General features: G+C 35.7%; 1 protein-coding gene across 8 annotated transcripts; it reads right to left on the reverse strand.

Annotated features, from left to right (window-relative positions):
* Positions 1-18,952: 18,952 nt before the first annotated feature.
* LOC131050096 (uncharacterized) lies at positions 18,953-75,611 on the reverse strand. 8 transcript variants are annotated; one of them, XM_057984246.2, is made up of 12 exons: positions 75,323-75,590; positions 75,077-75,205; positions 65,364-65,441; positions 54,761-56,608; positions 53,944-54,029; positions 47,558-48,744; positions 46,154-47,366; positions 45,778-46,008; positions 45,358-45,482; positions 44,621-45,114; positions 20,228-21,076; positions 18,953-19,162 (listed from the first exon to the last, which is right to left on the reverse strand). In XM_057984246.2, exons 2-12 carry the CDS (start codon positions 75,143-75,145, stop codon positions 19,154-19,156), a joined length of 6,189 nt encoding a protein of 2,062 aa, XP_057840229.2. In that variant the 5' UTR covers positions 75,146-75,205; positions 75,323-75,590; the 3' UTR covers positions 18,953-19,153. The 8 variants fall into 8 exon arrangements, 7 of the variants coding, with proteins under 7 accessions (XP_057840229.2, XP_057840228.2, XP_057840226.2 ...); XM_057984245.2 differs by having other exon boundaries at positions 19,840-21,076; positions 75,323-75,583; XR_009106850.2 differs by lacking the exon at positions 18,953-19,162 and adding an exon at positions 21,302-21,399 and having other exon boundaries at positions 20,944-21,076; positions 75,323-75,611.
* Between the last annotated feature and the right edge of the window lie 68,568 nt (positions 75,612-144,179).

Genomic DNA, 144,179 nt, shown 5'->3' on the forward strand with positions numbered 1-144,179 from the left:
CATCATTCTTTGTTTGCACCAATTCAAGCTTCAACTCATCATTCTCATATGTCAATCTGCAACATTCATTAGATTTGTCCTTCAATGACTGAGCTAGGGTTTCTTCATTCTTCTTTTGGTCTTCTATTTCCTTTGTTAAATTCATTACAATAGATTGCATCTCATTCTTCAAGACTGCATTCTCTCAAGCCAACTTTTTACATTCATTTGTCTTATCTTGCAAGGCTTGATTGCCAATGCTTTGTTCTTCTTTCTCCTTCAATTTATCCATCAGCTCCTTTCTCTTTTTTCTAGAAGTGTTCAATTGATCTTTTAATGTCTCAATGAAGTCTTCAGCTGCTTTCAGATTTCTTTTTAGGCTACCCTTTTCCTTATTCACTGCATCAAGATCTTCAAGTGCCATAGTAAGTTGTTTCTGCAAACCAGAGTCCATTGATTCAATCTTCTGTATCTTCCTCAAGTTGTTAGGCTTCCTCAAAGGAACTAGGCTCAGATACCAATTATTGGAGTCAATGAACACTGAGAGGGGGTTGAATCAATGTTCTGCAATTTACTAATTTAAACTGATTCTTTAACCACCAGATGCAAAAGATAGAAACTATAATGAAAAAACACAAAGCAAATAACCACAACCATAACAACAAAAATTTTACTTGGAAACCCGAAAAGGGAAAAAACATGGTGGGATTGAGTACCCACAATATTATTATACTATGGCCAGTAGTAGAACAATATTACAAAAGTGAAATGCAGTTGCATTCAAGCTCACTACCTAGATCTCACTGCTCAATTACAAAACAGGGTTGCAACCCTAGAGGACTCAATGTCTTACAAATGAGTTATAGAAGCAAATACAATGTATGAACTAAAATACAACATCTACAAATGTTAGCAATCAGTTCTGATTAAGCTCAAAATGATTTGTTGCCTCAAATCTGTAAAACTACTATGTTCTGCTTTGCTGCCAAATATCGGATCACCAAACCTCATTATGTGCATGTGAAACTGCACTCAATTGCTCCCAAAAACAATTTTGCATTCATCCTTTCATATTAAATGATCATCCAAGATGATCTTATGTATCCGCACCACCAAAATAGATCTCCATCAAGTCGGCTTCTCAAGGTTGCAAAATATGAAACGTGTAGTCTCATGTCGGCTCAATCCAACACAAATCCATATACCGGATTTAAAGAATCTTCACACGCAACGGGAAAAACTCCTCGAACACAATACCGATCACCAAAATCATCCTTACAACTCTGGGACAAACATTAACCAACTTGTCTTCTCAATAACTCTTCTCTTATGGAATTGTCGGATTCTAAATCAAGAATCATGCACTAGAATCGACATCAGAGGCTATAATTACAAGATGATCTTCCTTGAACAACCAATCGACTATCCCAATCACCACAACCAAAACTGCATCACCAAAAATGAGTTGCTCACTGAATCTATACATTGTGGTTTTACTCTGCCAGACTTATGCCTAAAGTCAATATGTCTTCCAGTAGATCAAATCTACAAGTACCGGATAAGATTTCTAGGCTAAGTTGCTATCAATGACAACCCCTAAGCAATATCCATGCATCTAACATACCGGAACAATGTCTCTTGCCAACAAAACCACATGGGAAAAATGCATTCCCAAAAGAGAGAAAATGAAGTAAATACACTAGTGAAAGAAGGATAGGAGGAGTCTATATGACCCCTCAAGAACTTATTTTATCACACAAGTATAATATATGTCCCCCCATAGGAAAGATAAAATGTGGATGTGAATCATTTCATAAAGAAGGAGCTCTTGTGACAATGATGGAATCATGAATACAAAACACAATCCATTAATGACCAACAAATTTTTTACCCTTATTGGCGATTGAGGAATCCATTCCCAAAAACTATATGAATCAAGAATACAAATCCAAATGATGTGTGCCTCTAAATATTTCTCAAATGTCAATCCTAAAACCTATGAAGAAAAAATTATAACAAGCTCCAAAGATGATGATTATGGCTGGAAAATAGTGAGGATTTGTCTATCAATGAAGAGGATATGGATGTCCTCAATTTGTTCCTTTAAATATACGATTTGAGATTCCACAAACAAGGATGATATGTATACAAGATATGAATCCCAAGTGGCTATTAATTGAATGAGATGGGTGTCCTATTGCATTAAACCAATAAGGTCCAAGGATGTGATGATACCAAGATGTTCATAAACAACAAAAGATGGAGATTGGGTCTCAAAATGAGGAGTAGGAATTGGGCAAAAAATATTTGAACCATCAAAACATGAAAGACTTGTGATAAACTCAAGCTCCTCTAAAGTGTCATCATTTAAGATTATGCAATCTACATTTGCAAGTGGAATGAGACAATTGTATCAAGATCCTTGTGGAATGGAAATATCTAAGGGTCTCCATGGATCGCCTTAAGTTTAGTTCAAAGTGTGTACAGATAATTAGTATTTTATACAACACACATAGTGTGAGGAATCAACACTCAAAAATTCAACCCTACAACATGATCACTTATAATACCCCAAGATAATCCTCCCCTTGGATTGGCTAGTGTATCTATGAGTCCATACCAATTAGGCAAAAGATCAAGCCATATGAGATGTGTTAGGATGTCATTCCACTAAGACTCATAATTAGAAAATAAAATGAATTCCTCTCATGCAAACATATCTATGCCACATGAAAAAATGTCTAACTAATTGACCATAATGTGTAAATTGTGAAAAACTAAATAAAATATACCTAGAGTAGAATCTAGAAAAAGTGCATGGATGAAACTAAAGAACTTTGATATATTATTTTTTTATTTTGGTGAATTGATGGGTGTTCCATATGTTTTTTTTCATTCTAGATTCAATGATGATGCTCATTTTTCTCCAAAACAGATTAATTTTTCTCTCAAGGTCGAGATCTCTCAAAATTTGGAGAGGAATTCATAGATCTAGTTTTCCAATACCATGTTGGACTTGATATTGAACCCCGTATCTCTCAAAAATTACCTACAATGGAAACACCTATCACATTTGAAGAGAAAAATCCATGATTGAGTGTTATCCAACCTTGAGAGAGATTACTCTAGAAAATAATAATGGTATTCATGTATTGATTGATCAAATAAATTTATATAGATTACAATGAATACAACAAATGCTTATAAAAAGTATAAAGATGAAACCCTAGGTGAGGATTAATTTAGATCATGGCAGGAGTTGATAATGCAATACTATCCCTCTCAAACCACACACATGTAAATCAGAAAATACTTTTACTTAAGTATAATGTAGGGTACTCCCCTATCACAAATCAACTCTTGAACAACATATAATTTAAATGGGATACAAGACAAGATTCTTTTCTTCTATTGATTATCCTAAATGAATTTACAATGTTTTTTCTAGAAAAATACATAAGATTTAGCCTCATGGGGTTCATAAAAACTCAACAAATTTGATATAAAATCAGAAACACATATAAGAGAGAACTACAAGGAAATATTCAAACTTAAAATCTGATTTCTCTCTTCATATTAGGTCCTCAAACTTCAAAATGCAAAAATATTCAATTGCTAACTCCAACTCCCCATTTATAGAGAAGTAATGGAGGAAAAACAACTAGTGTTTCCCAAAATCATGAGTTGGAAACCACTCCCAAAAATCCACACCAAGATAGGAGGTTGCCCATAAACTTAAAAAATTGCATTAATTTCTCTATTTGAACTACACATGGCCACATCCACCTCAACCAATCAAAATTGAATTTTCCATAACTTTCCCAAGATCCAAAAGAGGCATGCTTTACCAAATGTAATTGGGTGCCCAAATTTTAAATACATGAAATAGAAAGTTTCAACGTGAAGGATTAGGGAAAAAAAATAATTTTCACTCCCATATTAGACACCAACATAGAATATTTTGAGCATATGCCTTGTATATGCCACAACATGTGTACAACTCCCAAGAAAGATGATACATTAGGACTCGGCTAAATATTTAGACCTTATTACATCATTTATTCACCTAAAAATATTTGAAACTAAACTATAGAAAAAATAAATTAAATATTTTTTGTTGATGCAAGGTTTCCATTAGACCTCCAAATGATCTTGCATCAGACACCCAAAGTAGGAAAATTTTGTGAGTATGGTCACACCAAAATGGAGATGAATGGTAGAGTCATACTTTAAAGTTGTAAACAACCTTTAGTAAACTCCATCACTATAATAGGTACCTAAAATTGGTTCTTCTTTCTCCTCTTCCAATACCTAGTTGAAACAAGAATCCTCCTCTGATAGCTCTGCTCTTTAATCCTCTTCCTCAATGTGGAAATTTCTTCATCATAACTTGACCTCCTCTAAATGTTTTTCCACTCAACATTCCTTCTCATGTCACCACTCAACATTTCAATTCTCTTCTTTATGGGTTTCAACTTGCCTAAGTTTGATCACCACCTCAACATAAACCTCTCCAATATCCTTAGTTGCAAAATGTACAATATTTTCCTCCTTTACTACCTCTAGCCTCTCTATAATATTCTCAATCTCGCTCTCCATTTTTTTCATGCTTTCCAAAAGACATCTCACATCTTCATATTTCTCTATTTTTTTCGCAACACCATTCACAGCTACAACCTCTTCCTTTTCTTATTTCATACCTTCCCAAAGATATGTCTTCATTGCAACCTCACTCAACACGCTCTTAGTGTCTTCATATATACATTTTATTGCAAATTCATCTTTTTCTACAACCTCCTTGATCTTGTTCTTTGTGCCTTCCAACAAACATGTCTCTATCACAAACTCTTCTTCATCTCCATCAAATATTGGACCTTCCAAGTCTTCTATTGTAGCCTCTTCTTTTGTGCCACATGCAAGGCACTTTTTTGTATCTTCCTTCTTTCCTACAATCAAAACATCATTAGAAAAAAATAACCCACACCTTTTTTCTTCTCTACTTTTATCTTTTGTGGTATCTATTCAATCTCTACTCTTATATCATTCATTTGTTGTTGCATCTCTATCATATCATCTCTTAGTCTTCTATCTCTTTTCATAAGTATAGGAATCCTCATGATTCATAGAATGACAAATGGAATTTTCTTATTCTTGTTTTCCATATTCAACTTCTCAAAATCCAACACCTCAAGTCCTAGTGTAGACTACCTCACATTTGATGCTTTGTTTACATAATTAGGAACTCTTGCTCCATTGATCCTCTATTTAGCTTCTCTAGAAAGTTACACATACGTATGCAACAAAAATCACACATACTCCACCCTCGGGTCTTGGTGCAAACTACCTCACATTTGGTGCTCTGCCTACACGCTCAAAGCACTAGCTCTAATACCACTGATGATGGGATACTCTCCCTCTCAAATCACACACATTCAAATAAAAAAAATATCTGGGTTAAATTTGACGTAAGGTACTCCCTTATCACAACTCAATTTTTGAACAATAAATAATTTAAATAGAAAACTTACGAGGCTAAAATCTTACCTTTTATTGATTATCCTGAAACGAAATTACAATGTTGTTATCAAAACTGTATAAGATTTAGCCCCATGGGATTCATATAAAAATTAGTAAATGTGATATAAAATCAGCAACACCTACAAGAGATAACTACAAGGAAGTAGTTCAAACTTTGAATCTAATTTTTCTCTTCAAATCGGCTCCTCAAACTTCAACTTACAAACATCTTTAATTACTAATTTTGGCTCCCTATTTATAGAGAAGTAATTGAGAGAAAATAACTATTGTTCCCAAATCCATGAGTTGAAAACTAGTCCCAAAATCCCATATCAAGATAAGGAGGTTGCCCATAAACTTAATAAATTTCACCGATTGCTCCACTTAAATTGCACATGACCACCTCCCCCTCAACTAGTCAAATTTAAAAAAATCATAACTTTCTCAGGACTTGAGATAGGCATGCTTTTCCACATGTACTTGGATGCCCAAATTTGAAATACATGAAATGGCTAGTTTGAACATGAAGTATCATAGAAGGAAAACTCCCATATTGGACACCAAAATGGAATATTCTGAGCATGTACCTTGTAGATGCCATGGACAGGTATCCAACTCCCAAGAAACTAATACATTAGGACTGCGCCAAATATTTATTAATTATTTAGGCCTTTTGACATCACTTGTTCACCTAAAAATATTTAAGACATACTATAACAAAAAATTAAATAAAATATTTTTAGTTGATGCAAGATTGTCATTGGACATCTAGATGCTCATGCATCAAGTGTCCTCATCCTATTCTATGATACAACATGATCTATAATTACCTCAGTCTATATATAGAAAATCACTCCCAAGTTTAGATTAATTGGATAAATTAGTGAAGGGCCTAAGTAAATAATGATTGATTAATTAATTACTAAGTTAATTACCTAATTACTCCAATAACACCAATATCTAGAATATAGATATTATTTTATATTTTTTTGTTGCGTGATTTTTTAATAACTTTTTGAAGCGAGATTAACTATAGTTTAGACATAGGTTTCTTCTATAATAATTTTTGTATGCATCTGAATTAACTTCTTTCTTTTTTAATAATAAAATCAATACCTAGGACACATATTTTTAGAGAAAAATATCCATTTTTCTATTTTTTGCATGTGTGAAACAATGTCATTGAGGTTTGGTGAAAAGCCTACATTCACAAGAAATAAAAAATAAATACAATAATCAAACTAATAATATTCAAAATTATACCTTTTGGAAAGCTTATAATAAGGGCTACATACAAAATATAATTTCTAAATGACCTCAATTGATCACCCAAAAGGTGAAGTAAAAGTGATTTTTAATTTAAGCTATCAATATTACATATCATCTTGGATCTAACAAACAAACTAAATGAATTAATGGAATCTTAGAAGATATGTTACAAATGTATACCATGGATAAACTTGAATCATGGGTAGACTACTTACATTTAGTTGAATTTGCATACAAATGAAGAATATTATTCAACCATCAAGATGTCACCCTTTGAAACCGTGTATGGTCAAAATTATAATACACCTATGTCTTGGTCTAACATTGTCCATAAGGTTTGGTATGAAAAGGAAAACCTATTAGAAATGGATGTCATTATTAACAAAGCTAAACAAAACATGAAGGATGCCCACAATAGATGAAAAAAAGTTGGGTTGATTTTGAAAGATGCATCTGACATTTTGATGTTGATAATTAAGTCTTTCTTAGAGTCAAACCCAAAAGATGTTCATTAAAATACCTCCTAACTTTTATGGACTTTTTAAAATTTTAGAAAAGATAGTTGATGTTACCTGTAGACTTGCGTTACCACCTGAACTACAAATTCATGATGTGTTTCATGTAAGTTTACTTAAGAAATATGTGTATAGTGTAGATCATGTTTGTTTGGAAAAGTATCTCTATTGAGTCTATTTGTGAATTTAAAATTTAACTTGAGTTAATAATTGAAAAAAGATATAGAACTTTGGGAAATAGAAATATATATATGAAGTTAAGATCAAATTAAATCATTCTAGTGTTGATAGTGCTACTTGGGAAATTTTGATTTTATTATAACAAAATATCCACATTTTATTTAATTAAATTGTTTCGTGTGGTTTGGACGTAGAAACTCCTCGTGCTCCTCGAGACAACAATTAAATTGCAAGGGGGAAATGTTATGGTATTTTTTCTATGAAATAAACATGTAATTAAAATGTAAAATATAATTAATTAAAATTAAAATGGTTATGAAAGGGTGTGACTCTTCAAATTACCCTTGGGGTTTTATTAAAACCCATAAATTAAAATTGAGAAACATGCAGAGAAAGAAAAAGATGTAGGAGAATTGAAAAGGCATAAAAGAGGGAAGATTAGGTCATTAGATGGGTAATGAGCATTGGAGAAGGGGTACACAATGTGTGTCCAACTCGAGGTACAGGGTACACTCGGATTGTCTTGGCTAGAGTTGTGTATTTATGCCATGAAACATATGTCGCAAGGCTTGTTTGGTTATGCGTAAGAACAAGTCCTCTTGGAGTTCTTCCTTGTCGTGGAGAGCTTAGACTTGTGATTATTCCTCTAAATGTGGTATAACAAAACGTATGTGGTTTCAAAGATATGTGTTAATATTTATTTGTATAGTTAATGCTATAAATGTTCTTGTTTGTACTAAATAATTCATCCTTAAGTGTATTAAATATTACATAAAGAAATTATATCAAATTAATAAATTAATTATCTTTCATTTAAATAAATTTACTTGGGAGTGAAAAATATATTACATACTAGAGTAGCATTTATATATATTTAATAATATATATAATACGTTGAGAGATATTCTTCTCAAGGGGCCTATTGCACTTTAATGTGAGAAATTTATTAAAAAATAGGCACCTTGAGAAGGATATCTTGACACATTTTATATATATTATTGAAAATATATATGCTAGTAGCAGTAGCAATGGAACATGGAAGATATTAAACAAATACATACTTAATGCAATTATATAGTATTATATTATTAAATATAGTAACATAATAATGAATTATAATATTATATTAATTTAATATTATTATATATTATAATTATTAAATATAATATTTTGAGGCAACTACACATTCCCAATTTGCAGGTGATACCATCATATTTGGTGAAGCTTCTACCCGGGAAGCTTTAGGCATTAAGGGCACACTTGAGGAGTACACAAGGGCTTCGGGTCAAGTTATGAATAAAGAAAAATCTCAGATGTTCTTCTTTAACACCAATAGGAAGGCCCAGAGCAGAATTGCACAACACATGGATATAAAAGTTGTAGAGCTTCCGATCAAATACTTAAGGGTTTGTATTAACAAAGGATGCAGACAATCTCAAATTTGGGAAGATGTTATTAAATCATGCCAATCTAAATCTGAAAATTGGAAAAACATATGGCTGACCCAAGTAGGTAGACTTACCATGATCAAATCAGTTTTATTGGCCATCCCCATATGCAACATGTCCTGTTTCAAAATGTAGTTCGCTGCTAGAAAAATACTCAAGAAATTTGTGTGGGATGGAGCTAAAGATAACAAGAAAATTTCGCTTATCAATTGGCGCACATTATGCCTAATCAAGGAAGATGGGGGAGCTGGCTTAAAGAAAATGGAGCTACAAAACTCTGCCCTTGGTGCTAAGCTCTCATGGAAGATGTGCAAAGAGCCTCAAAAATTGTGGTGCAAGTTGTTCCAAAAGAAATATCTAGACTCGGAGGACCCTAATCGAATTCTCACAGTGGCCAATACTGAAAGGGGTTCGGCTACGTGGAATTTCTTATGTGATTGCAGACACATTATCACAGAGCACATTTCATGGCAGATTGGTAATGGTAGATCAACCTTGTTTTGGAGAGACTCATGGGACGGGTTTTCATCTCTCTCAGAATCTTTTGAAGGTAAGGGGTGGGTAGATATGGTTGAAAACTGCATAGGACAACATGTATGCAATTATATGGAAAACCACGTGGACACAAATGGTTTGAGAATATGGAAGAAAATCAATATTGGCAATCCTTCATTATGTGAAAAACTTTGGAAGGCAATAAAAGACAGAAAAATTTCGGCCTCTTGTGAAAGGGGCAACATCTTTTGGTGTGCATCGAAATCTGGGATGTACAGTTCCAAACTTGGGTATGAATTTCAAAGACAAAGGGGCTCCTATAATACCTAGCCGCACAAATTATGTTGGAATCATAAAATACTTACAAAAGCAGGGGCTTTTTTGTGGATTTCTTTACATAATAGAATCCTCACTGGTGATAGACTTAAAATTATTGGCATCTTGGGTCCCAATCGCTGTGTTATGTGTTGCGCAGATGAAGAAACTGCCAACCACCTACTATTCAGTTGTCCCGTGGTAGAATTTTGTTGGAACTAGTTCCTTGATCAGGTCAATTGGGCTATGGTTAAAAATGAAAGACTTTTTGACTTCCTTCTTTCCTGGCCAATTAGACAGAAGTCAAAATGGAGTGATCTATGGATGATTGGTCCATCCAAAATTGTATGGCACATCTGGAAGGAAAGGAACAGAAGAATTTTCAAAGAAACAACACTGTCAAACATAATGTTGGTGGATAAAATAAAAGTTTCAATCGAGGAAGTGATAAACGGGAAGATATTGAAAGGTGGTCCCAAAATATACAATAACTAGGATGCCTTAATGGAAAAACGGTGGGCTCTTAAAGATCCAGGTTTTTATGCCCGCCCTTTGAAGAATGTTGATACAAACTTAGTCAGATGGAAGGTCCCTCCAAAGGACTGGACAAAGCTCAATTTCGACGGTGCCAGTAAGGGGAACCTTGGAGAAGCCGGTATTGGAGCCATAATCCGAGACAAGCAGGGCAATATCTTATATGGTATGTTTGGTGGCATTGGAGTTGCCACAAAAAATGAAGCTGAGATCCGTGCACTTGAGGCAGGATTACGCCTTTGTGTTTTGCAGGGAATATCTCGAATCATAATAGAAGGTGATTCGCAAATAATTATAAATGGGATTACTAAATCAACTTTGCATAACTAGAAACTTAGTAAATGGTTACCACTGATATGCGACCACCTTAAATCAATTGAGTGCTACGAGGTTGTGCATGTCTATAGAGAAGGCAATCAAGTGGTCGATTACCTTGCGAATCTTGGGGTTGGACGGAATGATGATTATGTATCTTTCAATCGAGCTTTGGCTATGAAGGATATTACAAGACAATGCCTGAAGGACTACCACAGATCTTCACGACAAGATATTGGGTAGTATGCCTTCTTTTTCTGGATTTGCATGCCTGCTTGGGCTGATTAGTGGCACCGATATATGCCTCGGTTGATTAAAGACTTGTACGACTCTGATCATTGGGATGGATGGAGCATCTACGTGAGTACTGATATCCAATTTGGTAGTGGAAAGATTCATCACATGGAAATATCGTGGTTTGACCATGGACAAGTTAGTCTGTAGATTGGGACATACCATCACCTCAGATGTGCTTCAGTTCAGAGTTAGATTCTAATAGATATGGGCGAAGCAGGAATGATTATGATCTGTGAAGTGTGTCTTCTTATAAAGATTGTCTAGAAGATGTATTACCCAGCGGTCGAATGTGCTATTGTTGGGAGGTATATAGAGATAAGGTTGGAGCGAAGGGCTTATTTTGGTATAGTTGGTTGTGTCAACTGTGAACAAGCATTGGGAACACAATTAAGGAGCTTGTTCATCACCGAAGATCATGTGTATGATGCTATCTGTGGACTTATGGGCATCGCTCTCAATTTTGAGAGACACTGGTGTGATGCAGTCGTGCTGGAGGCAATCCTGTTGCCTCTGGTCGGTGTTATTGATTCTGGGGAATGCGCGATCAAACTCTTTGATGGTTTTGTGAAGCCACTCATTGTGGACAGTGTTGCTAATGTCATACTAAGTTTGGATGAGGGTGTCAAAGTGAGAAAATTGAAGGTGTACTTCTAGTTTGAAAATTACTTACCCTCAGAGCCAGAGGAGGAATTTGTGGATACAGAAGATGAGGGGAAGTGGTGGCTCTGTTGACAGTGACGCCATACGTGAGATGGCTCAAAGGGAGGTATGGAATGAGGAACGAGAGCACATAAAGGCATTTGGAGAGAACGCATGGGAAGTGTTCAGATGTGCAGTGTTTAATGGGAACATGGCGCCTTTCCGTAGACAGACTGAATCAGATGACTGGTGGCTCCCTGAGAACTCCACCCGCAACGCTATCAATATAGGTGAATTTGCAGTTGTGATATATCAATCTATTAGTGAACAAATGTAACAGGACTATGGGTTATGGGGTTGTTTTTGGTAATGTTACTAGCTATTTGGTGACCAGGGATGGGTGTCTATTGATGCGTCTATGGTAGTGTATGGCAGGAAAGGCTAGTCTTGTCTAATGTATGAAACAATATGTATTTTTTCTTAATTTTGCAATATAGGGAGCTATCCCCATTAAAGATAGCACTTACCTTAAAAAAAATATTAAATATAATATTATTATATAAATATATTTAATATTAAAAATATTATGAAAATTTTCTAATGTTTTCTAATAAATGAACCCTAATTGACTCCAAACCCTAACCCTAGCCATATTTGAAACAACCCTAATTTAATTGTAATCCTAACACTATATCTAACATTAATGCTAACCCTAATTAAATCCTAGCGCTAACCCGATAGATATATCTTACCCTAATCTAATATTATGATATTTAAACCATAATCATAACTTAACACTAACACTAGTCTTCGGACATGTAGTGTCGCGGTTTAAACACTTTGTTGGTGAAGCGGCCACCAAGGTTCAAATCCCTATTGGGTCATTGTGCTCGCAAGGCCTTGTGCCTTCGCTGGGTCATTGTGCTCGCAGATTTGAACAAGTGAAGTGTGGGGATGAGGTCTCCTGTTTGTGGCCTCACCGGTTCATAGCTACAGGTCAAAAGCATTCACGTGGAGCCGAAGGGTGTGTCGTGCCAGCATCACCGGTCACATTAAAAAGTTTACTAGGCATTTTTTTTTTGTTTTTTTAATTAAAAAATTAACACTAACACTAATCCTAACTCCAAGATTTCTCCTTTAACCATAATTTAACCCTAATCAAAACTATATTTCTAATTATAATTATAATCTAACATTAAATCTAAAATTGATTGAACCCCAGTACTAACCCTGTTTGAACCCTAATCTAACATTAATCCTAACCTTAATACTACTCCAATTTTAACCTTCATGATATTCAAACCATAATCATAATTTAACCCTAACCCTAACTCCAAGATTTCTCCTATAACTCCCTAATTGAGCCTTAGCAAAAATTTAGCCCTGATTGAAATCACTCTAATTCTAATTCTAATTTAACATTACATCTAGCTCTAATTGAATCCTAATGCTAACCTTGTTTAACCCTAACACTAATCCTATCTTTAATTCTGATTCAAACCCTAATATTCACACTAATCTAATATTAAATTTAATCCTAATTGAGCCCTAATGCTAACCATATTTAAACCTTATTCTAACATTAACACTAATCATAGTTAATCCTTAACCTTAGTGATATTTGAACCCTAACCATAATTTTTTATCCCTGATGCTTGCAGAACCCAAACCCTAGTGAAACCTTAACACAAATTGTAACCTTGACCCCAAGCTTTATTATATGAATTTAACCCTAACCTTAACCCTAATTTAAGCCTAACTAAACCCTAACCTAACAATGTAAGGCATTAAATAAATTTCATGGGTAATAATTAACAAATGTAATATTAACCCTAACTCTACTTGAATGTTAAATTTAACCCTATCCCTAAATGGACCCTCACATTAACCCCAACCCTAACCTAGACCCTAACCCAAGTTTTATCCTTGAATCCTAAACCTAACCCTAATTGAAATGTAACCCTAAACCTAATCCTACCCTTCACCTTGACCTCAATATTTATCCTAGAATCCTAACCCTAACCCTAACCTTAACCTTAATTAAAACCTAACCTTGATATTAACCCTAACCTTAATTAAACTATAATCCTAATCATAACCTAATTGAAACCTAACTATAATCATAATTAAACCCTTTAAAAAATTGAATACTAATTACACCATGTCTTGTTGAACTATAGTGTTTGCCCTAATTAAATCTTTACCTTAATTACACTATAACCCTAATTTGACACTAACACCAACTCTAACCCTAATACTAACCCTAACCTTAATCTTAACCCTAAAGCCAACTTTGATTCCAATCATAATTTGAATCCTAATATTGACCCTAACCCCAATTGAACCCTTGCTTTATTTTAATGGTAACCCTAAGTCTAACCCTAATTGAACCAAACTCTAATCCCATGCTTTATCATAATCTTAATATTGTCTAACCCTAACCCAAGCTTTATCCTAGAATTGTAACCTTAATCTTAACCTACCCTTAACACTAACCCTAACTTAATTGAACCCTTATTCCAATTGAAGCCCTAATTTTAACTATAACTCTAATTGAACCCTAACCCTAACCATAATTCAACCTTAACTCGAAGATTTTTCCTTAAACTATAAACTTAACTAAAGCCTGGCCATAATCCAAACCCTAATTGAACCCTAATTCTAGTTACTCTAGCCCTAATCTAATTAAAATGTAACCTTGACTCTTACCCTAATTAAACCTTTACGCTAACCCTAACCCTAACCCTATATGAATCCTTACACTAACTTTAACCCTAATAAAATCCTAATAGTAACCATAACTATCTGTAACCCAAGCTTTATCATAGAATGACAACCCTAATCTTAACCTACCCTTAACCCTAACCCTATCCTAATTGAACCCAACATCAATTAGTTAATAAACTACAATATTCGTGGCTTATGCTTTATAAAAACATTTTCTTATAATATCAAAATAAATTATTAAAATTAAAAAATTTGTGCTTAAAAAAGATTTGTATAAATGTTGTGAAGTATAACCTCATATTTCATTAATAAACGTTACTATAAATGTTTTTAATATTAACTTGAATATTCAATATTATTGTTATTTGCCCGCATCTTAGTTGATATTGACATCTCTTTGCCTCTCTCAGGGGATGTGGTTCTTATGGTTGGGGATTGGCCTTGGACTCAACTGTTGAATTTTGAGGGCCTCCCCTTCTGTTGTCGGAAGTGCTTCTCTATGAGTCATTTGGCTTTGGATTTCACTATTCTGCATCACAAGGGTGCTACTACTTGGTGGAAGGATGCTACAGCTAATCACTTGACTATATTTTTTTCTGATTTTGATTCGGTTGGCTCCTCTCAGGAGGATGAGATCTCCACCTGGGATGAAGTGTCTCTTCTTATTGTTGATGTTGTTGTTGATGTCACTATTGTGGCCTCTTACGTCCCTATGGATTCAATGCAAGTTGCTCGTGTTTTGTTGCCTCGCTCTTCTCCTACTTATGTTGTTGTTGTTGTTTATGCTCTTGATGTTGTTGTTGTTTCTGCTCCTGATGTTGTCCCTCTGCAGCAACTTGTTGTGGTTCTGCAACAGCCTGTTGCACTTTGTTGGCACTACTGATTGTAACCCTACAGGGTCCTCCCCGCTAGACCTCTCTCTTGATAGTCCTAATGGTAGTATCACTTGGATCATGGTTTGCCGCAGGCGGAAGGGGAGGTCCTCCCTCCTCCCCCAAACCCCTCCTTGTCAAGGCTCGGGTGTCTCCCCCCTTCCTTGAGGTGGGTCTGGGTAGTTGTCAGTTTGACAGGTTTTTTTCCTTTTCACCTCTCTGACCTCATGTTTTTGGGGCTTGCTCCTTGGTTTTGTTGTATTAAGGGCCAACACCCTTGTTCTTGTTGCTTTATTAATAAAAAACATATATAGTTCTAAGCATCGTGACTTGGGATCTGAGGATCGTTGAGGATTGTAACTAATTATTACCTATTTAATATTACTATTATTAGGTAGCATATATAGTTCTGAGCATTGTGAATGTTCAATAATATTGTTATTAGCGATGTGAGTTGGGATCTTGAGTTGGGATATGAGCTTGTAAAGGGCCAGCACCCTTGATTTGTTGCCTTTGTCTTATGTTCCCTACGAGCTGTTTGTATAAAGATCGATACACTTATTTTGCTGCATTTCAATATCAAAAACATGTATAATTTTATTTTAAAAACATTTAATAAGCATTCATTTTTCATTCAATCACAATCGAATTTAATTTATTGAGATTTAATATGCATTCATTTTTCATTCAATCATAGTCAAATTTTATTGATTATCAATGACATATTAATCTAATAATCTTTCAAATCGAAACACAAACAAAATTAAGCTTCCATCATCTCAAAAGAGAGAACTTAACTCTAATAGTCCAATTACATCCTCATTTCCCACCCACGCGGCTGGAATTGATAGAGGGACAAGGTTGGAATGGAGCAAATTGGAAGATTGGCTAACAAAATTGTGCATATATGAAACAAAAAAAGTCACACTGGGACTGAATTTTGCTTAGTGATTTTCATTGGTGCCATACAAAGCTGTGATAGGAGTTATACACCTTCACTCCACGAAAATACTTCTTCAACAACATTGTCTTGTCTCTCACCCACTATCACACTTTCAATGCTTTTGAGAGTTCCCTAAAGTGAAATATCTCATCTTTAATAGAGAATCACATCTAATATATTGCAGATACATAAAGGATAAGAGATTTAACATAGGAACTAAACACCAATACTGTTATAGCAGCTATTCTTTTCATTAACCATTGAATTTCATGCATACATGATAGATATACAGGCTGTCCAAAAACAATAATGTTACAGTTCAGAGGCATGTCCAACAAAGAAGTTTTGCAACTCCATAAAGTAATAGTTGTAGCTGGAAGAAAATATATATAATAACCAACATAATGTTTTGCATCTTCAAAATGAAACTGCAGTCCTACAAATAAGAAACTAATTTCCAGTGCTCATAATTAATACTTTCTGTTCCCAGCGGAACAGAGAACATCTTCAAACCTTCACTATTGCAAGTGCAGTGAAGGCTGGAATGACGTGCAGATGCTATTTTTATTTGTTATTTCTTACATCACACTTATAATGGTTACAAGGGCAATTATTACAAAAAATTACCATTTACAGTCAGGGAAAAGTTTGATAACATTCCACTCGTTATTATATTTTATATAAAATTGTGAGCAATCACCCACCACCCATTGCATTTTTACACAATTTAGACTTGACTTGTCAATCAGCGTTCATGTCGCAGTTTATTCTTAGCAGCCAAATCAAATTAAAATATCTGTCGAAATTTTAATAACTTTTTCATTTTCACTATGAACGCTCACATTTCACTGTAGAAACTTCCTCACATGATACTGAGCGAAATTTATTGTAAAATCACAGGCAATGGATACGTTCATATACCACCATTTTCATATGACTACATATTCAAGAGTATGAATATGAATAGCCAGCTTGATTTTTCTTAGAAAATGTATGAAGACTCTAAGCGATTAGTTGCATGGTGTTGATTAAGCCATTTTGGAAAAATGTTTGAAATCCTTCAACGATTACAAGCGAAGGCAAAAGGCCAAAAAGAAAATACCAAGCCAAACTTTCTATTTCTTTTTATTTCTTTTTAGCACGTTGAAACACTTAATCATTTTGATTTATATATTATTTGTAGTTCAATACAGGCCTGATGTAAAATGGGTCCCACTCGCCTTTAAAGTGGTTCCCATATTTCAAATGTGGCCAAATGATAGTCGAAATTTTGATCATCACATTATTATCTGTTGTAGATTGAAATTGAAGAATAACTTTTAAAAGTAATAAAAATAGAAACATATACTACAAATTGTGCATGAACACTCGATATTTTTAGCTCCCTTTTTTTCTCTATAAAAGGAAGTATCATATATTGTAAAAAGGGTTGGCCCTTCACATAGTTGTTTTGTAAGATACAGCATTAATTAAATCATTTTTCTAACATTGGGGAAGAAAGTTCAATTTTGGTGTAATCAATCTTACTGAAATTAATAAAGATAATATCTTATTTAAGTGTAGTTTTTCTTTAAAATGGCAAAACACTTATTTATTATTATGCCTTGGAATTTATGAAATTTGAAAACATTAAATTGAAAAGGTATAATTATGTTGTTGAAATTTACATTATTTTTTATGAAATACAATAATAAACTGACTGCACTTGCTTTATTGCTGGTTGAACGAATGGTGATCATAATATTGTAGTTTTAAAATCAATTTTTCAAATTTTTTGGCATAAAGACTGAAATTTTAAGATCGAGTCATTCATTAGTTTATCTCTTATTAACATCATAATATTGTAGATTACAAAATTAATTATTCAATTTTTTTTAGACACAAAGATTAAAACTTTAAAATTAATATCATTCATTAGTTTAGATCTTATTAATCTAATAATATCTTTTGTTTTGTTTTTTTACCATCTTTTAGATTTGAATAGAATATAACTTTTAAAAAAGAAAAAGAAAAATCACAAAGAAAAACATTATTTAAAAGAGAAACTTGTTCAAACCATAAACAAGCCCCTTAAACAGACAAACCAAAATTGGACACTAAGTTACAACACCATTGTGACCCAAACGAAAATTGCACCCTAAATTGTCCAATACCAACCTAACTACAAAGACCTTGGAACTCAAATCTATTATCTTTTCAAAAGAGGTGGAATAAAATTTATTCTGCTTCACATGTCAATTTGGCCATCAACATAACTATTTTTAGATCTATATTATTCTCCAGGTGTGTTTATTCTCTTCAATTAGTATATAATTTATAATTTACTATTTATGTTGAGGAAATATGTGACTTCCCTTTGAGGTGCCAATGCCCATACATTTGTATCATCTTTTATGTCATTGAAAATTTAACCATGACAAAATTCTCTTCAAAAAAAAAATTATTATAATCACAAACTAAGACATGTCCATTGTACCTATAGGTCCAATTGCCAGTTTTAACATGTATTGGAGGTGCCCTTTTGTATGTTAAAGAATAGCCATACCATCAAAAATTGGAAGAATTTCTTGTTACTATAGACTCATCAGAAGATATTTGCAGAAATTTTAGCAGTGTATTCATGATACGAAACATGACAACATGTATTACAGCAAATAATGACTTCATGTTTGACTTTGACTTGTGAAACAAGGCATCTATCTATTTGAAAGATGAATTATTGCTACTTCAATCTGTAATGATCTTTAACATGTGTTGCACATAAAATTGCTTGTAAAATTTCAAGGGAATTTTTTTGAATATATCTTTAACTCATAAAACAGCCTTTACAATTTTAATGGCTAAGAATGAAAGACAAGATTCCCACTAAACTCCTCTGGAATTGAAATCTAAAGAGCCATACAAACATATCACAAATTTAATTCACATTTTTTTCAACACCAATGTTTTAGTACACTTCATAAATCACTGTAGTAAGTTCAGATTATTTACAGAGGGCATCTTCCGTCTGGAGATCTCAGATACAATGCTAAAACAGCAATATAAATGTGTACTTATACTTTTCCTCTGCCCATTCCAGATATATGTTGGAATTGAAGTTAGATCAGTTTAGCTTTCCTGATACCTCGACATATACGATAAGTCAGAGACTCAGAAGTATACAGTGCGTATGGAGTAAAGAAAATATTTAAAAATGTTATCTTCAATCAGTATCATATAAAAATTTCTCAAGAACAAGTATATACAAGATAAACATGAAGATGCTAATATTTATGTACAAAATTACTCCTCAACCTTGTCTCTATGCCTGGAATTCTTGAACCTGCTCTTTTATATATACAAAATGATTTGGACCAATATATCTAGTCGTATAAGGATAAACAATAAATTTTAAAGAATGGATGCTTTGATTTGTGTGTGACAGGATGTGTGAAAGGGACAGAAGAGGGAATGGGAGAGAGAGAGAGAGATGTAATGTTTCATGCAACCCATGCAGTATCACTACCAGCAAATGGAGTTATGAGTTGACAAGAACGAAAGATTGTCTTAGATATATTGCCATATGCTACCTAAATACAGAGAGTCTCTAGAATACATGTGGTGTGTATAACTAATTTACAGGGTCATTAAACTGAACCACTACTTTCTATTAGAATCTACACTGCTGCCAAAGAGCAACAAGGAAGTATATGCCGTACCATTATCACACAATGATTCACTCTCTTTCAGTGCAGATTTGACAGCTTGTTCTTTTGAGGGCAAAGGAAATGTAAGTGAAAGAGAGAGAGACGAACCATCTTCACTCGTTGTCGGACTAGGAGACTGTTGTTGAGTATAACTTTTATCATGCAACTGAACAAACAAAGGCCTGACAGCTGGCTTTGGAGATGACAGTTTTGCTCCTAAAGCAAGTTCCAGATCAGGTACATCGAGGTCTGGTGGTTCCTGAAGATCCTCTACTGAGGGGATACATTGGTCATCAGAAGTCAGCTCGGGAGACTTTGGTTTGGTGATTTGCTTGATATGTGACTGCTCAGAAGATTTTGTTGTCTTATCATTTCGTTCAGCAACTGTTGGTTCTGGAAAAAAGAACCTTTCAGTTACCTGGGACTCCTTGGGAGACAATGGATTGTACTCTTTGGAGTCTTGATCAAACTGAACTGAAGCAGACAAATCACTAACCTGCTGAGTTTGAATGCAAATATTTAATTCTGCTGAGCTCCTGCCTCCAGAACTCCTGCAACTGGATTCTTCGTCTTTGCATATGTCTCTAACATATATTTCACTGTAACTTTTCTTCAGTTTTCTGTGTCCTTTGTCATCTATTAAACAGTCGCTGGATCTCCCCCTGGGAGAGACTGTATCCCTGCGACGACTACCCCCAGATGCTTCTACTCCTGACATCATTTGTACATGTCGGTTTTGATCAAAATCAGGGGAACGCATCCGATAATGATGATGATCATAGTTACTTATCCGCATCGAAGAGAAATTCGATCGGCTTGCATGTTGTGTTGGTGAATGAGAGAAATGATGCCTCCTGTCTTCTCTGCTGTCTCTACGTGGTCTTTGTTCATGGCTGTTGTGTTCTTCATGTCTCCTTGATGAAATTCTCCTATCCCTATCTCTTTCGGTTGCCATTTCTCCATTTCTTTCTCTCTCTCTTTCATTTTCTCTTTCTCGCGGCTTCCATTCCTTGTGCCCTAAATCTTTGCTCCTGAAACTTGCATATTCCAAGTCCTTTGCTCTCTCTCTTCCTCTATCATTTTCATCATCTTTTGATTTGATTTTTTCCTTTTCAGTGTTCATTTGTGAATGTGAACTAACTTGAGCAATCCTTGAAGAATCTGATGAATTATCTTGTCTTTCCATGGAACTTGAAGAAACAGCAGAATGACCAGAAGGAATACGCCCAAGACAAGCAGAGTTAGCTCTCTCTCTCCAAGAAGAAATCTGTGACATGACAGATTGTCCAAATGGCTGAGGCACAACAGCCCTTCCATCATCTGTGCGTAAAGATTTTTGTTTCTCCTGCAATATTTGATGACTTGGAAGTCAAGTTACATCTCAAAGCTGGACAAAAGATTTATAAAATTACATTTAAAGACAAAATAAGTAGAAATAAAATTAAAAAAATCACCCATCTTCCCAGTGTTCAGCAAAAGTATATACAATATAATGCAAACAATTCAGTAATTGTTGTTCTTAACAAAACAGAAAAAATGTAACTAGAAAGAAGATAAAACTTTTTGCAACCTTTGTAAGCATGAACTGGTAAAAGAAAAGTTGTCGGTAAATGGCAAATTTACGCAGAAATTAAAATTATTGATGTTCCATCGACATTAAACCTGGACCTACAATTGAAAATTAGAATATTTAGCTTGTTTTACATTCCAAAAAAGTTGCAAACTGGAATCATTCAATGATTAAGATTCATTAAAACTTGAATAATAAATTGGCTTGGATGTCAAGTTACATTTCAAAGCTGGATAACAGATATTTTAAATCACATTTGAAGACAAAATAAGCAAAACTTAAAAATAAAATTTAAAAAATTGCCCTTCTTACCAGTGTTTAGCAAAAGTAAATGCAAAACAATACAAACAATTCAGTAATTGTTGTTCTTGACAAAACAGAAAAAATGTCAATAGAAATAAGATAAAACTTTTTGCAACTTTTGTAAGAATGCACTGCTAGACGAAAAGTTATCAGCAAAAGGCCAATTTACACAGATATTAACATTATTGATGTTCTATGAACATTAAATCAGGACCTAAAATTGAAAATTAGTATATTTAGCTTGTTTTACATTCCAAAAAAGTTACGATCTGGAACCATTCAATGATTAAGATTCATTAAAATTTAAATTATTAATCAATGCATATAACAACGTATTTTCAAATATTCAATTTTAAAATTTATTATGATTTGTAAAACTGGGGACACAAAAAGCAATTTATTGATAATACTAAACAGACAACAAAGAACCATCAATTTCCTGTGTTTCAATAAAAAATGCTATTACCCGCTATAGTCAATCCTCACTGTCAATCTGCAACCACTACACTGTTTTGCCAGGGTGTGGGAAGAGAGGAAAGAACAATATGAAAAACTAAGTTGCAAAGGAGCTTGAAGACTACAATGAAAACAATTTTTTATTAGCTCTTGAATGATTTTGGATATTACAATGTTAGTTATAAAGTGAGATTCTAACCCCTAAGAATTTCTTGAATAAGGCTATTCAAACTCAAGAACAAAAGTTGTGAAGAAAAGCTGCTCAATGCTGTAATGTAAAAGAAGAAAATTCAGAATAAAAAGCACTTTTCAAACATTTAGAATCCATGACATAAAAATGAGTAAAGTCAAAGGAAGAAGTGTATTTTGAAAATCTAGAGGTGACTCTGAAAGACAAAAGATTAGATTAAAAAAAAAGGGAAGGATATTAAAAGACTATGACTATGACTATGACAAGAGTATTAATAATTAAACTGTTAAAATTCAAATTACAGCTTGCAAGTTCAAATGTAATATGTATTATAAACATTATTAGAAAATTCAACACTTTCAGGCTTCAGCATAGAAAGGAAGCAAAGGATATTAAACTGTGAAAATTAAAATTACCACTTGCAAGTTGTTTGAACTTGCAATAAGTTCTTCCCACCCTCCCTACCTATAGTGGCAAATTTCTGTAACATCTATTATGAACAAAATTACAAAAAATCATAAAATTTCCTCTAACTTACAAGTCATTTAAGCTTGCAAACTGTAATTTTATTACGAACAACTTTACAGAAATTCATATAAACTTGCAGTTAGTTTTAAATTTCTAATTTCAAGCAAGAAAATTATAGCATCACCAAACATGTGCCATAAATTCAACGGTTTGCATCCCAAATTATGTGCCTTAAATCACCAATCATGTTCCCTAAATCGCCAATCGCATGCTACCTAAAATGCTAAAACCATAAAAAAAATAACAACTAAAATATCAAATTTTTAATTGATTTGGGCAACTGTTTCCCTAAAAAAACCCCGAACTTTTCATAGAAAACAATCATGAGTTATTAAAACAATCGCCAACAAGTTTTATGGCAAGTACTTGGTGAGTTTTAAAACTATACCCACAAGTACATTTTTGTTATTAGAGCTCTCCACCACACCAAATCCAATCGAAAGTTCAAATTCTGACATTATACCAAGTAGTGTCTAGATAAAAAGAAGTCTCTTGTAATTTCCAACTATTACTCTGAAGCAATTTTCTCAGCAAAAGCAACCATTAATCAAACTGCTGGGAACTACATTTGGTAATATTCTAACTAGATGTTTGGGATATTCATTAGTATCAAACCTCACAATTCATAGCATAGAACATTTATTAGTTATTACAGAAAAAATGCAAGAGAAATTGACACATGGACAAGAAGATAGCCCACTTTGGCTTGAAGAATTGAACTAATATATAGCTAATCTTACAAGGAATATTAATGTGCACATTACTGCTCCTAATTATCTGCATGCCCATTCACATTAATCTCGAGCATGTAACCAAATCTTCTACGGAGAGATTTATAAGAAAAGTTTAGATTTCTTTTAATTTCATGATCAAAAGTAACAAGATCAATGTCAGCAGGTGGCATTTAAATTTATAAAAATTCTGATGATCCTTAAACATTTCATGGTGATGCAAGATTACAATCTACTTTCAATTTGCCTCTGTTTTTAACACCCTGAGAAACAAGTAACTAAGATGAACTTAGTGTAACTCCAAAATGATTATCAAAGATGAACTTCAAGAACTAAAGCATCTACATTGCATTATGTCAATGTGATAGTAATAATTCAATTAGTGATAGATAGAACTGATTTAAATCAACTAACGACATGGATATTCAATGAATTATCCACATTACAATTAATTACTTGCATAATATCAAATTATCTAGCTTAGGGTATTAAATAAAGCTCAACTAGGTAAACATAATATATAAATGTTGTATATATGTTATACACCAACATCCCCCCTTAAGTTTAGTTTATGGTAGCAAGGTAAGCAAGGTGAAATTAGAAGTCTATCCCCTCTTTTAGAATTGTCTCCCTCAACTCGAATAGAGATCCTAGATGTAGAAAACCAACCTTAGTAAAAGCTAGTAAAACGGTATCAAATTTTCATGCTACAAGAAATTTGGGCTTGTGAACCCATTTGTAATATGTATGGATCATCTTTATTTTTTGTGAAGATTAGCAAATCAAGGAGCACTCTTCATTATAAGCTATAGCAAATCCCTAACCACCTTGGAAGATGAAGTTTGAGTGACTCAAGCAATAAATGCAACATGAGCTCCATGAAATTGTGTCTTCCAACTAGCTAGAGGTACTAGAGCTTATGACTCAACTAGTAGAGGAAGATCAAGGTAACCCCTCAAACTCATCATCAAATTTGTCATCATCTTCAAAAGAAGACAAGGACTAATTTAGTCTAGTCAAGAAAACAAAACTGGTGGGCATGCAAGCCTACAAAAGTTTTAATAAAAGATGGTGGTGTAGGCTTAAAGCTTTCAAAATTTTACAATTGAGACAAACCACTAAGCTGGAAATAACCAAATGGTCTTTCAAACCTCAACAGTTTGTGATCTCATATTTGAACAAAAGGTTTTGTGGATGTGTTGATGAATAGGAAACCTTTGAAACTTTCCATTATTTACCTCAACACATCTCAAGAAGAATAACTAACAACAATGTTTTGTTAGTGTTACAGTGTCAATATTACAATGATTGAATGACAAAAGTGGGATTTTGACTTGGCCATATGGTGAGTAGCCCCTAAGTCAATAATCAAATCTCATGTAGGAAAAATTTGAGTTGTATCAAATGTGCAAATACAAAACTCGAAGTTGATGTAGCAAAGGCAACTAATTTCTTGCCACTTGAAGAAGATTGTGAGTATCAAGTTCTTTGTCCTACTTGAAGTTCTGCTTCTCTAGTGCAACTACTAGTTTTTTCGGCTTGTAGAATGTCAACTCAAAGCCACATTGGCACTTGCACATTGCGCATGTCTTTGGCTCCAGTTTTCTCTATCGAGGAAAGAGGAATCTAAAACATCTCCTTTGGCTTGACTATCCATTAGCCTTCCGAATATGGATGGTAGCTTAGTCTACTTAAACTCTTCTAATAATGTGCTACATATGCTCAATTTTTATTATACAAAGGAAGTGTGCCCATCTGTAATAGCTTTTTGAGTTTTTCTTGCTCTCGTGTCAATTGCTCATGGAAAGTATCAAACAAGGGCATCGTAAACTTGGCATCCAAACAATCCATGTAGGCATAAACAAAATACGGGTCTCTCAACTTACAAGGAACCACCATGATTAGTTGGCCATTTTTCTTCTCAATCTAACAATCCTTTAGTAGAACCCTAATTAGCTTGAATTGATAGATGAAATTCTCAATGGTGTTTAAGTTCTAAGCCATAGTTGAAAAACTCGGACTCGCCACAAACTCGGCAAACCAAAAATTTGGACTCGGACTCGGACTCGTGAAAGACTCGGCAAGGACTCGGCAAAAAAAAAAACCGTAGTTTTACAAAAAAACATAAAGAAATTAATGCATTTAGAGAACATAAGAGCCATAATTGAAACATTACACATGTCACATACTCATAGTTTCAAACTTTCAACTCTAAAATGTATAATACCAAGATTTCTTCAATGCTAATTATGCTTTTATATGGAGCCTAATCAGACTCGGAGGTTAAATTTTCCCTACTTCCATCGGCGCAATTTCCCCCCATATTTTTCGACGGGGGTTTTGGGGCAACGCCCCCAAGTTGGGGTCAAGGGGCATCGCCGAAAGATCCTAAAATTTGACTAAGTCTGGAAAATTGAAGAATCCTCCAAAAACTAGATTTTGCATTATAACTCCTGGAGGTTCGAAACCACTCTCAAACATCCTGACAGTATATATGGAATATAACTTAAAGTCTGGAATGTCATCTTGATCTTCAAATGCCCTGAAATTTGGCTAAGTCTGGAATGTCTTCCTGATCCTGAAATCTAACTAAGTCTGGAAAATTGAAGAATCCTCCAAAAACTAGATTTTGCATTATAACTCCTGGAGGTCCGAAACCACTCTCAAACATCCTGACAGTATATATGGAATATAACTTAAAGTATAAGTGACATTTCCTTCTCTTATACTTAAATGTTATATTCCATATATGAATCCTGACGGAGAGACCTAATTTTTTCACATGTTAAACTCAATTTTAAAGCTTGCATGACATTTTCTCTGGGTCGCACGAGTCCATCTGAAAGACTCGCGAGTCCATGCAAAAGACTCGCGAGTCTTTCAGATGGACTCGCCAGGACTCGCCTCGCGAGTCCTTGGCGAGTCGACTCGTGGCTCCCATGGACTCGCGAGTCCGTGGCGAGTCCACGAGTTTTAAAACTATGTTCTAAGCATCCAAACTGATAAGGACATTCTCCAAATTGTGTACTCAACAAGAATCTATCTTCTTCAACTATTTTGTAAGCTTCCACAAGATTCTCTAAGTCACAAATGTAACCTTGCAATTCAAAGAAATTGGGATGCTAATCAGCCCAAGGGCTTTGTCACAACAATTCAAAATTTCATCTTTTCAATTTAATTGGTTGGCCTTGTCTATTTTATTGAACTAAGAGATGAAATCCTCAATGGTGTTTAGGTCCTAACCATCCAAAGTGATAGGAGCATTTTATGCAATAAACCGCCCTACTTTTTTTTTGGAACTTTAGGATATAAAATGCATATGCAATGCCTTTACACTTTTTGATCACTCTGATTTAGGAGGGGGCAAGATGAGAGCATAGGGTGCTTCGACCACACTACTAACTAAAATGTATGCAAACAAAATGAAATGACAGCGAGCTAATCAAAGCACACAAGCAGCACAGACACCCTCAATCAACACTTCTTCAGCAGACAATGTGTGTTGATGCAAGAAACTAGCAGAATGTCTAAGCTGGTTCGAACCAAAATGATTGATTAAACCAACTTGTTCAATGTCAAAATGGGCTGATAAAATACATTGGGTCTAACGATGAACCAATCAATGCCTATCAAAATGATATGCATATCAACTGACAATAACCATCCAATTTTACAAGATAGAATGCAAACAAATATATACCCCTGATGGTACTACCATCTGGGGTTTACAAGACAAGCATGGATGCACTACAGAATAGCATAAATGATTGTTATACTGCTGGAACAGGTCTGATATAATATTCTGATTACAAAATCAGAATGCTACAATAACATAAATTAGTCTAAAAGACTCAAAATGAGCATGAAATATCATATCCAAAATGTGTGTTCATCAACCCAGCTAAAGTATACATTGCAAGCTGAAGCAAGAGGTTGATATGGTGTTGATACAAATCTGTACTGCTGTCACACTGTCAAAAATCAGAACTGATGCATACTGAAAATACTATGTAATCACCTTTAGATGCTTAAACTGATTGATATCAGACTGACATAGAAATCAGACTAATTGCAGGTCTTAAATAGGGATTAATGTTGTTGGTACAGCAAGTACAAATCTTATAAAAACCCACCGAAATCACCAATGTTCACCCTTTTTATGGATTGGCATCATAAAATCTTCAACAAATTCCATCAGTAACATTTAGCAATCAAAACTCCTCAAAATACATCAAATATTTCCATTTTACCAAACATTCAGAAAGAACTCAACTTGCAGCACAAATGTGATCTTAGGGTGAAATCACCTTTTACAGCTAGGGCAGTTTTCATCCCTAAAACTGGTATTCCAAGAGGATTTTCGTCTAAAAGAGATATGAATTGCTCATGTTCTAAATTAGAGCAAAAGAAAATAATAAATAACTAGTAAGCCTTCTTCTCAAGACCCAACCTCGTTTTATAACATTTTCAGAGCTATTTTAGGATTAAGCTATTTTTGCTTTTTCAATTTGGCTTTTTCAAAAAAAACCATTGTACTTTTTCTGTTGCCTTTTCCAAAAAAATCTTTTTTGTTTTTTGGTTGCTCTTTTCTTTTTTATTGTTTTTTTTTCAAATATTTTTCCTTGTGACCACTTTTCATCACCTTGAGCCTAGCAACGCTTTATCTAGACACTTAAAAAGCCTTTGTATAAATAATTAAATCTAAGCTATCAATTAAAATGTTAAAAGTAACTTTCTGACAACTTAATTATTTTCCCCTTTCCAATGCCAATTAGCTTACATGAGAACTTTGAAAAATACGCTAATAACTAAACAATCACTCACGTGCAAGAAGGGGACATTATAGTCGCCTCTCCCCAAAATTGCTTGTCCCCATGCAATTGCAAATCAAGATGCTCCAAAATCTACTCTCCTTCCCGTGTAGCATCCTCGAGTGAAAGATCTCTCCATTTCACCAAATACTCTTTGACACTTCTATTCCTCAATTTACATTTTCTAAATTCAATCACTGACCTCAGGATTCAAGATAAGTTTCCCTTCTTGATTGGAGGAAGGCAACTTAATAGAAGCAACCACGTTGTGACCAAATGCCTTCTTAAGATAAGAAACATGAAATACATCATGCACCTCGCTTCCCTTTGGTAGCTCCAACTTATAAGCCACTTTTCCAACTCTCCTTGTGATCTCGAACGGACCATAAAATCGTGGCTTAAGTTTCTTAACTCGATTCTTTTTAAGAGTAGACTATCTATAGGGCTGAAATCTCAAATAAACCACATATCATTTACCTCAAAAGTACACTCAACTCTATTCTGCTTAGCATGCAACTTATATTGATTATGTGCATCTTGGAGGCCATCTTGCAGATTTTTCAACACGTCTTAGCTCTGCTACAATAAATCTTGATCCCTTGCATTATGCATAGTTTGAATTTGAACTTTAAAACTATGAACTTTTAAATTTTAAATCGTTTATTGCAGTATCACTATAAGTTCTCATGGCATGAGTGAGGATGAGGTTGAGCCTCGACAAGAAGTTGAAACTAAAATTGAAAAAGAATCCAATTGTGCACCTAATCTTGATGAAAGTGCAGAAGCAATGAGGGGTGACTGAAACCCAAACCACTAGTTGCATTGCCAGTGCAAACATTAATTGCCATTCCACAGTAACATCAAAACATGCTAGGGGGTCATTTTAATCCTAAGCCTTCTCTAAGACAATTTGTAACAAAATTACAAGTGAAACCTGGGGCATCTGAGGGCACTAGGTTGCATAAGTACCACTTTTGCAACTTTGAAATTTAGGGCAGTATTACTAGAGTTAATGCCCACCAACCTGCTACATATCCGAAATAAAGGTGTAGAAATATGTGAGAAGTTGACCAGAAGACTGAACTATAGAGCTGAGATAAGTAGGTTACAAGATGGTCTAAGTAGTGAAGACATTACACCTACATTTGCTTCTTTGTCTCTATGGTCGAGGAGTCTTCAGGGAACAAGTTCTATTTCTACTACTTTATAGAGGCTAGTTGCTCATATGCCAATTTCTTCTACTTCCGGGGCAACAAACATTGGGGGGTATACAAGATGACAAATGATGTTCCAAACCCACGAGCAGAATTATTCCATGTGTAATTAAAGGATGAACCACATGGTGCCCTTGGCAAATTCTTCTTTGCCAACGGCATTTCATTCCATGTGGCCCACTCTCCTTATTATAAAGACATGGTGGCAAAGATACAAGGGCATGACCATCATATGTGCCACTATGGGAGACAAAATTGAGGACCAAAACCTTGGATAAGAACTATTCCAAGATAAATATTTTGATGGAGGAAATGAAGGAATATTAACTTACAAGAGGAAGTAGCATAGTCATGGATGGGTGGATGGGCATTGGGCATCATCCACTAATCAATATCATGGTTACATGTACAAAGTGCCTTTATTTTCTTAAGACTGTCAATTGTTCAAGGCATCGCAAGGACGCCAATTTTCAGTTTCAAATCCTCAAGGATCCTACTGAGGAGGTTGGACCGCATAATGTATTCCATAGTGACAGATGCGGCCCATGTGTGCAAAGTTGTGGGGAAATTAATTGAAACGACATATAGACAAATTTGGCAGACTCCTTGTTGTGTGCATGCCATGAATAATGCACTCAAGGGCATGGAAAAGATTGATTGGATCAAACCAGCTGTCAATGATGCTAGAGATGTGCAGATGTTCATTTGCAACTACATACAATGAAATTGAAAAATAAGAAAATACAAAGATTGAAAAACATAAAAAAGAAATCAAACCAAATTTCTAATTTAACACCTCATTGCAAACCACAAAAAAGTGTTCATTGATCTGCCTATTGGAATGTAGCAAAACATTGGTTTGATTGATGATAATTGAATTTGACTCATTGAAGATTTTGGCAAATAGACTTGTATAAAGAGTGAGACTATATAAAAATGATGAAATAATCCTATCTATGGACTTGTTGTGGAAAAATCAACTAGGGGATGAGGATGACAATGATGAGCTCAAGGTTGTGCAGTCAACTTAATCGTTAAATGGAAAATTGCCATTTCAAATCCATGAGAGGATAATAACAAATTATTTGATTTAAAAAATGGATAAATGAGAAGAATAAAATACCATTCAAAGATGAAGTTAACTTGTGAGAAAAGGAGTTTCTAAATTGAAGGAGTTAACTAGTGAGAAGATTATTATGAATTATTTAATTTATTTAATAAAAAAATTCGATGAGGACATTGCTAATTTGAATGATGAGTTCATTGATGAGATGAAAAAGGAAATTTTAATTAGAGATTATAATCTCTCATTTAATTGAATAATAAAATATTATGTAATTAAATTAATAAATGCAAAATAGTAGTAATGATAAAATAAATGATAAATAGTATTTAATGTGGATAATAAATGATAATGAATTAATGTCAATGTTAATAGAAATAATTTTAGTGCCTACAACAACCACGACACTTCACATGCACTCTTTGGGAACTTCTCTAAAAGAATTCTTGAAACTTGTAGGGACTAGTTGCAAGAGGCATTGCAAATAATGGTTATGACAGCAATGAAATTGGTGGCCCAAGTCCAAGACAAAGCAAGGGAAGAGGGTGAAGGATGTAGTGAAGAGTGATGTTTTTGGGGGTGATGCAAAATATGGTCTCCACCATTACTCCAATCTTCCAGATGATTAGATATGGGTATGTCAATGCACCCAGCCTTAGAGAGGTGTATTGAGTGCATTGATTCTATGTTGGACCAAATGAAGCCTGTTTTGCAAGCGAAAGACCCCACATTAGCATTCTACAATGAGCACATTCAACCAATCATTCATCAAAGATGGTAGAAGCTCAACACTCTCGTGCACATGGATGTCTATGGGTTGAACCACAAGTGGTACATGTAAAGGCCTAGTAGAGTTACACCCATACCCATACATGATGTTGAGGTTTAGATAAAGTTCTTGAAGGGCATCCAAAAGATGTATGATCCTATAAAGGCCAACCTCATTGTACTTAGTGGCTAAGTCACAAGGTTCAAATTCGAATTCGACAGCCATGATATTCGGATGAAATTCGACAAGGGAAAAATTCAAAAAAAAAATCGAATAAAATTCGCCTCATATAATTTTGTTTATTTTTAAATATATGTATACTTCTAATAAATTATAAGTATGCAGACACCCGCGAAAATCTGACGGCGACCCTTGTTGCCAACACCCGCAAAAATCCAATGGCGACCCTTGTTGCAGACACCTGCAAAAATCCGACGGCGACCCAGTAGATACCCACGACACCAGTGAAAATCCAACGGCAACCCAGTTGTAGTTGCAAACACCCGCGAGCCAGTAGATACCCGTGAATCGACCAACTGAGTTGTGTGTTTCGAGGCAGATAGCAACGCTTTATAGAAAAAATCTGCCAAAAGTTTTCAAATAAACCCTAAACGCATTTCAGAAACCCTAGAAAAATGCCTTTTAAATTTTAACTAAAAAACGACGCCCTGGCCGTACAAATTTATGGCTGAATTTGAACGATTTTTTAATGAAAGTTTGAAATTCGATTAAATTCGAACCTCATCCATGAAAATCGCTGTATTTTGTGACTTAGCTTAGTGGACAAAGTTTGCCACTCTAAGGGGATATTCAATGGTGGCCAAGACAGATAGAGAAACTATAGCACAGGAGAAGCCAATTTTGTGGACTATGCATGGGCCGACTTCTTTGACTACCTTCTAGCCATTCATTTGCTATCTCAAGTTCCTAGTTCTTATGTTGCTGAAAGTAACTAGTCTACTTATACCTTCACCCTCTCCCTTAAGAGGAACAAGCTTACCTCTAGGAGACCAAAGAAGCTTGTGGTTGTACATAGTGCCTTGTGTCTCATTGACCACAAGAGCCTTACGTAAAAAGAAAGTCCAACATCTCGGTTGATCAAAATGCTACACAAGCAAGGCTGGTTGGTAATAATTTGGAGGAGCTTGAGCATATGGAGTACAAAGGTTCTAATGATAAGAAGTTTGAGGATAGAGGCCTCACTTACTCCATTTTGTTATTTTGAACATTTGTCATTGTAATCATCATTACGAATTTTTGAATTCAACATTTCCATTGTTAAATTGTTAATGTTAGTTTCAAAATTCAAATGTTCAATGCTATCATTGCAATGTGTTTATGACTTTAGTTAAACTTCAATGCTTAAAATTTACTGTTTAGTAGTTTTACTGGTTTGTCAAGGTTTCATTTATAATTCTTATACATCTTTTCATAACTATTTTTCAAGTACTGTATGTATTTCAGCATCGTCCCCCTACCTCCACCCCATTGTCATCCCCCAATTGTCCCCAAACTTAGGCCCTCGGTCCCCTGTATGCCCTAAACCCTAGCCTAAAAGCTGGGCCCAGCAACAGCCCTGCCCTAAAAAATTTATAACTTGGTTTATTTTCTAATGTAATAATAAAAAAGCGGAAGAGGAAGTTCCTTGCTGACTATAAAATAAATTTATTCAATAAAAAGCTATATAACCCCGAGTTTTCGGGCTAATGATGGCAGGGGACTAGAGGATGAGGTTCCGGGACGGCGATGTTTTTGGCCAATTTTGGTGACGGCAAAGGGGGTTGCTATATAAAATATAGGGAAATTTTTAATGTTCATATGAAAACATGGATAAAGCATGCATATATACATTACATTCGTCTGAAAACATGGATATAGGCTAAGTCACCGCATTTGGCGAATTTCAAAACATTAAGAAAAATTTGTTGAAATTCGTCATATATTCGGTACGGCAAAAAGGACGATTTGTTCTACTAAAAAAAAAATTTTAAATGTCTAGACGATGGGGGAAGAAAGCTTTGTCGAAGGAAGAAAATCTCCGCAGTCGTCGTCGCCTTGTGCTACCCAGGAGAAAGCTCTGTCGAAGGAAGAAAAGCTCCACAATCGTCGTCGCCTTGCGCTACCCAAGAGATTCGCAGTAAAATAATTCCGAATGGTTAAAACTTCATTGTGAGCATAGATTACCGATAAATAATTCTGCATTAAATTCGCTTTCGGGAGATTAGCGGTATGCATCCATTTTTCCACCATATCAATTTGTAAAGCCTTTTCACGAGAGGGTTATTAAGTTTTTAAGTTTTGTTCTTATTTTAATTTTTTGCTTTTTTCAAATTAAATTAAAATTATTTATACTTTGGTTTATATTGGTTATTTAATTTTGTTTATTATTCGATATGTTAAAACTTAATATTTTAAAATATTTAAACTAAAATTATTATTACTATAATATATTTATTCTTTAATATATTTTTATATATTAATAATATTTTAAATTAAATTTTTAAACATTAATTATTAATTTTTCTTTTATGTTTAATTTTTTTAGTATATTTAAATATATTAGTATACTAATATTATTTTATTACTCATTTTTCTATTTATTTTATTTTTTTGCTAGGTAAAAGGCCATAGCCAAAGCATTTTATTAATATAAAAATAAATACAACTTCGTTCAATGCGGGCACCGGTAGGAAGGAACGGAGTCAAGAAAACCTCCAGTCTAGCCCGGGATCATAAGATCCAGAAATAAGGAGTAATTTTATTTTTTTTATTTTTAATTTTATTTTACAATGTTTTTTTTTTATTGGTAATGGGCCGAAGCCGATAACATTAATCATTTTCTATTTATTGCTTATATTTATAAAAAAAATTATATAAGGTGAATTTAATGCCGAATTTTTTTTCGATTTTTTTGCCCTTACCGAACTTCATTCGAATTTTATGATTGTTGAACTCGAATTCAAATTCGAACGTGGTGACTTGGGATATAGCATGCATATGAAAACATTATAGAACCTTTAGTTTTAACATACAACATTTGTGTTCAAGATTCATTGTCAATACTCAATAGTACAATATGCAGCCATTCATAATTCAAAAATTAGAATTTATTGTCAATATGCATGTGATATTAAAAGATAACATACTGTAGTGTCGTAAATTGTACACCCTTGCTAGGGTGGTATAATTCCACACTTAGCTTAGCATCCGACTTAGTGTGTTTGCATCTTGCATTGTAATTTCCTACGTTACCCCAAGTTTCCGGGACGGGGGGACGAGTTTCCGGGACGGCAAATTTTTTTGCCAAATTTGGGGATGGGGGGGGGATGGCAAAGGGGACGGCTATATAAAATATAGGGAAAATTTAAAATATATAGGAAAATTCTAAATGTTCATATGAAAACATGGATAAAGCATGCATCTATACATTATATTCATATGAAAACATGGATATAGCATGTGTATGATACTATGAAAACATTTTAAAATGCAAACATCAAACATACAACATTATCAATAGACTCAATACTCAATATGCACTCATAATTCAGAATTTCAATTCATTCACATTGTCAATATGCATATCATAATAGATATTAAAGAAATAACATACATAATGGAGCCTAATCAGACTCGGAGGTTAAATTTTCACTACTTCCATCAGCGCAGTTTCCCCCAATATTTTTCGACGGGGTTTGGGGGCAGCGCCCCCAAGTTGGGGTCAAGGGGCAGCGCCCCTTGCGCGCTCCATGTCGCGATACAGGGCGGGGTCGAGGGGCAGCGCCCCGCGAGGCCAAAAATACTTTTATTATTTTATTTAGGCGTCGGGTGTTATTTTTCTGTTGGCAAAAAACCCTTCATGAGATATTTCACTCCCTCAATTACGCAAAAAACATCATTAAAAAAAATGAAAATACGACTTTTTTTATTTTAATATTTTTTCCTAGCCCTAGATGTGGGGGACATCTAGCCGTCCCCGGGATGGCTGGGACGTCCTCAATCCGTCCCCAGCCGTCCCCGGGACGTACGGACGTCCCCCACAGCTAGGGAAGCTGTCCCCCTATTTCGGGGACATCCCCTCAAAATTCTGGCAATTTGGGGACGGGGGGGGGGACGTCCCCTAGCAGTCCCCAAGTCCCCGAAACGTCCCCGGGACTAGGACGAGGGTTTTCAAGTAGGGGACGTGTCCCCGGGTTTTGTAGGTAATTTCCCTTTAATCATTTAATTAATTAATTTAATTAAATCTAAAGTCCTATTTCATCACTTCATACATCATAAAATTGGGCCCTTTACCCTAAGTGTGCCCCTTTTATTTTATTCCTCCAATAAATCATTTAATCATAAACCCTAATTATGTCTTATTTCGACCTTTAAGGCCCAATTTCGCATATCAAAACATCTCGAAATCATCTGTAACTTTGGGATTCACTCTAATATCATCATATCTAACGACCCTGAAAATTTGGTGAAAAGTTGGTCGGACCATGTGCAAAGTGCACATGGTCCCCGGCTTTTTCCCTGAAATTTCGAGAGCATAATCCTATGATATTATAATGCTTAACCCCAAGAAATTGGCGGGAAATTCAATCTCTAAGTCGACCTAAAGATGAAATTAAGATCTAGGGTTTAATACATAAGATCTAGGGTTTAATACATAAGAGTCAACCTCAATTCCAAGTAATGCCACTAAACATACAGTTCAACAATATAGAAAAAAAATATAATGAACTTAATAAAGATGCTTGGTTTTCACACATGTACATTAATACTGCAACTGTTGTGGACCTCTCTTTCAAGTTCTATTCTATAATGAATCCTTTGGGAACATGTTGAAGCTCATGACTGATACTATAAAATTACCCATCGAAATTTGATCACCATTGATGTATCTACTTTTATTTCATTAATGAATAATGCTGGATCAATTTTTGGCACCCAAAAAGCACATTTTTACAGTGTGTTTTGTATGTTTACAGAATTTTTGGCACCCAAGGAAGCATAGCTACAGCTTGGCTTTTGTCCATAGCAAGGTCTCACAACAAGTGCTCACACCAAGCTGCAGGCAACTATATTCAAGATTTGCTCAGTTTCAGGAATAACTTATGAGCTAGTACTTTCGAGTTTTTGATATATGCTCTGTGGCATACTAGTTATGGTTCTCTTAAGTTTCGGAAACAAGGATGATTCAGATCTTATCTGAGAACCTGCAAAAATATCTGTTCTACTAGAAGAATTTTCAGAAATTAATACCACCACTATTAAGCTCCCAAAAATGGACAAATCTCCAAAAAATCTGTGCAATGTGGAAGGCTTGTAAAATCACTACCAATGGAGCTGACATAGCACAAAATATTCTTCAGCATCTTGGAAACTCCGAAGCATATTTATAAAAATTACAACATTCTCCTGAAAAATGTTCTTTGAGGCAAATAACTCCAAGTGATTTCAAAGAGCATCAAGCAGCACAGAATATATTCCTTCCAATAGTAATTGGACATTGGGAAAAGATTTTAAAATGTCCAGTCAAATTCCATTAATTGAATAGTAACTGAAAAGATTAAAAAGTATAAAGATAAACAAAGGTAGGAACATGGAGATATCTATCGGTAGCCAACAAAGCGGCAAAAGGGCATGAATTGAACAGTGTGATGGTGCTACATTTAAAGAGTATTCAGGAGGAAGGAAAGGAAATCTAATGAGACGAACCTTGAGGATAACAGTACAACACATGGCTCTAATACCATGACAAGTGCACATTTGAATTCAACCAAGCATCTCATGAACACAAAAACCTCACTAAAAAGAACTTTGACAATTCAACAGTATTGCACTGAAACGATTTCAAAGTATATGAAAAGCATCAATCTAATCTAATTCACTCTAACGAAAATAATTGCATGTGTCCTCTTTAGGCCAAAGATGGATAAAACTCTAACTAAAAGTGATTGAGAGTTAACTTTCCTAACCAAAGGTAGTTGAGAGTTAACTCTCCCAACTGAAGGCAAGTGAGAGTCTATTCCTAAGATACAAGTGACTCACTAAACTGAGTGTAACTCTTAAGAGATGCCTAAGATAATTCCAGTGAACTAATGCACTGAGACTGACATATCGATATGAAAGAGATCAATCCGAAAGTAAACTAGGACTGACTTTAGTTCAACTAAAGAGTTGCATATTCAGGGAATTATTCAAATTACATTTTATTATTTATATAAAAGAAATAATCTACACTAAAAAAAATGCTTCACTAATTAAACTTTACATAAAAGAGGTGCATCCATGTTATACACCAACATAAATTATTTAAAAAGAAAAAATAAGTCAAAACCTAGCCTATAATTAAAGCTTTTATCCATCTTATGTTACAAAAATGATATGGTGCAAGTGTCAGAACAAAAGGGCACCATAAGGACCCACTTCGTGTGTCCTCTGCTATGCAAACGGAAAGGCAACAAAAGATCTTATTAATGCATTCTCACTAGCCAAACTTGGGAGAAAGACAACTGAAATAATTTCCATTTTGATCCCCCCAGCTTCAAACTTATTCTACATATTATTCTTTAAAAGCAACAAATTCAATAGTAATCCTTCATCCTTGTTAGTCAATAATATCAAGAATAGCATGATGCATAAATATACAGAATACTAGTGTACCCAAATATTCAATAATCTCAAAGAATAACATTAAGGTAGGGTTACATCTTACAATAAACCTAATGAATGTGCTCCAAAATATCTACTAACCTCAAAGTCAAAGCAATTCCATACCTTGCATTATAGTAGCATTCCAGATATGTAGCAAACCGAAAGTGTAAATGGAATTCAAGTACTCAGATTTAAAATCAGAAAAACACAAGAAAAACCAGCAGATTAAAAAATGCTAAAATATTCATGAAATACATAAACCAAAAACTGATATTCTTATTTCATGCCAAATATAGTGGGTAGAAAGAGAAACAAAGATAAGACATTAATAGAGAATTTGATAAATATTGCCAATTACCCTCAAAGACTGAAACTTTGATTATGCGAAGCAAATTTGAAAAACCAAAATATAAAAGTAAAACTCTGGTTTTATAAGCAAATAGGACAGGATTTTTGAACAGTTGAAAATCTGAACTATAAATATAAATCCCAGCTTTCATAAGCAAAGAGGACAGGCTTTTCTCAAAAAAGCCTGCCCTCTTTCCTTATGAAACTTGGGATTTACATTTACAGATCATTTTAGTGAGTGAGTTTTTCCCTCAAATAACCAGTTTGTACAAAAAAACCAGCCTGCCACTTTAAACCAGCTAGGCCGTGAGTTATTCCTGGTTTTTGCTACTATGTCTTGCATAATGATATGAATCGAAATGATTTTAATCTCCTGAGTATTATCTCTAACCTAATAACAATAGGGTATGGTAAACCATTAACCTAATATAAATTAATTAAAAAATGTTACCCATTTGATCAAATATAACTAATCTCTAACAACTATTAATCCCCTAAGCAAAATCTCTAACCTAATAACATAAGAGTAAGGAAATTTATTAACCCAACATAGCTTAATTAAAATGTTGCCCATGGAATTTATTAATCCCCTAAGCTTAATCTCTAACCCAATCACATTAAGGTAAGGTAAACCTTTAACCCAATCACATTAAGAATTCCTTTAGAAAGATTCAGAATGATAAGATACAAAGGGCTAAGACTAGAGCCCGTTTTCAGTGGATGGAGCATGGGGACAAAGGCTCCATTTTTTTTTTCAGATATTGAAAGCAAAAGATGCTAGGATTAATAATTTAATATCAATGCTATCTGTGATGAAGGTAAGGTTATATCTGATCAGACAGATATTTTGGAGTCTTTTGCTAGATTTTATCAAAAACTATTCACTAGTGCAGACTGTGGACTGCAGAAAGACAATGCTAGGAGACAACTTAAATCCATTATCCCAAGAAAGATATCTGAAGAAGATGCTACCATGTTAAATCGGAGAATCACTTTAAATGAGATCAAAGAGGCAATATCATCTCTTAATAATGGCAAGGCCCCAGGAAATGATGGTCTTCCAGTTGAGTTTTACAAAAGTTGTCAGCATTGCTTACTGCAAGTCTATAAAGAAGCTGAAATTAATGGCTCATTGGGGGAGGATATAAATACAGGGGTCATAAAACTTATTCCTAAAGAAGGGGACAAGACATTGATCAAAAATTGGAGACCTATCACCTTGTTAAATGTCTCTTATAAAATACTTGCCAAGGTTCTTGCACAAAGGGTAGAGAGCTTCTGCCTAAGGTTATATCTCCTACTCAGACAGGATTTGTAAAGGGATGATACATTTTGGAGAACCTCCTCACATGTTGGGAGGCTATGAGATGGGCTAAAGACTCAGGACAAGATGCAGCCATGCTACTACTGGACTTTGAAAAAGCATATGATAGAATAGAATGGGGTTTTATCAATATGATGATGGAATGCCTTGGGTTTCCAGAGCACTACTGTAGGCAGGTCAACGTACTAATGACAAATGCTAAGGCCTGTGTAGAAATCAATGGTGTGAAATCTGATAGGTTTTGCCTTTCAAGATCAATAAGGCAAGGATGTCCCCTTGCCCCTGCACTTTATATCATTGTTATTGATGCTCTCTATTATCTCCTAAGAGATTACTCCACCTCCCTGGGTGTGGATGGAATTAAGTTACCCAATGGAAGCACTCTCTCTAACATCCAGTTTGCAGATGATACTGCAATTTTAACTAAATTGAAAGAAGAAAATCTAAATGCACTTTTGTACAAACTGGAGTTGTTCTGTGAAGCATCTGGTAGCACGATCTCAATGGCTAAATCTAGTCTCCTAGGATGGGATGAGCAACCCCCAATTTGGTTCAATAAATACTCCTTTGGCTGGGGAGGACCTAACCAATTGATTAGATACCTTGGTATACCTTTTGCAGTAGAGCCCAATCTGAAAGCTATGTGGGAGTGGGTTAGAAGTAAAATTGATAAAAAGTCAAGGAAATGGAATAAGCACTACCTCACCATTGCAGGGAGGGTTCAAGTTTGTCAAAAGATACTATCTTCCTACAACATTTATTATACATCTTCATGGCTATTCAGCAATTATCAGTTTAATTATATCCAATAGATCATTAGAGAATTTCTCTAGTCTGATGGAAAAGGAGGGAGAAAGAAACATGTTGTTAAATGGAGTTGGTGCACTATGAGCAAGAACAGGGGAGGAATTGGCTTAAAGGATTTAAGATGGCAAGGGATTGCACTAGCTTCTAAATGGATAGTCAAAGCTCTTAGGGGGGAAGAACCATAGAAGGCTTTGATAAGACATAACATTAGTAGGGTTGTCCCCAAGCAGAGCTCCAAAGGGAAAGAACTTAGCATAAATGATATTATTTCTGGTGAATTTCAAGTTAAACCTATTGGGTCTCCTGTTTTCTAATCAATTTGGAGGGCATGGGAAGTGGTCAGAGGACTCATCTTGTGCAAAGGTCTGGTCTAGGATGATGGAACTATTTGTGGAGAGCGTTCTATTTGGTGGAGTCTCAAGTACAATGGAAGGCCATTGGCCCTGGTCCAAGGCTGTTCGGCCAAATCTTGGGCTAATAAAGGGGTTCTTTGGATTTCTGATATTCTGGATGATGGACATCTACTAGGCTGGGATGATCTTGTCTCCAAGTATGCTATCCCCCCCACTCACAAGAAAACCTATACAACGCTCAGATCAGCCTCTGCCCCTCTTTGCCTTCCCAGGCCCTGCTCTGTTGTGCCCAATAGATGTTGCTCCCTTAAATGGCCAGATGGATCCCTACTTGTTGATTCCAAAGCTAAATTAATAAATGCTTTTCTTGTTGACAACATGGATATCTCCTCTCATGTTAACTCTTGCTGGAATGTTAATTTATCTGATGCACAGTGGCAGAAACTTTTTGACTCTATATGGGTCAGACCAGTAGCTCCTATGAAAAGATATTTTGGCTGGCTTCTTCTCCTACATAGGCTTCCCATCCTTACCTCTGATGGTGATCTCAATATCTGTTCTTGTTGCAGAATTCCGGAATCTGTCTTTCACATCTTCTTTGACTGTTTATTTGCAAAAGAGATTTGGAATATTGTTGGAATTGGTATTGGACAAAATGTCAGCATTTTTGAGATTGCGACTGCTCATATCCAGGGTCTCAAGAAAGAGGCTAACCTCTTCTGGTCTATTTTGTCTGTTGAATTACTTTGGCTTATTTGGAAATATAGGAATGATGACATGTTTAATGGCAGTGGCAGGAATCTTACTGAGTCTATCAGGAGACTCATCCTTCATGATTTGAATGTGCAGGTAACAGTGATGATCAGAATCAAGAAGAAGAAGTTTGAAAGATGGCTTCGGGATGGAGCAGCTATGATGTTCACATCGGAAATCTCGCATGGATTCACTTGGTCCAGGTTCTCACCAGAGAAGACTCCCTTTGAGATCGGCTTGGAGGAATTCATGAGAGAGCTAAATATGAACAGAGGTCAGCCAGTGCAGACCCAAGGCATCCCTGTGGCAGAGGCAGTCACTCATCCTTATGCAGACCCAATGATGTGGGGCAAGATACTGATATGGTGTGAAGGGAACCTAGGATGGACAGCCTGGATAGCTAGAATTGAGATACCAGCCAACCTGAGAGAGACATTATTTACAGCTGATGGTCTCATATGATTTAAACTTGATGTAATGAACATGTTAGATATTCTGTAGTTTGCTTGATCATTTTGCTGGCTGTTTTAAGAACAAGAAGATCAATTTTGTAAGCAATGTATATTTTGTTGAATACTTCTCCTTGACTGGACGATTCGATATTATGTAAGATTGCTTGATACTTAATAGAAAAAAAAAATGTTGCCAATGGAATTTATTAATCCCCTAAGCTTAATCTCTAACCCAATCACATTAAGGTAAGGTAAACCATTAACCCAATACAACTTAATTAAAATGTCTCCATGAGCCCGATACACATGATGATTATGTCCATAAAACATGGTTAAATCCAAGGCATGTTTTATAATTTTTCTTGTACGCTAAATTTGAGGAATGGCCCAAGGAAAGTAACATAGGTCAAGGTTCACAAGTAACAGGACTATTAAGATAGTCACAACCAAAGTAAAGGCTTATTCCTCGACTAACAAATGAAGATATTTGGAAAAGCTCTTACAAGAAATAAGGGGTGGCAAGTTGTCATTATATGATGAGATGCTCAAAGGAGTAACCAAAACCAAAACTTTTCAGCCAGCAGTAGAAATCACAAAGCCCTTGTTTGAATCACCTTACAACAAGCCCTAAACAAAAACCTTCAAAATCATAACCCAATTGTTTGGCAAAAGGTTCATTAGGTTATGGATACAAATCCATCATCCTCCTAGCCCACCTCTCAACCCTACAAAAGTAATAAACAGTCGTACAACCACATCCACATGGAACAGCATTACAACAGAGCTAAAAAAGGTACAATTTAATATTAAAGCCTACTTGCAGATCCTGCATCAAAATGCTCAATTTTCTGCTTTACATCTCTGAATCTCATGCCAAGGTTGAGAAGACAGCAGTGGGAAAAAATGGTCAAATTTACATGTTTTCAATAAGTTTCACAAGCTCTTGTTATCTAAAACATGAAATCCAAATTGAAATATAAAGAAGAAATCGGAATCCCAATTGTTTTTCTAACTTTCTCCATTGCAATCAATTTGTGTGTATGTGTCACAAAACCCAAACCAATTTTGATTATAGCCATGAGAGAGTAGTCAAATTTCTCTAGATTTAGTGCAATGGCTTATATTTTAGCATGCAACTTCTAATAGCCATAGGCTTTGGCAGAAAACCTCAATATTTACAATTTTGCAATACTAACCTACATTTAATATAAATTTTCATTAGCTATATATCAAAAAAAACTGTGTTCCCTCACCAATTGTTCATATGATAACCTCGATACCAAGGAAGAAAGCCTATGAAATTGATTTATATTTCTATGATTTCCAAAAATTAATAATCAGATGCAATACTTGGGGCATCCTGCAAAGTTCAAGCATTAGCAGCATTGTAGCCATGTAATGGAAATGGAAATGGAACAACTTTGCATGCAACAGAAGACTATTTAAAAAAATGATATCCATTGCATCATCACATTACATATGAGCTTAGAAAAATAAGAATGGAATGTGTACATTGATATTTATGAACACGATGTAAATATTCTTAAACTGCAGAGCTGACCCAAATATTATCCAAAAGAACACATATTTTGTACCCTTGAACAACACTGAGCAACTCTAATGAATAGAAAAAGTACTCTTGAGAATAGAAAAGAGGCGTCGTTGCAGTAGTGGGTGTCAATGATCATGGCGCAAACCTTGCAGTACATCACAGCATACGCATATAATGCAGTTTCCTAGAGACTTAAAGTTATAAGCAAAGAGATGGGAGCACCATTTTTAATCAGTGTACATGTCTATATGAATAGGGATATGGCTCCAAAAAATGTGGGAATAGAGAAGGGTAGGCCCGTGGGCCTCATTCGTATGCTAGAGCTTCCTGATGCCATAATATAATGGCATTTCTCTAATCACTCTCCTCTTCTAGTGATAATTAAAAGAATGACCAAATTATGCCCTACAAACTCCCACCAAATTTTCTTTGATAGCATGGTTGAAGGTTAAATGAACAACCATCAACCACTCAACTAAGTCCAAATGTGCAGTTGGATTACGGAAGCAAACTCATTCTTCTTTATTGACTTTCCAGAAACGTAAACATAAATAACTACCTAGGTGAAAACACGTTTTTGAATTTAAATAACAAAGGATAGCAATTAGACACTTGACTGCAAAACTAAGCTTCCAAATTGATTCACTTCATTAGTCATCAACATGCATGAGTTTCTACTAAAAGAGTGCAAGCTCGTCTGATTATGAAAAAAAAGCAAAGGCAGTAAAACCGAAACCCTTAAAATGCATTCACGCCGAAAATGATACAGCCAATATATTGGGATGATCTGAGGATACTCCATACATTATAGCTTCTGGGTCTCATAGGTTGTGACAAGACAAATAAACAGGCATTTGTTTACTCTACCCTATGGGACTCCCTATTCATGGGTATAGGTGGATAAATGGTGTCCATACATATGATATATCCAAAAAACTAATAACTGGTATTCTATATTGGGCTATAATGTTTCTGTACCAAGTTAGTCACACATATAACTGAAATATTAGGTCAATTTACCTTATTCGTGTATGAAGCTTTTGAATGTTGTCCAAATTCAGAAGATAATTTTGGAGAATGCTTCTTGAATGACAGTTTATCTTCTCCAGTCAACTCGGCATTCTTCTGCAAGTTAGTTAGTTTCTGCTCAACAAAATCTGAAGCATTTTGGACATCAGAACCCTTCGTTTTTCCTTTGTCTGAAGATGAAGAAGTTGGTGAGAAAGAAGAGATCTGAGACTTTGGCCCTCCAAGTCCACTGGTATCCCTCTCCGTTAAAGGACCTTCTTGACCCCCTTCCATATCAATATCCATGTCCTCTCTCTCTGAGAACCCAGCTACTGACATTGAAGGTAAAACTCGTGCTGCTGCAATCTTGGAACTTAAATTACCTGCAGTTATAACATTTGTTGATAGCTGCCCATGGATTCTCTCATGAGGATAAGCTGAGGAATCAATGCAATTTGCCTTCCTCTCCCTAAAAACACCCCATAGATAGAGAAGCCTATTCCAACCTGCATGAAAGAAGAAAATTGAGTCTCAAAAGGATGCATCTTTATTGAATTCACTTATTCAAAAAACTTGTTTCTAGCTTTTCCTTCTTTCTGTATCACCTCTGATTTCCTTCAAGAAGCAGAGAGTTTTTGCAAAGTACATTATAAACAAGTAAGAATCCTTGCCTATAGATTATGTGTAGCATTTATGACATAAATACATTTTGATTTATCATGTTGGATTAAGCAAGAACCACAACTTACGTTGAGACTTTTCAGGTAATTGATTGGATGGAAAAATCAAAAGCTCAACACCATCAGAATTTGTCCTAAGTGCGAAGTCATTCTTAAGCATATGCTCCAGCAACTTTTTGTAGGATCTCTCATAGCTGAAGTAACAGATAATTTTAATCAAACAATCCAATTAGTCTATAATATAAGTGAAAACTGTAGCAAAAATAATTTCAAGAAGTAAAACAAAGGCAATTTAACTCAAATAATCTAATCAGTAGCAAAAACATGTTCAAAAAGAGAGACAATATTATGTGAATATATTTCTTCATTTTTATTACAACCTATAAAAATAAAAATGGGATACAATGTTTCAAAAATTTAAATAACTAATGCGAAGGCTTAAGATAATAACATTCCATTTTAAATTTTAAAGGATGCACATGGTCAAACCTTTCAAGATCTTTTGCGAAAAAGTAAAGTGCAACATTTTCATCACTTGGACAACTATACTGAAACTGCATTGGCCATGAGCTCAAGCGAGGTACTTCTTCCAATAGGATACTAGAAGAAAACTTCTTAGTGGCATCCAGGGCCTTCCTTGCAGCACATGTCGACGCATGTGCTTGTAATCCATCATAATGGTTGGTAGGGTTTCCCTTGCTTCGTACCTCAAAGCCACCCCTGCACAATTAACAATCTTGTGTATAATTATCCCAAAGTTATATAAGAATTAACTAAACTATTGCACAGACATACAGATAGAAATATGTGGCAAGAGATAGAACTTAATAAAGAAACACTTTAGAGATTACAGATGATATCATACTGCCATAAAAAGTTATGCTCTGGAAGGGCTGCCATCTTTCCACTTTCACTCTGAGTGGACTGCTGATAAATAGGTACTCTCATGCTTTTACCAGGATAGTTTCCATTTGAATAAACAGAAAGGTCACAGGGAATGTTCCTTCTAACAGCTGTAACTGTGCTTTCTGTTGGACGCACGGTATTAGTCATTGTAACTGCCAGCTTGCAGTAGTCTCCAGGGGAAATTAAGGGTCCATCACCATCAAAATATAATTTCTGAGACAAATATACTTGTGCATCATTGCTCCCTTTTGTTCTCTTCTTTCCACACGTGGGAGAAGAAGGAACCTCACCACTGAGACTGGCAGTTGTACTAGATTGATTAATTACATAATCTTTGCAGCGATCAGATGCCCAATCTAGTGTTCCACTAGACAAATCCTTTACAAAATCAGAGTTTAACAACGAAAGTTCTTGGCTCATATAGTTCTCGCCATCAGGCTTTCCAGAAACCCCTGCAGATTCTTTTGGAAACAGAGCAGCATCGTTGGCAAACAGCTGCCCAGGAAAATTACTCTCTGCACGTCCCTCCAATTCTTGTCCATCTGAGGGCAAGAATCTTTGCTCAGAAGTTTCATCATTCTCACAGACAGCTGTGTAATTTGGTACAATAGTTTCTGAAGAATTGTTCCACTTTCCACTACTTGACCGTGACATCTCTCTTGAATTTTTTGCAGCAGAAAGTTTTAGGGTTGATACACGGAGACTATTATTACACGTATTTACAGAACTTCGGTTGGAGCAAAACTGAGCCGTGTGGCCCAATTCTTTACACTTATAGCATCTTGTACTTGTGGCATCTGGCAACAAAGTCCGTGTCCATGAAGACACAAAACTCTTGGGTTTGTCATCATTTACAATGTTCCGGGGAGATTGAAGATCAATATTGACTAATTTTTCATTAGGGCTGCTACAGCCTTTTTTATCTATCGGAACACCAAATGAACCTGACACTTGCATCAATTTGAACCCAGATGTTGATTCAATATTGCACTGTTCAGACGAAGGATGAGAACCAAATGAACCTGACACTTGCATCAATTTGAATCCAGATGTTGATTCAATATTGCACTGTTCAGATGAAGGGTGAGAATCAGTGGCTAGTGACTCTGATTTTATGTCCACAAAACCTGTTTTAGACACGATAGGTGTAGTCAAAGTTGGCAGTGAGATACCTGAGCCACCCAACTCATCACATTAAATTGGTGATAATCAACTAACCAGCAAGTATGAATTTATTAAATCAAATGGATCATGTTTAAAAACTAGGAAATATACAAATTCTTAGCTATCAGAACAAATACAATTAAAGTTAAAGGAAGGAACAGTGCTCTAAGAGAGACTTGATTGACATTAGACAGATTACCTGAACATACTGTAGAGTCACATTCTTCTTTCATGATGTTTGTGACCACAGGACTTGGGACAACAATTGACTTTTCTTCAGCAACTGCTGTTGCTGGTGTCGATTTACATGTATCTTTCTTTGGCAACCCAAGTGTTATGGTTGCCTGACTGACAGTTGTCCCATTGAGAGCAGGCTTTAAATCATCAACCATATTTCCAGATTTCAGCACAGGTTTCCTTGTCACTGAATCTGTTCCATCCTTTTTTGGCTTTCCAACCCTTGCTTCTTTCGTTTGATTGCAATTGCCATTTTGCACATTAGGCAACATTCTTGGTTCTACAATTGTAGAAACATTGATGCTTGCCTTTGATTTAAATGATGGAGAATCATTAATAACTTTGCTAAATTGCCCACTATTGCTTCTTTCTCTAATTATGGAAGCTTGTCTACAAACATCACCAAAGTCTTTTTTAGTCTTTGGGATTGTAACTGGCTTTGTAGTGTTGCTTAATCTTGAAGCCAAGCTAGATGATGGTCTAACATCAGCCAACTTTGATGATAATGTAGCCTTATCTGACAAAGTGGATGACACATATGAGGCTGCATTGCTGTTTGCAGAAGTACATGGTGAAGAATCAGAGGTTAAACTGTTGACAGAAGTGAATCTGCTCTTTGATGATTGCATCCCTGCATGCAACCTTGGTGACTGGGCCCCTGTAGCAGCTGAAGATTTCCCACCATTATGATGGCCACTGCTCACATGATTTCCAGACAAGGTTCCTGAAACAGATACCTTTGTTCTAAAACCATCTGTTGATTTGAATGACTTCTCCCGAGAAAGTACCTGCTTTGCATTTGAGCTTGAAATACCCTGTTGTACACTTCTAGCTTCAATAACCTGTTTTTTGGTGGCAGGTCCAATGTCTAAATTCTCTGGTCGTCTTTTTGTAGAAGAATGGGAGCTAGAAGTATCTAAAATTCTCTTTCTTTCAGGATCAGATTTATTTTTATCCGTTTTAAACGAAGATCTAGAATGTGAACTTTCATTAGAACTCTGCTTTTTGCTACTCAAAGAAGCTGTCTTAGACATAAAACTTTGAGTCCTCTCTGCTTTTCTCATAGTAGCAATCTGAGCTGCTGTCTTGCAGCCTTCGCATAGCCAATTATCTTTAGGGACTTCTTCCAGCATAATTTGCATACAGTAACTAAAGGCAAATACAAAAATCAAAAGATTTAAATCAGTTACTCAGATACATACACTCATGAATTCATTTCCCTCTAGTAGCCAAAGTAAGCAACTATTTGAAAATCACATTATATTTATATTAAAAGATCCAATCAATTATGACTCAGATACTCATAAGTCCTACATGGTCTAAAATCAGCTTCTACAACTTGTCCAGCATAATTTGCATACAATAACCATGTGAAAATGTAAAAGGAGAATCAGGAACAGATGTCTTTAATGGCCAAACCAGGTTACTGATAGATAAATAAAAATTAATATATGCATTTTCTTAGTAAGGGGTCTCAAGGTCACCAGTTGTTATAACATCCTCTTATTTACAACCTGAGTTAGCCTAATGGTAAAGGCATGTGTACTCTGTAGTGAAGATATGTATCCCAAATCCAGATGGGTGTAAGAATGTACACTCAAACGAATATAAGGTAAATCCAAAAAAACAATTCCCTTGTGGAAAGCTTGCACAAGGGGAGCTCTTATACACCAAATTGGTATTGACCTAAAAAATGATCTTGACATTTAAAAAGTCATTAAGAAGTGTGTATTAGCACATGTTATGCTCAAGACATAGGCTACTGTCACAAGGTTAAATAGAACTGCTCCTCATGGGAATACTAGAACAGAAATTCCATTTTTATGATGTACTAAAAACCAAAGTATGATTAAACAAATACTCATTATTCCATCATTCTCATCCTAGTTCATCTTCTAACATCAGTATCAGAGCAATGTCAACAGACCTAATAATCTGAGAAAGATAAAAACAAAGTTTACGAGTCAGCACAAAGGAAGAATACCAAGTACGATATGAACCTGAAATTCAAAGTAAAAAGACATGGTTGTAATTAACCTGAAATTGAAGGTGAATTGACAAGGCTCTCAAGACAAAGACAGAATGCTTAAATAGAAGTGATATTTTAAACCATACACAGTTTAAACCAGAAACTTGCACATCTATCTAATGGACTGTGGAAAACTCATACCAAGTAGTGATAGTTTAGTTAGAGGGAAAGTTACATTAACTCATAATTGGGTAATTTAATATTTGAAAGACAGACTGTAAACAGCAACCTGAATAAGACCTGATGTGAGGATGCAAATTTCTTCAAAAATGTCTCCAAAGGATGAGGACACCATTGAACTGAGGATTCCTTCCAAAGCACAATAAAAGAATGAATTTGAAAGATAGTAAGTACACACACAACACAAAAAAGAATTTCAAAGATTAGGGATTTGCATATTCACTGAGGTTTTGAACAATGCTGTCAAGTTTTTGATTCTTGTACTATGTCTGTAGTCCAAATCAGAGAAAGCAAAAATCTCCAAAAAAATCCCGATTATACCCGATTTTTTGTGGATCTACCGTAAAGATAATATTTTCCCCTGAAAAATCCCCTTTTTAAAAAATTGTTGACTACAATTTTCGACAATTTTTTGCATTTAAATCACATAAAAATCACATTTAAATTCCATCTAAAAGACCAAAACCTTATCCTGCCAACTTGTGAAACCCTCGAAACTTGTGCATTTGAGTCAAAGAGAGACAATTTTTTGCTATAATAATATTGCAAATAATACATTTTATAACTTCACGTCATATAAATAGTATTTACACAAAATTCAACCAGCGCATACAAATAGATGACTAAATTGTTGAATAAAATTATAAATGCTCAATTTAGAATCTAGATTAACAAAATTAAAAACATTAAAAGTATCTTATTTTGGTTGGGCTTCCATCCAAAGACATAGTATTTAAATGTTATGACAAGTGAATGGTCCATATTCTGAGGTTATATCTTTGCTCGCCGTTCATACATCATATTTTGTGTCCACTTTATCATGGTTTAATTTTATCTATATTCAGAAGCTAGGATTTCTGTCAATACCATCAATATGCTATCACACATGGTTTAATTTTGTGTCTACTTCTTATCTACATCGAATGTTAAATAAACTTTTCAATGTGTACATCACAAGGAGCTTTCAATTTAAATTAACAAGATAAAAAGAGTTAAATCTATTTTATTTTAGTGAGGCTTCCATCCAAAGAGTATTTTACTATTATGACAGCTGAATGGCTTATATTCTGAGGTTATATTTTAGCTCACTGTGTCTACTTCATATTATATGTCTACTTTATCATGGTTGAATTTTGTGTGTTCTTATCTTGATTTTCTGCACAACTAGATTGTTACTGTGAAGATTGGTTGGTTATTTGGTCGAAATAATATTTGATGGTTTATTTTTTCCTACAAAGATAGCCTTGTAAATAAGTTCTCTAGAGAGAAATAATCCATATTCTTGGCTAAATGGCGTGAATTTAATGCTAATTTAGGCTCTCTATCATATCATCGTTTTACTTAATGAATATGACAATGCTATAGTTTAATTTTTTTACATAGTCTCATCACTAGAAGTGAAGAGGTAATGTTATGTGTAGATCATCTTTTGTCTTCATAAAATTTTAGCATTCTCTCATGTTGTAGTACAAAAACCCTTGCCTGCCTAAAAACATAAGACTGATGTTTATATGTAACCCAGTATTGCACCAAGATGTCCAATCTTTGTGACATCAAAATTTTGGTCATTGTGATTTTTTATGCTTATTTTGATATATGCATATATCTATCCTAAAATGTGTTTTGTGTCTATCTTCGACTTCTACTCTATATGAGTCAGTACTTTGACTTAATTTGAAGGTTTTGTTTAATAGCAAAGCTTTTGAATGTAACTTGGTTTCGTACTTAGTTATGAGAAATAGTTTCTCTTTTATTGATTGATTAGATTTCTATTTGGATGACATATTCTTCAAAGTTTCCTACTTGAAAATTTCGCAATGATTAAAAAAAAAAAAATTTTAAATTATTGTATTGGAATGCAAACATGTTTATTTTATTTGTTTTGAGGCCTTACTAAGTTTTCAACGTTTTCAGAGTTTATTATGATAGTGCAGTCTCTATGACTAACACCAATCTTTTGATATTATTAATAATTTGGAATGTAGTGTTGTAACATTTTTTATTTTACCATCCACTCACATCATACAACAAGACTAGAGGTCTATTTTCATATCATAGCAATAACTTTATCAGCTTCATATAGAACTTACCATAGAGTTATTTAGTAGCAAAACTTACATGCTACACTACATTTTGCTATTTGAGACAAATTTTTCATTTGGACAATTCATGAGCTAAACTCTCCATTTTATTTGCTCACTATATCTCTATGCTATGGAAATGCCGTTAAATTTTAAAAACAATTAGTTTTTTCATTTTTTTTAAATCCAATTTTTTTCCTGATTGTTTCCATTTAATTCCCGATTATTTCAAAAAATCTTATACTCTTAGTTTGCCAATTTTTTCCCCAAAAGCTTTTTGCTGCTATGGTTCAAATCATAGATGAAAAAATCGGCTAAAAATCGCCAAAATCATGATTTCTCCTGAGTAAGAACCCTAGCCGATGTAATCGCCATTTAAATTGGGAGCGGTTTTTTTTTTAAATCGGGAGATTTTTGCCGATAAAATTGCACGAAAAAATATAAAAATCGCGGTATTGAAAAGTGCAGAAATGTTTATAATATCTGGCAAACCTAAAAGCGGCTTTATTTTTTACGGTCGAGGGCAAAGTTAATTTTTTTAAGTGTGCGACTGGAGGGAGACGAGACGACCGATGGGCTCAACGGAAGTTCTTGACGCGACAGAGGTAAGGGTAGATTTATTGCAGAACAAGGTTTAAATAATTGAAGTTAAGCTATTACGGATACTATTATTAAGTCAGAGTCCATATTGGGAGCAATAAACATGCGATAGACATTTTATAAATTACAGATAGACATAAGTTAAGTTATTACGGATACTGGATAGACATTTTATAAATAGTTCTGCAATAAACAGTTGGAAACATGCGACATAGCGTATACTGGATACCAACAGACATATAAAAGATAGGATATCATTAATTCACAATGTTTAACTAATTGCCATTATTTTCCTAAATAGCGTATAGATGTAAGAAAATTAAACCAAAACAAGTTACTGAATAATATTATGCTCTGCGAATTCTCGGTGATTAGCGAAAGTTAATGTTTTTTGAACAATTTCTATCATGCGACTCACGGTTTTCTCCCCCTCCAAGTGTAAGGTTTTCTCCCCCTCCAAGTGTAAGCCAACCAAGAGCGAAGAGGAAGGGGTTTGGCAGGTGGTGGAAAGGAGAAAGACCAGCCGCCAGAGGAATGCCCATCAAACCCTTACAGGCCCTAATTTGATTCCCCTCTCAGCTAGTCTCACAAAAAATGTGTCAGACACAAATGTTGTTATCAAGGTTTCAGAATAACCCAAAGACATGTGCAGAAAAAAGAGTATTGAGGTATATCACTGGAACTTTAAAGTTTTACCAAATTGAGATATGTAACTATCGGTGCAACTTGAGAGCTTAACTCTCTTGAGATTTTAAATGACTTGATAGTTAGGCAAAAAACATCCAATATTTTTGTAATCTCATAATTTATGGATAATCAAGATAATTAAGAGAACTGAAATTTCAGTTTTCTATTCTCAAGAAAGACATTGAAATTTGAAGTACATTGCCCCTACATCATTGATTAATTAGATGACAAATAAATTGAATTGGTTTGTGAAAGCCAACACGAAGATGCTTTCAATAAGGCACTCAACAAAGAAATATTTGCGAAATCTAGAAATCATTTGGGGGTTACATCCATCTACATGAACATTAACAAGGTGTATTAGATGAAAATATGTTATGACATTTATTTTGTAAGATTCTAGAGATTAATGACAAAACTGTTAATAAGTCTTAGCTGCTCATAAATTCATTAAGTGTTTCTGTATCATGCTATGAAGAAATTCATTAGGACACTTTAATAATAACATCATTATGCTCTTTTACGAAAAGATTATTAAGACAAGATTAGGTAGGATCATTCAACCAAGGAGTACAAGAAGGATAACGTTGTAATCAAAATTGAAATGCAATGAATGAAATTTACATTTTTCTCTTAACTAATTTCATTTTCTAATAAATACAATGTTCAACTTATTAACAAATAATATCATAGATCAGTACCCACAACAAATTAGTAATCTAAAAACAATAAATAAGTCGCAGTGCTTAGGAGAGAGAAAGGAAAACTAACATATGCTCTGCACCATCATTACACTTGCTGCAGATAGCAAGCTTGTCCTCATGGCCTGCATCGCCGCAGATATCACAGACTTTTACCTATTATTTCACACATAGGTAATAATAAATTAGTAGCTGTGCTCTCTATCCACAAAAGGAAACATCTCTCAATATCAACATTAAATGGTTGAATAATCTTAAACTCTTGTATGATCTTCTTTGCCCATCCTATATAGACTTCTTATTCAGAAGAAATCATAAAACATAAACAACAGTTGGATGAGAAATGCAGTCACTAGATTTTTTACAGTTCACAATTGGGAATGGTATGATCCTCAAAATGCTTAACATATTTCATCTGTGTATATAATTTATACATGTATTTCTTAGAAGAGATTGTCTTTCACAATCATGAGTGATGTAGCTTCTTGTCATATAGGGTGAAAGAAAGCTTGGTTTTGTGCAAACATAGATATGTTTATTTCTGAACCATAATTTTCGCACAATATTTTGTGCATGTTGGCCACACTTCCACCAAGAAGACCATAAAACTATAATTGTATCCAAGTGATGTATAATTAAATATTTCAGTCTAGTGAGCAATTGTGATTGTAAGTAGGTTGTAGCAGAACAGAGGGAAGTATTGAGTTAGCAATGATCTTAGGGGCGGAAAACTGTATGTTCTTGCATGTATAAAATTATAATTGGATTGGAGATAGAATGGACTCTCCATCTTTACAAATCAAAAAGTATGCTTAGGTTCAAACAGGACATTATAACAAACCTTAAAATTATATTCAGTAAATGAAATTAAAAAGATTAAACCTTACGTCATCTTCTACCAAGTCAGGTTCATGCAATGGATCTTCAAATACTGAACCAGATACAACTGTTGAATCAGCTTCATGCAAAGGATCTTCAAATACTAGAGCAGATGCAACTGTTGCCCTTTTAATTTCAGAGGGCTCAACATCCATTTTATCTATTTTTTGACGTTCATCCAGGTCCATTTGATTTCCTACATCTATTTTATCTGGAGTCGCTTCAACTGTAAGCAAATTAACTGCCTCACTAGGCTTTGATGGCTGCAAATTCTCTATTACTAGTACTCCAGGCACCAAATTATTTCCAACATGTCCATTCATAGAATATTTCACACCTTGAGCATCACTAAAAGGTTTAGTCACAGAAACCATATTTTCCTGCATCATGCTGCCTACTGGCTGCTTAGACACAGGGAATGTTATATGATCGGTACAGTATAGAGGAACCAAACTGTTGCCTTGCTTACAGCCTGTTTGTGGTTCAATGTCCTTTGTTGGCATAATATCATTTACATTACAGAGGTCTGACGACCCCAAGATGGAAGAAATAACCATTTCCTGTGATGTATTTTCTTTAATAGCATATCTCTTCTGAGTTTCTTTTTGCAAAGGTGACCTGATGGCATAAATTTCAGATGGACTGGACATGTCTAACAGCTTTGTACATTCTGTGATGCTCCTCAATTCTATGACATTAGTATTTGCACAGGCATCTGCAGAAGTGACATTAGAGTTTGAAAATGTTTGAATGGGCATATTGTGATCATGTGGATCCAAGCTTTCCTGATTAGAGAGAGTTTTCAAATCATCACTTACATCTGAAAGATGTTCAATTCCACTTAAGTCCACTTTCTGTCTAACTGTGCTAGTTATTTCTTCCACACATGCATGACTTTGGTCTACTACATTCTCAGCAAATTTTGTAAGTCTATCTGTTGCATTGTACTCTTTTTCCACTTCATTATCTTCAGGCAATGCCATGATCCTTTTATCACACTCAGTATTGGGCAACTCGCTTTTAGTAGAAAATTTTAATATCGTTTCTTTGTGCTTGTTGGAAGCCAAATTTGTACCCAAATCAGAACCTGGTGGCAAATCAGGTGACATATAAAAGGTTTCTCTTGAACTTTCCATCAATTTATTCACAGGTTGATCTCTCTGATCAGTTCTACTTTCCACTTCACTTAAAAGCATGTTTGGATTTTTTTTATTGTGTGTGTTAGTAGTACTGGTATCTCTCAAGCTCTCTCTCTCATTTCCATCAATATTTTTTCTAGAAGGAACTTCTAGATTCAGGTCAACTCGTATTACAGATTCAAGATTATCACAACATTCCTGAGCATCCAAGTCTGCAAGCTGGGGTGCACCCTTTGATCTCAAATTAAAATATTGAACTGATTCACAACCAAGTGATAATCTTTGTAGTTCCTCTGGAGAGCACTTTGCATGGTTCTCATCTGTCTTCTCTCCACATAAAATGAGTGAGCCCTCGCAATATGATTGTGGAGAATATACATCCTTGACAACCTTTCCACTTTCCTCAATGCAATTAACACACTGTCCTTTTTCCATATTATGGTGACATTGTAAACTGGTAGCAGCAAGATCACCCATTTTGGCTCTAACTGACCTTGTTTTGAGTATGTTATCAGGTTCTCTTTCCTTTAATCTTACCAGAATTTCTTTCCTTTCAATCGCATCTATTGTACTCAGCTTTGCTATATTGCTTTCAGCATGTTCAACAATAGAATTTTTAACATGAGTTTCACATTCTGACCCAAAATTTGTGTCCATACAGGTGTCCATTTTGTCAGATGAACTACCTGTCAAGAGTTTAGCACCTCTGTTATTCTCCTGTCAAGAAAAAAAGAAATAAATTAGTGGAAGACATCAAAGAATCATCAACAAATTCAACCCAAACCTCCCAAAAACGTAATACAAAGTAATTGTCCTATCAAGCTACCACTGTTGCATAAAGCCGGATTTCCAATCATACCACTAAAATTAAGAACACAAAAAAATCAAATGTAAAACACAGAAGGCTTTATAATTCTCCTCTATTTCAACCACAATGACCCAAGGCTAAATAAAACAGTGACTATCACTTTAGGGAAACAAACTTTTCAAATGAGTTTAGGGAAACTACTAAAGCTTATCATATTTAGCACAGATTGCTGATTCAATGAGAGATCTTCGCATCTTAAAAAAGTCGAGGATTTTTTAATGATACTTAATAAATCCTTACAACAAAAAAGCAATAACAATGAAAAAACTTCTCAAAAGAATCTACTTTCTGGTACTGTGCAAAATCATTTTAGCAATGCTGTTCACTGCAGGAAAAGAAAAACTAGACAGTTCTTCACATCGTATAGGACTTCCTAAAAGGTGAAATATTTTCATCACTTTCAAGTACATATTTTACCTCCGTCTTGCTGATCAATACATTCCAGAAAGAATCGCATAATTAAATGATATTGTAAGGCTTGGATATGTTTTCAGCCTCAAATCAATGTTTTAGATGCTTCCTATTTGTGATAAGCATCAAAATACAAACAAATGTACCTAACAGAGCATACAACATTCACTATTAAAACTTAGTAAAGTGGTGTTTAAGAGTAGTTACCAGTAATAAGACGGTATTCAACTTTCAAGTATTTACAACTTGCGAATGATGAGATCACAATTAATAGCAGAAAAAAGAATGAAATAAAGTTGACAAACAATCAAAATTAGGTTAAAGTGGCCCAAGACACTGAAAATGAGTGCATTCAACTTTAACAAATAAGCTTTATGTTAAAGAAACCCAAGACTGAAAAAGTAACTAACTGCCATAGCCTGAAGAAACATAAACAAAAGAAGTTCATAAACCTAATACAACTAAACCCCTAAGCATAAGAGCTACATGCAAATGATCCTAGGGTGGTACAACCCCACAAGGAACCATGGAGCTGGTCAAGATGAATGCAGGAAATCACAATAGCAGACTAGTGATGTTACATGTGTGTAGCAAGGCTTGGGCCGCCCAAAGAACCAAGAGCATTATATCTATCACTGCTAAAGAGCTAATGCATGATATGCCAATACTTGTACAGAAAATTCCAAGGCTGATAGACAAGCTAGACAAAATCCCAGGAGGAATTTGGTTCACCCACTATGATCAATGATATTTTATTATTTCCATTGGCTCCTCTGACACGTCTCAAAAGCATGGATACTTTAGGATTTTGGTTACTCCCTTAGATGATCTTCTGTTTATTATCTTTCAAGGTCTTCCCCCTCCTCTTTTAATACTGTACTTGCTTGAGGATTTGCCCCTTCTATGGCTTTCATTTTTGTTTTCCTTTTTCGTCAAGGGCCTCCTTTCTTGCCCTAGTCCTTTACTAGTACCTACTGTATGTTCCAATCCCTTTGATCTATTTTTGGTCGTTTGTGGAAATCAATATATTTTCTCTCTTTCTTTTTGCAAATTTACACTCCTAGTATATACATAGTTCCACTGGGGTGAATTCCCCCTAAAAAAGCAAAGTTTCAATAACAGGGATGTTTAAGGATGAGGATAAAATATCCCCCTACCTAACCCCAACAACATACTTGGGATGTTCTCAAGACACCATACAAAAGAAAAGGGTGTCTCCAAAATGTCCCTAGCAGACAGACATCCCAACATCACCAGGACAACCTAGGGACTTCCGGAAGTCTTTTGACCATGTCAAAGATGTCAGGAATCCCCAATGGCATGGGCAGTAATAAAATCCTTTTTTGTAAAACAAGGTTTCTATATATCATGATAACAAATTTGATTTGTGACAATGCTTTGAATTGACAGACAAAGTAATGGCAGTACAAATGGTTGACTTTAGAAGAAATGAGGAATATTTATATAGCATTGAAAGCAAAATGGACTATTAAATTTAGCACAACTGTTACTATTTTTTTTTTACTAATAGTCAGATGCACACTCTCTTAGCTATTATTGTTTTTGTTTTACTGACTAGTGTAGAGTGTTTCTAAAACAATAGAAGAAAGTAATTAATTTATGAAATCATTCAAGAATGATGATTTTCCTATGAACAACTACACAACCTTCACCATTTAGACAAACCAAAGTCCCCAAACTCACTGTTAGTTCTCTAAAGAAAGAAGATTTGGTTAGATAATGAGTATCTGGTGTCAAAGAAAACATAGTGATAAAGTTATAAAAAATGGCATATGCCATAAAGGCAAAAGTCTCAATTTGGAAGGGAGGTGATGCCCCTTCCCTACCCCCACTCTGGTTTTAAAAAGAAAAAAAAAATTATGTGTATATATACTATATAGTTATATTATATAAGCACAGCTAGCCGCCGTACCCAAAATTTGGGTTAATGGCCCATCCTCGAAACCCATCTTTGAAATCCTCTCATTTGAAAACTCCATGGAACAATGGGTATATACAAATCTTCAATAACACAAATAGAATCATGTGCAATAACACCTCCATGGGGGAATCATCAACATATGTTGAGCTTCTCCCTCACCTAAATGCAAAATCAAACATTTAGAAGCAATTCTAGAATACCTGTGGATGGCATAAGACTGACTGCTTTTGTGGGTGACAATACATAACAAAATTTTGAATAGGATGATCCATAAGCAGGGTAATGATGGCACACACTACTCATCAACAACAAATTGTACACAGAAAACCTGCAAGCACTTTCTAACAATATTTTCCTCTACTCCAAATTGGTTATTCAACAACATCACATATCCATAAAACTTGCAACATCATATGGAGAGCATAACAAAACAATATAGTGCAATAACGCACGCACGCACACAAAAATTAGAAACACATAGAATTAGACTTACAAAATACTCTAAACAAAGTGATAACTCCTAAACAAAGGGGCAACCTCCACCAACCTTTAAAAGAGATATATGCTTCCTCTAACCTTCCACACACAAAAAGTCAAAGATCAAATGTCAAAAAGCTCATTTGACACTTCAAAATTCATCAAAATTAAAGTTATATTTATTCACAGGCAAAATAGATGCTTCTACCAAGCAGCATTTTCGTATTTACTCAAGCAATTGTGAGATTACCGACTACACAAAACAATAATTTTGCTAAACTAAGTTTTTTGCTTCATTTGGACACCTACGCTTCAGTTTCAAGGGGAGATTGTTGGATTAATTGTCATTGATGGCAAAGGTACTCGCAATTCAAGAATGTCATTGATGTCAAGATGGAAAATGCTGGCCCAAGAAGGAAATTGCATGAGGTTGTAATGGCCAAAGGCCACTAATTAAATCATTGTTACTTTAATTATGGTAGACTCCCTTGGCATAGTTGCCACCTTTGAGGAAATTAGGTCGACCTCTTTGGAAGAAGGGCCTCCTTTGGGACAAGTCGTCCCTTTTGAAGAGATCACCTCCCTTCATGAAGAGGCATTTGATGTGGCATTAAAAGAGATAAGGTGGGAGTTGAAAAAGCAAGCAACGCAAATGGTAATTATTTTGATTTTAAGCAGATCTGGAGCAGAAATATTTGAAGGAAAATTGTGTAGAAATTGTGCATCATCTAAATGCAGATTTGTGAAAGAAATATATGCAGATTCATTAAGGAAATATATGCAGAATCATGAAGGTAATATATGCAGATTTGAGATGGAATATAAATGTTAAAAAATGTTGGATCAGATTTGAAAATATATATTGTTGAAACAGATATGTGAAGGAGAGTGTAAGTATTATGAAGGTGATTTAAATGATCATTATCCATTGAAGAAGGCAGAAACTTTGCTCATTTAGAGGTTGGTGCCTCCTAAAAGAAGAGATTGGTTTCTCTAGCTGAGCTGGTGCTCAGTTGTGGGGATTGGTGCCTATAAAGATAAGCGGGGATTGGTGTCCCCAATAGATTGGTGCCTACAAAGTTTGTAAGAGAATTTTATATAAGCAATCTTTTTTGTGGTTTTTCCCAAAAGTGTTTCCACCTAAATATTGTGTTCTTAATTGTTGATGTTGTGTGATTGATATTATAGTGACTATTAATTTGAAAAAGTAAAAGATTGCCTTATACTAGTCCCCTCCCCCTCCTCAGTATAAGCATGCGCTCATCACCTCAAGTGATGACTCATCCCTACTAGCATCAAGGGCAAAATGCTAAAGTTAATTCTATTGAAGATGATCCTCCTTACCTTGCTTGCTCTTCATTGTGGCTTGACCCTTAGAATGTAGCTCATGGTATTTGTCATGTTGCTTATCTGTCATCCCATTAATGTCACCCTTTGACATATTCTCCTTGGAAAGGTCCAATCATTATTTCCCTAATAAGGATAGGAAAATATTTCAATAATGGGGCCTTTAGACATTAGAATTCGTAGTAGAAATAAATAATAGTAAAATAATAGCTGAGTGGGGCGTGTGATTCTAGAAGTGGGTTTTCGTAGCACCCAAGACAATCAATAGCTTCCTCATGATAGATTTCTATGACAGCTTATTAATTTAGAGTTACAAGTTGGTATCCATGACAAAGTGAGGACTACCTTAGGGAAACAATTTCATTAATATTTTAATCGCTAGATTTAAGAGGGAAAGTGAGGAGTTGCAATTTGTGCCCAACTAGTGCTAAATATTGAGGTGCTTGGTTGCCTATGAGACATCTACTGTTTTATTCAATTTTCCTATAATATTTTGAGCTTGATGATCATTTAAAAGATTTGAGGATGAAAACCCTTGGATTCTGGAGATGAGAAGACAAAACCCCTTTGGTTTCCTAGAGATTAGAGGACAAAACCCTTTGATTTTTTGAGGGTAATCTCACAATAAGGTTGTATTTGTATCCAAAGCTTTGTTTGGAATTCAACTTATATATTGTATTTGCAACAAGTTTTGTATTTTTTAAGATTTAGCATATTGTGAGAGCATATATTTTGTTCACTGTAGCAACAATATATTGTGGAGGAAGCTTTACTCATATTTGTGTAACATATTCATATTATTTGTGCAATTGTAATGTCCCCACTTTGAAATACAATTTAATGGTAAATGATGATAATAAAATTAAAATTAAAATTAAAATATAAAAGAATATAATTAAATTTTTATTAAGATAATGAATGGTCAAAGACATGAAATGAAGAGTTGTGACTCCCTCAGACATGAGATATAAAAGGGAGAAGAGAACCTCATTTGAGGGGGATAATTGGGGAATCAGAGGTGCAGATCTAATTTAAATAAAAGTGCAGATCTGATTGTGAAAGGTCGTGTCCCTTTCAAAGGGGCAGAAATAGTTGAGAGTTGCACTATTTCAAAGGGTGCTAATGGTGAAAGGGTGTGCCTCTTGCCAAAGGGCATACAAGATAAAGAGGTGTGACCCCTCCCTCACATTGAGAGATATAAAGGAAAGGAATCTAAGCATCCAGTGAGATCACGATCGATCAGATCAGATCAGATCTGTTATTAAGTTACAGGAAGTAACATCTTTGTTCTTGGTTGGAGATGTGCTTAATATGTATGCTTAATATATGAATCCTGATAATGTTCTTATGCAGAATTCAGTAGTAATATTAATATAGACTGCAATATGTATGATAGTCATACTTAATTTCATATATATCCATAACACATGAATAAGTTGGAGAGAAATAGACTGCACTCAGAATTGCATCAATGTCACAGGCGGATCAGACTTAAAGACACAGACCTTCAGAAAGCCACACCGAAACTGACTGATTGCTTATAACAGCATCTGGGTATGATTACCAGTGAATTCCTTATGCAGATTGAAAACACATACAAATAGATTAATATGCAGATATATACAGAAGTTCGATCTACACTCTGATCTGAATGAAAAAAGAATTAAAAGGGAGAATACTTTAGCAGAACAGAAAACAATAAAGGGACCAACAAATTGTTTTCCCTTAAGAAGATAAAAGGTACCCTCTCTCTAACCCTCCCTTATCAATTGAGAATAGTAATCTAGGGCAGGATTTAGGGCAATCCCAAAATGGTACATTACAGCAATCCATTGTTATATCTTTCTAGGCATCATTGTCATTGGCAATAATATATATAAATAACTATTCATCTATCCTATGCTCTCACCTCACCCTCATGGGATCAAGGTGATCAAAAAGTGGTGAATAATAATATTTACTCATCATATGCTCTCACCTTGTCCTCACAAGATCTTGCTGATTAAACAGTGGTAAATATTTTATATTAAAATTGATGAGGATACTACAACCCCCAAATACGAGACCCATTTATAGTGTCATGCATCTTGCACCCTTGAGACTCTACCACCCCACTAAACTCCTTCGGTGTCAAAGCCCTCATTGTTGCAATGATGTGAGGTGTGTTGCCCTTGGGAGGCCACCACCCCACTCTACTCCTTGGGTAGGCACATTTCTTTTACAATGCCACCAACCTACTTCATTTTGTGTGTTAAAACCTTCATAATTTTGTGTTGCAAGGTGTGTTGTTCTCAAGCTGACACCACCCATTTTTCCTTGCCTTCAATAGATTAACAAGGCCCTTGCACTCGTGATGGTGCAAGAAATCTTGAACCCAAGCTGTTGCCATTCAATTCTTCTTTTATCTTGATTATTGTAGGCTTGGCACAAAGTCCTCCCCATGGTAGGGAGCACTTGCCTAGCATGTACTAGTCTCCAAACTTCCTTATCCTTTCTTCCTTGATTCTCTTGTGTTCACAACCTTTAACTCCTAATAATACATCTATATTAGTAAGAATACCATTTTGATTTTACCAATGTCAACAACAATGGCATCATTAGTTTGTCGGTACAAGTAGAAGTAAATACGATCTCTACCCCTTAGTGTAGATGCATGAAAGCCTCTCTCGAGCACTTTGCATCCTTCTTCCTTGTAGATTTATTGCTCATGCCTTACATGTAATATGTAAAGTTGCATTTCAATTGGTGCACATGCATTTAAGTTTCTGCACACACTCTAATAATTCCTCTTAATAGCAACCTTGTTGCAAGCACCACTTTTGTCCTAAAGTCATCATTATTGTCATAGCACTAGCATCCTTCCCACTTCTTACAAATCATGTCCAAGTCTTTCAACCTATTTTATCCCAACAGTTGTCAAGACTTCAAATTTCCACAAGCATTACTACTTTCTCTCGCATTCTAACAAATGCTTAGAGGTGTTTGTGTGGTTTTGTTGGGCCCCTTGCATTGTGATTATTGATTGCCACACTATATGTGGGAAAATCATCAAATTAATTACTACTCATGGAATTTAATCATTGTAGAGATGATCTAAATATACGCTGGTAAAAATCCTACAAAGATCAAAAATTTATTTGAAAATGACCTTGGACGCCCAAGTCGCTAACAAAGTAAAGCTTATTTTAATAATACAAAAACACTATAACCGAAAGATAGTATAAAGTATCAAAACACCACTCTCAGCCACAAACACTATATATTTCCTACAACCTCCAATGCCCAATGTTGTATGCATTGTCCAGTAAAAACATCAAATTTTCAGCCATAAAACATCACATCATCTGTCATGAAATGAACTTGTCAGTAAAACATTGATTTGCAAATTCCTTGTACATCAAGCTCAGAGGAAATATATCTGCTAGAAACCATTTCTCTTCAGTTGCTTGAAAATTCTGTCATCCTTAAACAATAAAAATTACTACTGGTGCAAAAATAAGCAGCACCATGTATCAAATTGTTTAGCATTCCTGAGTTTAAAACCAATCCAAATAAAAGAGACGAGAATTCACGGCTTTGGCAGTATGAAAGAAAATATCATACAGCAGCAACATAATACACAGGACAATTCTTCAAAAAATGGAATTGCATTCAAAAAGGCAGCATAAGAAGCCATTTTTTTTCCTATCAGACCCAAATCATGTACTTCACTTATTTTTCTACAAATATAAATGACCTTTGGACTCCTTTAAAGACCTATTGTTTCTCATTCTACATTTAACTCTTCGTATTCTTCCTTACATATGCAAAAAATACAATTCATAATAATATGATACATACTTAACAAAGCATCTATAACATTTGATGTAACCTAACAATTTATTGTAACCTTAATAGCCATGTTCCTAAGAAAATGATATATAAGAGGGTTCAAAAAAAACTCTGGGAAAAATAAATAAATAAATAACATCTAAAATTATTTGCAAGCAAATATCTAAAAACACATAGATCTTCATTTAGAATTTTCAAATTTGGGTCAACTAATGTTAGGGAGAGTTGATCACTACTGAACCAATACAAAAAAATAGTTTTAGCACCTACAGCCAAAAAAGTAACAAGAAAACATAGGTCTTTTACCTCAATTTGGAGGTATTTTGCTACCCTGATCCCTAAAATGAACTTTTATGCCCATGCATTAGCCCAAAAGATCATTAAGTATATGCCATAAATACCAGCTTCTATGTATAACAACCACAATGTAACTAGCTGGACATGGTGACAAAAGGTGAAGACAATAACCATGCAGCTCCCTGTATCCGTTTGCAGCACACGGTATTGTCTATCTAATGTTCAAACACATTTGTTTCTAAAAATTAATGCTGTGAAGCAAAAAGCAATTACATTAGTTGTTAGTGGTATTGTCTTACCAGATCTGTTTCAGTCTCTGAATCAAATTCATCAGCAGGTCCTTGCATATGACAATTTCCCTCCAGAACTGCCGTCAACTGCATGAAATAAAAATATTATTTATAGGAAGACAAATACAAGATGAAAGCACCAGACAAACAAAAGAACAGATAATAATGCTATTTAAATTTATTCATGTCTAGCTATTTGAACTAGAAAATCTGTATTATTTAGTTAAGTGTGTGATTACACATTTGTCTTTATGCTGAACAGTTTTCCAAATTATTCTAAGAGCTTGGCAATTCAATCATGCTAAATTAGTGAGGGAAACTGTTCTTGTATCATGAATAACTTTTCAAGTTATCCAATCATTTATACTCCACGCAACAAAGAAAGGCAAACTCTCTTATTATAATCTAGAACGACAACACCATACACATATGCATGGAAGCACAAATTTTCTAATGCAAACTTAAACATGTTTTTTTAAACAAAGAACAACCAAGCTTTTGAAAAAGCTATCTCATTCATGATCCTGATGAATTAGTGAACGGCACTCTCAACATGCAACTCCCAGTTTCTTTGACAAAAATAATGATTGCAATATTGATTTTTATCGGGAACCCTTAGTGCCTCAATATGACAAGAGTTTAAAACTTAATTTGTTGTCATGGTGGATGACATCCACCAAAAAAATCATCATTATAGGACATGTGTGCTCATTCTCATTCACAAACCTCTTCCAAAAGCTTCAGAGCACGAAATTCGTTGACAAACTCAGTCAGTGACCCTTAAAAGTTTTGATCTCTCACCATGAGCCATCAATCAAATCACTTTTGGGAGAAAATATACCATTAGGGTTGACTAGTGTGGTTAATCAAATGCACAATTTTTTTGGAGGGTAATATACAGAGATATGGGTATGTTCTATCATGGTTTAGAGATATGCTGACAAGTTCTACAAGTTTTCAGAAATGGGAGATGTTGACCAGAACATTTTTTAAGGGATGATAGCAGAATACAGTATTCAAGTGGATACAACGAAAAAGACTGCAACAATGTATAATTTCATCATGGGCTTTCAGCAGATGAATTGTTTTGCACTTGGTGATTCCAAATAAGAAGAAGATTTTGGTTCACTTCATCTCATGGGCACACTTAAAAACCTATTGGATCAAGGAGGCAGCACCCATAACAACATTTTTTAAAACACGAGAAAGATTCATAAAAAAATTGAAAAAGCTGAGCTCAAAATCTAATCATAGACACTGATCTGAAATCAATTTAGTGGCTACTGCTTTCTCACACCTAAGGAACTCAGCTTCAAACTATATTTACCTAGGGACTTGTACCCTAACCCCTAGAACTCATCCACCATGTTGAAAGCACATCCCCACTTTGAATACAGATATGGTGACATCTCCAATTGTTAGCAGACTTGCAATGTAGGTTTTTTGCATCTCTATACACCTTCTCAAAGCATCCCTTGGTAATTGGAAAACTTCCTACATAAATTTCTTAGACGTAACAAATAAAATTACACCACACTTTAATCTGATTTAGATGTGGTTGACAAGAGCTAAATTAATTAAAGAAATATACTAATAGACTTGTAATTTTCTATTTCTTGCATAGAAATTTCTAAGTTTTTTTTGTATCAGATACTTACCTTAACTAATCCCAGAGATAATAGTATGAAGAGATACAATAATAAGGCTTACGATGTATAGATGCACTTAACTTTTATAAATTGATAGAAAAATATAGTCATCTCTAGGTAACTGATACCATGTTTTTAAAATAATCACATTCTCCTCCCAGTCTCCATCTGCCATCTCTAGGTATTTATGATTTAATATTTAATTGTTTATGTCAACATGGTAATTATCACATATCAATATAATCAATCTTTGCTTTCATTGACATCTATTTCAATACTCTAAAATGTTGAAGTTTTTAATGTTTACACATTTTGTACTTTTCAATCTTTCAAATTGTAAATTCATTGCATAATATTTTTATGCTTTGAATATTGAAAGCTTTGTCAACCAGTGATCCTCTTATAATCTAATAGGCAACACTACATGAGTATCCAAAGATGTAAGAAATGAGTAGCAATGATCTCTAAAAAATATTTATTTTGATATATTTGCAGGATTATTATTTTTTAAATCTTCAGATTTAAAATAAAATCAACTACAAGTAAGACACCAACACCATGCAACTGCCAAAGTTACCCACAAAGTTTGTAAAAGGAGCAAAAGAGAAACAAAATGATACACACGATTCTCTGAGGCCATTGAGTTTGAGAGCTTCTAAATTTTACTGTGTGTTATGTTTTTTCCATCAACGTTTCAAATCATACTCTATGATTCATCATCAGGACGCAGAGCTGGAGAAGAGAAGATAAATGAATTTGCAGACCAAAACCCATTAAATAGTGTAAGGGGTGGTTGAGGGAAAGACACAGGAACCAAGCCCAAAAAAGAGTAATAAAAATGGACAAGAGGAAATTAGAGATCAATAGTAAAACAAATTGAAAAAAGAAGGCAAAGAAGGGATATATAATTGTAATATTCAAAAAATTTAAAAGAATAAAATGAGAAAAGACATATGAACCCATTGTCAAAAGTAAAAATAATTTCCTCAATGCAAATCGAAGTCCAAGGACTGTGGATTTCCTCTCTTCAAGCTTGTAATTCTTAAATAGTTTCTGACTAGAACTACGCAAATTGTGAAACTTGGTTCCTTTCAAAGGCTTTAGGTGTACTCTGAATTCTCTTTTCTCAGGGCTTTGATATTAATATAGTCTTTATCGTTCAAATTTTACAAAAGCTTTTCGCATTTGGTTTTTTATCCTTATTACAAATTTTATTGTGTGAACTTGTTTATCACAGCACTCGTACAAGTCCAGTTAGAGTCTACCATGACTTTAGAATTATATCCTCTTTGCAGATTATTTTACTCTTTTGTTTCCCACTTATTTAAAATCTTTTTCTGAAAACAATCCAATGAGATGACATTGCCCAGCTGATAAAACTACCAGGTCTAAGTTCCAATTTTTTTCAATGCTCTTTCAAAAAAATCTGTTCAGCCTTTAAAAAAACTGAAAATAAAAATCTACAGATTAAAAACCAAAAGAATTTCAGAGAAAAGATGTGTTACTGCCTCAAGTGAAAACAATTTAACTAAAGTGGGGGAGATTAATATCTGATTTCCTGAGATATAACTTGATATCTGATGCCCTGAGATATATACTGTCTCATTTGTTATCTTGACAAACCATGATTTTTCAACATATGACTCCCAATTTCTATGAAAGATGAATTGATTGCGTGATTTCTTTTTATGATGGGGCACAATTTGAGTTGTCTTACTGTGAAAACAGTACACATCTCACATGTACTATATGTTATCACATATAATTAATGAAATGATATTTCATTTTCTTTTTGTAATCAAATAAAATGCTGAAACAAAATAAAAGCAATTTAAACTTAATGTTTCTCTAAACAAATATTGCTATTTCTTCCTTATAGAATGTTAACTTCCATTCTGAAAAAATGACTGGATCTGAGCATGCTTCATAACCCTTCCATAAAAACGTATCTCAGATCCAATCTAAATATTATGCATTTTACCAAACCCAACTGATATGGTCTCAGATTTTCTCAACTCACAATTTTGTTATTCTGCAAAAGCTCATGAAGATCAACATGATCAAAACAAAGAATACTGTGAAAAAATAATTATTAAAAATTGCATATGACAAGGCTTAATCATTAAAACATATGTATTGCTGTAAATGAAAGAGCCAAATGGAAAGATAAGACGATTAAAGTTATGAACAACAAAAATCTCAAAAGCTATGTACCACAGTATTTCAGGAACGGTAGCCAGGATGTTAAGGATCATGTTTCAAGGACAACAGTCCAGGGGCCATTTTTGAGCACAGATGGGGGGGCAGAAGTATACAGTGACTGCAGTATAACAGCAGTATAAGATCAGTGTAACAGCGATAAAATTAATCGCAACAGCAGTGTCAGTGGCAATGGTAGGATAACAGCAATGAATATTAAATCTGTGAACACAAGGTGGGCAATGTGGTGCTAAATTCACCTCCAAAGTTCAGAGTCCCAATGGTTGAGAACTTGACCAGGGTTCTTAGTGGCTCCTCAACACCCTACTTTAAAACAATAAGGACTTTGCTTTGAATGTTTCTGCCATATTTGATACAGTTCACTTGGGTGCATTATTAATTTATTATCTTACAATAAAAGGTGCCACAGATCTGCAGAATGCCACAATAGGGTTTAATGGCCTCCATACTTAATTGCAGGAGTATAATTTGAAACCCATTATTGATTGACCTATAGATAAAATCAAAGTTTTAATCAGCCCCAGTTGACACTATTTTTGGTAGCTGATTTATCAAACCTGAATTATATGCTGTCCAATAATTATGAAACTTTGTTTCAAATGAAGATACACATTTGCACATCGAAAATTTGATATATTTGGATTGAAAATTGTGTAAGTACCTGTTACTTTTTAATGTAATATTGTTCAGCGTCAATATATAATTATGGAAAATGTATGCCACTGTCATATTGGCAGGGTGATTTATATGACTTACTATATGGAAGAAGTATACATATCTTATGGTCTTTGGCAGGTAGAAAGATGAGAAATGTAATAGATTAATTTGTTTGCTCAACATATTCAAGGTGTATGGCTGTATTCTAAATAATTCCCAGAAGTGTAACATAACTTTGAGTACTCTTATAAGTGCTTTGTAATTTGTTAATCTTGACATCATGCACTTTTACATTTCATTTTCTCTAGTGTCAAGTCTAATTACAGATATCTGGGACATCATGCACTGCAACAGATGGTAATTCTGCATAGCAAGATTTCATGATCTGACTATAATACACACAGAGAGATCTTCTAGAGTTTAATATTGAAAAGGATGGCAAGCTCATATAAGAAAACCATTTTTATATCTTGCCTATATTCACTGTGGTGAATATCATGGTGGATTTATATTTTTTAAACATTATAAAAAGTATGACTGCCATCAGAGATGTCTGACCCCCTTAGGGACAGCCAAATATTCCCACAGCATTTTCTATCCATATACTGTATTTCCAAAACATTTCACCATTGTCAAAAAAATTTGGGACAGCCTGAGAACAGGGATGGGGGTTTGAGGACCAGGGACACATCTTTGTGGAGCACAGATCAGAAGGCATCAATTACTTAGGTCCATCATGTCATAATTTAGCAAGATAAAATATATTAAATAAAAAAATATGGAAATTTGATGAAAACATATGAAGATTCAAGAACCATCGACATCAAATTGGATAAACAAATGAAAAGCGATACATCAATGTGCAACTAACAGCATCTCACTGTAAACATAAAAAATAAAGAATAAATGTTTCCTACAGGCAATATTGTTAACAGCACAACTTGGCAAATGCCTAAGAATGCATGAAGGGAGAAGACCAAAAGTGTAGGCCAAATGCTTCATTGAAAGACCCTCCTCTCATAAATCTCTTTGTAATTGAACTTAAGTCTTAAATCTTATGGTTGAGTACTACCACTTTTGATTATTTTCATGTCTTAAATGCTTAGTGTTTATTTACTTTTCATAACCTAGGATCTTAATCAACAGGAGTTTTTCTTAGTCCATGAAAATGAGAGAGGTTCCAGGTAAAACTATGTGGATTAATTTTTGTTACATTTTGGATCACAATCCATGATCCCTCATTACAATAAACAAATTATGCAAAGATTGCATAATGAGACCAATATAATATCAAAGTGTTATAAAATAAATTCATACAGTTTTTTCTACAAACTATCTTGCTCAACCTAGGGTCTTGTTTACCCTGGCATTTTACCATTGTGGTTGAATGTACTCTTTGAATCCCATTTACCTATTTTTGGTCAGTTGTGAACATTGATATAATTTTTGTTTTTTTCTTTCTTCCTTCCTTCTCTCTATCATTTACATCAATGAATGGGGGCTAACCTGTTCGAATTTACCCAACGTACCAACCAATTATGATGCAGGGGCATCATGCTCTTGCAATGTTGTGAAATTTTGGTTTTTGATTGATTTTTATTTTCTTGTTTGGAGTGGAATGTTGTGAAATTTTGGTTTTTGATTGATTTTTATTTTCTTGTTTGGAGTGGGTGTTCTTTATGTTATGTTGACGCATATCTCAAGTCTTCAGTTACTTCTGTCACCTTGTAGAACAGAAAGTAAGGGAATTTCCTGTCTCTGTGACAGAACTTGTTTTGAAAGGGGGCTTTATCTGTGTTTAGTCGTTATTCTCTCTGAACCCAACAGTGTTACTTTTCAGTTTGGTTGGCATCGACAGTTAGGCAGTTGTTTGGGGTTGGAAGTCGAACGTTTCCAGGAGGAACCGACAGGACGACAAACAGTTGACAGTTGGAAACCCCCAGGCGACCAGTAAACTGTATGAAGGCGGCCGATAGTTGGAGGAAGGGTTGGACAGGGAATGTGAATCGCAAAAGTTATGCGCAAAGGAGACATTGGTCGAAGGAACGTTTGTCTCAAAGTCCTAGTTGTCTGTGGAAGACGATTGTTGTATGTTGCCAATGTATTGATTATGAAACCTCTGTAATTGATAATTCATAACTGTGAACAACTGTTCGATTTCCTGCCACAAATTTGTAGTGGAGTTTGGGATTTTGTAATTCTTCCCGTCTCCCTCTGGATGTGATTGAAGATGCAGAGCATTTGATTGCTCTTAATTTTGGTTAAAATAAATCTATTCTGAGTTTCTTGTTCAAATAATTTGTCTGCAATAAGAAATTTTGATCAAATTGTGTTTGAAGGGTGAATTTGGTTAAGTGACCAGTGAGGCTTGCCATCAAATTATTACTATTATTCCTAGATCGAGGCAGTAAAGACCACAAATGATACAAGGGCACCACCTGGAGATAAATATGGCATAGGAAATTCAAATTGTATTTTTCAATTGCATACACCCAACAGTAAGACATACTGAATAGATTTTTTATTCTTTTTAAGTCTAGGGCCTAAGATCATATTTTTATATCATATGCCTTGCTGAAATAGTTTTACAAATCTAAATCTCCGTTGACTGCAAATGAAAAGTCTGCCATTGGGCAGCAGTCTTTACACCCTTTGTCATCATTGCAGTGATAAAATTGGATCCATTTCCACAATCTTTAAAAATACCTTCGCTTAGAATATCTTTCAACATATGCCTGAACAAAATTTACCTTATTCTATAAGCTTCAAGGCTGAGACAACTCCATCCACCAGAAGTATACAAAATGACACCCGCCACGGCAACATCATGAATTCAAATCTTGCACTAGTGCATTCTAACTCAAAGGCACAGATATTGTAATTGATCAACCATCCTATTTGATCTTGAAGCATTTTACACAACAGCATATTTAACTCAAATCAAATCCTTTTCTTAAGTAATATTATATAAGCTAAGGCTGAGACAACTCCACCCACCAGAATTATACAAAGTGAATCCCGCTGCTGCAATATAATGACTTCAAATCTCCAATACTGCCTTCTTCTACCTCGAAGGCCCGGACATTGTGATTGATCACCCACCCTTTTTATCTTGAAGCATTTATAAACAAAAACATATTTAAGTCAACGTCAACTCCTTTTTTTAGTAAAGAATGTAATTGGAGAATTCTACTTTTTCTGTTGAGTTTGAATGATGATTCACATAAACAGTAAACTAATTTTCGCAAGTTGTGAGTATTAAAAAATTGTAATGTTTCTTTAATGGTCATCTTAGTCGTCTTTAGTTTATTTAGTTAGTTTCTATTTTCAGCTTCAGTTTACAATTGTTTCTTTTAGAAACATCGTCTCTTGTAAATTCTTTATATAGAGCTCTCGCTCTATTGTTTAATAATATCGAATATTTTAACATGGTATCAGAGCGGGCCAATGGGATTTCATAAAATTTGGAGAAATTCGTAACCGCTTCTTATCTAAAAAAATTTCCAGAAATTTGTTTTTTCGATTTTTCATAAATTGTTGGAGGTTTTGATGAAATCTTTGCATAATTTCGTGAGCTCTTTTGGAGCTATAATTTGAAATTTTTGCGGGCTAGTGGACCTGTGTTCGTGAGCAGTTTGGGTGCTGCGTTTGAAGATAGTGAATCAATGACCACAGCATTAAACTCCTAATTCCTAAAGATAATCTCTTGTCCTCTTTACACAGTTCTAAAAAACATATTGCTGTTTTATTGGCACAAAAATTGGTGACTCGTGTCAAGAGAATAGCGGCTATGTATCCAATTATGTTGCGGTATCCAATTAGCTATGCACTACTTTTACAAGGTAAATTCACTTTTGACTGTGCATTTCCAGTTACTCCAAAAGAAATAGCACCCACAAAGGAATGAGTATCAGCCTCTGTTTTTCCCATAGTTGTGTGACTCTCCAAGTCAATCTTAGAACTCTCAAGTCTGAATGGCAATGACTCAAGACAAGACAAAATGAATAGACTCAACAAGACTCTCCAAGCTTCAGCAAGGTTCTTCAATATCGAGGATAACACTTGGCAACCTAAAAACAGAAGGGAAGAGCCGTAATTTACATGTTGAAACCCTGTTTTGAATAATCAAATTATTTTCTTCAGATCAAGATGGCTTGAAAAATTGGCCTTGCTGGATCTGATTCTGTCTACCATAGTTTTCCTGAAGTAGTGGCTCCTATCTGCAACTTACTTTCAAACAAAGTAAAGTTGTGGTCAACAATTGCCTCATTTTACCAGTGAATAACAAGAACACAACATCTCATTTTAATTTCAAAATTGTTAGCCTCTTTTGCATTGCTACACCAAGAACACCTTCAAAAGAATGATATTTATACTAAGGATATTGTGTACATGTATATTTATAATAAGGATATTGTCTACATGTGCGTGCCATTCTTTACTTCAGTAAGTCTATGGATACTAGCAAATAAAACATCAAAACAATTATGACCTTAAGTGAAAAATATAAGGACAATATCTTAAGTTTTGGTTTGCCCGGCATTTTGATTCGTTCAACAAGCCATACGCCATGCTCTAGTTGTAAGGCAGCGTAATAGCCATTTGGATTTTTTCTTTGGGTAGTGAATGTCTGGGGCTCAAACCCTACCCCAAGCTTATTAAAATGATAATAAAATGTTCAAGCACCGTTAGACATGCTCCTCATGCTGTTTCCTGTGTGTGCATGTCACAGGCAAAGTTTAACAGACTAAAAGGTTATGGTTTGAAAGTGGAACAGTGTTCTAATCTTGATAGCAGATTCCCCTGTTTAGTGGCTTATAAAACAGGCGATGTTCTAATCCTCACGGTGCATTCCACCACATCTAATTGACTTCAGGGTGAGTGTCACGATTCACTGATCAAAAACAACCTTTTTCAAAATTTGCATTCAACCACAACCCAGAGTATGCAATAAGAAAATAATTCAGCCCGTGCAAGAAATTGCAGTATGCATGGCAATTATCCCTCTAAATAACTACGATACTCAGTCGATTGAACTCGTACAAACACAGAGGCCCACAGATTTTAAGGAAAAAAGTAATCAATAAGGAAGGAAAACCAGCTTTATGTTTAATTACAAATGAATACAGCACGCAAAAACGAAATGCATTTAATAAATGATAAATCGGAGCTCAAAACATCCATACTTTGACTCACCCGAGGCTTTGTCAGCTTGGCGTGTAGCTTATAAAGCTGTTCCAAACTGCGCTCCTTCCTTTTTAACATTGCAACGGATTGCGATAAATGTCAGAGGTTTTCCTAGATCCTGTTGCTCCGCATTGTGACCTTAGGGTTTCAAAACACAAGGGTTTTTTAAAATTTGATCAAAAACTTTTCCAAAACGCAGAATTTAAATGGGATTCTGAATCCTTAACAGATTGCCGAGGGTTTTAAGCCAATTACTCCAAAATTTGACGCCGATCCATCGATAGAAGATTTTGAATCTCTGTAGGAGTTAAATTTCCGTTCTTTCTTCCATTCCAATTTGACTAACAAAAATGAAAAATAATGATAATAGTAATCATAGCACGGCATTGCCTGCCTGCCTTGCCTTACCGCGGCTCCTTACTTTCACTCGCATGCTTATTATTTTTATTCCCTTGTTTTATGGACTCTGAAAAATATTATTATAGTATATTTGTTTGTGTATTAACTTGTATTAAAAAATTGTTTTAGTTTTCAGGGGGTTTTCAATTTTTAGACAAGAATCGGTTCCCTTTCATCACCTTTTTCACGCCCACGCCATTGCTAAACTCATGCTTTGTGGAGAGAAAGGTCACGTCATGCGTTGTTGCGCGGAATTTAAGGCGATAGAGAAAATTATTCAACCTCTTTTATTGCAGTATGCCTCTCCGTTTAAATAGAGCAAGTTGAGGTTAGATTATGATAATGAGGTTTTCCATCCTTCAAAATTTTTGGGATTATTGTGAACTTAATTAGGTGTGGATAGTAAAGGTGAAATTTATATATTTGTGCTGTTTTGTTTTTATTTAGTGTGTATTTAATTTAAGAAAAAGTTTTGATATGTGTATACAAAAAGAAAAAAGAAAGAAAAATTTAACATCTATGAGGCTAGAGATAGTTTATGAGACTCTTTGATCAAATTGACTTTTACTTTTCAATCTTTTACCTATACAAAGTGATGATGAGTGTCCCCAACTTCTCAACAATCTTCTCACTAGATAAATTTTTGTCTAATTCCACTGCCCTAAAAGTGCAAAAAATATACACTCGTTTTTCCCAAGCTTCTTTTGGCCTTTTTCAATGTCTAGTTTCACAACAGAGTTTTTGAGAGTTAGTTATTAAGTGAGCAATAAGAAGTTTAGCTCTCCACGAAATATTAGCTCCTATGTACACTTTTTTATGGTGATCACAAGTGGGATTAAACTCTTCGATATAATAACTTATCTCTCCCTATCACTTTACCTAATGTACACTTGTGGAGTTTATCCTAACAAAAGCCTTTGTCTCTTTACTATTTGTGGGGCACGCATTCAAGTAGATATTCTACTTACTCGTCCATTTGTTGTTTTTTTGCATCCAAGTCTATTTACTCGTCTATTTGTTGGGTTTTTTACATCCAAGTCTTCTTTCTTTTGTACAATATGTCATTGAAAACAACCTTAGGCCATCTGATGACCTTTTTTCCATTTTGTCAATTCTTTTTAAATATCTCATGAGACGCGCCATAGTAATTGCTTCAATAGGATCAATTCTTGTTTTATTTAACATGATATCATAAGGAGTCAAACTTTTGATTTTGAACTTGCTTGTGATCAAGCGTTTTTTTTTATTTTCTCAGTTTGCTTCCACTTTGAATCTAAGGTAGTGTTGGCCCATAATTCACACCTATAAAGTACAACTAGAAGCACTAAAAGTCCAAAAAAAGTTTGGATAGTTTTTCAATCCCATAATTATGCATCTCTTCATCTATTTTGAAGAGCATAAAATGTTTTCCAACCTCCTAAATTTTCCTTCTTTCTGCAACCTTCACAACTTATATCGTTGTCAAAATTAATCCCAATATATTTATAATTTGTAACTTCTTCAACAATATTGCCTTCAAAGTAGAACTTATGTTGGTTTTGTTTTCTTCTATTAGAGAAAACCATGGCTTTCATCTTGTTGATATTGACTTACATCCTCACCATTCTAAAAAAATGCTCAAGGAAATATAAGTGTTCTTGCAATCCAAGAATCAATTTAGCAATTAGAATGAGGTCATCTGTATAAAGAAGTGTTGGGATTAAGGTGCCATCTACCTTGTAAATCCTATGTCATGGTTCCAACATCCTTAGAAAGTGTCCTAGGGCACTTAGGATGTATTGGGGAAATAATTTATAATATTTAATTCTCACCATTATTTGTAATATATTCATAAGGGGCAATGGGTTTCACTAGTAGTGGTAAAAGTGGGTTGTAAAAATAATTATTTAATATAGTATTCCCCACTTATGGATGTCTAGAATAAGATATTTAATGGTTTAAGGAAGTGGAAAAAGAGTGACCAATGGGCTTCTCCTAGTGGGAGCACGGAAGAGGCAATAAGTGTCACTTGGTATCTAGTCATTTATAATATTTAATGTAATATTTATCTTGCAAGTATGGGAGCCTAAGTTGGAGGGAAAGTATTGGAAGCTAATTAGGTGTATGTTTTAGTTTCTTAGAGGCATTCCAAGGGTTGTGGTCATGAGAAATGAAGAGGATCCATAGGGAACCTATATTGGTGGTTTAGAAGCTCTTGTCATTCTATAAATTCAACCTTTGGGTGTGGATTTTATATGTAGCAGTTGAATGTAGATTTTTTCTGCAAGAACAAAGGACAAATGGGAGGCATAAGGAGGTTGTTGACATGTACATAGGTGTTGTTATGGTGGAGGCAAAGAGGAGAATGGAAATGATTGTAAATTGTAAGCACTTTTATTATTGATAATGCAAGCTTGTCCTATCTTCTTGGTGGAGTTTTTTCCTGCAAGGGTTTCACCACGTAAATCCTATGTTATGTGTTGATCTTATGTTACTGATTTATGCCTTATTATTGCTATCTTATGCTAATGTTAATTATTATTATTTATTTTTTATAAGATCACATAATATAGGTTGATTAAGCACGATTAACAAGTTGTTTATTACATCATAAAGAAGAAGGATCTAATCTTGGTTTTCCACAATTAAGGCAACTTAATTTTTAGATTTGCATATGAGTTTCAAATTTTTATGTTGCAGCTATCCAAGTCTTGAATCTCATCCTTTGATTAGTTTGTTGGATATAGATTGTTTTTCACAATCTTTGGTATGGAACCTATTTATTTCCCAACAAGAAGAAGCCCTATCAAAAACTCGCCCAAGTGGACACCATCACTACCTTGCAAAATTAACCACTCTTCAAGTTTGTTAATATATAAGCTAAAAAGAGTAGGGGTATGGGGTACCCTTGTTTGACCCCAATATTACTTCTAATTTTTTTTGAAATGCTAGTCCAAGTTCTAATTTTGACTTTAACCTTTTCATAAAGCTTATGGATGGCCGCTCTAAGATGAATAGAAATTCTACGTTCTTCCATTTTGTCCCAAAGCTTATCCCTAAAGATTGTGTTGAAAACCTTTTTGAAATCAACAAAGAAGCGAAAAGCTTCTTCCTTTTTCTCATAAAATCATTCAATGATGTGCCTCCAAGTAATACCATGATCAATCGTGGAATGCTTAGGCATGAAATCAACTCGCACTTTTGCACGTTTATATTTTTCTTTTGTTCACTTGCTAATAATATTTTATATTATACTACCAGATAATTATACAATAGAGGATTTATCATTATGGTCTTGTAATTGGAAGGATTGTTGACACCATCACTCTTGAAAGATGTATCACTAGGCTAGTTGTCTAATATATAGTTAACCCTATTGAATCACGTTGAATATTTTCATAACATGTGGTTCAAGAATTTTCATACTCTATTTTAGATACTTTTCTTGAAGCTCAACCAAGTCATTTTCTTTTCCAACACCCAATTTCTTAATACCCATATCGATCTCTTGCGCAATGAAAATTTTTGTTGTAGTGTTGACCAAGGAGGTCTACCTCAAAATCCTACTTAGAAAGTTGTCTTTCATAATCAAACCATTGAGTATTTGTAATATTATTTTCAATTTTTTTTTCTCAATTGAAGCTCCTTCCAAAATAACTTGGGGTTATTTTTTCCAAGGAAGGTTAGCTCTTCCTACCTTGTGATCATGAAATCATCTTTTTTCTTTCTTAAAACCTACTTGTACAATTTGTTTTTTCTTGGTTGGCTATTTGAAATTTCTTGCAATTTTATATTCCTCATCAAAAAAAGCATTAACCGGAAAGCAATTTGTTTTTTATTTCTTATTCTTTTCTCTTTTGCACTTTGTAAGTGTGCCTTGAATTAATTTGTTAGCTCATGACTATGAAGGTCATGGAACAATTTTTCATTCTTTTTAAAAAGACTCTCTAGCATTGCCTTGAAGGTACTACAATTTTTAGTCAAAAAAATTTTACCCTTTGAAGGTGATTGTTGAAGACACGGTGTTTTCACCCCATGTTGCTTCTTTTTTAACCAAGAAAAACTTAAGTAAATTGGTCTATGATTTGATTTTAAATCCTAAAGCTGCTCACCAATCAAAACTTCCTCCATTTTCTCACTCAAACTTTGTGAGAAAAATGCATAATCCATGACACTTTCTCCATTATAGTTATTGCAAGTGAAATTAGCAGACTTCACCCATCTAACCAAAACATTGCAAATAATTAAGTCAAATGTACCATATTAAGTAAGAAATTCCTACCCAAAATTATTGCAACCTTTGTTGTATTTTCAAACTCTTGTTCACTAATGATTTATTTCTTTTGTAAGCCAAATAGTATTGTAATCTTCTTTACAACATAAAATGCTAGCTTGTTCACTTGCAGACCTAGAATTGAAATCGCCCACTAAGAGAACCTCACTTTGTTAAGAATACACTACAATATCTTTTTTAAATGTTGCAATGGGATCTTTTTGGTCTAGCCCATTATTTTTGTAAGTTTTTGAGACTTGTGAAGCAAACTAACACGTTACTATTAAAATGAGACTTCTGATAGTTGAGCCAAATATATTGCTTATTTGAGTCTTGTCTTTCTAGTTGAATGAAATGACATTTTTTTCTCTCACTAATATCATTATATCCTCATTCCCTTTTTCCATTCCTCTTTGCCTTATTCCACACCACAAGCTTCAAGTACAATTTAACAAAGGAGTCTTGAACCCTTCATGCTCATGCATCTCTATGAGAGAAATTATGTATCTACCGTCTACAGTAGGTCATAGCCCAGGTCCTCACCTCCAAGGGTAACCTCTACAATTCCAACAAACTAAACTTAGAGAAGCATATGTTGGACTCAATTACTATTATATCTTTCAATGCCACAATCTCCTATAAAGTTAGGCTTATTCCTCTGGCCTTAGCTTATTCTTGTACATACTCATTCTTGCATATTTAGCATCTCTATTATCCTTGTATGCACATATATCTATGCATTCGCCCTACCCTCACATTTATCACATTTACTTATGCATCTACCATCACACAATTATTAGTCCCTAAGTTTGACCATCTATCCACCTTAGGACATTTCCATAGTTAGTGGAGCAACCTTGTAGTCATGGACTTGTCCCCTTTCTTTCCAAAATTCAAAACTCAAATTTGGTTGACTATCCCCCTTTATTTCCTTGTCTTGAGATGATTAAACATATTTTATGAAAATTGATTAAACGAGCTTGTATTTAAAGGCATTTAATGACATTCATTTACAATCTTCAAGTGTCATTCAAAATCCTTTCATTTTAGAGAATTAAACAAGTAATCAATAGCAATACACTTAGATTTAATGCACTTAAACAAACAAGGAATATATATATATATATATATATATATATATATATATATATATATATATATATATATATATATATATATATATATATATATATATATATATATATATATATATATATATATAGATATATATATATATATATATATATGTCCTCTTATGGGGGTTGCTTGTTGTTTTCTGATCTTGTGCACATTTCTAAGGTTTGACCTAAGAAAAATTGTCTCCTTGCAATAAAATAGCATCCCTATCAAGATATTCTTAAATATTGTCATCCCTACAAATATTAAAAAAGGTAGAGAACACATATATGCATCAAGCAAGTAAAAGAGCAAAATTTTATTGTGCATAAAGACAAATTTGGCCCTAGAGGACTATTTCCCAACTATAAAATTCTCTTAGACTTATGAATTTGTCCTCTAATAAAACATAAGACACTTATTTTTCAAAATGATAACTTTTTTTTAAAGCATACTTCTATCTAATATGAGAATATTAATCATTATTTGATCAACAAGAAAAGTACACATGTTTTCCTCATTGCTTTCTTGAGATAAAAGTATACTTCATCCATAACCACTAGGTTGATAACCCTAGCAATACACCAACAATAGGCATCTACTATATTTGCTCCTCCTATTCTCTTTAATATTGTTCTATCAATAATTAACTTAACAACAATAATTTATATTTAAAATTTAATATAAGGAATATATAGAAATAAAAAAAGTATAATTCGCACAACACAAAGATTTTGATGGAGTAAATCTAATTGGGTAAAAAACTCTAGGAATGGTATGTGATTAGCATCTTGTGGTATTAGTATTCTTACAAGAGATAAAATTTTGAAGAATGACTTACAATGAGTTACACTAGCTATATAGGGTCTCCTTTATCTCTACTATTTTATTTTATAGTTGTTGTTTATGTCTCTCTCTTTCTTTATTCACATTGTATCTATGAGAGAATGTCTCCTTGACTAACTAATAGTCTAACAAACTAATTGGCCCTATCATTGTCTCTTGCTTGGTCAAAAACTCTTCCCTATCATCCATTGAAAGAATTCATCATTTGGTATTCCTCTTGTTATCTATTCAACTTCCCATCAAATGTGGGTGGTTGGAATGGGTGGTAACCACCATGAATGTAAGTGTCAAGGCACTTAAGATACCTATAAAACACACACAAAGAAGAGGATAATAACTTACCAACATAGATAAATAGATATAATCGATACAAAGAATGATTAACAAACCATTATGTCCTTTAAATCAGTCACCAATTTAACAAAATTACCTAGCATTGTAGAAAAATTGGGCACTTCCCAATCCAACACCACTCTAAATAGACATAATGGTGTTCAACAAGGTCAAATAATACTCCAATCTACTTAAATAAAGGGAACTACCCCCGTAAAGGTAGTACTTATCAAAAAAAAAAAAACAACCTCAAATCTACTTAATAAGTTCCAATTGTTGCTATAGATGTCCTTAACTAACTTGTAATAAGCATGGACAAGGATAGTCAATTCTACATGTATCATAGTGAGGCTCTTGACTACCACAAAAAACACCTTGAATTGTTCTTCACTCATACACATTGTTCACCATTTTCCAACACTTATAACGCTTAACTAGTTACGTGTAGTAAATTGTTGAATGCATATAACAATTGTAGTCGACCTACAATAACTTGTTGCATTCTTGTAGCAACCTCTAAAATGCACGTAGCATGCATCTAAAAGCCTTTTATATACCTACAGTAGTCTTCTAGACACTTATAAAAACACCTATAAAAACCTTTCATGTGCTTATAGTAACTTTCTAGACACCTATAAAAACTCACCATATTCATGCCTACTAATTGCACTTCCATCTCCAAACAACTGGGGAATTTTTTTATATCAACACTTATCTAAATTATTAATTATCATTTATCATTTATTAATCTAGGTAGATTAATGGTTACTTGTATGCATTAAAATAGGCCGGCCTCGATTAATCACAAGGAAGTATTATTTTCCTTTTCATTTTGTTAAACTTGTCCAATATTATATGACCTTATCCTCTTCTAAGGTTTCTTATCCACATTCGAGTTTTTCTTAGCTACATTTTTCTAATATATGTATATTATTGTCAAACCTAAGCTCTATCATCCCTTCATCCCATTATTTAACATAGTTACATTTTTTTTTTACTACTATTTTGAGTTTTTTTGTGTTTTCTTTTTCACAACCCCACCAACCCCTTAAAGGAAAGCAAGATATGTGGAAACAATTATAATTCACTTGTAAAACAAGCCCTCACAAGAGTGTCATTGACCAAATATCTAGAGGAATTGTAGTAGTTTAATAATATCTACAAAACTCACCCTCAACCTCCATCTCAAGAACCTAATATATAGGATATAAAACACATGAAGACATCAAATGATAATTAGAAAACCATGAGCTAAAACTACATAGAACAACACCCAATACTTAGCTTACAAATCTAATACCCAAATCTCAAGATGTAGCTAGAGGCTAAAAATAACACATTCCTTCCACCATCACAACATTATTATAATCCACTCACCAAATTAGGATTCCATTTTGGTTTCATTATCTTCAACCAAATATGTATAATAATGTGTCATAACATGCATCTAAGGTGTTTAACAAGTGTAACTTCTGTGTATGCTAAAAATCATCATCAATTCAATTAGAAACAAAGGGAAATCATGAATCCCTATCTAATCAAAGAACTCTAAACAAACTCAATGAAATGATGCAAACAAGCAATAGGAATGTAAAATAAATCAATTCAAACTCCTTATTCCATGATTGCATATTGCTTCCATTGGTCTACTCTTCTTTGTGGTATGGTGGCTCTCAGATATTGCGCTGGCAACTTGCAATTGACACAAAGATTCAAAGTTCGTGATTGTTGAAAATGGAGATTGAATGTTCAATTTATAGATTATTGGAGAGGATTGAATGAAAGGTGGAACATATTGATTAAGAGGTGGAACTCAGGTGAGCTCACATGCTGATTGATAGTTGAATTGTTGATTTCGAGGTTGAACTAAATTGATTGAATAGATAAATTGAGTTAATTGATTGAGATAAAAGTTGATTGAAAGATGAAAAAGAATGATTGGAGGATAATTGATTGATGACAAAGAAAGCTTTATTTAGAAAAAACTAACTAGAAGATAGACAAAGAATGATTTGAGAGAATTAAAGAAATTATGCAATTAATCAATTAATTGGAAAGATCAATTAAATTAGATGGAATAGTTAACTGATTGAAAACTTACTGGAAAAAAACAAAGTGGAAGATAGAAATAGGAATTGAAAAGATAATGATTTAATTTAAGTAATTTAGCATGTGCTTGTACTTTGACTTTGATTTTCAATTTAATCTTTGCATGATATTTAATTCAAATATTGAATTTATTTTAAATTCAATTTGTTATTTGAATACATTTAGAACTTGACTTTGATTTTCAATTTGATTTTTGAAATCATGCACATGTATTTGTAATTAGAAGAAATTGGAAGAATATGAATTTGAATTTGAATTTGAAGAATTAATGAAATTAGAAGAAATGTGAAATTAGAATTTAGGGATTTGGAATTAGAATTTGAAGAATAAATTAGTTAATTAAATAATTTAAAGAAACTATTTAATTATTTAGAAACTGAATTTAATTAAATAATTTAAAGAAACTAAATTTATTTAATAATAAAGATTATTTAAATTAAAGAATTAAAATCACAATTAATTAAATAATAAATATTTAATTAATACTTAGAAAAGGGTTAATGATTAGATGATTAGAGATAGAAATTGAGAATTAATTTATTTAAATAATAAAGATTATTTCAATTGAAGGATTAAAATCACAATTAATTAAATAATAAATATTTAATTAATACTTAGAAAAGGGTTAATGATTAGATGATTAGAGATAGAAATTGAGAATAGAATAATTAGTAAGATGATGAGGAAATATGAATTAGAAGAATAAGATTAATTAACTTAATTAAATAATTAAATAATTATTTAACTAGTTTAGATGAATAATTAGTACATGATCAATGAGACATTTTTAGGTGTCTACAACTTCTATTACAACTATTTTTATGTTCAAAATATTTTTACATTTTCTATGCAAACTTTTAAAAAGTATAACTTTTGATTTGAGAGGCCAATTAGGCCCCCTTTTTTTAAAAAATCAAAATTCAAAGAGACTTATGCAACAAGTACCCTTTGATGGCGTAGCATGACATATTTATTTTGGCCAAAAACCAACTTTATGGCCCAAAAATTGAGTTATATTTTATAACTCAAAAATTAAACTTTTTAGAATTTTAGCATTATGAGTGCAAGATGAGAAACCATTTCTAACATTCTCCCACTTGTTGAACACATTACAAGTGTAAGGGGAGTATGAACACTATGATCCAATTGGTAGGGGTTGAGAGGCCCATATACTCATAGCACCACCTATATTTTTCTATAGTTGTTGACTTTGCTAGTGCATCTGTATTATTCTATAAAGTATCAACTTTTTCTAGCATCACTCTCCTATCCTCTACCATATCTCAAATTAAATAGTACTAGACATCAATGTGCTTGATTGAATTATTATGGTCTCAAGACCAAAGAAATCACATAAGTGCATTTTTACGTGTTTGGTAGTTTATGTTTTATTATGAATGATTTATCATCAAATATCCTTGTCTCCCAAATTACCTATGTACTCTAGAAAAGAGGGAAGTTGTTAATTTTGAAAAGAGTCATGTTTTTTATGAAGTATGAGTTAGAATCGTTCAGTGTTTTAGTCTTAGGTCATTGATCTTGTTGATAGGTTGCAAAACATATTAAAGGAATGGAAACACCTATTGCCACTATACAAGGCACATAGCAGAGTAAACATAGAGATTGCACTGGCTCCTACAAATCATTTCCATGCATTCAGATGTCTCTTGAATGAATGATCTGTGTGATACTTTCTGCATCTCAACAATTGTGAAACACTTACTTCAAAGGTCTTTCATGTGTTAAATCGAGAATTTGGCAAATGGAGAACAATAAAGATGAAGCTCTCATATTTGTAAGTCATAATATTCTTATTAGGAAGAATATAGAACATAGTCTCAAATATATCTTTGCTAAGCTAAGAGATTGTATCCTAACCTCGAGGTTCATAATTCATTATTCATTTTAATTCAAGAAGCACGAAAGAGAAGACAACAATTTATCAAGAGCTTATTAGAAATGAATAAATGCCTTCAAAATGAAGTAGGTTTTCATGACAATTCTTAACGATGCGAAGTTTAATAAAGGTGAGAAAAGTTAGTTACATTAGTTTCATCTAGATGAAAAAGATATATTTAATGTGACTTATGTGGAAAATCAATGATCCAAGCTAATTACTCGAGTCTTAGATTTAGCTACATAATGAATCATAATTGGACACTAAAAATATGACTTTCATAGTTATATGATTCATTATATAAAAAACAAATTCAAAGAAATAGTTGGTATCAATGTACCACTCTGGGATTTTGTTATTGCCTTTTATGCTATGCAATGTGAATGGGTCCCATCTATACTTCAAAATACCCATATCACTATTACACTTGTCCTTCCCGTGGGAGAAAAGTCATAACATGTAATTGCAACACTTACCTTAGAGGATGTAGAAATAAGTGAATATTTAATGAGTACAAAATTGAAACCTCTCAATGAATTCTTTTGGTTCAACAAGATGGACTTGCTTTTGTCATTAATTCATTTCATTCTATTTCATAATGCATTTGAATTGGTTTCCTTTTTTGGTTTGTGTGGCAATTCCATTATGATTCTTATTTTCCCCATTATCACTTGCTTGTATATATACATCTAGTATTGGGATTTGCTATATATTTCCTATGTAGCTATAACACCTTAGCACTTTATGCACTAATCACTCACATGGGAACAAATTACAAGGCAACAATAATACCACCTAGGATTAGAGAAACTTTTAATGGGTTGGGGAAAGAAACAAAAAATAAAAGAAGGTTGAGTGTTCTAATGGATGATTAAACTATAAAAGAAGTGGGACCACAATTGTTCCCAAGTGCTTTTGGGATTTACAAAAAAATGTGGAAGAGGATTCAAGTCCAAGATCACTAGACATATTGTCAATTACCTCAAAAAAAAATTGGTTGGTGAATACCGTCTTGTGATGGTATATGTCTTGGAAATGGAAAGAATGGAAAACCATAAAATGAAGCTTTCTTAGATGGTAGAGGATGTTTTTAATGCTTTGGAAAGTATCTTGGAAGGGAGATAAAAAGGGTATATTGAACCAACACTTGCCCATATATTTTTTATGTTTAGTTACTAGTATATATCGAAGAGGGTTAGGAACATTGAGCAAGCATTTTTGGGAGAGGTGTGGCTCAAGGATAAAAAATGATAGATTAATCAACATATTTTTGGTTACGATAAATAGGAATAGGAACTTATTTTTGTGCATATGAATAGGGAAGGATTAGTTGCATCCACTAATAGCAAAGGATCAACCAAAGAGCTATTTTAGCAAAAACTTATTGCATTCAGTGCGACACTTGATTATATTCATGAAACATGTTGACATTGGGTGATATGTGATGATGATTTCAAAGAGAGAACTCTTGTTAAAATTACACAAGTTCTTGCTCCTGTTTATAGAAGCTTCATTGAAACTATGACCTTTTATTGTAGGAGTTGATTGTCAACTCTACATACCCCAGGATCACCTACAAAAAATAACCTTCCCCTGGAGAGAATGGCAAGAATAGCTTGCTTTATTGTGGATGCAATATTGAATTATTTAATATGAATTTTACATGTGAGGTCTTGCTTATAAAGGTAAGGTTGAGGGATAGGATTAGACAATATTGTGACAAAAATTTCTTAATACTATGTTATGAGACAAGTAACTTAACAAGTATTAAATGTACTAGGACTCAAGAATTAAATGCCAAAAGATAAGATAATATCTAATTGACAACTAATAATTATAGAAATATTTCCTAGGGCCTAAGTTAACTTAAGCATGTGAATATGATGTACTAATAAACTGGTTAGGTAAATACCTTATTCACACCAACATTTATTAGAAAATGATGTCAATAGAAACATCTTTTTTTTTATCTTATAATTATTGATGTTACAACCTAGGAAGAGATTTATTTACTATTGAACCAAGAAATGCAAAGTATGATAGTAAGAAGGGCTGAAATGAATGAGCAATCCTCCTATTCTTTACTCTTGAAACTATTAGTCTTGATGAGAAGAATGCCATTATTTAATGCTTGCTTAAGTAGGTTTGGTTTCTTTGTCATCAACCTTTTGGATATTCAAATTTTGGATAGCCAAAAGTATTGAGATCCAATTTTTCCACAAACATATTTCTTAAGGGGAAAACAAAATCTTATAGGAAATGTTCAATATGATAGTATCAATACACACCTTGGAATAGAGAAATGCATGAGAGATGATCTTGGATATTTTACCTATATGCTAATGTAATCCCTAAGAGGAAGCCTTCCATAGTAGGGTCTAAGAGAAAATACTAAAAACAATTATGATCAAATAAGTGAAGAGAAAGTCAACACTTCAATTGGGGTCTTGTGTTGTTCATACCTGCTAGAGTTTGTATTTTTATTTTTTTATCGATGTTGTTCATTTCCTTCTAAAGATAAGCTCGATTATGGATTTCATAATTGTGCATATTTGAAGAGGAATTTTTGAGACTAGTCGGTGTTATAAAGTTATAAGTTTGACTTTGTTTCTTACATTCTCACTTTCCCAAAAGCTACTCCAACTTATGGTGGTTACAGTGCATGGATTTGGTCTATTTTGGTGTCATGATGGAGTAATTTCTTTTTGAAGCAATATATGCTTTTATTGTCATAATTTATGCTTAATGACATATGTTTATCATGTTCTCTAAGGTTCCTGGAAGAAAGATGATCATATATTTATGTTATAATCCCAAAATAAGATTGGGGGGGGGGGGGGGGAGATTTTCTATCAAGAAGTAGACTTTGAGAGGTTTCTAAATTAGAGTCAAATGTAAAGACTATTAGAATCAAATAAAAGAATGAAAGGGAACAAATGACTAAAATTCACAAGAGAATGAGGTTACAAATGCACTATGTTGGAATTGAAATTTTATATTTCAAACATGTGCTACTCTCCAATAGAAAATGCATAAGAAGATGAAAATGTGGAAATGAATGATAATATCCAAAATTAAAGTGAAAAGTGGCTACATTGCAGACAACAAAGAATCTAGATTTTTCTAAAAGCTTTTTCTTCTATGAAGGGAAGCTATAAGTATAAGTAGAAAAAATATTTTATTCATACAAGAAGTGAGTAACAATTGTGAACCTTCTAAGGAGTGTTTTCAGGGGTCATACTTGAGGGATTCAATCAAATTTTCTATTTTCAAAGCCATGATAGATATTTTCAAGGAAATTATTTAGAATAAAGTTCCCTAATGCTAAAAGAGTTTGTCTCAACAACTGAAGTCAGATAAAATCATTTAATTCCACTAGCCCATGCCTCCTAAATTCTTATTATAGTTACACATGGTATACATTATAAAGAGGATGCTCTCTATGATATTATTATCCCTAGTTTTTTTAGAGAATTATTTTAATGCAATAACTTATAACTTTTTGAACCTAGACTTGCAATAAATTGAGTTGTGATATTTTTTATTTTTGTATATTATGTATTATTTTGGTTGTTTACCTTTGTTTGTGGACACTACTTTTGTCTCTCGTATTGTTGCCCAACCCTATTACCTTTATGTAAAAGAAAAATCATCCATTTGCAAGTTGTATGTTGTACTTCAATAGTTGATCCATGAATGGTTGTTGTCCTAATAACCCTACTAATACCATGGTTTAACTTTTGCCTTCATACAAAATATTTATGTGAAAGCTAGTGAAACTAGAGATCATGTACAAGGAATTATCAGCCTTTTGTAACAACCTTATGTTCTTCTAGAGCATGTTATCTATCATTAGTGCAACATCATATTTTTAGTTTTAAGTTAGCTTCTCTCTCTTTTTTCTTAGTCAATATTAGAGTAGAAATAGGATTAGTTTTAGTTCTCAAATCTTACATCTAACATAGAAGTAGCTCTATAACTAGAGGCTCGGCCTCTGTTGATGTAATTATTTATTCTTATAGGATATAATTACACTTTGCTTGAGTTGACTTAGGATAATGCATCTTGTCGTAGTTTGGATATGAGACACTTGGGGAAGTGTGCACACAGGGATGATGCTTGTAGGAGAAATTCCACCTTTTGTGGTCTCATCTTGTTGTTACATTCCACCTTCAGTGGGTGATCCACCTCTTATGGAATATTTTACTATTTCTCCTACCTACCCCTACCTACCCTTGTTTCTCATTGAGCCACATGTCATGATTATGTGCTCACATATCCATTTGGCCTTGACTTTATAAGCAGGTGATGCAGGAGCATCCCCGGTTCTTGGAAATCTTGCATCAACCAAAAACATTTATTTTCATTTTGTTTTTCTGTTTTGCAGTTTCAGCATTCCAATCTGCATTTTCTTGCATTTGCTCACTAGATCTTGTAGAGCTGGATTTTGCTTGTGAACATGATCATCTTCCTTATTCCTAAACTGCAGAGCATTTGGATCATTTTCCAACAAGTTATCGATTCCAAATTCCGAGACAGTTTTCTAGCATCGGAACCACTTGGACCTATTTTCTATTGATGAATCTTGCATACCCTTTTCGTAGCTTGCGAAGCTTCAATTTGTTGGTTCCAATGTTCCTTGGCATGTGGCCGAACTTCCCTTTGATCCACACTTCTTCCTTTGGATTTTTCGAAGGAATCTCTTTGGTGGAGGTCGACCTGGTGTTTTACACGTTTGATCTTGTTCTTCGGCATTTGATCCCTCTTGGGCCAACCGGATCTCGCTAGACCAAATAAATCAATGTAATCTAGCATCATAAATCAATCAGATAGAACATAGAAGACATACCTTAAAAATTAGAGGTCCGAAGTTGATCGATATTGTAATTGAGCATGTATGTAGCAGGCTAGTGAGCAGAATCTTGTAACCCGCATGTTACCGATTATCTGTAATCAGTTTTCATGATCTAATTCATTCAATTCTGCATTGCTTCCATCATATCCTCTTGTTTCTGTTGTGTTTACTCTTGTTTCCTGGTCCTGATTAATCTATTTGAGGTCCCTCCTAACCAATGACTGCACTAAGTGGTATTAGAGCGGGATTTCATTCTGGAGATTGCATTGTCCTAAAACTTTTGTTGTGGGGTGGCGGATTGTGGATCTAACCTGCAGCTGCAGAGGACTGATGTGAAGGTGGCATGAAGAGGAAATAAGAATGGCGGAGAACATGGGAATGTAGACCCTGCTGTGATGGAAATGTTGAGAGGAATTGCAACCCGATTGGAAGCTGTTGAGACAACCCAGAGAAGAGGTAGACCTATTGAAGATGTGAGCGAAGATGATGAAGAAGAAGCACCGACAAAACAAATAGCAAAGCCACCAATGATCGATCCAGACGAAGAAAGGTTATTGAGCTTTTGAGTAGGCCGAATACGAACCCACATTTTACCCCACTAGAGTACGATGGAAAGTTGGATTCAAATGAATTGATGGATTGGATCTCGGAGATGGAGGAAGTATTTTGATTTTGAGAACACTGCAGAGGAAAGAAAGGTAATATATGTCTGTACCCGGTTGAAAGGTCATGCATCTCTTTGGTGGGTGCATTTGCAGGTTGATAGACAAAGAAGGGGCAAAGAGAAAATCAAATCATGGGAGTGGATGGTTGCCAAGTTAAAATTGAAGTTTATGCTAACTAATTATCAAGTAAATATGTTTCGGAAGTTGCAAAACTTGAAGTAGAAGAGGAATCTAGTGTGAAGGAGTATACTAAAGAATTCTACAAGTTGAATATCAGATCCGAACATGTCAATGATGAGGTTGAACAAGTTGCGAGATATTTGAATGGATTGCGGATATCTATACAAGATGAACTCAGTCTGATCAAGTTGCAGAGTGTTGAAGAAGCTTACCAATATGCCTTGAAAGCAGAAGAGAAGTTGAACAAAAGACATGAGCAGAGACATCGAGGTAGGGATGAAAGGTTTTTCAGAGGAAGATTTCAAGGAGGCAGAGGATATTCCAGAGGAAGAGGAACTTGTATAGATCAAAACAAGGACAAGGAAGTAAGCAAAGATGGTAATTCACACTGGAAGGATGACATAAATTTCTACTAGAGGAGAGAACCTGATGGATATTGGAATGAAAATTTTTAGAAAAGATGGCAGGTAACAAGATAAGAGAGTGTTTAGAGGTACTTGCTTTAAATGCAGAGGAGAAGGACATCGTTCTTTCGAATGTAAGAAGACATAGAACACTAGGAGAACAACATTGGTAGAATAAAGCCCCACAAGATCAGCTAACAAACCAGAAGATGGAGAACTATTGATGATGAGGAGAGCTTTGTGTCATACTAGAGAGGATGAAGAGCCCTTGCAGAGGGAAAATTTGTTCAAGACCAGATGTAAGGTATCTGGTAAGTGTTGTAAAGTAGTTATTGATAGTGGTAGTTCAAATAATCTTGTTTCAAAAGAAATGGTGAATAAATTGAAGTTGGAAAGATTGAAACACCCTAAGCCTTATCAGATAGCATGGATTCGTGATGATCACAAGTTGTTAGTAAGTGAGCAATGCTTGGTGAAATTGAAAATTGGGAATTATCATGATGAAGTTTTGTGTGATATTATGCCTATGGATATTTCTCACCTTTTGTTGGGCAGACCTTGGCAATTTGATAGACATGTAGTACATGATGGAAGAAAGAACATATACACTATTGTGGCGAATGGGATGAAACAAACCTTGTTACCCTTGAGGAGCCTTTGAAGAGTGAAGTTTGTACGAATGCTAGAATCTATTTGGTGGATGGAAGGAAATTCTTGGATGGAATGAGACATGAAAATGTGTGTTTTACCTTAGTTCCTAAGAAGACTGAGAACCTAGAGCATGAAGAAGAACAATTAGAGGAGATAAAAGAATTGCTAACAGAATATGAAGGCATCATTTCAAATAATGTGCCTGATGGATTACCACCTATGAGGAGTATCAACCATTACATGGACCTGATTCCCGGAGCTAGTTTGCCTAACAAAGCTGTACACTGGATGACATCTACAGAGAATGAAGAGTTGAATAGACAAGTGCATGAATTATTAAGGAAAGGTTTGATCAAAGAAAATTTGAGTCCTTGTGCAGTACCAACAGTGTTAGCACCTAATAAGAATGGAGAATGGAGGATGTGTACCGATTCCAGAGCAATAAACAAGATCATAGTGAAGTATTAGTTTCCTTTACTTAGGATGGATGACATAATGGATTGTTTGAGTGGAGCCAAATACTACACAAAGATAGACCTGAAGAGTGGATACCATCAGATCAGAATCAAAGAAGGAGATGGGTGGAAGACATCATTCAAGACATATGAGGGATTGTATGAATGGTTGGTGGTGCCTTTTGAGTTGACTAATGCACCAAGTACTTTCATGAGGTTGATGAATGAGGTATTGAAGAAATTCTTGGGTAAGTTTGTTATTGTATATTTGGATGATATTCTGATTTTAATTAAAACAAAAGAGGAGCATTTGTTGCATTTAAAACAAGTTTTGTAGAGGTTGAGAGAAGAGAAGTTGTTGATAAATCTAAAGAAGTGTACTTTCATGAAAGAAGAATTAGTCTATTTGGGATTTGTGATATTTGCGGATGGATTGAAGATAGACCCTGAGAAGGTAAGAGCAATTGTTGAATGGCCCACACTGGAAAGTATTGGAGAGGTAAGATCATTTCATGGATTGGCTAGTTTCTATTGGAAGTTTATCAGAAATTTCAGTTCAGTTTGTAGTCCTATGACTAAGACAATGAGAGGAGATAAGAAATAATTCAAGTGGACAACCAAAGCAAATAAGTTTTTTGAATTATTGAAGCAGAAGGTCACTGAGAAGCCTGTGTTAGGTTTACCAAATTTCAACAAAGTATTTCAAGTGGATTGTGATGCAAGTGTGAACGCAATTGGAGCAGTATTTGTGTGTGTGAAAAGTGGACCTGTATTTGTATCTGGGATACACAACACTTCAATTAAGTCATTAGATGCATGGTTAGTAAATCAATAATCAATGAATAATAAACCATTACAAACCGACCCATTGCCTTCTAGTAGATGTGAGTCTAGATTGCTCTCAGATTGCTAAGCTATCTAGTGACTAGACAACACCTAAATGGAGGATTTTTAAATCTATATGAGCATGAATATGAGCTAAATGGATGCAAGAATTAAGCTAGATATGGAAGATTAATCTAACATGATTTAAGCAATATATGATTTTTTAAGCTAAATGATTTAAGCAATATGAAATAACTAATATGCAATATCTCAATGCAAATTCTCAATGAACCTAGAGCAAAAAAACAACATAATAACAATATATTCCCCAGGATCTTTGATTAGGAGATGAGAGCCTATATTTATAGAAAATTCAGAAAGAAACCAACGGCTAAGATCAAACAATGATGAGCGGTCAAGATTTTCCAAGAGGAAGCACAATCCAGGTGAATTGATGTGATTGGATGCTTTTCTCAGTTTTAAAGGAAATTGAACTAAAATAAAGATAAAAAATCAGGAAAAAACTGATTTATTCTCTATTTCATTCAATTTTACTATTTAATTGTTTTATTTGCTTTCTTTGAGATTATTTATCAATTTTTAATTTGTTTTTCAAGATTATCTCCAATTGATTTCTTTTCTCAATTTTTAATTTTTTTTTTGTCAATTAATTCCTTTTTTGATTTGTTTCCTTTTTTGAAGATTTGTGCTCATAATTTCCAATTCCTTTTTCTTGATTTGTTTCCTTTTTTGAAGATTTAAGGCAATTTTTATTTATTTTTCAATTTAATTCCTCTTTTTGATGATTTAATGGCAAATTGATTTATTTAATTAAATATGCAAAAGATATTTAATTAAAATAAATAAGATAATTGTTTAAAATGATTTACTTGGAATGTTTTAATTAATTAAATAAATACTTAATTAATATTGAGTGATTAATTTTGCCATGTGACATTGATGATTTAAAAAAATAATTTTGTGCTCAAGATTTATTTAATTTCCTTTGGTTAGGATCTTGGTGACGTTGTCGAGATTAGGGGCTCATGGTTTAGTTGACCATTTTTAGGGTATTACATTTGCCCCTCTTTGAATTAATGTGCAAGCAAAGTGTTGGTTCAAAGAAAATTTGATGTCTAGGAGATACCAGTTCTGAACTTGATTGATCACGAACCAGATGAAGAGCGAGGTATTCAGTTTGTTTTGAAGCGATGAAACTAAACAGAGTTGATTAAAGAGAAACTGATCCCGAACTTGATTGAACTAGGACCGATGAAGAGCAAAGATACCGAACTTGAACTTGATTGATCAAGAAGCAGATCTTACTGATTTAAAACTTGATTGAACTAGACACAGTGAGCGAAGAGAAAACCGATCTTGAACTTGATTGATCAAGACACAATGAGTGAAGATAAACTGTCCATCTTGATTCAATGCAATGAAACTGAACACCTGCTTAGATTGAGTGTGTGATCAAAGATACTCTTTAAACCCTTGATTGAGTTTAAACAAATAATCAGCTTGATGAAAATCGATGAACCTGATTAACGTTAAGAGACTGATTTAGACAAAGATAATATCAGCTTGACTTGAAGTGATGAAACTGATATGCCCCTAGAGATTGATATGATGAAGCTTAGCTTCTTGACTTGTAACAAAGGTCTTTGAAATAAATTCTTGACTTTGAGGTCACGAGTATGCCCCCTCAGGAGCGAAATCGAAAGATAGCGAGGGTTGCGCAGTGATTGTAGGCAATTTTTGGCGATGATAATGATTTGAGCACAAAAAATGATTCAGATGAATTTTTGAAATTTTGGCGTTGATTGATGAGAAATTGAGCGTGAAATTGATTTGTAGAATAAATTGAGATTCAACATTGATTCATTAGAAAATGAGCGCGAATTGAAGAAAGAATGAGCTTTTGATGAAAAGTGCTAAGTTGTCCAAATTGTATTGAAATTGACTAGGAAAATGATCTCGGATTTCGATTTCGATCTCAAAAATGGAATCAGAATGAGCAAATTAGCTAAGAGTACAATTTTCATGTCCATCGGAGCAAGTTGAAAAATTAGGGTTTTGTCTATATATGGGGTAAAAGTGTCATTTTCAATTCATTTTAATCCTCCAAGTTTGAAAATTCAAAAAACCTTCTGTGAAGAAAAATGGTGATTCCCACACATGAGCATCGATTCGAGTGCCAAAGATGACATAATCGACCGCAGAACTATGAGCCAGCGGTAAGTGATCGATCTTATACCTTTTAATCATTTCAAAATTAAATTTTTTTGTTGAATTTTTTATTTTTTTGGCATGTTGAAGTCAAGCATTATCATTTTGTCGTGCGAGGTAGGATCCTGTCTCGTACGACAAACTGATGAAGTTTGTTTTATTGTTTAAAGTCACTAGTTTTGTCATCTTGCATACACCCTTCTGTTGTACGAGTACCTTCAAAATTGCCCATGTTGTCGTTCTAATGCTAGTCCTGTGTCATATCAGACTGTTTTGTCATACTAGACCAATTCCTGACTCATACGAGTTGCTGCCTTTGTGATGTTTTGTTGTATGAAAATCAGCGAGTCTTTTTGAAGGTGCAAACTTTTAATTTTGATTTTGCAGTTGATGTAGTTGGATTTGCATGATGTTTTGCTTCTCTTAAAGGCTAATTTGAAATATTTCCTGATGATCTTTTGTTTGATTTTTGCAGGTTCGATTGCCCCATGTGTTGTTCAGATGTGTATATCCACCTACGATGACATTAGTTTGTCATTTATCTGATGTTGACCGGGCACATATAGATTTGTGCGGATTGACTCATCTTCTCGAGTTGCCTGATATCCGTGTGAATCACAGTATGCTCCCTGCATTAGTTGAGAGGCTCCATTCAGAGCATAACACGTTTCATTTACCAGTTGGGGAGATAACGATCACTCTCGAGGATGTATACAAGATTCTTCATATCCCTTTTGCTTGGGGTAAGGGAGATTATGATGCAGCACAACGTCCTGGGCTACTAGCTGTGAGACAGGTATTTAGGGATGCAGACATTCTGACACGTTCTATCAGTTGGGACATGATGATGACCAGGTACAGTGAGGACTTTCCACTGGCTTGCGTCTTGGTAGGTTTCATCAGCTGCTTTCTTATGCCGGACAGGGGACAACAAGGGTTTTTATGTGAATGGGGTAGGATGTTGGAGAGACTTGTGGAGAAACCCCAGAGGTTAGGATGGGGTTCATGTATATTGGCACACATGTATTGCGAGATGCATGAGATTGTATATAGGGATGGGAAGAGTATGGCTGCAGGAGTTTTGATTTTACAGATATGGGCTTGGGAGCACCTCCCAGTATGTAGATCGATTGTGGATGATGCCAGAGATCCACAACAGCCTATTGTTTACCGATATTCTGGATATATTACGCAGCCCCATCTGGGCAAGACAAATTATTGAAGGTGATAGCTAGACGACTTGATAGTCATGATATGGAGACCGTATAGGGTTTTGGAGCCTTGGGATGATTGGAGAGTTGTGCATAAGGACCTATTCATGACGCGACCTCTCATAGGTAGATCACATACAGTGGTCGAGCGATTTGTTGTTACTCAAGTGATGAGGCAGTATGGTAGACCTCAGAGAATCTCGCAAGAGTTTACTACATACGCGCGTTATGCAGATGAGGAGAGGCGGGGATGGGCGCCGAGGCTATCATACGCCATAGGCATGTAGGAGATGACTGGGTTACCATGGCTGAGATGGGATTACATGGATGATATTGTAGATGTGGGGGTATTGCCCCAGTACAGGGATTGATTCCAGTAGCAGTCGTTCCCTAGGTTTACGGATCCAGTAGAGAAGGCACCTCTGATAGAAGAGGTTGAGGATGATGCCCCCGCGTAGGCACAGGGATAGGGACAGAGGCATGGACTGAGAGCTGAGGCTCTAAGGCGAACAGGTGGTGATCCTGGCACTAGCAACAGTAGGGTGCCAGTTGGTGGTAGGCAGCACCAGAGAAGAGAGGGTGGATCCCTAGGGAATGTTGGCATGAGGTTGAGTGGAGCTAGGGTGACAGAGGGTGGAGGAGAGGAGGAGAGAGTAGCTTCCAGACAGGTGAGACAGAGGAGAGATGATCAGGGTAGAGTTGGAGGTGGAGATGGAGGCGGAGAGCCTGCGAGGGAGCAGGGAGCAGGGAGCAAGGAGCAGTTGATGCAGCGCGGTCGATGAGAGCACGCTTGGCGAGTCTGTAGTCATAGTTGACAGTGGCACAGACTTAGCTGGCGGAGCAAGACCGACAACTAGCAGAGATGAGGGCAGATCGAGACACTTTGCGGCAGGAGGTACTCCATCAGACAAGTCGGGCAACCTACTATGTTGCAGCGTATAGCGTAGCAGTTCCAGTAGCATAGCAGGTTGTACCCTATTCTCAGTATATGGCTCGATCTGAGGGAGCTTAGGCACCTAGGCAGGATTCGAGTCAGCAGGCTCCACCACCTGGCGATGAGGGAGAGGCAGAGAGCTAGATCTTTTTATGTAGCTCTTAGATTTTTTGTGTAGACACACCCATTTTTTATAGCCCTTACGATTCTTGCTCCGATGGGAGTTTGTATATGTCAATTGACATTATTTTGTATGCTGAGACTTTATCATTATATATACGAGATCTTGATTTGATTTAATTGTACTTGTGTTGATTGATTATGAGATGTTGTTCTATATGCTTTATTATATATGTATGCATATCTTTTCAGTATGGATGTATGTAATGCAAATGAATATGGATGTTTGTTTTTGTTTCCTTTGATATGCAAATAAATGATGAAAATGAGTATCTAGGAATGCAAATTTTTCATTTTCTTATGTAGTAAGATGAATGCAAATTAATGATAATGAAATGCATGAATCTATATAAAATGTGTATGTATGCAGCTAAAAATGAGGAACACGGGAGAGGAGAGGCAAGGGGAGCGGCAAGCGGGAAATTCAAATTTCAAATCTGGGAATGGCGGATTTCTTGGGGATGGCAATCTTTCTGCGGGTGGAATTGGTAATCAAGTTGGTTTCCAGGCATCTCAAGGTACTGAAGGGGACAAGGCGATAGTCAAATTAGTGGAAGACAAAGATTCCAAAAATGGGGACCCACATGATAGAGGTAAGGAAAAAAAATGGTCTTCACTTTTTGGAGTGAGGCCGTTGGTGAAATTTGGGCTTACGGAAGTTAAAAATATATTTGATCCTGCGACAAGGGTTGTTGCTATTTATGTTCCGGATAAACTGGTGGATCTCACTATGTCTGGATTAGCTATGACCTTAGTTGGAAGGGTTGTTGGTTTTAGGCCTAACATTGATGTTGTTAGGAATTTTATAAGGAGGAAATGGGTTCTCAAAGGTCAAGTAGATGTGGCGGCTTTGCCTAGGGGTTTTTTTACCTTTGCTTTTAATTCTGAAGAAGACATGAATAAAGCTCTATGTGAAGGACCATGGATGTTCGACAAGTCAATCTTGGCTTTATAGAAATGGGCTCCAAACCTCTCTCTTGACGAGTCCTTTTTTGTGTTGATGCCTGTGTGGACGCGTCTCCCTGGCCTCCCGCTGGAGTTCTGGAATGAGGAAGTCTTCAAGGGGATAGCGAGTTCATTTGGAGAACTTCTCTCGATCGATTCGATGACTGCAACAAAATCAAGGTTGGTTTTTGTCCGTATCTATGTTAATGTTAATCAAATGACGGATATGCCTCAATCTATTGAGATTATATCTAAATTGGGGAAATAGACCCAAGTGATTGAATATGAATCTCTCCCGTTTGCTTGTTTTAATTGAAAAAAGTCAGGTCATTGGGCAAAATCTTGCCCACTCAAGAAGAGTAAGAGTGGTAAGAGAGACAATAGTTTGAAGTAGAAATGGCAAACGAAAGGTAAGAGAGAAGACCCACCAGCAGAGTGTGTTCCTGATAAGGAAGTGATTGAGTTGAAAAATGAGGATAAGAAGGATATGAATAGTAATAATGAAAAATTTGTTTATGCCTGCTCTAATAATCAAATAGAAAGTATCAAAGAGGAAGAGCAAAGGATAGAGGCAAATGCTCAAAAATCTGATTCAGAGGACGAGAAGCGAGGGTTTGTCAGTTAGGATAAAGTTGAGGAAAGTTCCAATGATGATGCATCTGCCTCATCTAATACAAAAGCAAACAGGGGAGACTTCAATGAAGTGCAGGACTATAACATTTCAGATTTTGAGCCTCTTTTGTTATTAACCAATGGAAGCCCTAAGCCATCTCAATGCAAAACCCCATCTAATAGTTTGGAAACGGTGGCTCTGGAGGGACATCTTAGGAATCTCAGTACTAAAGAAGGGAAATTGAATAATGGAGGACCCAATGGAGGTATCTCAACTAGAAGCAAGAATAAGAAAATGCCAGATGTTGGAAGCCACAGCAAAAAGCAGGGGAGACCTTCTCTAAAAAATCAAAGGGAATAGGAAAGTTGGAAGAACCGTGTTGATGGAACACATAGCTCCATCAAGTCAGCCTTATCCCCAGTTAAAGTATGAAGATAATTTCTTGGAATATAAGAGGGCTAAATGCCCCCCATAAGCAAGATGTGTTACGTAATATTATAAGAGATCATAAACCGGATGTTGTCCTTGTTCAGGAAACTAAGATGTGTAAGGATAAAGTGGAAAGGATTAGAATATTAAAAAATAATGGAGTTATAGGAACCAGTTCGGAGGGTGCCTCTGGAGGAACAATGATTTTTTGGAACCAAAATACTATTTTAGATAAGGAAATCATTTTAGAAGTCAATATGACCTCAGTTCTGCTCGAGCATATTAAGGATAACTTATTTTGGGTTATCACTAATGTCCATGCACCTAACACTAAAGCTGGGAGATCTAAATATTGGAGAAGCCTTGCTGAAGACAGATTAAATTTTGTTGATAAAAGCTGGATAATAATGGGAGATTTCAATACACCGCTTAAAGAGGATGAGAAGATGGGAGGCCTTCCCTTGCAGCTAGAAGGAAAACAAGATCTCATGGACTTTATTAATGATCAAGCTCTTATGGATGTGGATCTCCAAGGGATTAATTATACCTGGACCAATCGTAGAGCTAGAGCTGATCTTATTCAAGTAAGGTTAGATAGATCCTTGATCTCTTCTGAGTGGTTATCTAAGTATAGTTGTTCTTTGGCGTCTATTATTAAGATTGGATTTGATCATTTCTCTATTTCTTTTACCGCTAATTCTTTTTCTGGTAAGAGAAATTTCCCTTTTAGATTTGAAAAAGCGTGGTTATCCCATCTGTCTCTGGAAGTTTATGTTGTTGATTGGTGGAGCTCTTAGGTTGAGGAAACAACTTTATTTAGAATAGCCAAAAAGCTCAACATTATAAAGGCCAAAATCAAAAGTTGGAACAAAGAGATATTTGGTGATATCTTCAAAAGTAAAGCCCAAATTAAGACTGAAATTAAGGAAGTCCAAGATAAAATCCAAGAGGAAGGGCTTTCAGAGGATTTGAGATCTGTTGAAAATGGTTTGTTGTCTAAATACCACACAATTATCTCTAATGAAGAGACGTTTTGGAGACAAAGATCAAGAGCCTTGTATTTGAAGGAAGGTGATAAAAACACCCAGTTATTTCACTTAACTGCTCTAAAGCACAGGGCGGTTAACAGGATTTCCAGGTTATCTTGTAATAGGGGGATTTTATCGGATAAAATGACATAAGAAAGGAAGCTCTGGATTTTTTTAGCAATCTCTTGGGAGAAGTGGATGATCTAGATTTCAGTAATCAAGACCTTCTTTTGCAGGCTATCCCTCCCATCTTGAATGAGGATGACAACAAAAATCTCTCTCGGATACCTTCTTTTCAGGAAATCAAAAAGGCGGTGTTTTCTTTTCAGGGAGATAAGTCTCCTGGTCCAGATGGTTTTCCAATGTTCTTCTTCCAATCCTTTTGGCACATTGTGGAGATTGATATCTGTAATGGAGTTAAATAATTCTTTGGTTCTAGAAGGCATTTAAAAGAATTGAATGTGACCTTCATTGTTCTAATTCCGAAGATTTCAGGAGCTGACTCTCTTAATAAGTTCAGACCAATTAGCCTTTGTAATTATGTTTACAAGATTTTGTCTAAGGTTCTTACTTCTAAAATGCTGGATATTCTTCCCAAAATTATTTCATCTCAGCAAAATGGTTTCATCCCTGATAGACAGATTTTGGATTCCATTATTTCAGTTCATGAAAATATTCACTCTCTAACGGCTGCTAAAAATCAAGTTTTTTTTCTTAAGCTAGATATGTCTAAAGCCTATGATAGAGTAAATTGGCAATTTCTTTTCAGAGTTATGAAAGCTTTTGGGTTTGGGGAAAAAGTTATTCAGTTCGGCTCTCAGTTGATGGAAACTTCCTCCTCTATTGTTATTGTTAATGGATCCCCTTCCAGTTTCTTCAAAAGCACTAGAGGTCTAAGACAGGGGGATCCCATTTCCCCTATCTTGTTTACTATTTTAGCTGAAAGTTTGAGTAGATTTATAATTAAAAATGTGGAAGAAGGTAATCTCAAAGGCCTGAAACCTTCATCTTCCAATGTAACTTGTACTCATGAACAATTTGTTGATGATTCAATTACTATGGGGGAAGATATTATTAGGGAAGCAAGAAATATGAAGAATGTTATGTATACTTATGAATCTGCTTCTGGCCAAAAAATTAATTGGGATAAGAGCTCGTTGTTCTTCATCAATACCCCTGTTGAAAGACAAATAAGGATTGAAAGAATTCTTGGATGTAAAATTGCTGAGTTTCCCTCTACTTACTTGGGGCTTCCCCTTTGTATTAAGCCTTCAGAGAATTTCTAGATGAAGCTGGTTGACAGATTCAACTCTAAGTTGGCTGGTTGGAAAGGGGCTATCCTTAGTCAAGCGGGCAAGGTTACGCTGCTTAAAGCCACTCTCCAAAACTTTCCTATTTATGCCCTTAGTCTGTTTAAAATCCCTAGAAAGTTTGTGGAGGCAATTGAAATAATCCAAAAAAAAATTCTTTGGTCGGGAGTGGAAGACAAGAATAGGATTCCCCTTATTGCTTGGAACAAAATTTGTTCTCCTAAGGCTTCTGGGGGGTTGGGTTTAAGGAATATTAGTTCTATGAATAATGCCTTGTTAGCAAAATAAATTTGGAGAATGAAAGGGGAGGAAAGAGAATGGAATTTAATCTCGAAAAAGAAATATCTTTATATGCAACCTTCTGAGGAAGAATTTATGGATAACCCTTTTACTATTGAAGGTTCTGCAATTTGGAATGCAGTTCAAACGGCTAAAAGTTGGGTTGCTGCTGGAAGAATGTGGAAATTAAGGAATGGAAGAATTATCAGATTTGGGGAAGACAGATGGCTTCTGGATAAACCTTTGGAGGATATTCCAATCCTTAAAGATTGGAAAGATTGGTTCAAAAATAGGTGTGTTGGCTTGGTTAGAGACTATTGGACAAATGGGAAATGGACTGAGTTCAGCCAGCAATGTCCGGGATTAAAGTTTCTTGAGATTCTGCTTTCTTCTAAAATTCTGAGCGACAATAAAGAGGATAGTTTGATTTGGAGGGAGACCTCGGATGGGAATTACTCTGTGTCTTCGGCTGTGGCTATCCACAACAAAGTTTTGGAAGAGATTCCTATTTGGGCTAAAGTGTGGAATAAGAAGTTAATTCCTAAAGTTAATATCTTTTTTTGGATTTTTATCCAAAATAAGGTGTTGACTCTTGATAACCTCCAAAAGCGTGGATTTGTTTATCCTAACATGTGTTCTCTTTGTTGTAAGGAAGAGGAGTCTTCTTGTCACATTCTCTACCAGTGTACTTTCAGCCAGGAAATTTGGAAAATTATTTTTAGTAGGTGGAAGTTGAGCTAGGTTTTCCCGAACTCTCTGGGGGAGTCCTGATAGCAATGGTACTGTCCTAATTCCAACCCTAAGAATGTTGAGCTATGAAAACTTACTCTCCCTAATGTTATCTGGAACATCTAGAAGGAGCGCAACAATAGGATTTTTAGGGATAAAAGTGTTAACCCTGAAGTTGTGGTGGATAAAATCTATAGAGGTATATTTGAATGTTTAAATGGAACTGATCATGGTTTAGCGGCTAAAGAAGACTTTAATGATAGATGGAACCTCTCTATTATCAAATCAAGTAAGGATAAGGGTAGGCATGGTCTGGTGTGGTGCTTTCCATCTCAGGGATGGATAAAGGCCAAATTTGATGGGGTGTCGAAGGGGAATCCAGGTAAAGCTGTTTATGGGGGCATTGTCAGGAATTTTGATGGAAGTTGCCTTGTGGCAATCGATGGCCCCCTGGGTAGTCAAACTAGTCATTATGCATAAGCATCTGCAACTTTGAATACTTTGATTATTGCTAAGAATCTAAATCATGATAACTTATGGCTGGAGGGAGACTCACTAAATATTATCAAGTCCCTGAAGGGGGAAACTGAGCCATCGTGGTCTGTAGAAAACATAATTTTTAAAGCTAGAGAAATTATTGCTAGCTTTAAAGTTATTATAATTGAACATGCCTTTAGAGAAAAAAAATTGGTTGCGGATGGCCTAACGAACCTAGCCGTTAATTTTGAAGCTCAAAGCATTTGGTACGGGGAAGGTAATATTAATTTTAATATTACAGATCTTCTAAGAAAGGATAGATTCATGGGGAAAGAGGGACCGCACAATCAATTATGATAGTTGTAATGAGTAATCTACACATTTATAGAAAGGTTATGATTACTTGGCAAAGTGGCAGAATCCTAAACAAAGATATTAATCCTCTGCACACTTTGTGGGTTAACATTTTCAAAATTTCGAGAGACAACGGGAAGGAATCTCCGAAATTATAGAAGAACAAAGTTGGTATTTTGAACTTGAATATGGGAGGGGATCTAAGAAGGGAGGAACTAGATAATATCTCCAGATGGAAGGAAATGTCAAAGGTATGGACTAAGCTGGAAAAAAGGTTTATGACAAATTTCATGGAGAAGCTGGTCGATTACAATAAAGGTAGGGTTAATCTTGCAGTCTCTAAAATTCCTGAAAAATTAGAGTAACGAGTATTTTAAAATTCACGGTGTGAGGTTTAAATTGGATGTGGGCCTCATAGCGACTGTAACTGGTATGCCCCATTGAGGTCTCAATTTTTTTAGAGATTTGAAAGTTTCTAACGCGGTTAAGCTTTTTCTGCGCAAGGAGAAGGAGAGGGCAAAAATTGGTAAAGCAACGGGGGGTTATTATGATGCTTCCAACATTAAGAAAATTTGGGGTTGTGTGTTGAATGCTATCATGGAATACATTACAGTGGAGGGTCATTTTACTAGGGGCCCACACATACCATTTTGTGTTGTTAAATCATTTCAAGCATGAGAAAAGGGTTTCCCTGCCCTACTACCTCTTCAGGTCTATGTCGAGGTCTCTTAATAAGCACAACAAGAATCCTTCGAATCTAGTGCTTCATTGTGGCCTCATTTTGCTCATATATGAGCACTGCAAAATCCTTTCTATCTAGGAAAATAAGAGATTGTTTGCATCTCTAGGGAAAGGCAAGAGAAAGGAGGAGGAAGCCGAACCCAACAAGGAAGAGTCGACTCACAACAAAAAGAGCAAAAGTGCTACTGGGATGAAAATCCAAGAGGACAAGAATGATTCAAAGGATACCGAAAAAGATGGTAGTGAGATGAAAATGGATGAGTCTGGAGGGGAGGAAAGTTGGAAAGATGAGGAAGTGGGGGAAGAGGAAGGTGAAGCTGAGGACATGTCCGACCAAGATAGTACTACTCACAGTGCTAGCTTAGGCAATGACAACAGCCAGCCAATGGAGGAGAAGGATGATAAGATTAATGAGGAAAAAGAAATTGATATTGAGAAGGAGAAGAATAAGGAACCCGAGCAGGAAACGGTTAAGGAGAATCTGAGCAAGGATAAGGAGTGTGCTGGAGAAGGGTTATTTCTGGATAATCTCAAAAACCTAACTAAGGCTAGATTGGGTTTTGACAGGTGGAATTATGAATTTATAAAGAATCTGGAAAAAAATGGGAAGTAGTTGGAAGAGAAAAGGAAGGAAGGTGAAAGGTACCAGAAGCAATGGAAGCAGGACATGGAGGAAAAAGATAAGAAGATGGAAGCTTCGATTGATAATTTGGAGGAAGGAAAAACTGCAATGAAAAATCCGTTGGGAGTGACTCTAGATATCTTGACAGTTGTCACTAAGAACCTAGAGGTAATCTCTAAGGTCCTTGAAAGCTCCAGCTCTCCCAAACCGGTCGTGGACCTTGACATTGATGAAGATGCAATCGAGTTTGGGATTGCAGAAAGTACTCCTAGTGGAGCGGCAAAGAGAACAAGGGCAAGCATGAAGAAAGTTGTTGTGGCCTCTTCTAAGAAAATCCCTAAACTTAGGGATAATATTAAAGAACTGTATTGGATTAGCAGAAACTTGGCTAATGCCCTGAAAAACATAAAGTAGTTCCTTTTCTGTGCTTTGTCTGTTTTGGCCGGTCGTTGCTGGTTTTGTGGGGCTTTTTTGCTAGATTTTGCTAGTTGCTATGCTGGTTTTTCAGATGTATGTTTCTTCTTGTTTCTTAATGCTCTTTTTTTCTTAATGATCTTTTGTAAAGGGTTTCGAGGACCCTTCAAAACCTGCTTTTACCGTAATAAAAAACATCTCAAGACACAAGTACTCGATTGGAGAAATGATGAAAAAGAGACCACTTAGCTAAGAAATGATGATGTTTCCAACTCTCATTTAGAAGATAAAGAGATCATTGTTACCATACCGAAATCACTCTAAATTCACAAAATACAACATGAAATGCAAGATGAGATGCAAAATGAAATGCAACATAAACCTAGTCACTGGATTTGAAATCCTTAAGTTTCATCACTGAGCGTTAACAAACATAGCAGGCAGATTAGAGTTCCCTTCTTTTCATGTGCAATATTAAGCAATGACCTTTTTTTTGTTCATATCCTTGGATAGATTTTGCAGGGACCCGGATTGCATGATAAAGAAATTCCCTCAAAATAGACAAAGAAATGATGTGAACCTCCTTGTAGCATACAAATAAGCGAGTCGATGTATGTGTGGTGATTTCACCCTAATGTGAAGGCTCTTATCACAGACACCCAGCTAATTTAGATGTTTCCAGATCATCAGAATCATTCCTACAAGTAGAAAACAAAGAAAATAATATGCCCCCAATCCTTGCTCCTCTTAGTCAAGATAGACTTCCTCGAGTTACTTAGAGGGATAATAATCGAAAACCAATATAAAAGACAACATACAAAAAAAATTCATGCATAGCTCAAACTGTTTAGTGATTGTTTTCAGTAATGTTGTTTTGCTTGTGTACTTAGTGATAAAACTCTTAAGTAGTCAGGAGACAAGTGACTAACTCGGAGTGGATGACCAGGTTTCACTGACGTAAAAATGAATCGGTGGATACTGCTTAGGACATGTAAATTGCTTAGTCGATTAACCTAAGACTAGGACATTAATCAGTTTCAAGCCATGAGGGTACCAACAAACCAGGATGTCACAAAAGTGACTGAAACATATGTACAAGCGAAAGTGATTATGCATGAAAGCGGGAAATGCCAACGTTGCATTGATAGATGGAGCGCTTGAGTACAAGAGGCGCCTGTTTGCTAGGTTTTCACCTGCTTGGCAAAGATTCTTTTTTTTTTTGGGGACCTTTTCTGATTTTTAGGATTTCTTCAAGACTTTTTAGCTGTATAGGTTGCTGGAGTAGAGAATGTTTAGGTGAAGAATTTCTTCAGGTGGATGATGTTGATTGGTTCATGGAGCTTCTCTCCTTCCAATGTTGAGAGTTGATAGGCACCAGAGCCAAAGACCGCAGTAACGATATAGGGACCCAACCAGTTGGGTTCAAACTTCCCTTTGCTTTCTCGAAATTGTTGATTTTTAGGATTTTCTCTCAGAACAAGGTCACCAACCTGAAATTCTCGTTGTCGAACCTTTTTGTTATAACCTCTAGACATTCTCTTTTGATATGCTCTTAGATTATCAAACGCCACTTGCTGACGTTCATCCAGCAATTCGAGTTCTTGCAATCCAGCTATTCTGTAGTCTTCATCAGTAACAAGACCTTGCAAAGAAACTCTTAGAGATGGTATTTCCACTTCAATAGGTAATACTGCTTCGGACCCATACACCAAAGAAAAAGGTGTAACCCCAGTAGGTGTTCTAATACTTGTTCTATAAGCCCACAGGGCAGGATTGAGCTGCAGATGTCAATCCTTTCTAGATTTATTTATTGTTCTGTGTAAGATAGTAAACAAACTCTTGTTAGATGCTTCAACTTGTCCATTACCTTGAGGGTAGTACACAAATGACCAGTGTTGTTTTATTTTGAATTTTTCACAGAGTTCATTTAGATCTTTGTTCTTGAATTGTCCTCCATTGTCAGTTATAATGGATGAAGGTATACCATACCTACAGATGATATAATTAAGGATGAACAAAGCTACTTGTTTACCGGTTGCTTTGATGAGCGAAACCGTTTTTACCCACTTCGTGAAGTACTCGGTGGCAGTTATAATAAACTTGTGTTTGTTAGATGATGCATGATATATTTGGCCAATTAGATCAAACACCCACTATTGAAAGGGCCAATGTGTAACAATGGGTATGAGATCCCTTGTTGGAGCATGTATAAGGTTCCCATGTAGCTGACACTTCTCACAGGTTTTAGCAAATTTTATAGCTTCTTTCTCCATGTCTGGCCAGTAGTAGCCAGCCCTTAGTAGTTTTCGTGCTAAAGTTAGACCGTTCGAATGAGATCCACAAACACCTTCATGAACCTCAGATAATGCGCGTTGGGACTACTCAGTTTATAGGCATCTAAGCAAACTACTATCTAAACCTTGCCTAAATAGGTTGTTATCAATGATGACGTACCGTGACACATTTCAGATTAGGTTCCTTTTTTCATTTCGGGAAAGATTAGTAGGGACAACTTGGTCACGCAGGTAAGAGTAAATGTGGCTATAGCGAGATGAGTCATGTCCAATAATAGAATAGACCATTTGAGACTTGGGAGATTCATAGGCAGGATAATGTAACTCTTCCACCAGGAATTCAAAGCAAAAATTAGATTCTTGTAGCTATGGTATAGACACCAAGGTGGCCATTGCATTTGCTGCTCTATTTGTTGATCTGGGGATCTGCTGAAATGATACAAAGGTAAAGTATTTCTTGAGATCATCCACCATTCTCTTATAAGGCATCAGTTTATCATCTCTAGTCTGATATAGGTCATTGATTTGGCTGATGATGAGTTGAGAATCTCCATAGATGTGTAATTCAACAATCTTCCACTCGATGGCTAGCTTGATCCCGTTTACCAAAGCTTCATATTTTGCAATGTTGTTTGTGCAAGGGAAGAGAATCTTGTAAGCTTTTGGGATTGAATGTTTTTGAGGAGTAATCAAAAGTATTCCAGCACCAAAACCATGTTGAGTGAAAGACCCATCAAAGAACATCTTCCATGATCGTTAAGTAAGGTGCATGATTGATTCATCCAAAAATTCTATATGCAGAGGTTTACTGTCTTCAAGTGGAGCATCAACAAGTTGGTTTGCAATAACCTGTCCTTTGATGGCTTTACGTTCCACATATTCAATATCAAATTTCGTAAGAACCATGACCCATTTAGCCAGTCTTCCTGTAAGCATTGCTTTACTGAGAAGATATTTGAGTGGATCAATCTTAGCCACCAGCTTAATGGAGTGTGCTAACATGTAGTGTCTTAATTTCTGTGATGCAAAGACTAATGCCAAACAAGCCTTTTCTATGATTGTATAGTTCATATCATAAGACACGAATGTTCTACTGATATAATATATGGCTCTTTCCTTTTTATTCTCACCCTGTTGTGCCAGAAGTGCCCCCAGTGAAGTATTTGTAGCTGATATGTATAGAATCAATGGTTTACCTTGAATTTGTGGCATCAATATGGGTGGATTAGAAAGATAATCTTTGATTTGTTTTAGATTTTGTTCACAATCTTCATCCCAGTTGTATTGAACTCCTTTCCTTAATACCTTTGTGAAGGGTTGAGCTTTGTCTGCTAGCTGAGATATAAAGTGCCTTATTGATTGAAGATGTCCTTGTAAACTTCTCATTTGACTGATATTCTTGGGCGGAGGCATTTCCATTATAGCTTGGACCTTTTCAGGGTCAACCTCAATTCCTTTCTTTAAAATTATGTAACCAAGCAATTTTCTTGATGTTACTCTGAATGCACACTTTTTAGGATTTAGCCGGAGCTTGAATCTTTCCATTCTATCCAGTATGAGGCCTAGCTCTTGAATATGCATAGATCTCTTCATGGTTTTTACTAGGGTGTCATCAACATAATCTTCCATGTTTTTGTGCATCATATCGTGGAAGATAGTGGTTACTGCTCTTTGGTAAGTTGCTCCTACATTCTTTAGCCCAAATGGCATAACATTCCAGTAGAAGGTTCCCCATGCACATGTGAAGGTTGTCTTTTCTTGATCCTTAGGAGCTATCTTGATCTGATTATAACTAGAGAATTCATCCATTAATGAGTACATCTCATATCCAGCAGTCATATCTACTATCATATCAATGTTGGGCAATGGAAAATCGTCTTTTAGACATGCTTTGTTGAGATCCCCGAAGTCTGTGCAAACTCTAATAAGTTTGTCTGCCTTTGATACAAGTACTATGTTTGATATCCATTCTGCATAGTCTATAGCTCTGATAAGTCCAACTTTTAGCAATTTTTCTAGCTCAGCCTTGACTAGTAGTACCACATGAGGATGCATCTTACGAAGTTTTTGCTTGACTGGTTTAACTCCTGGTGTAATAGAAAGATGATGCATGATGAGATCAAGATCTAGTCCTGGCATATCAGAGTATGTCCATGCAAAGTTGATCTTCTTTTTCTGAAAAGAGGTTGCTGAAATCTTTTAACTCTTATGTTGATAGTGATTGAGCTAAATGAATGATATGTGGCATCTCTTGACTTCCAATATTGATTGTTTGAGTTGGTTCAATCAATATTGAAGACCTTTCTTAGAAGTGACTTGGCAGCATATCAAGTATCTCACCTTCAGGTGCCTCAGAGAGGTTTTCACCCTTAGGTACGTCCTTTATTTTCACTATTTTTGATTCTGACAACGCTACAATGTGGTTTTCACCATCAAATCTCTTATTTTTCTTTTTTTGATTTTTGTGACTGAGATACTTGATGTCTATTTCAGTCATGTTCTCACTTTGCTCACTGGTGGAAGAGTTCATTGGTTCCACTGCATTAAGATAGTAGGCTAGTGTGTAGTCATTGGGGAAGGTGGGTATATTCAAAGGTTGGTTATAAAGAGTACAATCAATCAGTTCAGAATGTATCAAGGATAAAGTTTGAACAGGTTCAAGGGAGTTCATGGTATTATCATCATGACTTCAAACCGACCAGTCGAGTTCTAAAAGACTACCTTGCGTAGGTGTCTTAAGACCAGGAAGAGGTACAACATGATTATCGAAGTTCATGTTAGTATTTATTGGACCTAACCTAACCGACCTACTCCTGGCAGCATCCCCTACTTCAGACTAGACTACATACCGTGGTATGACAGTAATAGGGTCAATAGACAATATCTCAACATTCATAGCAGAGTAGTCATAATATGTTGTTGAATAGTTGTTGTTATAAATAGAGATTCTATCTGAGTTATCAGAGTCATAAGATGAAGTTTCTGACTTGTCTTCAAGTGATTTAGTAAAAGTATGTATAGTATCAATACCTACATCTTTTATGCTGCAAGTTCCTTCGTGATTTGGTTCATTGATCACTTGTATTTGACACACTTGTGGACATAACCTTGATGGTTTTGTTAATCCCTGTCGTCTTTTCCATTCAGCTTCCTCTGAACTGATGACTGGTCCTGCTTCTATAGCTTCTAATTCTTCTTTTGTAGTTCCATACCTAATTTGTCCTATCTCATTAGAGGGAGAGTTAGTAGGTGAAGAAGTTTCTTGTGTCCTTTCTTCCTTCAGCTATTGTTCATAGTCTTCTTGTCTTTTTAGTTTGATTTCTTCTATTTCCTTTTGTATTTTTAAGCGTATCAGCTCTTGTGCGTCATATGTGATATCACTGGATTCTTCAAGGGTTTCTGTAGTAGATGTATTTGAGAGATGGTCTGGACCCCATTCATACTCATTTGAATCAGTTTATGAATCATCTACTTGTTGTCTACCAGTATATGTGACCAGAATGTTCAGTGGTGCAAACAATTCTCTGATTCTGTCTACTTCTCTCATATCCTCTGGGGCTTCTACTTCCTGTAGTGTTATAGCTGATACAATCGAAACTTGATTACCATATGCTTCCTCTTTGTGGGTTGGCAATTCTTCTTGTTCATCGTCACACTGTTCCTAAGTTTGTTGAGTATTAATTTCCTATGATGTTGAAGGTAGTACCTTTTTCCTCCACTTAGGTTGATGGTGAGAAGTATGTTTCTGATCTGATGACTTTCTTGGATTGTATCCCAGTCCAGCTTTATCATTTGCAGACTTAGTTTGTAACTGAATAGGTTCAACAATACCTTCTTGTTGCTTGCCTAGAGGACCGGTACCTGAATATCCCATGTGTTGAAGTATCTTATAGCCTAGACCATATTGTGTCGGGGAAATCTCACAGTATCGTATTTATTTGTTTGCACTATCTTCTTTGAAAAGCCATTTGAGAACAACATCTTCTTCTATTTCATCTGCAAGGGAAGTAGAGGACTGTATAAAGAGACCATCATAAATGACATTTGGAGTTGAAGTTTGTGGCTTCATAACCTCTGATGGTTTTCCCGACTGTCTTGGTGATGGAGGAAGAGACATTAGTGAGAGTAAAAGTTCTATCTTGTATCCATCCATGTCGGTGTTTGTGATTTTTATTTTCTTCTCTAAATATTTCAACAAAGATTCCAAACTTTTAGTTGTGGAGGCCGCTCTATTATTAGGAACAAAAGCATCAGCATTCTACGTCAATGCATTGCAGGTATAGCTTGTATCACCAGGAATACTAACTTCAACTCCATTATAAGGAAATTTCAAGCACTGATGATACGTAGATGGTACTGCTTTCATTTCGTGAATCCATGGCCTACCTAGTAAGATGTTGTATGAAAGAGGAAGGTCAAGGACCTGAAAGATGATATCTCTTTCCACAGGTCTTACCCTGATTGGTAATAGTACTAGATCTTTAGAGGTTCTTTCTTCTCCATCATAAGCTTTGATTGTTATTTTCTTTGTTGGATCAATAACATTTTCAAAAAATCCCACTTGTGTCAGTAGATTGTAGGTACATATATTCAACCCAGTGCCTCCATCTATCAAAACATGTTTAACTCGGTGTTTATGGATCATAGCTTCGATGTGTAATGGCTAGTTATGCGGGTGATTCAATGAGTTATCATCTTCTTCAAAGAAAGTGAGGTAATGAGGTGAAGTCAGGTGACCCACCATAGACTGAAACCGATCTACGTCTTAATCTTTAGGGACACTAGAGTGAGCAAAGCCTTGTCTAGGATCTCTCTATGAGCAGAAGAGATCTTAAGCAGTTCGAAAATGGAGATTTGAGCATTAGTTCTTTTCAATTGTTTGACAATGCTATAACCAGGAGAGGATGATGAAGCCAACTATTTTGATTTGGCTGTGATTGTGTCTGTTTGTCTGTTTAAAGGAGTTGGTAGGTTTGATGTTGTTTGAGCAAAAGTTGAGGAACTAGCTCCTTGGAGAGTAACCTTCTTCTAAGCGCGGGTCATAGCATTAGCAGTTTGTGCTTGATTTTGTTTATCTTTGATTATGATCACATTGCAATATTCAAGTTGGGAAGATTCAATCATGTTGACCACATTGTCATTGTTAGTGTAGGTATAATTGACTCTAGCACCTCCCTTGGATTTTGAGGAATCTCCTTGTTCATAAGTTGGTAAGGGATCTTTAAAGGCCTTATGATCAGCATTAGTCACGTGATTTCCAACAACGATTTTGCCAGCGCCGATGAGATCTTGAATTTCATGTTTGAGTTTCATGCAATTGTTTGTGTTATGACCTTTGTTTTGATGGTAGTCGCAGTATTCGTTTTCTCTCCACCATTTGGGTTTAATTTCTGGATCATATGGTCTAGAATTGTTTGGCAATATTATCAGATCATTTGCCAATAAAGTTTTAAAACCCAATTCATACATCTAGAGGAGTAAAATCACACTTAGGTTTTGAAAGCTAATGTTTCTCTTTAAACCATTCTCTTGATTTTTTTGGTGGATTTTCTGCTACAGTTTCAGCTGCCTTGAGTGCTTGCGTGCCACTAGCCAAGTTAAATATTGTGGATTTTGTTTTTGCTTTAACAATGTCTACCACTCCATCATTGACAATGTTTATGTTGTTATCTTTGTCATATTTCTAGTATTTGTTCTTTTCTTTAGAACTAGAACCTTACGATGTTTCTTTCCAGAGTGATATATCTCCCTTTTTTATAAGCACATCTTCCATTCTGAGGGTATTATCTACCATTTTGTTGAATGAAGGATGTACTTACATCTGGATACTGTATTTCAATTCAGGGATTAAGTTGTTGACAAAGATATCCATCTTCTCAAAATATGGAATAGGCCGTGAATATCTAGAGAACATCTTTCTCCATTGTTGGAGAAAAGTGAGAAAGGGCTCTCCTATTTTTTGTTTGGTATTGCAAACTCTATCATAGTGACTGGGTGACAAATGTTATAGGAGTATTGTTGTAGAAATAGTTGGATTAATTATTAAAAAGTTTTTATTCCCATAGGTAGACTTGAGAACCATTCCATAGCTTGCCCCCCCAAACTTCTCAGGAAAAGGCACATGAGATACGTTTGGTCGTGCATGAACTCCATACATAAAGCACAAAATTCTCTGATATGGTCTTGAGGATCTGTATTCCCGTCATATTTGTCAAACTTAGGCATTTCTACTTTTGAGGGAAATGGAGGCATGTAAAGGTTTTTGTCAAATGGAAATGGGCATATTGTGTCCAGAGAATATTGTTTTGGTGATTTATCCTTGTTTTTCAGTTTTGTGATCTCAGTTCGTAACGCTTGTAATTAATTGTTTGTTTACCATTCCTAATGGTGTCTCTTCCTCTTTAGTGATGAGGGTCTCCACATCATAACTAGTAGGAAGTTTAGCGCCTTGTTTTGCTAGTTCCAGAAAATAGTACTCTTTTTCTCTAGCCATGATAACCTTCATCATTTTTCGAAAATCTTTATCCTTTTGACATTTATGTATATTGATTTCTGGAGGTTCAGAGGCTTCAGATTCACTTGATGAGGAATCACTATTGGTATCATGGATACTGATATCGTCATAAGTTTTGTGTTTAGCAACTTGTTTTTCTTGCCTTTCTCTAGACATGATGGGAGATAGGGGCTGACCAAAGATTGGTAGATCATAAACTGGTATTTGTGACAATGACGGTCTATTCGAGATGGGTTTTTCTACAAAGAATGGATTGTCGTTTGATGAAAAAGATGTTCCTTTTCCTTTGTTTGTTTTGTTGCGAGAACTTCTAGTTTGAATAGGCATTTACAACCGATGGGACCGAGAGCTAGACGTGTTGCAGAAGTCAAGATCAAATTGTAGCTAGTTGTTCGTTTAACGTAGTGATTGAGTGAAGTAACTAAGATCTGGTCTGGTTTCAGGAATGATCTATCTTGTGTAAGACGTTATCTAAGTTAACTTAGGTTTGATAAGATGTTGATTTAACTAGCTTAGAGATGATCGACAAAATCATGCAATGCAACGACAGGGGTACACTATCAAGATTGCTTATGCTCAGGAGGATGATAACTAGTTTTATGTTCGCTGTAGACTATTTTAGGCAAGTTTGACTGTTCTGGACTGACAAAATCAGAGATTTGTATGATAGGTTTTACAGGACTAGACGACAGTGTAATAGCTCAGGACGATGACAATAGTATTTTGTACAAGTTGCTGCCTAAGACTGTACGATAGATGGGTATGTCTGAAATGACAAACTGATAAATGCAATGTTTTGTCGTACGACATAAGATTCAGGCTAAAATGACAATTCTCAGAACCAGACGACAAATAATAAGGGCTCGTATGACACAGGATGAAGGCTCAAATGAGAGACTGTTAGGACTGATGGAATATCGTATGACACAGAAAATGAAATAGGATGATAAATCAGAAGACTCATACGACTATTTACTGGACAAAGGCAAAATTCTGAGTTTTCAATGACTGAGTATGACCAGTTTAGAGGGGGACTGAGTTTTTGACAGCTAAGGTATACCAGTTTGTGACATGGACAAAGTTTTGATCACTGAGTTGTTTGTTATTTTCTCCAGTTTTGGTATTCCAGTTTTAGTTTTAGGGATGAAAACACAGAAAACACGTAATATGAATAATAACTCCAAGCACAACATGCAAACCCCATGGAAATTGGCGAGAGAAGAAAAAATTTGCTTGTAGACTCAAGTACACACCCAATAGCTAATCAGAATATGGCTGCTGAGTCTCACGTAAAGGATTCTCAACGTTGTATTAGCCGACTCCAAACGCTAATGGTGCAGGAGCACCTATGGAGCACCTATGAAAACCTATGAAGACAAGGTGCACTAGGGTCACTGATAGGCCCTCATGGAGAATCAAAGAGAAATTAAGTCTAAAAGGCCTTTAAGGTCTTAAAACTATGTAATCATGGCCAATAGAGCCTAAATATGCAATGAAATGTAATGAAAAGATCAAAAAGTATAAAATTGTCAATGTTGGCAATTAGGCCTAGAAAAGGCTAAAATTGGGTTTTGAAGGGTAGAATAGGTGTGTGAAGAATAAACCATGTTTTAAATATTTGTAAGGTCATCTTAAGACCATTTTTGTGTGTTGGTAGAGTTAGGGGTCAAAGTTGTTCATGTTGACAACTTTCTTTGTCAAATGATAACTTTTGAGAGCAACTTTTATTGTCAAAATTGCAAAAATGACAAGAATAGGTGGTTAGAGGTAGTTGGGTGGTTATAGTTCGATCTTGAAGGCTACAAATGCTATAAAACATTGTAAAACAATGATAGTGGGATATTGTGAGTGTATGGTCGAAGACAATCAGTTGGAGCAATAAAATCCATATTTTCATGTGCATTTTCTGAGTTTCAACGTCTGTAGTCTGATCTTTATTGATTTTGATGCATTTGATGTTCATATCTTACAAGTTCCTTGGTTAGGGATGATCAGGAAATTATTTAAATTTTCTTTGGGAGTGGTGGCACTTATTTTCATTATGTTTAATCAAAGTTCTCTGCATTTTTGTGAAAACTGCCAGAACCTTGAACTAGGGTATCCAGTGGCTTTGTAAATGTAATATCTTTTGTTTTAATGTTTAACCAATTCTCATTGTGGGAAGGGATGAGGTCAAGTATGTATACTACCTGTCCATAGTGTGTGCAGGGTTCCATGTAGGAGGCTGAACGTGCATGCAATAAGTTTTCATGACTGTTGCAGTCACAGAGGGGCAGTTTGATTGTCATAGTCAATGGTAGAGGCTTTGTTTGATATGAAAAAGTGTGCTATGGCCAGGAGGGCTTAGACGGGAGTTGGTTGGTGTTTTGACAACCTTTCCAAGGTGCTGGTGCAAGTAGAATGCCCAAAGGAGGGGCTAGACCGGTGGGTTAGCAGAGATAGCAGCAAACTGTCACAATTAGGATAGTATAAGGTCAAGAGGGTTAATTGCCAAGTCAAGTTGATTTTAAATGCTATGGGTTGTGAATAGAGCCTAGATGGTTTTGAAGGTGCCTTGAGTGTTTGGGAGTGGGTATACCATTGTTTGAGTGTTCATCTTGAGAGATATTGGTTGACTGTCAAACAACCGGTGTTAGGACAGTGATAGTATGTTGTCATGTGAATCTAGTTTGGATGCTAGTTGGGTTGTAGGCTTTAAAATGCAATGTGGGAAGAGTCTACCTTGGTGTAAGGGTATGCAGGAAACTAGGAGCCAAGTGTTGATCCTAGAGTAGGTTCCAAAGGAGTGAGTAGGTTATCAAAACCTTGAAAGTGCAATCTTAGGCAAAATGGTGAGATAATCAATCATGATCAGTGGGAGTTGGAATGGAGAGTTTGTAACACCTAGGATGTAGAAGGATCCTCTGGAGTGTCACCTTGAGTGACTGAACCCTTGAGAGTTATAGAGTAGGGGATTCCTTTGCATCAGATGGTATCAAAGCAAGCAAAAGGTCTTGGATGTGTGTAGGAATCCTAGATAGGTGAGAAGATGTATCTGACAAGGTCAAGAAGAGAGTTGTATAATTCTTTCATAGAATACTTGGATGGTGGAAGGAAGCAAAAAGGAAAAGAAGATGAGAGAAAGAAGAAAGAAGAAGAGAGGAAGAGGATAGATTAAGTAGAGTTGAGTAGATTGAAGAAAGAACTTGGTGAGATTGATGAGAAGTTAAGAAGACTTGCAGAAGAGAGGGAGAAATTGAGAAGGGAAAATTAACATTGGGAAGAACAAATGAAGTCGAGGTTGGAAAAACTAGAGAGGAAAGTGAAGAGTTGGCACTTGAGGGTGCAAAAGAGGGTAGTTTGGCATGTGAAGAGGCTAATAGCAGCAAAGAAGAAAGATAATGAGGAAGACTTGAAGGTGAATCATGAGTTGAGATGCCAAGGTGAATGGCATGAGAATGGGAATGAATTCGGTGAAGGAGAAGAACCTGATCTATGGGAATTGTATGCAGCCATAGAGGAAGAATGGAGAAGCCATGGTGGGATTGCATCACTTGAGATGTTGACACAAAAGATTCCTATGATGGAACAAGCTGATATTGAAATCAATGATGATACTATATTTGTTTTTTCTAATCATTTGTATGCAGGTTTGCTGAGTGTTTACTTGGATGACAATGTTGGAGGTGCTTATATTGAGTACCATTTGCTTCGGAGGATTTGCAATGAGCCACCAAAGCATGGAAACTTTATTGCAGAGTACAAATAGAAAGTACCTATGAATTGGAAGACCAGAAAGAGGAGGCAGCCATTCAAGGGGACCTTGAATTCTTTGTCCCCGCGAGTATGGTGCAGGAGCACCTATGAAAACCTATGGAGACAAGGTGCACTAGGGTCACTGATAGGACCTCATGGAGAATCAAAACAAAATGAAGTCTAAAAGGCCTTTAAGGTCTTAAAACAATGTAATCATGGCCAATAGAGCCTAAATATGCAATGAAATGTAATGAAAAGATCAAAAAGTATAAAATTGTCAATGTTGGCAATTAGGCCTAGAAAAGGCTAAAATTGGGTTTTGAAGGGTAGAATAGGTGTGTGAAGAATAAATCATGTTTAAAATGTTTGTAAGGTCATATTAAGACCATTTTTTTGTGTTGGTAGAGTTAGGGGTCCAAGTTGTTCATGTTGACAACTTTGTTTGTCAAATGACGACTTTTGAGAGCAACTTTTATTGTCAAAATTGCAAAAATGACAAGAATAGGTGGTTAGAGGTAGTTGGATGGTTATAGTTTGGTCTTGAAGGCCACAAATGCTATAAAACATTTCAAAACAATGATAGTGGGGGATATGGTGAGATATTGTGAGTGTATGGTCAAAGACAATCAGTTGGAGCAATAAAATCCATATTTTCATGTGAATTTTCTGAGTTTCAACATGTACAGTCTGATCTTTATTGATTTTGATGCATTTGATGTTAATATCTTGCAAGTTACTTGGTTAGGGATGATAAGGAAATGATTTAACTTTTCTTTGGGAGTGGTGACACTTATTTTCATTATGTTTAATCAAAGTTCTCTGCTTTTTTTTGAAAACTGCCAGAACCTTGAACTAGGGTATCCAGTGGCTTTGTAAATGTAATATCTTTTGTTTTAATGTTTAACCAATCCTCATTTTATGAAGGGATGAGATAAAGGATGTATAATACTTTTCCATGGTGTGTGCAGGGTTCCATGCAGGAGGTTGAACGTGCATGCAAGAATTTTTAATGACTGTTGCAGTCACAGAGGGGCAGTTTGACTGTCACAGTCAATGGTAGAGGCTTTGTTTGATATGACAAAGTGTGTTGTGTCCGGGAGGGATTAGAGTGGAGTTTGTTGGTGTGTTGACAACCTTTCCAAGGTGTTGGTGCAAGTAGAATATCCAAAGGAGGGGCTAAACCAGTGGGTTAGCAGAGATAGTAGCAAATTGTTACAGTTAGGACAGTATAAGGTAAGGAGGGTTAATTGCCAAGTCAAGTTGATTTTAAAGATACCATGGGTTGTGAATAGAGCCTAGATGGTTTTGAAGGTGCCTTGAGTGTTTGGGAGTGGGTATACCATTGTTTGAGTGTTCATCTTGAGAGATATTGGCTGACTGTCAAACAACCGGTGTTAGGACAGTGATAGTATGTTGTCATGTGAATCTAGTTTGGATGCTAGTTGGGTTATACACTTTCAAATGCAATGTGGGAAGAGTATACCTTGGTGTTGGGGTATGGAGGAAACTAGTAGCCAAGTGTTGATCCTAGAGTAGGGTCCAAAGGAGTGAGTAGGTTATCAAAACCTTGAAAGTGCAGTCTTAGGCAAAATGGTGAGATAATCAATCATGATCAATGGGAGTTGGAATGGGGAGTTTGTAACACCTAGCATGTAGAAGGATCCTCTGGAGTGTCACCTTGAGTGACTAAACCCTTGAGAGTTCTAGAGGAGGGGATCCCTCTGTATCAGATGGTATCAGAGCAAGCAAAAGGTCTGGGATGTGTGTAGGAATCCTAGATAGGTGAGAAGATGTATCTGACAAGGTTAGGAAGAGAGTTGTATAATTCTTTCGAAGAATACTTGGATGGTGGAAGGAAGCAAAAAGGAAAAGAAGATGAGAGAAAGAAGAAAGAAGAAGAGAGGAAGAGGATAGATGATGAAGAGTTGAGTAGATTGAAGAAAGAACTTGGTGAGATGGATGAGAAGTTAAGAAGACTTGCAGAAGAGAGGGAGCAATTGAGAAGGGAAAATGAACATTGGGAAACACAAATGAAGTTGAGGTTGGAAAACCTAGAGAGGAAAGTGAAGAGTTGGCACTTGAGGGTGCAAAAGAGGGTAGTTTGGCATGTGAAGAGGCTAATAGTAGCAAAGAAGAAGGATAATGAGGAAGCCTTGAAGGTGAATCATGAGTTGAGATGCCAAGGTGAATGGCATAAGAATGAGAATGAATTTGGTGAAGGAGAAGAAGCTGATCCATGGGCATTGTACGCAGCCATAGAGGAAGAATGTAGAAGCCATGGTGGGGTTGACTCACTTGAGATGTTGACACAAAAGATTCCTATGATGGAACAAGCTGATAATGAAATCAATGATGATTCTATATTTGTTTTTTCTAATCATTTGTATGCAGTTTTGTTGAGTGTTTACTTGGATGGCAATGTTGGAGGTGCTTATATTGAGTACCATTTGCTTGGGAGGATTTGCAATGAGCCACCAAAGCATGGAAATTTTATTGAAGGGTACAAACAATAAGTACCTATGAATTGGAAGACCAGAAAGAGGAGGCAGCCATTCAAGGGGACCTTGAATTCTTTGTCCCGGGGAGTATGGTGCAGGAGCACCTATGGAGCACCTATGAAAACCTATGGACACAAGGTGCACTAGGGTCACTGATAGGACCTCATGGAGAATCAAAGGGAAATGAAGTCTAAAATGCCTTTAAGGTCTTAAAGCAATGTAATCATGGCCAATAGAGCCTAAATATGCAATGAAATGTAATAAAAAGATTAAAAAGTATACAATTGTCAATGTTGGCAATTAGGCCTAGAAAAGGCTAAAATTGGGTTTTGAAGGGTAGAATAGGTGTGTGAAGAATAAACCACATTTTAAATGTTTGTAAGGTCATCTTAATAGCATTTTTGTGTGTTGGTAGATTTAGGGGTCCAAGTTGTTCATGTTGACAACTTTGTTTGTCAAATGACAGCTTTTAAGAGCAACTTTTATTGTCAAAATTGCAAAAATGACAAGAATAGGTGGTTAGAGGTAGTTGGGTGGTTATGGTTAGAGGTAGTTGGGTGGTTATATTTAGGTATTGAAGGCCAAAAATGGTATAAAACATTGTAAAACAATGATAGTGGGGGATATGGTGGGATATTGTGAGTGTACGATCGAAGACAATCAGTTGAAGCAATAAAATCCATATTTTCATGTGCATTTTCTGAGTTTCAACGTGTACAGTCTGATCTTTATTGATTTTGATGCATTTGATGTTCATATCTTGAAAAATAATTGGTTAGGGATGATCAAGAAATTATTTAAATTTTCTTTTGGAGTGGTGGCACTTATTTTCATTATGTTTAATCAAAGTTCTCTGCATTTTTGTGAAAATCGCTAGAACCTTGAACTAGGGTATCCAATGGGTTTGTAAATGTAATATCTTTTTATTTAATATTTAACCATTCCTCATTTTGGTCAGGGATGAGGTAAAGGATGTATACTACCTATCCATGGTGTGTGCAAGGTTCCATGCAGGAGGTTGAATGTGCATCCAAGAAGTTTTCATGACTGTTGCAGTCACAGAGGGGCAGTTTGACTGTCACAGTCAATGGTAGAGGCTTTGTTTGATATGACAAAGTGTGTTGTGGCTGGGAGGGCTTAGAGTGGAGTTTGTTGGTGTGTTGAGAACCTTTCCAAGGTGTTGGTGCAAGTAGAATATCCAAAGGAGGGGCTAAACCAGTGGGTTAGCAGAGATAGTAGCAAATTGTCACAGTTAGGACAGTATAAGGTAAGGAGGGTTAATTGCCAAGTCAAGTTGATTTTAAAGATGCCATGGGTTGTGAATAGAGCCTAGATGGTTTTGAAGGTGCCTTGAGTGTTTGGGAGTGGGTATACCATTGTTTGAGTGTTCATCTTGAGAGATATTGGCTGACTGTCAAACAACCGGTGTTAGGACAGTGATAGTATGTTGTCATGTGAATCTAGTTTGGATGCTAGTTGGGTTATACGCTTTCAAATGCAATGTGGGAAGAGTATACCTTGGTGTTGGGGTATGGAGGAAACTAGTAGCCAAATTTTGATCCTAGAGTAGGGTCCAAAGGAGTGAGTAGGTTATCAAAACCTTGAAAGTGCAGTCTTAGGCAAAATGGTGAGATAATCAATCATGATCAATGGGAGTTGGAATGGGGAGTTTGTAACACCTAGCATGTAGAAGGATCCTCTGGAGTGTCACCTTGAGTGACTGAACCCTTGAGAGTTCTAGAGGAGGGGATCCCTTTGTATCGGATGGTATTAGAGCAAGCAAAAGGTCTGGGATGTGTGTAGGAATCCTAGATAGGTGAGAAGATGTATCTGACAAGGTTAGGAAGAGAGTTGTATAATTCTTTCGAAGAATACTTGGATGGTGGAAGGAAGCAAAAAGAAAAAGAAGATGAGAGAAAGAAGAAAGAAGAAGAGAGGAAGAGGATAGATGAAGAAGAGTTGAGTAGATTGAAGAAAGAACTTGGTGAGATGGATGAGAAGTTAAGAAGACTTGCAGAAGAGAGGGAGCAATTGAGAAGGGAAAATGAACATTGGGAAGCACAAATGAAGTTGAGGTTGGAAAACCTAGAGAGGAAAGTGAAGAGTTGGCACTTGAGGGTGCAAAAGAGGGTAGTTTGGCATGTGAAGAGGCTAATAGTAGCAAAGAAGAAGGATAATGAGGAAGCCTTGAAGGTGAATCGTGAGTTGAGATGCCAAGGTGAATGGCATAAGAATGAGAATGAATTTGGTGAAGGAGAAGAAGCTGATCCATGGGCATTGTACGCAGCCATAGAGGAAGAATGTAGAAGCCATGGTGGGGTTGACTCACTTGAGATGTTGACACAAAAGATTCCTATGATGGAACAAGCTGATATTGAAATCAATGATGATACTATATTTGTTTTTTCTAATCATTTGTATGCAGGTTTGTTGAGTGTTTACTTGGATGGCAATGTTGGAGGTGCTTATATTGAGTACCATTTGTTTGGGAGGATTTGCAATGAGCCACCAAAGCATGGACATTTTATTGCAGGGTACAAACAATAAGTAACTATGAATTGGAAGACCAGAAAGAGGAGGCAGCCATTCAAGGGGACCTTGAATTCTTTGTCCCGGGGAGTATGGTGCAGGAGCACCTATGGAGCACCTATGAAAACCTATGGAGACAAGGTGCACTAGGGTCACTGATAGGACCTCATGGAGAATCAAAGGGAAATGAAGTCTAAAATGCCTTTAAGGTCTTAAAGCAATGTAATCATGGCCAATAGAGCCTAAATATGCAATGAAATGTAATAAAAAGATTAAAAAGTATACAATTGTCAATGTTGGCAATTAGGCCTAAAAAAGGCTAAAATTGGGTTTTGAAGGGTAGAATAGGTGTGTGAAGAATAAACCACATTTTAAATGTTTTTAAGGTCATCTTAATATCATTTTTATGTGTTTCTAGAGTTAGGGGTCCAAGTTGTTCATGTTGACAACTTTGTTTGTCAAATGACAGCTTTTAAGAGCAACTTTTATTGTCAAAATTGCAAAAATGACAAGAATAGGTGGTTAGAGGTAGTTGGGTGGTTATAGTTAGGTCTTGAAGGCAAAAAATGCTATAAAACATTGTAAAACAATGATAGTGGTGGATATGGTGGGATATTGTGAGTGTACGGTCGAAGACAATTAGTTGAAGCAATAAAATCCATATTTTCATGTGCATTTTCTGAGTTTCAACGTGTACAGTCTGATCTTTATTGATTTTGATGCATTTGATGTTCATATCTTGCAAAATAATTGGTTAGGGATGATTAGGAAATGATTTAACTTTTCTTTTGGAGTGGTGGCACTTATTTTCATTATGTTTAATCAAAGTTCTCTGCATTTTTGTGAAAACCGCTAGAACCTTGAACTAGGGTATCCAATGGGTTTGTAAATGTAATATCTTTTTATTTAATATTTAACCATTCCTCATTTTGGTTAGGGATGAGTTAAAGGATGTATACTACCTATCCATGGTGTGTGTAGGGTTCCATGCAGGAGGTTGAACGTGCATCCAAGAAGTTTTCATGACTGTTGCAGTCACAAAGGGGCAGTTTGGCTGTCACAGTCAATGGTAGAGGCTTTGTTTGATATGACAAAGTGTGTTGTGGCTGGGAGGGCTTAGAGTGGAGTTTTTTGGTGTGTTGACAACCTTTCCAAGGTGTTGGTGCAAGTAGAATACCCAAAGGAGGGGCTAAACTAGTGGGTTAGCAGAGATAGTAGCAAATTGTCACAGTTAGGACAGTATAAGGTAAGGAGGGTTAATTGCCAAGTCAAGTTGATTTTAAAGATGCCATGGGTTGTGAATAGAGCCTAGATGGTTTTGAAGGTGCCTTGAGTGTTTGAGAGTGGGTATACCATTGTTTGAGTGTTCATCTTGAGAGATATTGGCTGACTGTCAAACAACCGGTGTTAGGACAGTGATAGTATGTTGTCATGTGAATCTAGTTTGGATGCTAGTTGGGTTATACGCTTTCAAATGCAATGTGGGAAGAGTATACCTTGGTGTTGGGGTATGGAGGAAACTAGTAGCCAAGTGTTGATCCTAGAGTAGGGTCCAAAGGAGTGAGTAGGTTATCAAAACCTTGAAAGTGCAGTCTTAGGCAAAATGGTGAGATAATCAATCATGATCAATGGGAGTTGGAATGGGGAGTTTGTAACACCTATCATGTAGAAGGATCCTCTTAGTGTCACCTTGAGTGACTAAACCCTTGAGATTTCTAGAGTAGGGGATCCCTCTGTATCAACTAATGGGGGCACAAAATGACAAGTATCTTGGGAGAGTTACTATCTCTCTTGCACAAAGATTATCCCCCTTTCGGAGGTGAACTGGGTAGCTTCTAATTTGAATTGGAACTAGTAAGGGGTCCATTTAGCGTGTCGATGTATAAACTCATTTAAGAGGTCTCCTAGCCTTGAAAACAAAGGTTTAATAAACCCAAAGGTACAAAGGAGAGCTATTCTCGAGAATTGTCGTTGACTTGATTTTCATCAAATCACATTTGTTTTATAGTGGGTTGGAGTACTTGGCGTTTAGCCGTTCCCATTTGGGTTGTTCCCCTCTCATCGGCCGTAATGGCTATAGAGTTATTAACTCCTCCGGAGGGCAGGCCCGCTAAAGATATACAAATCTCAAACTTAAAGAAAACGCTTCAAGGGTTTGGATTTCTGATTGTCTATATAGACAAGAGCATACTCTCCTACCTCTCATAATTTTCTTAAAACATGAAATACATATTTGTTCTTTAACCAGATAGCAAGTTAGGTGCCTAAAATAAAATGAATTTAATGAATACATGATGTTTGGTTGATTCTCCTCAGGCAACTTGCAAAGACAATGAATCAATAGTCATATTGTCTTTGTGCTACAAGCATAGTCTTCGACAATCATTCTACAAAAACTGATTAGGTTGTAAAAATTCTTCAGATAAACAAATAACTAGCCAGGGTCAGTGTCAGTGTAATCAAAATTGAACAGAAAACCTGAAGAATGAAACTTGCTTTTTAACCCAACAGAATACATAATCGTACGGCAATTCTCACCGACTCGTACGATAATTCATACAGGATCGTACGATAATTGCAGTTTGTCATTCTGTCATATAGGAAATGTCGTACGATATTATGCATAAACTGTATGGAAAAAAAATCCGAAAAGTCAAAAATCTGGAAAAAAAATAAAAATAAACAGTTAGTCTTGGAGGCCGAAAAAAAGAGTAGTCTTTTGTCCCACAGTGGGTGCCAAAAATGTGTGTGTGAAAAGTGGACTTGTATCTGTATCTGGAATACACAACACTTCAATTAAGTCATTATATGCATGGTTAGTAAATCAATAATCAATGAATAATAAACCATTACAAACCGACCCATTGCCTTCTAGTAGATGCGAGTTTAGATTGCTCTTAGATTGCTAAGCTATCCAGTGACTAGACAACACCTAAACGAAGGATTTTTAAATCTATATGAGCATGAATATGAGCTAAATGGATGCAAGATTTAAGCTAGATATGCAGGATTAATCTAACATGCTTTAAGCAGTATATGAATATTTAAGCTAAATGATTTAAGCAATATGAAATAACTAATATGCAATATCTCAATGCAAATTATCAATGAACCTAGAGCAAAAAAACAACATAATAACAATATATTTTCCAAGATCTTTGATTAGGAGATGAGAGCCTGAATTTATAGAAAATTCAGAAAGAAACCAACGGCTAAGATCAAACAATGATGAGCGGTCAAGATTTTCCAAGAGGAAGCACAATCCAGGTGAATTGATGTGATTGGATGTTTTTCTCAGTTTTAAAGGAAATTGAACTAAAATTAAGATAAAATCAGGAAAAAACTGATTTATTCTCTATTTCATTCAATTTTAATATTTAATTGTTTTATTTGCTTTCTTTGAGATTATTTATCAATTTTTAATTTGTTTTTCAAGATTATCTCCAATTGATTTCTTTTCTCAATTTTTAATTCTTTTTTTTTTGTCAATTAATTCCTTTTTTGATTTGTTTCCTTTTTTGAAGATTTGTGCTCATAATTTCCAATTCCTCTTTCTTGATTTGTTTCCTTTTTTGAAGATTTATGACATTTTTATTTATTTTTCAAATTAATTCCTCTTTTTGATAATTTAATGGCAAATTGATTTATTTAGTTAAATATGCAAAAGATATTTAATTAAAATAATAAGATAATTGTTTAAAATGATTTACTTGGAATGATTTAATTAATTAAATAAATATTTAATTAATATTGAGTGATTAATTTTGCCATGTGACATTGATGATTTTAGAAATTAATTGTGTGCTCAAGATTTATTTAATTTCCTTCGGTTAGGATCTTGGTGACGTTGTCGAGATTAGGGGCTCATGGTTTAGATGACCATTTTTAGGGTATTACAGTATTGAGTCAAGAAGGGAGAGCAGTAGCTTATTTCAGCGAAAAATTGAATGATGCCAGGAGGAGATATTCGGTGTATGATCAAGAATTTTTTGCCATAGTTCAAGCCTTGAAGAAGTGGAGACATTATCTATTGCCTAAAGAATGTGTGTTGTATACTAACCATCAAGCCTTGCAGTATTTGAACATTCGAAGTAAGTTGAATCAGAGACATATGAGATGGGTAGAGTTCTTGCAGAGTTCCACCTTTGTGTTGAAGCATAGAAGTGGAAAGTCAAATAAAGTTGTTGATGCATTGAGTAGAAGGAGGAATGTGCTGGCAGAGATGAGAGTGACAATATTAGGATTTGAAGAGTTGAAGACATTGTATGATGATGACCCGGATTTTGCAGAACCTTGGAAAGCATGGAGAGAACCGGTTATGATGGACATAAGTTAGTGGTTGGATTATTTCATTCAGGATGGGATGCTATTTAGAGGAGTTTAGTTGTGTATACCTAAGAGTTCTATGAGGGAGAATTTGGTAAAGGAGAAGCATAGTGGAGGATTAGCCAGACACTTTCGTGTTGACAAAATAGTAGCATTGACAAAACAGTGGTACCAGAGAGACCTTGAGAAGATATAAGCATGGGTTTCATACTCGGATTACTTAAGACAGAGAGGAAATGATTTTATATTTGTAGTAGTGGATAGATTCTCGAAGATGGCTCATTTCATACCTTGTAAGATGACATTAGTTGCGGTGCATGTAGCTGACCTATTTTTCAAGGAGGTAGTGAGATTACATGGATTACCTAAGAGCATAGTTCCAGACAAAGACAATAAGTTTGTTGGTTATTTTTGGAGAACACTTTGGAAGAAGATGAAGACAAATTTGAATTATATTTTGACTTTTCACCCACAAACTGATGGACAGACAAAGGTAGTAAACCAGAGTTTGGGAAATTTGTTGATATGCTTAGTTGGAGAGAAGACCGGAAGTTGGTATTTGATTCTTGAACAAGCAGAGTTTGCCTACATTAATTTAGTGAATAGGAGTACCGAAAGAACACCTTTTGAGATTGTTACCAGAGCACACCTTAGAGGTATATCAGAATTGAGAGATATCAGTAATGAAGACAAGAGGAGTGCAGAAGCAGAAGAGTTTGAAGATCACATGGTGACCATACATATTCAGGTTAAGTAACATTTGGAGGATATGAACAACAAGTATAAGGAGAAAGTAGATGAGAAGAGGAGACATAAGGAATTTGAAGTTGGCGATGAAGTGATGGTGTATCTGAGAAAAGAGAGATTTCCAGTTGGAACCTATAACAAGTTGCAGATGAGGAAGTTTGGACCTTGCATGATCTTTAGGAAGTTCAGTTCCAAAAATGCATATGAAGTGGAGCTACCGGATCTATTTCATCTATATTCAACATTAGAGATCTACATCAATATCATGAACCAGAATTCAGCGAAGATAATATTGCAGACTTGGAGAAACAGTTGCCCCAAAAGGAGCCAGATCATATTGAGGACATTTTGGATAGTAGGATTGGGCGTAGTACCCGGAGCAGTCAGTACAAGGAGTATCTTGTGAAATGGAAGGACATACCAGTTGAAGATTCATCTTGGATTTCTCAGGCAGAGGTGGACCACCTTGGGTTTTCTTTGACCCCCAAAAAGTGAGGGACTCACTTTTTCAATAACCTTGGATGTCTGATGCAAGAGCATCCCCGGTTCTTGACAATCTTGCATCAACCAAAAACATTTCTTTTCTGTTTGTTTTTCTGTTTTGCAGTTTCAACATTACTTTCTGCATTTTCTTGCATTTGCTCACCGGATCTTGAGGAGCTGGATTTTTCTTGTGAACATGATCATCTTCCTTATTCCTAAACTGCCGAGCATTTGGATCATTTTATGGAAAGTTATCAATTCTGAATTTCGAGACAATTTTCTGGCACCAGAACCGCTTGGATCTATTTACTATTGACGAATCTTGCGGACCCTTTTCATAGCTTGTAGAGCTTCAGTTTGTTGATTCCAATGTTCCTTGGTGTGTGGCCGACCTTCCCTTTAATACACACTACTTCCTTCGGATTTTTTGGAGGAATCTCTTTGGCGGAGGCCGACTTGGTGTTTTACACGTTTGATCTTGTTCTTTGGCATTTGATCCCTCTTGGGCCGACCAGATCCCTCTAGACCATATAAATCAATGTAATCTAGCATCATAAATCAATCAGATAGAACATAGAAGACATATCTTAAGAATTAGAGGTCTGAAGTTGACCGATTTTGTAATTGAGCATGTATGTAGCAGGCCAGTGAGACGAATCTTGTAACCCGAATGTTACTGGTTATCTTTAATCAGTTCTTATGATCTAATTCATTTAGTTCTGCATTGCCTCCATCATATCCTCTTGTTTCCATTGTGTTTACTCTTGCTGCACGGACATGATTGATCTCTTTGAGGTCCCTCCTAACCCGTGACTACACCAGGATGGCCATCTTTTTTGTATTGGTTAATCCAGTTGATTATATTTGCATATTGATGAGAATATAGTTTGTTCTTGTCAAACTATTGTCTCTCTTATTTGTGCTTTTCATTGTGCCCTTGATCTTTGTAAATTCTCACATGGTATCAGAGCCATTGGGGCTTCATTGATTAGTCTTTGGGAGACATTTTGGAGTGCTTCATTTTCAAATCTGAGGAGCTGCTATTTTTGGAGGCCTCATATAGAAATTTAGACCTCACCGTTGAGTCTAGGAGGTCATTTCCATAAAAAATCGACTATAAATTCGCCTCTATTTGGTGAAAGTGCTTTTTGGGGCTACAAAGGAAATTCTTGCCCAATTTGGGCGTACGATACGATTTCGCAAAAAAAAAATTCATTTTTATGTGAAAATTGTATTTAAATTTTAAATTTATTAATTTCGTAGTTTTGGTATTGTAAAAAGTTAAAAAAAAATTAAAATTCAAAATTTATATTTTCGAGTGTGGGGGGCTTAATATTCACCCCCACCCCTATAGCACCGTACTGTCTATATTTACCACAGAGTTTGCAGGGGGTCTGCCCACCACCGACCGACCCACTCTGACCCACTTCAACTCCCCAACTTCTCTTCCCTATCGGGACTCCACTCTCTCGCTTCCTTCCGACCACTTCAGCTATCCTTTCCACCGTCGACGCCCAGCCTCCAACTCTGAGCAACTGCGGCCTCTGCCCACCAGCTACTGGCAACCTTTGCCCAACGCCCATTTACTCCGGCAACCCAACAAGACCATAATGCAGGTGCTACATGGAAACTCTAAATTAGTCCATGTAGGCATTCACAAGCTCAGTCACATCGTCGTACAACCACCTATTGCTCAATCAACATCGCGTCATCTCTGCCACATCTGTGTATGACCTGCACAGTTAGGGCACCTAGTCAGCTTGCCACATCACCTGTATGGACACCCAGTCAACCTACCACATCACCTATACAGACGCCCGATCATCCTGCCACGTCACCTATACAAACGCCTAGTCAGCCTGCCATGTCAACACATTCATACAATCAACAAGGGGTGTGACGGTCTGGTGACAACCATACGACTGTCAAATTTAACATAGTTTTTTGCTAACATCAACACTGTGTCAACACTTTTTGAAAAAATTAGACCCCCTCTCCATTTGAGTTTTTTAAATTTGCAGTCTAACTTTGAAAGCTCATAACTTGGTCATTTTGAGGCCTTTTTCAGTGCAATTTTTTTTATTTGGGCTAATTTTTCATGCTCTCCACAGTGGTGTGGTTATTTTCTAATTTTGATGGACAAATTTTCTAGAATTTTCAGTTTCTCACAACTGTACCTATCCAATCCTCAATTTTGCAACTTCAAAGGATTCGTTCGGGCTCATACGACCTCCTTTTTAGGTGCCATTTTTTTTAAGTGCATATTTTTTCGTTTGCTTTCACATCATGCTATCAATTATTCACCATTTTGGGTAGAAATTGTACTTTTAGAAATAGGTCTTTTTTGGCCTACTTGGTACTTGTAATTTGCTTGGATATTAGTTTAGATTTCTTGCATTATCAGTTTGAGTCTCTTTTGGCCTATATGAGGTAGTTGTAAAGTTGAAATCAGAAGTCCACTTTGCCATTTTTTGCAAGTGGCCCATTGTACACGTACTAAGTATAAAGTGCCAAATCATCATTCTTTTTTTTTTTTTTTGGGGGGGGGGGGCATTCTTTGATTGAGTGATTTAGAGGGTGTGTCTTGTGTGATTGTGGCTCTCTTTCCTTGTGCTCTTTCATTTTTGTTGCTATGGGTCCTCATAAATTTCCACCTTTAAATCCACATAATTATGCATCATGGAAAATTAAAGTATGGATTAAACTAATGGAAAAAGAACTCATGAATTACATAGATGGAACAATAAAAGCACTAGCAAATCCTAAGGCTGATCATAATGCTCAATTAGAATGGCTCACTAAAAATGTATGGCTCTTGGAACTTTGAGAAAGTATGTATCAGATGACCTCATTTTTCACATTGAGAAGTATACCACAATCAAAGAGGCTTGGGATATCTTTCAGAAATTGTATGGTCAAGTTGATGAAATTAGAGGTTACAAGATTGAAAATGAGCTCACCAACTTGGATCCCAAGAATTTTGAGACAATCCAAGATTATGTCACTAAGGCAAATGAGTTAAGAGCAAAGCTTAAGGATTGTGGCATTGACAAGAAGGATGCTCAATTGATATTCAACTTGTTGGACAAGCTTCAATCTAAATATGCAACATTTGTTTCTAGTTTCTAAACCCATCGCTTGACAGTGGGAAGATCCTACACTATGCCTACATTTGATGCTTTCACAAAAATGTTGTTGTTGGAACAATCTAAGTTGTTGAACATGGGGATTCTCAAGTCTTCAAAGTCCAAGGCTTTGGTGGCTAATCAAGGGAATCAAGGCAAAGGTTTCAATAAGAAGCATAATCAATCTTAGTCAAAGCCACAACAAGAAAAAGGACAATCATCCTCTCCATCACAAGGCAATTCTTCGTCCTCTTCCAAGAAGGGGAATACACATAAGAAGGATAAACCAACTTGTTCTTATTGCATGAAGTATGGACATGATGAGCATCGTTGCCATGCCAAGCAGGTTGATGAGGACAAATCTCCTTAAGAAGAACAACATCAATTTGTCATTTGCCTACAAGATGGAATCATCTCCTTCCACTTCCTTGTAGTCCAAGGAAAAAGGGCAAGCATTTGTGGCTAATGTAGGTTCTTCACAACAATGGATACTTGACTCGGGTGCCTCTTATCACATGGGTTCTACAAAGGAGCAGTTTTCTTCATTGGAGCCATTTAAGGTACCTCACAATTACATAGGTGATGATACATAAGTTGAGGTAGAAGGGAAAGGTTTAGTTTTCATGGATGACAGAACATTTGAGAATGTTCTTTATGTTCCTAACTTGACCACCAACCTTCTCTCTATCTACCAAATCACTCACTACGGAAATGGGAAAAAGGTTGAGTTTACACCTAATTCAGTTTAGGTCAAAGAACTTGATAATGATGCCTTGGTAGCAATGGGACAAATCAATCACAATTCACGACTTTATTCATTCTCCCACTTTGTGCCAAGATCTCCTTGTATGGCCTTGCTTACTCATTCAAATTCAGAAAGTAAGCTATGGCATGAGTGGTTTGGCCACCTCATCTATCACTATCTGCAGTAGTTGAGCACTAAAGACATTGTCATAGGTCTACCTCAAATCAGTTTTTCAGAGGGTGTACGTTTAGGGTGTTCCATGGGCAACCATCTCGAAGAGAAGTTTGATAAGGGGAAATCTTGGAGAGCTTTGGAAGTTCTTCAACTTTTTCATAGCGATGTAGTAGGTTCATTTCCATCACCTTCATTTGGGAAGGCCCGCTATGTCCTCACCTTCATTGATGACTACTCTCGCTTCACTTGGGTCTACTTTCTTGTTCACAAGAGTGAAGTGTTTGACAAATTTCTAGCCTTCAAGGCTCATGTGGAGAAGCAATCAGGGAAAGTGGTCAAGATCCTTCGCACAAATAATGGAAGGGAATATATGAACAATAGACTTGAAGAGTATTGTGCACTTGAGGGGATTGATCTTCAGCATTCAGTTGCCTACACTCCGCAGCAGAATGGAGTAGTAGAAAGGAAAAATAAAACTGTCAAGGAAATGGCTAGTTGTATGATACATGTATGTTCTCTTGATCCTGCCTTTTGGGCAGAGGCTATCAGTTGTGTCACACACATCCAAAATCAGGTTCATCACAAAGCTTTCAAGGGTATCACTCCTTTTGAGGCTTGGGTTGGTAGGAAATTGGTTGTGAGACATTTCAGATTCTTTGGGTGTCCAACATGGGCACACATTCCTCCGCAGAAATGCAAGGCATTGGAACCTCAAAGTATGCCTTGCATATTTGTTGGATATTCTGAGGGTGTTAAGGCATATCGATTGATGGATCTAGAGACACATGAGGTGTTTATTGAGAGGAGTGTTCACTTTGAGGAAAGCTCTCCTAGCTTGGTCTCACTTCCTCCTCTACCTTCCTCCATTGTGGATAGTGATGAGAGTGAATCCGATGATGAGACTCCTTCAACTCTGACTTGTAGGGTTACACCTCCGCAGGGTCCACTTGCAGTTGAGGAGCCTCATCCTCCACCTCCACCTATACCTTGTTGGGCTTGAAAAACACTTGAGTCAGTGGGTTCTCTTGTTGGGGATCCTTCAGACACATGAAGGACTTGATCACAACATCAAGAGCTTCCACATGCATACATTGTTGTCGCTTCCGATCCACAAACAATTTAGGAAGCATAAGGGTTTCCCGAGTGAGACCAAGCTATGGAGGAAGAGTATAGTTCCTTGATGAAGAACAACACTTGGGAGTTAGTCCCTCTCCCTAAGGGGAGAAAGATGGTTTGATGTAAGTGGATCTATTGGACCAAGTTTGCAGTAGATGGTAGTATGGATAAATAGAAGGCTAGACTTGGTGCGAAAGGTTTCTCATAGGTTCTAGGTGTTGACTATACTGAGACCTTTGTGCCCGTAGCCAATATGACTCCATTTGCTTGACACTTTCTATTGTCGCAACTCATGGTTGGCTTGTACATCAGATGTATGTGAAGAGTGCTTTTCTTCAAGGGGATCTTGATGAGGATATTTATATGGAGCGGCCGTAGGGTTTCATCTAGGATTCTTCATTGGTTTGTCGATTGAGGAAACCTATCTATGGCCTTAAGAAGGCCCCTAGGGCTTCGTATGCCAAGATGGATTCCTTTCTTCTCTTAGGAGGGTTCACTAGGTGTCATTCTGATCTGAATGTCTACATTTTGCGACAGGATGAATCACACTTGATACTTGTGCTCTATGTTGATGACTTGATCATTATAGGGAGCACCTCATCCATCATTAGCAGTGTCAAATATGCTTTGCACATGACAGATTTTCTATGATTGAATTGGGTCTTTTGCACTTCTTTCTCGAGATAGAGATTTCACAGTCACCTTTTGGGATTACACTTTCATAGCCCAAGTATGCTCTTGATTTACTTGCACACTTCCACATGGTTGATTGTAAGCCTGCACCTACTCCCTTTCTTTCAGGAGTCAAGCTCAAGGCTAAGTGTTCCACTCCACTTGTTGATGTTACATTATATCATCAGCTTGTGGGTAGTCTCATCTACTTGACTCACACATGCCCTGACATTTCATTTGCGGTTGGCATAGTTTCGCGCTTTATGTAGGAACCATACAAGCTTCATTGGAAAGCAACCAAATGCATCTTGCACTACATACAAGGTGCACATCATTATGGGATTCACTATGCAACAGGAATAGGACTTCGCTTGGTTGGTTACACGGACTCCGATTAGGCTGGCAATCTTGATGATCATAAGTCTACTTCAGGTTACAACTTCCATCTTAGTTTGGGACCCATTTGTTGGTAGAGCAAGAAGCAACATGCTATTACTCTCTCTTCGACTGAGGCTGAGTATCGGGGGGTTGTTAATGCAACGACTGAGGCTATTTGGCTTCAACAGATCCTCACAAAGTTTGGGTTCTCCACTCCATGACTGACAATTCTTCATTGTGACAATCAGAGTGCTATTGCGATCTCGAAGAACCCAATCCAACATTAGTGGACCAAACACATCGAGATCCATATGTACTACATTAGGGAGCTGATTCAGGAGCAGGTCATTGATTTGCAATATTGTCCTATAGAGAAGTAGGTTGCAGACATCTTCACCAAACCCTTCACTGAGAGTAAGTATCATTAGTTGAGATCTCTCTTGGGGGTGCGAGACATTTCATCGGGGGGGTCAGCTGACTTCTCCTTCCGGGAGGGACTTTTTCCTCTTTGAGGTTTTCTCCTTTTTCTTTGAGAGTCTCTTTGTACATATATCTCTCTTTTTTTTGGGGGGGGGGAGCTTTTTCCCACTGAGTTTTCTCCCTTTCTCTGTTTGTGAGAGATTGCTTTGCATAGGTTTGCTTGCATTTGCATATTGTACATGGGTACCTATCATGGCCTAGTAGCTGGGACCCATCTTACATTGTTGACTTGAGTCTTCATTCCCCTAAATTGCACCTAAGCGGGGGGTGTTCGTGTAATTATTTATTCTTATAGGATATAATTACACTTAAGTTGACTTAGGATAATGCATCTCATCTTAGTTTGGATATGAGACACTTAGGGAAGTGTGCACATAGGGATGATGCTTGTGGGAGAAATTCCACTTTTTGTGGTTTTTTCTTTTTGTTGCATTCCACCTTCGGTGGGTGATCCACCTCTTGTGGAATGTTTTACTATTTCTCCTACCTACCCCTACCTACCCTTGTTTCTCATTGAGCCACATGTCATGATTGTGTGCTCACATATCCATTTGGCCTTGCCTTGATGAGAATATAGTCTGTTCTTGTCAAACTATTGTCTCTCTTATTTGTGCTTTTCATTGTGCCCTTGATCTTGGCAAATTCTCATAGCCTCAAATATCAAGGTCCTACACCTAGAGGACATCCCATTGTTTCATTGAATTGTTAAATAGGTTCAACAAACATGCACATTCATGTGACAATAGCTTCATCATCACATGAAAGGTTCAGTTATTTACTAGATATATGGTACTTTGTCAATCATAATGAATCATAATGGCTCATTCCTCTATCTCAATATATAAAGGCAATCATATAACCTAGATGACTTCTTTAAAAGCATGATTTGTTTCCATTTACTCTACTTTTGTAGAGGAAAAAGTAACTATAACTTGTCACTTATCATCCAATTGACTGTGCCACTAAATATAGCGACAATTCATTTGTTAGTGGATTTTTTTGTTGTTGACGTCTCTAGCCCAATCTGAATTCACAATTATATGAATATAGAGTAAACTTTTGTCCCATGTGGAATGTGGGATAACCATGATAGAAGAAAGTGTTGGTGTAATTAATTATTCATGCTGGATATTATTACACCTTACTTAAGTTTACTTAGGTACATGCATTTCATAGTAGTTTGGGTATGAGACACTTGGGTGTTTGTGCCACATTGGGATAGTGTGTGTAGGAGAATTTCCACCTTTTGTGGTCTTATCTTGTTGTTACATTCCACCTTTGGTGGGTGATCCACCTCATGTGGAATATTTTATTGTTTCTCCTACCTACCACACCTATTTCCTACCTACCCTTGTTTCTTATTGAGCCACATGTCATGTTTGTGTGCTCACATATCCATATAGCCTTGCTTATATAAGCAGGCTCATCTACATTGTATGTAACGGTTGATGATCCAGTTGATCAATATTTTCATCTTGATAGAATACAGTTTATTCCTATCATCTATTTTGTCTCTCTATTGTACTTTTCATTGAGCTCTTGATCTTGGTAAAATATCACATGGTATCAGAGCCTAAAGGGCTTCTTTGATTAGTCTTGTGGAGGCTTCAATTTTCGGATCTGGGGTGTTGCTATTTTTGGGTGCGTCGTAGAGTATTTTCAACCTAACCATTGTGTCTGGAAGGCCGTTTCCACAAAAATTGAGTATAAACTCGGCCTATTTTGGAGAAAGTCATTTTTGGAGGAAAAATTTAGCCTATTAGGATAGTATGGTACCAAAAAAAATTTCAAAAAAAAAAGAAAATTTTCTGCGAATTTTTATTTCCATTCTTTTTTATATTCGCACTTTTTGAATATTAAATTGTAAAATTTGGGGGGGGGGGGGCGGGGGTGGAGAGGGGGGGGGGAGGCCCTGTGACCCCCCCACCCCGTACCTTGTGGTTTTCGTAGAACTCGTACCGCGCTTTTGCCGCCGCCGATGACTTGCACACACCCACCGGCGATTACTGACATCACACAACCCACCTCGTCGATTGATCACCATGCAGTCAACCACTGCAAGCTCCCATTTTGGCAACACCATTCCCTACCACCAAAACCATTCCTCGACGACTCCACCGGCTTCGACTCCTGCTCCAGCTGCTCCTGCTGCGCTGACAATCCTCCTGCTGGCGTTTGTACCTCCGACCGCCACTCCTACTTGTCCGGGCCCCGCCATGCCACTGTTGGTCAACGCAGACACCTCACTTGCCCAGTTGGCCGCCACATCAACAGCCACACAGACGCCACCTCGACATTTCCGTACAGTACAGAATCATTTGTAGACTGCCACATGGCATTTTCCGTACAGCTTGGCAAGGGTGCGATGATCATTTTGATGATCATATGGCTGTCAATATTAAGCTCATTAATTGTTGACATCAGCGCTACATCAACAATTTTGAAATTTTTTTACCCCCCTCTCATTGAGCTTTTCAGTTTTGCAATTCAACTTTGGAAGGCCATATCTTGCTCATTTTTGCTCCTTTTTTGATGCAATTTTTTTTGAAATAGGCTAGAATTTCATGCTCTTCGCAGTGGTGGAGGAATTTTCTGATTTTGATGAATGAAGTTTTCTAAATTTTTAGATTTTCATGATTGTACCTATCTAATCCCAGATTTTGCAACTTCAGAGGTTTCGTTTGGGGTCATACAACCTCCTTTTCAAGTGCTATTTTTTTTGAAAGTGCATAATTTTTCATCTACTTTCATAATCTACCATTCATTTGCAGTGATTTTGAGTGGATATTGTACTTTCAGTATTTGGTCATTTTTGGCCTATTTGGTTCTTGTATTTTGCTTGGATCTCAGTTTAGATCACTAGCAGTATTTGTTGAAGTCTCTTATATCTCAATTTGAGAAGTTGTAAAGTTGAAATCAGAAGTCCATTTTGCCTTGTTTTGCAAGTGGCCCATTGTATACACACTAAGTATAAAGTGTCGAATCACCATTTTTTTTTTTTGGGGGGGGGGGTTTCTTGATTAAGTAATTTGGGGGGGTGTCTTGTGTGATTGTGCCTCTCTCTATCTTGTGTTTTTTCATTTTGGTGCTATGGGTTCTCCTAAATTTCCACTTTTAACTCCTCATATGCTTCATGGAAGATTAAGTCTTGGAGTAAACTAATGGAAAAAAGGACTCAAATGCTCAAATTGAATGGATCACTAAGAATTCTATGGCAGTTGGAACTCTTAGAAAGTATGTATCAGATGACCTCATTTTTCACATTGATAAGTGTACTACAATTAAAGAGGCTTGGGATATTTTTGAGAAATTGTATGGACAAGTTGATGAGATTAAGGGCTACAAACTTGATAGTGAACTCACAATTTTGGATCCCAAGGATTTTGATACAATCCAGGATTATGTCACAAAAGAAAATGAGCTAAGAGCAAAGCTTAAGGATTGTGGCATTGACAAAAAGGATGCTCAATTGGTTTATAACTTGTTGGACAAGCTTTCTTCAGAGTATGCCACCTTTGTATCTAGCTTTCACACCCATAGGTTAGCTCAAGGTTCCTCTTACACTTCTCCCTCATTTGATTCATTCACGGAGATGTTGATACTTGAGCAATCTAAGTTGACCAAGATGGGGATTCTCAAATCTTCAAAGTCACAAGCTTTGGTGGCTAATAAAGGGAATCAAAGCAATCAAGAAAAAGGCAAGAATCAAAAGCAACCTAAGTCAAAACCACAACAAGATGGAGCACAATCTTCCTCTCCATAACAAGGTGACTCACCTAAGAGGAAATCATATAAGGACAATCTTTTTTGTGCGTATTGCAAGAAGTTAGGACATGATGAACATCATTGTTACAAGAAGGATATTGATGAGTTGAAGAATCTTCTTGAGAAGAACAAAATCAACCCACCTTCTAGGATGTCTACATCAGCTTCTTCTTCCAAGGAAAAGGATAAAGGAAAGGATCACTCTTTTGGGACAGATAAAGGAAAGGGACAAGCTCTTTGTGCTACTACAAGTCATGATTCAGGGAGATGGCTTCTAGATTCAGGGGCTTCTCATCATATGGCATCTTCGTAGTCTATGTTCTCTTCATTTGAGCCTTGCCACATGCCGCATATTTTGATGGGAAATCATACATACATGGATGTGATTGGGAAAGGATCTATTACCATTGGGGATAACTCCTTCAATGATGTGTTGTGTGTACCCCACTTGACAAACAATCTTCTTTCCATCTATCAAATCACGCATGGGGCAACTAGGAAAACTGTGGAGTTCACACCTAATTCGGTTATCATTAGAGAGTTGGAGACTAGAACTATCATTGCAACTGGGGTGGCTAATCATGCATCTTGGTTTTACTCCTTTTCACATTGGTCCTATTAATGAGGTTGATTCTTCCTATGTTGATGATTCCGATTTTGAGGAGAACTTTGGGTACTTGAACTTGGGGATTCTCACATGTGACCCCGTTCTTGAGCCTTCCATTTCATCTCCTCCTATTGATATCACCTCACCTATTGCACCTGATGATGCAGCTAGTGCGAAAGTTTTGCCTTCTTGTGATTCAGTGCAACAATATATTTCATGTCTTTCAGCTTCAGTTTCATGGGATGACTACTTGATAGACATTGCAGGTTTGTTTGTGGAGTCCTACATTCCAGATTTGGGAGACATCATTGATGACATTCATCTTCTCTTTGATGAAGATGATCCTTCTTCAATTGTTGCGAGGGAACACTCTGACCCTCTTGTACATTCTCTACATGATCATTATTTAGAGGTTGACATGATTGTGGATACTTTTGTACATCAGTTGGAGGAGGTCTCTTTATTCTTTGAGGAGACATGTGAGTCTTTGGATATTGTTCTACATTCATCTCCACTAGATCTTGGAGTTCCTTTTTCAGCAGTGTGGAGTAGTTTACCACCTTTAGAGGGGGTAACTTTTAGCATCGACATGGGGACACTTGAGTATTTTTCAGGGATTCCATTCATCATGAGTTTTTTTCCTACATCTTCCCTTCATGATTGGGGAGACTTCATGGTTACACCTTTGGTTTTGTTTCTTCCTAAGGGGAGGAATGTTGTTCGACGTTCGTGGAGCAGTTTCTTCATACATCATCGAGCTTCTATCATTGGTGCAGATTCTAGATTGAGAGGGGGATACCTAGTCGCTCTTCTTCTTCTCTCATATGGGGGGGACTTTTTCCTCACATGGGGTTTTGTTCCTCACATACCTCTATGAGATTTATTTGTATATGGTTTTCATCTCTCTTTTGGTGGAGGGTTTTTTCCCATTGGGTTTTTCTCTCTTTCCCCGCTTTGTGAGAGATTTCATTGCATTGGGTTGCATGCATTTGCATTTGTACATGGGAACCTAACATGGCCTCGTAGCCGAAACCCATCTTGCTTTGCTTAGTTGCATTGTAGACTTAAGTGCATTCCCCTAAGTTGCACTTAAGGGGGGTGTTGGTATAATTAGTTATTCATGTTGGATATTATTACACCTTACTTAAGTTTACTTAGGTACATGAATTTTATAGTAGGTCTAGGTATGAGACACTTGGGTGTTTGTGCCACATTGGGATAGTGTGTGTAGGAGAATTTCCACCTTTTGTGGTCTTATCTTGTTGTTACATTCCACCTTCGGTGGGTGATCCACCTCATGTGGAATATTTTATTGTTTCTCCTACCTACCACACCTATTTCCTACCTACCCTTATTTCTTATTGAGCCACATGTCATGTTTGTGTGCTCACATATCCATATAGCCTTGCCTATATAAGCAGGCTCATCTACATTGTATGTAATAGTCGATGATCTAGTTGATCAGTATTTTCATCTTGATAGAATACAGTTTATTCCTATCATCTATTTTGTCTCTCTCTATTGTACTTTTCATTGAGCTCTTGATCTTGGCAAAATCTCACGGAAATAATACATATAAGTACCTTACAAATACTTGAATATCCTTTTCACTGCATTAGTCACAAATCAACTAAGGACTCCCACTAATCAAGCAATTTATAATCTTGTGCAGATCATAGCATATATCAAACTCTTGACTACACTACCATAAGGTACCCATTTCACATCCTCTATCTCACTAGAAGAAATTGAATGCAACTCAATACATAAATTTGTCCCTATCATAAAAAGAACACATAATAGCCTATAATATAACATGTTAAACCTCTCCAACACTAACTTCAAATACTTACTCTAGCCCAACCAATAAAATTTATTTATATATTTTTTAATCTTTATCCCCAAGATGTACCTAGTTACCCCTAAGTCTGTTGGCAACAATGCAACAAACCGAGAAGGGGGGGGGGGGTGAGTGAATTAATTTGCACTGAAAACTTACTGAAACTTAAAGCACACAACAAAACTGATAATTAACAGTTAAAGCATGAAACAATACCACATCAATAACACACATAACACCAAGATTTTTGACGTGGAAAACCCAGTTAAGGGAAAAACCACATTGGGAACCTACCCACAATAAGATAATACCCTGTTAAGAGTAAAATGGATATTACAATGGGAATGCACACACATTCAGGCACACTGCATCAAGCTCACTCCTCAAAATAAGAAACCCATAAAGGATACAACCTTAAGGGAAGTCTCACTACCTTACAGGTAGTCTCACTAACTTACAAAAGCATTTTGACTACAATCCGGATTACATGAACTGCAAAAATAGTATCTCCATATGCTTGAGTACAATTCCAATTAAGCACATAGTCTGCTCTAGAGCACTTCTCTTCTCCTTCACACTTCTGAAAGATCAAATCACTTGTTTGCACATCCAACTCAATCATACAATCACATATACAATGCAAACACTTCAAACATACATCTTACATAATTATTACATATATTTATACAAACCCTCAACCCATATTTCAAGGTCGGCCAAACCCTCAGTATAAATTACAAAATAATATCCTCACACGTTACAATAATACATGCGGACCAAAACAATGTCGGCTAAGACATAGTCTGGACCCAAAACAATACTACAAATATGAAACACCTCTAGGAATTATGCCTCGATCATCCGCAACATGCTACGATCACCAAGAATGTTGCATAACAGGAAGAACATCACCGGACAAGAAAAATCTTCAATAACGTGCACAATAGTCAATGCGGACCACCATTATGCATAAAACACAATCTAGAGACATTCACAAGCAACGCAAATTTCATCACAACAATTGCAACAACTCGGATTACCAGAGTCATCATCATTTCTCTATCGGAGCACAAGAACATCAATATAACTGCCTGTCAAACTAAAAGATTTGCTTGCAGACCTCCAAATCATGAACCACATGAGATGAGGACACACATCAATGTCCATAATACATCTCAAACATATGCAACCAAAGATATAGCAATTCCGAAGAAATACAGAGCACAAACTAGAATATCAAATAACACGAACAACTACATAACATTCTCAATACCAGATCTCATAACTCAATCAAATCATCATACAGACCTCTGCAAATGGGAATGAACCATCTACAACCAACATACCAAAAATGCTTTAAACTGCTTCAACTCATCTACAACACACAGATTAAACCAACTCATCCAATCAAATTGCAACACTGGAATACATAGAAGAAAACTTTCCAACAATCTCCTCATCAACAATCTCCACATATGTTGACATCAATGACAACACATCAACCAATATCCAAAAAAGTCCTTATCAAATTGTGCTAAAATTTGACGCTTTAAATCACAAATCAAACCATTCCCATTACCAGAAAAATAAATATCATCAACA

This window comes from Cryptomeria japonica, chromosome 4 (genome assembly GCF_030272615.1).
Source record: "Cryptomeria japonica chromosome 4, Sugi_1.0, whole genome shotgun sequence".
NCBI lineage: Eukaryota > Viridiplantae > Streptophyta > Pinopsida > Cupressales > Cupressaceae > Cryptomeria > Cryptomeria japonica.

What these genes read in the sequence shown, in the direction of transcription:
- LOC131050096 (XM_057984242.2), bottom strand. Translation starts at nt 75,145, where the DNA reads ATGTTAAAAAGGAAGGAGCGCAGTTTGGAACAGCTTTATAAGCTACAC. An exon ending in AATGATGGTGCAGAGCATAT is followed by an intron (nt 48,745 to 53,943) that starts GTTAGTTTTCCT and finishes ATTTGCCTTTAG; the next exon opens with TTACTGTATGCAAATTATGC. An exon ending in TGACTCTACAGTATGTTCAG is followed by an intron (nt 47,367 to 47,557) that starts GTAATCTGTCTA and finishes TGGGTGGCTCAG; the next exon opens with GTATCTCACTGCCAACTTTG.